Genomic DNA, 130,828 nt, shown 5'->3' with positions numbered 1-130,828 from the left:
GATAATCATTGTGTGTAATATACACCTAACCATTCATCTGTTTTTTGGGTTTTTTTTTTTTTTTTTTTGACTCTTTTAGGGCCACACACACAGCATATAGAGGTTCCCAGGCTAGGCGTTGAACCGCTGGCCTAAGCCACAGCTATAGCAATGCCAAATCCTTAACTCACTGAGCGAGGCCAGGGGTCAAACCTGCATCCTCATGGATCCTAGTCAGATTTGTTTCCACTGAGCCATTACGGGAACTCCAACCATTCATCTGTTGACAGACATTTAGGTTGTTTCCACATCTTGGCTATTGTAAATAATGCTGCAGTGAACATGGGGGTGCATTTATCTTTTTAAGTTAGTGTTTTTGTTTTCTTTGGATAAATACCCAGAAATGGAGTTACTAGATCATATGGTATTTCTCTTTTTAATTTTTTGAGGAACCTCCATACTGTTTTCCACAGTGGCTGCATCAGTTAACATTCCCTTTTGTCCACATTCTCGCTAACACTTATTTCTTGTCTTTTGGATGAACAGGTGTGAGGTGATATCTCATTGTGGTTTTGGTTTTCATTTCCCTGATAATTACTAATGTTGAGACTTTTTCATGTACCTGTTGGCCATTTGTATGTTGTCTATGTAAAAATGTCAGAGTCTCTGCCCATTTTTTATTTTTTATTTATGTGTTTTTGGTTTTTAGGGCTGCACCCGTGGCATATGGGGGTTCTCAGGCTAGGGGTTGAATCGTAGCTGTAGCTGCCAGCCTACACCACAGCCATAGCCACTTGTGATCCGAGCCACATCTGTAACCTACACCATAGCTCACAGGAAAGCCGGATCCTTAACTCACTGAGCAAAGCCAGGGATTGAACCTGCATCCTCATGGATGCCATTCAGATTCCTTAACCGCTGAGCCATGATGAGGACTCCCTCTCTGCCCATTTTTTAATGTTTTTATTTCCCCCCAAGGCCTTTTTTCTTTCTTCTAAGCCAAATTGTGGCTGGCTGTAAAGTTTTCTTTACCACTCTCTCCCCCCATGCCCTGTCCCATGGATCTCTTCCAGACTCATGACTCAATAAAGGGAAGGAGGAGGGGGCAAAAAGGACCATGGCAGGGTTCAGAGGCAGACCTCAGCTGAACATTTATGGCCCAAGTAGAAGCCAACAAAAATGATTGGCTCAAATGTTGCTAGGGGCAGGAGTTCCCGTCGTGGCTCAGTGGTTAATGAATCTGACTAGGAACCGTGAGTTTGCAGTTCAATCCCTGGCCTTGTTCAGTGGGTTAAGGATCCGGTGTTGCTGTAAGCTGTGGTGTAGGTTGCAGACATGGCTCGGATCCCACGTTGCTGTGGCTCTGGTGTAGGCCGGCGGCTATGGCTCTGATTCGACCCCTAGCCTGGGAACCTCTATATGCTGTGAGAGTGGCCTAAGAAATGGCAAAAAGACGAAACAAACAAACAAAAAAGTTGCCAGGGGCCTGTCTTGCAAGAGGCTGGGGCAGTTGTGGTACAGCTATGTGTGTATGTATGAACATTTGTGTTTTGTGTGTTTAGCAGCCATATGAGTACCAGAGTGTCCTGATGTCAAGTATTTTGTCCACTTGTCCGATTTGTGGGTCAGAAAACAATGAATCTACCATGTTTATACTGGCTCTGTTCTGGAGTTGTCCCCCATGACCTATGTGGCAGCCCCAAGCAAGACAAGGCCAGCCTTGGCACCAGAGCAAGCTCAAAAGCTCCATCCTATGAGAGCATATTTGTTGGCTAATGACAGATTGACTCAGACACCAAGCCTGGTAGGAGGAGACAGCAACAAGCAGCTTGGACCAGGGAAATTTTTCTATTCACTTGTGCTGCAGGGACAAAGGTCTTAGGGTGTTCCATATCCTCCAGAAGCCCCTACCCACCAACCCCATCCTCCTTGCCCTAGGTGCACTCATCTCACCAAGCCTCCCTCTGTAGCTTTATGCCAGGTGTCTACATAGGGGCAAGAGTCTCTAGGGACTGAGTGCCATGACCTGACCCATGGTAGGCATGCTACATGAAAAATTAACATGATTGAAACTAACCCAAGTAGAAATGAATTAAAACATGATTATGAGTCTAGGGGTGGATCTGGGAGTGGGGGGTCAAGTATGAGGAGGTAGGGTTCAGGGGTGCATAATGCTCTCATGTCTGCGTCTACCCCCCATGTAGATGAACCAATCCATTGCATCCATTCAACACCCATTCCTGATGCCTACTCAGGACCCAGCTCTATATCAAGTACCAAGCTAAGCCAGATGGAGCAATTCTTTTTTTTTTTTATTTTCCCACTGTACAGCAAGGGGGTCAGGTTATCCTTACATGTATACATTACCATTACAGTTTTTCCCCCAACCTTTCTTCTGTTGCAACATGAGTATCTAGACATAGTTCTCAATGCTATTCAGCAGGATCTCCTTGTAAATCTATTCTAGGTTGTGTCTGATAAGCCCAAGCTCCCGATCCCTCCCACTCCCTCCCCCTCCCATCAGGCAACCACAAGTCTCTTCTCCAAGTCCATGATTTTCTTTTCTGAGGAGATGTTCATTTGTGCTGGATATTAGATTCCAGTTATAAGTGATATCATATGGTATTTGCCTTTGTCTTTCTGGCTCATTTCACTCAGTAGGAGAGTCCCTAGTTCCATCCATGTTGCTGCAAATGGCATTATGTCATCCTTTTTTATGGCTGAGTAGTATTCCATTGTGTATATATACCACTTCTTCCGAATCCAATCATCTGTGGATGGACATTTGGGTTGTTTCCATGTCCTGGCTATTGTGAATAGTGCTGCAATGAACATGCGGGTGCATGTGTCTCTTTTAAGTAGAGTTTTGTCCGGATAGATGCCCAAGAGTGGGATTGCAGGGTCATATGGAAGTTCTATGTATAGATTTCTAAGGTATCTCCAAACTGTTCTCCATAGTGGCTGTACCAGTTTACATTCCCACCAGCAGTGCAGGAGGGTTCCCTTTTCTCCACAGCCCCTCCAGCACTTGTTATTTGTGGACTTATTGATGATGGCCATTCTGACTGGTGTGAGGTGGTATCTCATGGTAGTTTTGATTTGCATTTCTCTTATAATCAGCGATGTTGAGCATTTTTTCATGTGTTTGTTGGCCATCTGTGTATCTTCTTTGGAGAAATGTCTATTCAGGTCTTTTGCCCATTTTTCCATTGATTGATTGGTTTTTTTGCTGTTGAGTTGTATAAGTTGCTTATATATTCTAGAGATTAAGCCCTTGTCAGTTGCATCATTTGAAACTATTTTCAGATGGAGCAATTCTAACCCTTTCATTCTTTGAAGGGGCCATGTGTGTCCATCCCTGGGAGGAAGAAGAAACAACTGAAATTTAAATTACAGTAAACTAAACTTTATCTTTTGAACCACAGGTGTTGTTTTTGTCACTCCCTGCACTTGCCTTCAAAGATGGAGCCAGGTAAGTACTGTGGTGGGAAGCTGTAGGGTGGAAGAAGGGAGAAGGGTGGTGAAGGCAGGGGCAATCAGTCAGTCATATCCACTGCAAGCCAAGAGCATGTGTGTTTGTGTGTGTGTATGTGAAGGTGGTAGAAGGGTTCCAAAATGAAAACAAGCCCTTATATTTTGTAGTACCATCTACAGTTTAAGAAACCAAGTTCCCCTTCCGGCTCAGTGGATTTCAGACCCGACTAGTATCCATGAGGATGTGGATTCAATCCCTGGCCTCACTCAGTAGGTTGAGTGTTGCCATGAGCTGTGGTGTATGTTGCAGATGCAGCTCAGATCCTGTGTTGCTGTGACTGTGGTGTAGGCCAGCAACTGCAGCTCCACTTTGACCCCTAGCCTGGGAACTTCCATATGCTGTGGGTGCGGCCCTAAAAAGCAAAAAATAAAAATAATAAGTAAGAGACATGCCCACTGGAGAGTCCTCATGGCTCAGCAAGTTAAGGATCCAGAAGTGTCAATGCTGTGGCTCTGGTTCCAGCTGAGGCGTGGGTTCAATCCTTGACCTGGGAACTTCTGCATGCCACAGGCACAGCAATAAGAAAAAAAAAGAAAAAGTAAAGACAGTAAAAGAAACATGTCCGCATTGTTCATCTCACTAGAACTTCAACCTCTGGAACAAAAGAGCAGGGGCTCCTCCCTTGGTACACATGAGCTCCAGGGAAATTAGAGGTCATGGTCAGGGTGAGGCCCAGGAAGTATGGCTGGGTTTGGAGTGCAGATGCATTTCTTGGCAGCTCTGCCATTGGCTCCTCTCCAAAGGAACAAAAGACTGTGCTGGCCCTCAAGAAATAGAAATCTCATCGAGGGAGTTCCCGTTGTGGCTCAGGAAGAAACCTGACTAGTATCCATGAGGATGCATGTTTGATCCCTGGCCTCACTCAGTGGGTTAAGAATCCAGCATTGCCTCAAGCTCCAGCATAGGTCACAGATGAGGCTCACATCTGGCATTGCTGTGGCTGTGGCTCTTATTCGACCCCTAGCCTGGGAACTTCCATATGCCTCCGGTGTGGCCCCAAAAAGCAAAACAAAAAACTCCTCACCAAGGAGGCAATTCCCACCAATGGAGCACTTCAGAACACCCAGGACCATTCAGATTGGTTGCTACAAGACCCACTGAACCCACAGTCAGGCAGTCAGGATGACTGCATCTAAGCAGTCTTCCTGCAGGAATGCATCAGAGAGTTGAGCACGAGAGATTTCCAAGTGGCAGGAGACATGAGCCAAGGCTGAGCTGGGACCAGAAGGTCATAAGCAGAACCAACAAACAGCTGAGGATCTGAGTAGAGATTAGGCTGGGAAAAGTGGGGTCTTTGGGGGAGAGGGAGAGGAGGAAGAGGCTATCCAGACCTTTTTTTTGGGGGGGGGGGCACACCCTTGGCATGTGGAAGTTCCTGGGCTGGGGTCAAATCAGAGCAGCAGCTGCCGACCTACACAGCAGCCACAGCAGTGCCAGATTCAAGCTGTGCCTGTGACCTATACCACAGCTCACAGCAATGCCAGATCCTTAACCCACTGAGCAAGGCCAGGGATTGAACCTGTATCCTCATGGATACTAGTCGGGTTCTTAACACACTCAACCACAATGGGAACTCCCAGAGTACCTCCTTAGCATCATGGAGTTTGGCTGAGGTTGGGAAGGCAGACAGCTGACAGAGTAGGGACAAGAACAGCATTTCCCCACCGGGGAACTCAGCCACCTCCTGAGCAAACAGGAATGCACAACTGAACTTTGCATTGACTTTCAATATATATAACCTGTTCTTAAGTGAGTGAATGAGGGAATGGTGGTCAGGAAAGGAGCCAAGTCTGAGAAGCCTCATTGTGGGAGGGATGGGGGAGGAGAGGGGAGGGGAGATGGGCACAAAATCAGCGTCAGGAAGATTGCAGGATTCTCACTGCAGAACAAAATAACCAAAGCTATTTCTTTTTGTCCGCTACTCTTCCACAGGTCCAAAGGTAAGAAATTTCCCCAGCCATCTCTCCTTTCTCTGCCCACTGCCAGGTCCTCCAGACCTCTAGCCCCCTACCTAGACCCTCAGCAAGCTGCCCACAACTTCCCCCAAAATGCAGAGCAGGGAGCAGGCTCAGGCCTCACCCCATGGCCTGGGGTGGGGGCTGGAATCACAGCACAAGTCAGCACAAGTCCACCCCCTGGCGCCTGCAGCCTTCTCCTCCTCGCCATTCCTGTTTTCCCATCTGTCTCTCTCCTTTCCCCACTTCCCCTCCCTGCCCCAGCAGCCCATCCTCTCTCCTGCTGCTTCCCCTCCTGTTCCACGCTTCTCTGCTTTCCCAGCTACCCACAGCCTTCCCAGATAGCTGGCTTGCTCCCAGACCCCAACCACACGGCAGGGCCCCAGTGACCTGCCTCTGTCAGAAAAGGGAGGCTGCCAGCCCTCCTTCCTGCTTCCCCCTCCCCCAGCTCCGCTTTGGCTACCGCCAGCAGACCCAATTCCTAGGCATGGAACTGGCCCCACCACAAAGAGAGTCATAGGCAAACAGGGTGGGAAGTGGCCATTTTCCAGGCATCTTTGAGCCTGGATGGGCCAGCAGCTGCCCTAACATGGTCACAGGAAGTTCCCCTAGCCCTGAGGCCCACCTCTTCCCACCCACTGCAAGCCCTTATCAAGTTCTAGGAGGCTGGGGCAGACTGGGAAGTTAGCCAACCTCTAGAGTAGGGCCATAGCCCCACCCCTGGTCCTCAGGGCCCCAGACCCTCAGTGCCCATCACTATAAGCACGGTGGTGTCTCTTCCTGTCCCTGGGCTTGTGGCAAGAGGCAAAGAAACTCCTCTGGTCCTGGGGCCTCAGGAGGGGTTCCAGCCAAGACAGAAGGGCAAACCACTCTTTCCAGTCCTCTTCTGTCCCAGGCAATTAAAGCCTTGGTTTTACTTTCTATTCTTCCTCATTTCTTGAGTCTGGCACCTGCTCTGCTCAGGTGCCAGAGCATACACTCCCATTGTCATGTACACAGCCAGGCACGTGTACCCATATGCATGTATCTGTGTGCACATCAGCCATGTATAGGCCCCCACCCATGCACGTGGGTACAGACAGCTATGTGTATGTAAATGCAGCACATCCCCTTGTACCTGCACGTGCTACCTATACAGAGAGCAAGCACATCCTTATCTTGCTGCCTCCTACCTTTGTCTCCTCCCGCTCTCCAGCTGTCCCCTCCTTGGCCCTGCATCTCCTGTCACCCTGCCTCCTATCTCCTCCTTGCCCTCCTGTGAGTTCATCTGTAGCTTCCCCCAGCTCCTCCTTCACTTCTAAGTAGTCAGCCTGGCAAAACCTCTAGTCACTCTGCAAGGGTTCCCGGGTGAGGGAAGGGAGAAAATGAGATCATTCTGCTTCTTAGCTGCAGATAAGATAAACTAGGTCCAGGGAGTGGGAGTCATGTCTCAGTTCAAGGAATGGAACCCAATGAATCTAGGTTCTTCGCCCCCCCCACCCCCGTGTCCCCTCTGTGCTCTGGCTTTATCAAAGCAAAAGGCTCAGGGCTAGGAGCAGTCACTAGCCGTCCTTGACTCTCAGACCTCCACCCCAACCCCCTGCTAGTGCCCAGGAATCCTGAGTCCTCTAGAGTTGGGGTTGGAGAGGAGGAAGGGGGAGGGAGAAGGGGGAGTTGATCTCAGGTAAGATTGGCACTAACCTCTGACTCTTAACATTGTTCATCTGGCTTTTCTGCAGGGGCACTGCCATGGAGGTGGGCACCCTCCTGGCCCTGGGCACCACCCTGGAGGCGGGCCGCCCCCTGGCCCTGGGCACCACCCTGGAGGCGGGCCGCCCCCTGGCCCTGGGCACCACCCTGGAGGCGGGCCCCCCCCTGGCCCTGGGCACCACCCTGGAGGTGGCCCCACCCCTGGCCCTGGGCCCTGTCCTGGGAAGGGCCACCCCCCAGGGCCTCCTGGTCCACATCACTGAAGAAACCGAAGAAACAAACCAAGAATGGGGTGCCTGACCTGGCATGAGTTCTGAACCAGAATCTTCTGTTCAAAATAATCAGCCTCCTGGAGGCCATGGTCTCCTCTTAAAAGAGCCTGTCTTTCTTCACATCCAACCCAGTCCTCAGTCCAGTTGTCTCTGAGTTCCCTAGTTCTAAAAATAGGGCCCAGTCAGGCTTTCTCAGATGTTTGACTCATTGGTGTCCATAGCATATTAATGTCACCCCTCCCTTTTGTTTTCACTTCTGTCCCACCCCCCATCAAAAGGCCCCAAGTAGGGCCTTATCACCTCTACCCCATCACACATACCCAGGGCTGGTGGGCCTTCCAGGGTTCCTCTTGCTGGCCTCACTACAATTCAGAAGCCTTCAGTGGATTGCTACTGTCCACAAGTTATTTCTCACTATCCCCTGAAAATACTTTCCAGACTCCTTAACTCTGCCCAGTTTACCCACTACCACCACATCCGCCCCTCCTCAGGAATGCCTTCCTTCCAAGCCACCATCAACATACAGCCTTCTCTAAAGCCTGTTAGAGTAAGAAGTCCTTTCTGTGCACACTGCCCTCTTTTCTGAAGCTTTTATCAACCATCACATGGGCCCAACCACAGCCTACCCAATTGGCACCAATTAACTGGCTGGCTTTTTATCTCTTCAGCCAAAACAAGCTACTCAGGGCTGGGTCAACACTTCTGCACTTCTAGACTCTCCCACCCTCATTGCCTACTGGTCTATGCCTTGCATAGAGTGGTATCTGCACACAGTTTAGGGATACCCATAGTCGAAGCATCTCTGGGTTCTAACTCTTCCCCCAGCCACATTCTTCAACCAAGGCACCTCCCACACAGAGACAGCATGCCTGGTATGAAACCCCTTCTGCTCGCCCAAATCACATCTAGGATCCTCTCCACTCTGCAACTCCCAGGCTTTTCACACTGCTCAAATCTAATCTAGTGCTACCACAGCCCTCTAGCCAGGCCTGTCCACTACTCATCACACCTCCTCTCTCTCACAGTCATTGCCTGACGGGGGTGGCAGCAAGTTCCCGCAAGTGAGACGCTGTTGGGTACCTTCCAGGCTGAAGAGGGGTGGTTATAAGAAAAGGAGCTGGAGATTCTCTGTGTCTCTCTTCTCCTCCCCCACCACACTCTGCACTTCAATAGCAGAATCGAGGCTCCTTGTCTAAGGGGTCCAGACCCAGGTCCAGAACAACATCAAGACCCAACTTGAGCAGATGTCTAGCACCGCTGGAGAGGAAGGTGCGGGGGTGGGGTTGGGGGCGTGGAGCGGAGCCCAGAGAAATGTGGGACTAAAAGTAGCCCAACCTCTCTCAATCCCTTGGCGTCCTGAGCAGTGCAGTGCCGGCCTGGAGCTTCTCCCTCTTTCAAGCTGGAAGAGTCTGCGTTACAAGTCAATAAGGCTCTCTACATGGTGCTTGGGGTCGCTCTTCCTGGTCCCTCACGGGAAAACCGATGCCCCCAGGAAAGGCCGGTGTGCGAACTACAGCCCGGTGCCAGATCCCCAAAGGCAACTCTCAGATCTGGCCCGGGTAGAGGGGCGCACACCACCAGTCCTGGGGTCTTAAAGACAACAAGCCTCCAGCGCTGGGCAGGGGTGCGGCGGGAAGCCTCTGTCCCCGCCCCCCAGTACCGCGTGCATTGGCTGAGATCCTCGTCGGCCACGCCCAGCGATCGGCCCGCTTGGCTTGCACGCATGCGCCGGAGCCCGCCGCCGCCGCCGCCGCCGCCGCCGCCGTGGTCGCTTCAGCACCAGGGCCCGGACAGCGGCGCCGCCCACGGGCATGGAAGGTGGTGGCGGCAGCAGCAGCTGCGATCCGGCTTCTGGCCCGGGTCCGGAAGGGGAGCAGCGGCCCGAGGGGGAGCCTTTGGGCCCAGACGGCAGCTCCCCGGACAGGTAGGGGCGGACTGTTCCACAGACCCAGCTCGCAGACTTTCCTAGATCCCCGCCCCAGGTGTCCCCAGTAGCCGCCATATGTCGCCCCATTCATTCCCCAGCCCCTCTTAGAGCCCCTTCTGGTGCCTTCAGACTCTCGGCCCTCCTGGCCACGCCCTCGTTCCGCTAGGTCAATTTCCTCTCTCTCAGGTACCCCTTACGGTCAGCCCCCTTCGCTCTCACACCCCCGCCCCCGCCCCTGGACCTGCCCCACCCACAGTTCCTACCTTACCTCTAAGGCCCTGAGTTCCCCGCCCCTGCTGCCTCCAGAGCACCTCCCTCTAGGCCCTGCCCCCGCGTCTTCTCAGTAAGCCCCAAGCCTCCAGCAACCTCAGTCCGGGTTCTAGCGTGTCAGTATTCTCCAGGGTGCTGGTGTATTGCAGACGGAAGGCTCGCCAAGGTGTGTGTCCTGGGGGGAGGGCAGACACCCGGTCGCCAAGCAAGGGTCTGTCTTTGTCCGTTACTGTCAGTCTCCAGTCTGCCCGGCATGGCCAGCGGCGCACGTGTGGCAGCCACCTGCACTCTTTGGAGGCGCTGGGTGGCCAGGCTCTGAGGCTCAGGTGGAGGTCGGTACAGTACCTGAAGGAGCACCAGGCTGGCTGGCGGGACAGAAGGAAAACCTTTCATTGAGATCCCAGACCTTGGTGCCTTTCTCCACCATATGTGTGAGGGAACAGCCCAGCCAGGTAGCAATATGGCGCAATTTCTGTGCCCTGCCTGGTCTGCCTCCTCCAGAATCCCTCCCCTAACATGACACTGCTTCTCTCTCCTGCATGGCCTGAAATAAGAAGCATTCTTTGGGGGCAAAAGCAGAGGTGGATTGCCCCAGTTAAAATGTACATTCTGTACCTCAGAGTGAAGAGGAGGCCCCACAAGTGGGGAGAAATGTTTTATTTTCTCTACTGTTAGCACATCAACCTGGGTAGATTTAGCTACCTTTTGGTCTGAAAGGCATAGAACTTTCTTCAGTGGGTAAAGCACAGGATGAATGTGTTCCATAGACCAGAGGGCAGCCTAGGACTATGGCCTGACTAAAGAGCCAAGAGTGGGCAAAGCAGGGACAGCGACAGAGCAGGGTATCGACAGAAGCATCCCTAGAAGGGGCTGGAGAATCATTTTCTGCCTTGAATATTTTGCCAAGGATCAGCCCTCTTTGGCCTCACTTTCCCTGCACATGGGGGTCAATACTTGAGTGTAAGAAGCACTGCTCTCTTCTAGCAAATTCCTGAAACCTCTGACCCCTCACTGCACTTCCCCAGAGACTCTGGACAAATCAGGCAAAGAGACTCATTTCAATTAAAAACAACAAATATATTTCTGCTGAACTAAGTGGAACTCTGGGGGAGTGAATAAGACAGCACACACACACAGTTCTTTATTAATGCATTGACTACGGGGCAATTTGAAATAGTTCATTCTTGGAGTTCTTGTCATGGCTCAGTGGTTAAAACCTGACTAATATCCATGAGAACGCAGGTTCCATCCCTGGTCTTGCTCAGTGGGTTTAAGGATCTGGCATTGCCGTGAGCTCTGGTGTAGGCTGGCAGCTACAGCTCCAATTCGACCCCTAGCCTGGGAACCTCCATATGCCGCAGGTGAGGCCCTAAAAAGACAAAAGACAAAAGACAAAAAAGAAAGAAGGAAGGAAGGAAAAAAAGGAAAGAAGAAAGAAAGAAAGAAAGAAAGAAAGAAAGAAAGAAAGAAAGAAAGAAAGAAAGAAAGAAAGAAATTCTTTGTGTTTTTCAAATTACCATTTTATTTTCCTAGTGGTGTGAACAGCTCCCCACTTGTCCTGGCCACTCTGAGGGATCATACGGATGTCCATATGGCTATGTATCTGGGGCTTGGGGGCATGGTTAATACACATGTACATTTGCCTTTTATGGGGCTCCCAAGTTGAGGGTTCTGTGTCTGGGGCACTATTAGCCAGGCCCTCACTGCTGTGACTTTGGCCTTTGAGGAGACCTGTGTCATCACTTTCCATTCCCCTACCTGTGTGCCCTAGTCACTTGGCTTATAGACCAGTGGGCCCAGGCAGGCAGCCCAGGAAATTGCTCATTCCAGTCAGAGCCAAGGAACTGAGAGAGTGAGAATGAAAGCTCCCTGGGGAGGCAAGGCCTAGGGTGCTTAACTCCTATAATTACTAGATCTCCTGAGAAAAGAGGGCAGCAGGGGCTGGCACAGAAAGCTTTTATTCTGAGAAAAGTTTGGCTCTTCTTGGGAGGGTTAAGATAAAGACTCGGTTCTACAACAGTCAGAATGTTTCAAATTCTGCCACATTCTCAATGATGGACACAGTCAAGAGGAGTAAGATCCTAGGACCCTGGAGAGGGGTAGAAAGGATTGAAAGGAAGAGGCTGGGACTAGGGAGACCCCAGTAGAAGCAAACCGGTGGTGGAGGCTGGAATCCCCTTGAACAGGAGTCAGCTAAAAAAGAGGCGGGCTTATGAGATTTGGTAGACTGGTTAAGGAAGAGTGCTCCTGTTCTCTGTAAGCACTCCCTGGAATGCTGGCTTCCCTTAATGAAAAAGAACCTATGGATTTCCTGTTGTGGCTCAGCGGAAAGGAATCTGACTAGTAACCATGAGGATGCAGGTTCAATCCCTGGCCTCATTCAGTAGGTTAAGGATCCAGCATTGCCATGAGCTGTAGTATAGGTTGCAGATGAAGCTTGGACCTGGCATTGCTGTGGCTGTGGCATAGGCTGGTAGTTGTAGCTCTTATTAGACCCCTAGCCTGGGAACCTCCACATGCTGAGGGCAAGGCCCTAAAAAGACAAAAAACAAAAAGAAACTTATACTCCAAATGGGGGCCTGGCTCACTGGCCTCACTCCTCACTGAGTGCTCTAAGGCTGTGGGTGGCTGAAATAAGCACCCTGGCTGCCCCAACCTCCTGACTCTAGAAGACAGTCCCACTCTAAAGAGGGAGACCTAGACTAGTGGGTCACATTCATGCCTTTCAAGATCCAACCCAAACCAAGCACAGTACCCAGCATGTGTCAAGTGCTCAAAAAAGACCTGCAGAATAAAAAAATCTCAAAGAAGTAGATGACCACACTTATACACACAAACTCAGATCATTTGTCCAGCTTCTCTTTGGCCCATGGGGATGGGCCTGTAAGGTCTTTTATCTGCCAGGACACTGGTTGCTGTGCTGTTTTTTGGGTTTTTTTTTTTGGCATTTCTTGGGCCACTCCCACGGCATATGGAGGTTCCCAGGCTAGGGATCTAATCAGAGCTGTAGCCACCGGCCTACGCCAGAGCCACAGCAACGCGGGATCAGAGCCACATCTGCGACCTACACCACAGCACACGGCAACGCTGGATCCTTAACCCACTGAGCAAGGTCAGGGATCGAACCCACAGCCTCATGGTTCCTAGTCGGATTCGTTAACCACTGCGCCACGACGTGAACTCCCTGTGTTATTAATTTTATGGGGTCACCTGAGGTCTTGTTTGAGAACAACTATAATCAAATTCTTATTTTTCTAAATGTTCAGTTGTCTTTTTTTTTAATGCAGTGATTTAAATCATGAGACAAATTTCAATGCAGCTTTTGGGTAACGAAAAGTAAAATACTTATATATGTAGTGTGAGTCCCAAGGTGTGAGAAGTTCTCAAATGGGGATATGTTAGCTGAGGTGCCTAAAGAGGTCAAATTGTAAGTATAAATATACTTAAACACCATGCTCCCTGCAGCCCTAAGTGTAGGAAGAGGCAGGAAAGCAAATGGCTTCTCCCTGCCAGGCACCTCACTAATGTTACCTCAGTTAATTTCTGTACTACACCTGAGGGGAGGACATTATCATACCCTTGCTCAACAGACAAGGATGCCAATGCTCCAAGAAGTGTGTGTTCTTTCCCAAAGCCCCAGGGCTAAAGAATGATGGAGCCAGGATCCTGCCTCCACTGCTCCCCCATTTTAAAAAAAAATTTTGTGGCCACACCTGCAGTATATGGAAGTTCCCAGGCCAGAGACTGAATCTGAGCCACAGCTGGGACCTACAGCACAGCTGTGGCAATGCAGGATCCTTTGACCCACTGAGCAGAGCCAAGGATCAAACACGCACCTCGGAGGAGACCTGAGCCTCTGCAGGAGGCTTCTTAACCCACTGCCCATAGGGGGAACATCTGCTCCCCCATTTTTGTCTCAGCATGGAGGTTATCTCCTGCCCCCCCATATTACCCCACCACCACCACCCCTGAAACTGTCTGCCATCCAGCCTTCCGGGAGGAGAGGAAGAGCTTGCCCATTTTTTCCAGTTCCTTTACTTGGTCTCTGGGCAGAATCCAGCCTCTGTGGGCAATGTGCACTTGCCACCACAGCCAGGACTCTGGCCCACGGCCCCTTCAGCAGTCCAGCAGGCAAGACTGGAAGCCAGGGTTGGCTCGGCACAGACCCAGCTCTCCCAAGGGAGCTATGCAAGTTCTGGTAGGCCAGGTGAGTCAGGCAGATGGGGGAGGGGAGGAGACTCGCTGGCCGGCCCAGCACCCTCTGGGAAACCCCCCATGGCCCTCAGGCGCTCTGTTCCATCCTAGGTCTGGCAGTCCTGCACTAAGGTGGGACTCCAGCTCCCCCTACACCCAAGGAGTGAGGCTGGGTCCATGCACAGAGTGCTGCCCTCATGAGTAATTTGGAAAGAGGAATCGGCGTTCCTGTTGTGGCTCAGCGGTAACAAACCCAACTAGTATCCATGAGGTTTTGGGTTCGATCCCTGGCCTCGCTCAGTGGGTTAAGGATCTGGTGTTGTTGTGAGCTGTGGTGTAGGTTGCAGATGTGGCTCGGACCCCAAGTTGCTGTGGCTGTGGTGGAGGCCAGCAGCTGTAGCTCTGATTCCACCCCTAGTGTGGGAACCTCCATATGCTGCAGGAGTGCCCCACCCCCAAAAAAAAAGAAAAGAAAAGAAGGAAGCAAGGAGGGTATGTAATTATGGTTGACTTCTGCCCGGCAAGTTCCTTGCTGGGGAGAGGTTCCAACTCCCTCTCCCAACCATGCACACCCTTTCAGAGCAAACTTTCTGCCCCAAGGCCTAGGCTTGGTGGAAAGGCAGTAACTGCCTCTGCCAAATTTTCCTGATGCCCCCACCCCTGTTGGGCCCTCCTCTGGCCCCTTCAGCCCTCTGTGACTTCCTCTCTCACAGCACTCAACTGGCTTATTCAGCCCAGCACCACTATTAGCAGCCTGTCCCTCACTCAGCGTTAATTCAACAAAAATCTCTTGGGCACCCTCTGTGCACTGAGGCCAGACAGATTAACAAATGTATCAGGTTCTGCTATCCCAAAGCTCACCTTCCATAGGAGAGACAGGCAGTGAACATGACAATATATAATATAGTGTCCAGTTGTGACAAATGCTAGGAAGAAATATAAAGCAGGTAGGGGGACAGGGAGCTGATGGGTGATTGTTTAGTCAGGAAGGATGTCTCTAAGAAGGTAATGGTGTGAGCTGTGCAATCATCTGGGGAGGAGCATCCCAAGCAGCAGGACGAGAACATTCAAAGGCTCTAAGGTGGGAACAAAAGTGCAGCAAGTGCTCAATAAACATCTGACAAGAGGATGAAGAGATAGTTACAGCAGAAATAGCACAGGGCTGCAAGTCAGAACCAGGTTCAAGGCCCAGCTCTTCAGGGCTCACTGAACCTCAGGTTTCAAATCTGTAAAAGAAGGAAAGTACTTCCTCTGCAGGGTTTTTAAAGGAGTAAATAAGATCATAGAATTGTGTTTGGGGGGTGGGGTGTTCCCATCGTGGCTCAGTAGTAATGAATACAACTGGTATCCATGATGACGAGGGTTCGATCCCTGGCTCTGCTCAGTGGGTTAAGGATCTGGCGTTGCTTTGAGCTATGGTGTAGGTCACAGATGTGGCTCGGATCCCGAGTTGCTATGGCGGTGGTGTAGGCCAGCAGCTGCAGCTCTGATTCAGCCCCTAGCCTGGGAACTTCTATAAGCCGCAGGTGCAGCCCTAAAAAGACCAAAAAAGAAAAAAAGAATGTTTTTGGGTGCAGGGACAGATGATTGATTGAGACAATGAACCCCAAGAACTAGGCAGGGGAGACCCAGAGCCCTACCTTCCCAGTCTCTCCCCTGGACTAGTAACAGGACAACCCAAGCCCCATCTCCTCGGCTCAGCTTACTGAGCAGTGCTATCTCCCATCCACATTTTCTGTGCCTCCTCTCTCTGCAGGTCCCAGAGCAAGGCTGTGGCCCCCGAAGCAAGCCCAGAAAGAAGCTGCTCCGTCCACAGCTGCCCCCTGGAGGATCCTTCCAGTTCTTCAGGACCCCCACCAGCAACTTCCACCCTCCAGCCTGTGGGCCCTTCCAGCCCCTTGGCCCCTGCCCATCTCACCTATCCACGGGCACCACAGGAATACCGGGGTGGCAGCTCCCTGCCAGGGCTTGGGGATCGGGCAGCACTGTGCTCCCATGGCTCCAGCCTCAGCCCTTCCCCAGCCCCCTCGCAGCGGGATGGGGCTTGGAAGCCACCATCTGTGCAGCACCATGTGGTCAGCGTCAGGTAAGGAGATGTCCAGCAGCCTGCCAGCTACCCTGGTAGGTGGAGCAGGGCTTGAAAGTGGGGCTGACTCACCCCAGGCTCTGGACTTCTTCACTAGGAGGCAGCCAAGATGCCCACTGCCTCTGATGGAGGAAGAAGCCTAGATGGAAGATGAAGGAAGGGAGCTTGGGAGTGGGAAGGCCTAAAAGGGTTAATGCCATCTTCCTCTATCCTCTACCCCTACCGCAACCTCCCACCCTGCAAGAGGACTCTGGTGAGCAAGTGTCTTTTCTTCTCTTCCATAGGCAGGAACGGGCCTTCCGGATGCCAAAGAGGTAGGCCTGGGCCTTCTCTGGATCCCTAGGGTGACCAGGCCAGTGCTCAGTTTAGCCCCACCATTTACTCTTGGTGGCTTCTAAGCTCACCCACCCCCTCCTGCTACCACACCCAACATCAAATCATGTGGGCTCTCTTCCTCTTTCCCAGCTATTCCCAGCTGATTGCTGAGTGGCCAGGGGCTGTGCTGCTGCTGTGCCTGGCTGTGATCCTCCTCTGCACCCTCGCTGGACTGCTGGGGGGCCAGCTACCCGATTTCTCCAAGCCCTTGCTGGTGAGGGGCCAAGGGGAGGGACAGGGACCCCCATTCTGGTCAGCTCAGCTCATTCAGGGCAGAAAGTTGGAGTGGCCCAGCTGGGAGTGGAGTGGCAATGGCGGGTTCTCCAGAGAGAGAGTTGGGGAGGTGGTATAGAGGTAATACTTATGTCCACCAGTCCAGGCCAGGCCCTCTCTGCTCCAGGGACCCAAAGAGGCAGAGCCAAGAAGGGAGAAGGAGAACTTCCCCTCCTGCCTGATCTTCTCTTCCCTCCTCCCCTGCAGGGCTTTGAGCCTCGCGACACGGACATTGGGCGCAAGCTAGTGGTCTGGAGAGCATTGCAGGCCCTGACAGGCCCCAGGAAGCTGCTTTCTCTTTCCCCAGACCTAGAGCTGAACAGGTAATAGGTTCCCATCTTTCCACTCTTAGGGGAACAGGGGAAAGAATGAGGTCTCCAGAGAGGAGCCAAAGGCAAGTCAGAGGGCCTTGCTGGGGCCCCTGGGCAGTGGTGTCTGGCCTCCTCTGAGCACCCCCACCCCGCCCCAGCCCCTCGATGGTGCCTGGCATACATCTTCTCTCTACCTCAGCTCAAACCCCCACACCACTCTGAGTCCTGCTCCCTGGAGCAGTGCCCAGGAGAGCATGCTCCGGCCTCGAAGGATGGTGGAGCCCCTGGACGACAGGCAGGAGAGCTTCTTCTGTGGCCCCCCTGGTAAGCGGCAGCCTGACAAGTTCATAGCTTTAGTGGTGGTTCTCTTCCTTGTTCCCTACCAGATCAGGAGGGCCCCAGAGAACAGCTGGGAAGATGAGACAGGTTTCAGGTGCTCAGCCAATCAGAGGCAAGCTGGGTGGGGGTGGGGCACAGGGGAAGGATGAAGGGCCAGGATCAGGCAGCCACAGCACAAGTTTCAGACTCCTGTGAATCTGAGCCTCATATGGCCCTGGGTAAGCATCTTCCCTTTAATGGGCCCAGGACCTGGGGCCAAAAGGCTGAGCTCTGGGTGATGTGTTGCAGAGAAGAGCTACGCACAGCTGGTGTTCATGTCCACCTCAGCGGGCAGCCTGTGGAACCTGCACGCCATCCATTCCATGTGTCGCATAGAAAAGGATCAGGTGAGCTGGATGGGGAGGTGCCAGGGGCTGGGAGGGAACCAGGGATACCAGGGACCTACCTGATCATAAGGTGAGCCAGAACTGCCAGGCTGGACTGGGGAGGAGCACTCCTTGCTTTAAAAAGTATCGCAACCCTGGAGTTCCCGTTGTGGCTCAGTGGTTAACGAACCTGACTAGTATTCATGAGGACTTGGGTTTGATCCCTGGCCCCACTCAGTGGGTTAAGGATCTGGTGCTGCTGTGAGCTGTGGTATAGGATGGCAGCTACAGCTCCAATTCAACCCCTAGCCCGGGAACCTCCATATGCCACAGGTGTGGACCTAAAAAGACAAAAGACAAAAAAAAAAAAAAAAAAAAAAAAAAAGTACTGCAACCCTGCTGAGAGGCTTTGGTTTGGGGTGGGGAGAGAAGAGTCAGCTGTTTTCAAAAAGAGCCAAGACACAGGTGCTGGAAGACAGACCCTGCAGACCCTGAAGATTTTCAAAAGGTCCTAAAAAGGAGCCTCAGGAGCTATAGAGGAGGCCCCAGCCCAAGGCCCAAACCTTCATCAACCCAAGCAGTGTCAATCCACTGGTGCTAACTGGAGAACCGTGTACCATAACATGTGAAGAAAGATTTGCTACTAAAAACAGTATGAATACCACTGAGTAACTGAAGCCGCTCACTTCCACACAAGAGTATTTCAAGTACCAAAAGACATTGATTAAGATTATGTGCTCTAGGAGTTCCCGTCATGGCGCAGTGGTTAATGAATCCAACTAGGAACCATGAGGTTGCAGGTTTGATCCCTGGCCTTGCTCAGTGGGTTAAGGATCCGGCATTGCCGTGAGCTGTGGTGTAGGTTGCCGACACAGCTCAGATCCTGCATTGCTGTGGCTCTGGCACAGGCTAGCAGCTACAGCTCCGATTCGACCCCTAGCCTGGGAACCTCCATATGCCACGGGAGAGGCCCTAGAAATGGCAAAAAAAAAAAAGATCATGTGCTCTAGGTGTTCCCCCTGTGGTGCCAGGATGCAGGGTTGATCCCTGGCCTCATACAGTAGGTTAAAGGATCTAGTGGCATTGTAGGTCACAACTGTGGCTCAGATCTGATCCCTGGCCAGAGAACTCCATATGCTGCAGGGCAGCCAAAAATAAAAATTAAAAAAACAGCATGTGTCCTGTAGTTAGATGCCAGAATTCAAAGCCTTGGCTGTGTGACTTCGGGCTCATTTCTTAACCTCTTAGTGCCTCAGTCTTTGTATCTATGAAATGAGAATAATAATGGTATTTTCGTCACAGGGATGTTGTGATGATGAAACAAGACAGAGTTTGTAAAAATATGGCATACTGATTGACAGTTGTAATCCCTCAATAAATGTTACTATTGTCAACATGATCTCAGGCCCACTGCCATACAGCCAGTTGACAGCAGTACGGGGCCTCTGATTCCCAGGCCGGCATTCTCTGTAACTTACACCACCTGTTGTGATGGCAAGAGCAGGGTGGGAGGGGAAAAAACAGGCATGAGGTCTGAAACCCTGTCCCTCAGAATGTGGACGGGGGTAGGGGGCTAGTGGCAGTGACCCTGATCCTGGAATGTTTTGACCTCCCCTTTTCCCAGTGTTTGCTTCTGGTTCCTGGACACTTGCATCTGTGGCTGCCACTTCCATACCTACTCCTGACTCAGGCAGTGCAGAGTTTGGGGGGTGTGACCTGCTGGGGTCCTTAGGGTAAGACTTCTCAGGCTGAGGCCTCAGGCAGCATTCCTGATGCTCCTCTTTGATGGAGTCCAGATGTAGCTGCTGGACCTCGGCCTGACCAGTCAGGTTTTGCTGGGCAGTCAAGATGACTCTCTGCCTCTGCCCCGCAGCCTGAAAGGAGCTGAGAGGGCCTTGGATAGCGGTGGGGAAATCTAGGCCCCTGCACTTCCCCTGAGCTCTCTTCCACTGTGTGTGCCCTCCAGATTCGCTCCCATACCCACTTTGGGGCTCTGTGCCAGCGTACAGCAGTGAACGAGTGCTGCCCCAGCTGGTCTCTGGGCAATTATGTGGCCGTGCTCTCCAACCGCTCCTCCTGCCTGGATACCACTCAAGCTGACACAGCCCGCACACTGGCCCTGCTGCGGGCCTGTGCCCTCTACTACCATCGCGGTGCCCTGGTGCCCTCCTGTCTAGGACCCGGGAAGGACAAGCCCCCACGCTGTGCTCAGATTCCCACCAAGTGCTCCCAGAGCAGTGCTGTCTACCAACTCCTGCACTTCCTGCTGGACAGGGACTTTCTGAGTCCCCAGACTGCTGACTACCAGGTACCCTCCCTCAAGTACAGCCTGCTCTTCCTGCCCACCCTTAAGGGTGCTTCCATGATGGGCATCTACCTGGATCGCCTAGCTGCCCCCTGGAGGCTCTCTGACAACTACACATCCATCACTGGCATGGACCTGGGCCTCAAGCAGGAGTTGCTGCTGCACTACCTGGCCCAGGATACAGTGTACCCCTTGCTGGCCCTGGTTGCCATCTTCCTCAGCATCGCCCTCTACCTGCGCTCCCTCTTCCTCACACTCATGGTGCTGCTAGGGGTGCTGGGCTCCCTGCTGGTTGCCTTTTTTCTTTACCGAGTGGCCTTCCGAATGGCCTACTTCCCCTTCGTCAATCTGGCGGCCCTCGTCCTGCTCAGCAGCGTCTGCGCCAACCACACCCTCATCTTCTTCGACCTGTGGCGCCTCAGTAAGAACCAGCTGCCCGCTGGCGGCCTGGCGCAGCGCGTGGGCCGCACCATGCACCACTTCGGCTACCTGCTGCTGGTCTCAGGCCTCACCACAGGTGCAGCCTTCTACGCCAGCTACTTGAGCCGTCTCCCGGCCGTGCGCTGCTTCGCGCTCTACATGGGCACAGCCGTGCTGGCGCACCTGGCGCTCACGCTGGCCTGGCTGCCCTCCTCCGCCGTGATTCACGAGCGCTATCTGGCGCGCAGCTGTGCATCCCGGGCGCGGGGTCCATGGGTCGGCGGCGCGCCGCGGCGACTGGCCCTGGCGCTGCACCGGCGGCTCCGCGGCCTCCGGAGGGCGGCCGCCAGCACCTCCCGCCTGCTCTTCCAGCGCCTCCTGCCCTGTGGCGTCATCAAGTTCCGCTACATCTGGATCTGCTGGTTCGCCGCGCTGGCGGCGGGGGGCGCTTACATCGCCGGTGTCAGCCCCCGTCTGCGGCTGCCCACGCTGCCGCCGCCCCGCGGCCAGGTCTTCCGGCCCAGCCACCCTTTCGAGCGCTTCGACGCTGAGTACCGCCAGCAGTTCTTGTTCGAGCGGCTGTCTCAAGGCGAGGGCGGCCACATGCCCGTGGTTTTGGTGTGGGGCATCCTGCCCGTGGACACTGGCGACCCCCTGGACCCTCGCAGCAACAGTTCGCTGGTGAGTGACCCTGCCTTCTCGGCCAGTAGTCCTGAGGCCCAGCGTTGGCTGCTGGCCCTCTGCCACAGAGCTCGGAATCAGAGCTTCTTTGGGACCCAGCCGGAGGGCTGGCCCACACTGTGCTTTGTGGAGGCCCTCCAGCGCTGGATGGAGAGCCCCGGTTGCGCCCGCCTGGGGCCAGGCCTCTGCTGTGGCCACTCAGGCTTCCCCTGGGCCCCCCAGCTTTTCCTGCACTGCCTCAAGATTATGGCTCTGGAGCAAGGCCCAGAGAGCACCCGGGACCTAGGGCCCCGCTACAATACCCAGGGTGGCCTAGTGGCTATGGTCCTGCAGTTCCAGACCAACTTCCAGTATAATCCAGACTACAGCCAAGCCCACCACTTCTACACTGAGGTCAGCCACTGGCTGGCAGCCGAGCTGGGCAGGGCACCTCCAGGCCTCCGCCGGGGTTGGTTCACCAGCCGTCTGGAGCTGTACAGCTTGCAGCACAGCCTGAGCACGGAGCCTGCTGTGGTGCTGGGCCTGGCCCTAGCCCTGGCCTTTGCCACACTGCTACTGGGCACCTGGAATGTTCCGCTCAGCTTGTTCTCTGTAGCGGCTGTGGCTGGCACGGTGCTGCTCACTGTGGGACTCCTGGTTCTGCTCGAGTGGCAGCTCAACACTGCTGAGGCCCTCTTTCTTTCTGCCTCTGTGGGCCTCTCAGTAGACTTCACTGTCAACTACTGCATCTCCTATCACCTGTGCCCCCATCCTGACCGCCTGAGCCGTGTAGCCTTCTCTCTGCGCCAGACCAGCTGCGCCACGGCGGTGGGAGCTGCCGCCCTGTTCTCGGCTGGTGTGCTTATGCTGCCTGCCACAGTGCTGCTCTATCGCAAGCTGGGCATTGTCCTCATGATGGTAAAGTGCGTCAGCTGCGGCTTTGCCAGCTTCTTCTTTCAATCTCTCTGCTGTTTCTTTGGACCAGAGAAGAACTGTGGGCAGATCCTCTGGCCTTGTGCCCACCTGCCATGGGACGCTGGAACTGGGGAGCCTGGTGGGGAGAAGGCAGGCCGCCCACGACCAGGACCAGTAGGAGGAGCGCCCGGGTCCTGTTCAGAGCAGTACGAGTTACAGCCCCTGGCACGACGCCGGAGCCCCAGCTTTGACACCAGTACAGCCACCAGCAAGCTTTCTCACCGGCCCTCAGTGCTCTCTGAGGATCTACAGCTGCATGATGGCCCCTGCTGCTCCCGGCCCCCACCAGCCCCCGCCTCCCCACGAGAGCTGTTCCTGGACCACCAGGCAGTCTTCAGCCAGTGCCCAGCCCTGCAGACCTCCTCCCCCTATAAGCAGGCTGGCCCTGGTCCCCAAAGCCGGGCGAGGCCAGACTCCCAAGGGCAGAAGGCTGAGCCCCTGCAGGCCTCACCAGAAGCGCCAGCCCACTCCCCCAAGCCCCAGCCCCAGGTAGTGGAGCCTCCTGATTGCCTCTGCTCCTCAGCCAGCACCCTGGAAGGGCTCAGCGTTTCTGATGAGACCTGCCTCAGCACCTCTGAGCCCAGTGCCCGTGTGCCAGGTTCTGTGAGTGCCTCCCCGGAGGACCTGGACGAAACTGAGCAGACAGTACCTGAGCGGGGCCAGCTGAACGGGAAGCGGGACACCCTGTGGCTGGCGCTGAGGGAGTCTACTTACGACCCATCACTGCCCACATCCCACCAGAGCAGCTCATCCTGGAAGGGCCGTGGGGGACCAGGAGACAGCAGCCCTGTGGTGCTGCCCAACAGCCAGCCAGATCTGCCAGACGTTTGGCTGCGCAGACCCAGCACCCACACTTCAGGCTACAGTAGCTGAGGGAGGCCCAGGGAGTGCCTGGGGCGCAGAGCCTGTCAGGGATGAGCAGGCAGGGCCAGCACCAGGCTGGAGCCTAATGATGTTTCCCCACGTCCTCATGGAGAGGTCTTACCCTCCAGCTGTGGATTTTAAACCCTGCCAGATGTTCCAGCCTTGGGCTGCTGCTTACTCCCCACATCTGGAGGATTCAGTCGGGGAGGGGGGTGTCTTTGGAGTGAAAGGCCAAGTTCTTCTTGTGACCTGCTGAGGGCCTATCTGCCCGCATGGTGCCAACCTAGGCACCCCACCTCTGGAAGGGGGAAGGCCAGGTGTGTAGCTGTATGTATCAGGGGAGGCTGACCTGGCCCCCCTGCCAAGCAGCAAGATTCAGTGGGACTAAGGGACCCAGTCCTTGGGATCCTGCTGGAACACCTCACCAACAAAAAGAGCCCTGAGCAACCTCAGCAGCCTCTTGGGCCTCACACCTTCAGGGGCTCTTTATCAGGACTTCTCTGTGGGAGGGTTCTCTGGGCCAGAGTTGGGCTGGAGCGTCTGTCCTGAACTGCCTGCCCACCTCACATACCCCCATTAGACCAGAAATTTGTCAAGGCCAGGCAGAGAAATGGCTGCTGGGAATGAAGCAGGAAGAGGATGAATAGTCAGCCTCAGAGCATCCCTAAATCGCTGGGTGGTCCCTCATGGGAAGCTGCTCTGGCACAGATGGGACAGGTCCTCTCCCCATTAAGAATCCCTTGCATCCTGCATCTTTTAGTTTGCAGAACACTTCCACACCCATCGCATCCTAGGAATCTCACCACTTCCATATGGGGTAGCCCACAGTTGGTCAGGTCCTTTTGCTTCCAGTTTACAGGCAAAGGTATTGAGACTAAGTAAGGTTAAGTGATTTACACCAAGTCACACAGCTAGTAAGTGGCAGAGCAGATTTCCTGACTCACTCCACCGCAACTCCCATGCACCTCCTTCTTACCTGCCCTGATCTTTCACCTCTGACACCCTCTAGCAACCTGCTTGCAGGTGTTTTTTGAGTAAACTCCCCTGTCTCCACCTTAAGCCTCCATCTCCAGAATGAGCTAAACTCTGAGCAAGGCTGGAGTTCCTCTGAATCTCCCCTGTGCTTCCCTTCCCGCTCCAGCCATGAGGCATCCCGAGTGACCTGATTCCCCAGGTCAGGGGCAGGGGCAGGGGCACTCTTCCATGCCCATAGTACGTGGAGAGCCCCTGCCAGTAGAGGCACTGAGGGCAGCAGAGGTTGAGCAGAGTTCAGTGAAGGCAGGAACTCAGGCCTGCCCTTTTTAGGAATAAGTTTGAAGCTGTTTTACAAGTCAGGGCCCCAACTTCCTAAGGACAAGTCTCTTGGGGGCACTCAGACTACAGGCGGACGCCCCCTCCCCAAAGCAAAGGGTCTCTCTGGACGTTTTGTCCCATGTGAGAGCTCATGACACCTGGAGCATCGGCAAGTTTACTAAACACCTATGGCACTGCAAGGGGACAGGAATGTGGAGGGATTATCGAACATCTGCCCTCAGAGCTCACCCTCTAGCTGAGGAAACAGTTCATGTGTACACACAGGCATCCATGGGTCACTGATGGCACCATGCAGCATGCACTGAGGGCCATATGCCTGTTACCCTGAGTATTGCTGGAGCTCTAGTACCCAGGACTGGTAACCAGGAAGGCTTCCTGGAGGAGGAATGGCTTGAGCTGTGCTTCAGGCATCCAAGTGTCTCGGTCAGGGAGGGAACTTATCAGTTATTCTAGAAGTTTTCAAACTTTGTAGCCTCAGGATCCTTTCTTCAAAGAATCCCTGTGTGGAAACAGTATATAAAACAGATAAAAAGCAGTGACACTGGTGGGTTCTGGATGGGGGAGTACGGAGCCAAATCAACCTCCCTCTCTCCTATACCTCCCAGGGGACCCTGGGGAAACCCTGAAGCTCCTGGCAGCTCCAAAGAATGTGGTGTGAAAACCGCGGATCCAGGTCATTTCGTGGGTGAGAGGTGAAAGATTTTTCTGGGGCCAGTCTGCGGCAGGGCTGGAGGCAAATCAGGGGATGTTTTTTGTTCTGTTTTGTTCTGTTTTCCTATGTTGTTGAGAGCTACCTCCCACTCCAAGTAGCCCAGGAGAAATGGGGCAGGAACTCCAGTGAGATGGAGGAGTTATGGAAGAGAAAATGCCACGGGAAGGAATGACGGGTTAGGTCGGCTCCTTCGAATGTTAAGTACATTAAACCCACTTGACTTCTGACACCAGGAAGGAGAAGCAGTGAGTGGAACTTCACTGGGACCATCTCCCCAAAGGTCTGCTGGAACCTCTCACTTCATGGCCAAGTGGAATTCAGCCTTTCTGTCCTGGCCTCTCTGTACCATGCACTCTATCCTGTCATTGCACAGCCAGGCCAAGAGAGTTCTGGTCTCAGCTGAGACCGCCAGCCAGAGGGAGGAAAAGGTGAGCCCTTCCTGAGCATGAGCTGAAGTCTGGCCTTGACTCGATCGAGAGTCCAGCATCTTAGTTGCCTCTCAGCAACTCCCCATGGCTCTTCTGCCCCGTGTTGTGGGAGGGCAGCTGGGCCCTGGATGCAAAGAACCTGCTCCCCACATCCTCTTTCATGTCTTGCAGGGGGACACATTGGTGTCTGGGACAGGAGCTTCAAAAACTTAGCCTGGGGGAGTTCCCGTCGTGGTGCAGTGGTTAACATCTGACTAGGAACCATGAGGTTGCAGGTTCGATTCCTGGCCTTGCTCAGTGGGTTAAGGATCTGGCATTGCTGTGAGCTGTGGTGTAGGTCGCAGACGTGGCTCTGATCCCGCGTTGCTGTGGCTCTGGCATAGGCCAGCAGCTACAGCTCCAACTGGACCCCTAGCCTGGGAACCTCCATATGCCGCGGGAGCGGCGCTAGAAAAGGCAAAAAGACAAAAAAACAAAAAACAAAAAACAAACAAACAAAAAAACACTTAGCCTGGGGAGTTCCCGTTGTGGTTCAGCGGTAACAAACCCGACTAGTATCCATGAGGACATGGGTTCAATCCCTGGCCTTGCTCAGTTGGTGAAGGATCCAGCCATTGCTGCAAGCTGTGGGGTAGGTCAAAGATGTGGCTAGGGTCTGGCATTGCTGTGGCTGTGGCGTAGTGTGGTAGCTGCAGCTCCAATTCGACCCCTAGCTGGGAACTTCCATACCTGATGGTGCAGCCCTTAAAACAAAAACAAAAACAAAAAACCCAAAACTTGGCCTGGAATACAATGACTGGAATGTTGGAGAGAATATGAAGGGGTGGGCATCAGAGATCTGGGCACAATGGAGGCACTCTTCAAGGATTTCTGGGTCCCCCTTCTTGCGGGCCATGGACACACAACACTTCAGGAAGGCAGATGAGCCAAAGCAGCTGATGTACTGACTGAGTTTGTTCTTTATGCCACTGGGCCCAAAGGACTGCAAGAACCCAGAAGTAATCCAGAGCCTCACCTCACATCTAGGGAGGCCTGGATCAGGCATCCCACAACACTGAACTATCCCACCCTCCTCTCTAGCCTCAACTTTGGAAAGCATGATTTGAAGCATTTTCCATTTCCTTTGAGTTTCCACAGATCTATTCCATCATGAGTGGTTACAGTGAGTGTATGGCCCTGGACATGTGCTGGGAAGGAGGGGAAAGCCAGTCAAAGCATTCACATTTGCTCTGGAAAATTCAAGAAATGGTTTCTCAACACAGAGACACTTCGTTCCATTCCTCTGGCACTTAAAGTCATTTCTCCTATTTGAGCTCACACCCAGAGCATGAGTATGTGTACTATATGTTTTAAAAATGTAACGTGCGGAGTTTCCATTGTGGCTCAGCAGTAATGAACCCAACTAGTATCCATGAGGATGCAGGTTCAATCTCTGGCTTTGCTCAGTAGGTTTAGGATCCGGTATGGCTGTGAGCTGTGGCCTAAGTCGCAGATGCAGCTCAGATTCCAAGTTGCTGTGGCTGTGGTGTAGGCCAGCAGCTGTAGATCCAATTTGACCCCTCGCCTGGGAACTTACACATGCTGTGGGTGCCACCCTAAAAAGCAAAAAATAAAAAAAATTAAAATTAAAATATAACTTGCTATAGTTTGTTACTATGAAAAACCCATCATCCTTCCTTGGCTATGACACTTTGGTGACAATATTAGAGATTGATTTGTCTGGCAGAATCTTGGCTATTTACAGCAATATACCCATACCATGGTATTTAGGCAAATCTCAGCTTGAACCTGATTCTGAAAGAGATATCACACAAGAGATTTATAAGCCAAACACCCTCAGCCCCCTCCAGTGCATTCCACTTTCTCCCAGTCCATGACAAGACAGGGACACAGGTGAGTGGTATTGGGAAAGAAAAAAAATTGGAGAGTTTTTTTTCTTCTGTGCTGGCGTCATTTTAGCCTTTGAGAACACACCTGGGCAATGGCAGCTCTCTGGCACCCATGCCGTGCAGCAAGATCCCACTTGCTTGGGGACAGGAAAAACAGACTTTCCTCAACCTTTCTGCCCTCACCCTTGTTCACAGGGATGACAACAACTCGAGCTGTGGAGGTATTTATGCTTAAGAGAAGAAAATTGTAACTCGGTTCACTGGAAAGACAAGAAATAAAAGAAAGCCACTATGTGCTATGTAAATGGCTGGCTGTCCCAAGCCGCCCTGTGCTGAAGAGCACTGGAAGGACCTTGATAAACTTAGCATTATCATCAGGCCTCTGTGTGATTATTCATGTTATACATCAACATAGGAAAAAGGCCAGCATTTTACCAAATTCACAAACATCAAACAAGAGCTTTAGGATTGATAAAATCGCTGAGTTGGGCAGACTGATTTTGTGAGATTTGAATTCATGACCATCAACTTCAGCTGCAGCCTCAGTCCCACCTAGCAGCTAGCTTCCATCCTAGTTTCTACTTTCCATTCTTTCCAGCAATCGTTTCATACTTTGTCTACCTTCCTCAAACACCCAGAAACCCTTCACCTCCTTGCACCCCTACCTTAAGTAGACAAAAAAAAAAAAAAAAGTCTTCTTCAGAAATAAACCTGGAGGCATCAGAAAGAAATTTCCCTACCTTCAAGACATCAAGTCCCCAGTTTACCTACCCAGCTCTTGACTTCTTCTCTCCCCCTCCCTTCTATTACAAAGAGGGAAGCAGTGGAGTTCCCATTTTGGCGCAGTGGAAAATAAATCTGACTAGTATCCACGAGGATGCAGGTTTGATCCCTGGCCTTGCTCAGTAGGTCTGGGATAGGGCATTGCTGTTGAGCTGTGGTGTAGGTCGAAGATGCGGCTTGGATCTGGCATTGCTGTGGCTGTGGTGTAGGCCAGTGGCTACAGTTCCATTTTGACCCCTAGCTTGGGAACCTCCATATGCCCCGAGTGAGGCCCTAAAAAGACAAAAGACCAAAAAAAAAAAAAAAAAGACTACTTGAGAATGCTTGGGGAAGTCCTTGAGACAGCAAAGCAAAACATTATTATAACTGTATTACATATGTTCACATAGCTAAATAGAGATGGGAAATATATATACATATATATATATATATTTTTTTTTTCCTTTCTTTCTTTTTTGGCCACACTTGTGGCACATAGAAGTTCCCAGGCCAGGGGTTGAATCCAGGCCACAGCTACAGCTGCACTGGATCCTTTAACCCACTACACAAGGCCAGTGCCTTGAACCTGCACCTCTGCAGTGAGCAGAGATGCTGTAGTTGGATTCTTAACCCACTACACTACAGTGGGAACGCTGAAGAGGGTACATTTTGAAAATATATATTTTGTAGGGGTACAAGAACAAAAGGGTTTGAAGATGCTACTCTAAGTACCATCTGCCTTGCCCCTTTCTCTGTGACTTTGCTCCTTTGATCATGCCATCTTCCTCCTGAAGCATCCTTTTCTTCCTCTCAGCTGCTCATTCCCATTAGCACATGTATCCACTGTTATCTACATCTTCGAGAAAACCCTTTCTTGGAGTTCCCATCGTGGCTCAACAGAAACGAATCCAACTAGGAACCATGAGGTTTCGGGTTCTATCCTTGGCCTCAGTGGGTTAAGGATCCGGCATTGCCGTGAGCTGTGGTGTAGGCTGGCAGCTGTAGCTCCAACTGGACCCATAGCCTGGGAACCTCCATATGCCGTGGGTTCGGCCCTAAAAAGCAAAAAAAAAAAAAAAAAAAAAAAGAAAGAAAGAAAAGAAAAGAAAACCTTTTCTTGACCCCCACAATGCACCTCCAGTTACTGCCCAATTGCTCTACTACATCCACAAACTCTCTTCTGCACTTGCCGTCGCTGCTTCTTCATCTCTCCTGCACTTTTCAGCCTGTTCCAATGTGGCTTCCACTCCAACCTCTCCACCAAAATTCTTCTTCCTTTACTCACCAATGACTTTTGGGTGTATGAGAGAAAACTTATGCATGAGTTTATTCATTACAGGATTTTGTATACACCAATGACATCTTTGTTGCCAAATTAAATTCTTTAAATTCTCATCTTGCTTGCCCTTGCAGTTATTTTCAATAGTTTACCACTCCCTTCAGCAGTTTACCACTTCCTCCTCCTTAGCTTCTAGGAACTACCCTTTCTGTGTTCTTCTCACCTCTTCAGCACCTCTTTATCAGATTTCTTGGCTGGCACCTTCTTATCACTGCAGTTTCTAAGTACTGCCATTCCTGTCCTTGGTCCTAAGGCTCTCTGTACTTCTGCCCTTGGTGATTTCATCCAATATTATAGTTTTAAATACATACAAATACTCATAATTCACAATAGTATATCTCCAACCCAGACTCTCCTCTGGGCTCAAAGCCTGTATTTCCAGCTGCCCGCTTGACAGCTCCACTGGAATGTCTCAAAGGCATTTCAGATTTACCATGTTCAAAGCTGAATTTTCAGCCCCCACCCCCCCAAACACAAAATAATGACTCTATCCACACAATTATTCAAGCCTGGGAGTCATCCTTAAACTATCCCTCTTCCTTACCCCTCCTTCCCCCATATCCAGTCTAATACTGAGTCCTGAGATTCTGCTTCCAAAAGCTGTCTTAAGTGCGTCTGCCTCTCTCCATCTCCACCACCACTATCATCTCAGGCAAACCACCATCATCTCTCACTTGATTAATTACAGTAGCCTCCCAACTCTCTCTAATTTCACTCTTGCTCTCCTTCAGTCCATTCTCCATGGAGTAGTAGTCACAGTGAACTTTTTAAAATATAAATTGAATGGCACCCTCCTGCTCTAATACTTCAAAGACTTCTAATTACTCTTAAGGAAAAAAATCTCTTTATATTTGAACTACAACCTGGTTATCTTTGGTCTACAAAGATAGACCATTTGACTGTCATTTGACTGCTTATCTCTCCAGCTTTGACGGTGACATTCTTCTCCCATCTTTTTTCGTCCCTCTAGGAAAAGCCCATTCCTACCTTGAGATTTCACATTTCTCTCCTCTTCCCCCATTGTTCACCTGATTAACTCCTCCTCATCCTTTGTTAGTCAAACATCACCTCTGATGTCTTCCTTGAACTACAATTTAAACTAGGTTTTGAGAGTTCCCATAGTGGCTCAGCAGGAACAAACCTGACTAGTAACCATGAAGACAAGGGTTTAGTCCCTGGCCTCACTCAGTGGGTTGGGGATCTGGCATTGCCATGAGCTGTGGTATAAGTTGCAGAAACAGTTCAACATTGCTGTGGCTGTGGCATAGGCGGGCAGCTGTAGCTGCAATTTAACTCCTAGACTGGGAACTTCCATATGCAGTGGGTGCGGCCCTAAAAAGCAATAAACAAACAAACAAACTAGGTTTTCTTGGAGTTCCCTGGTAGTGCAATGGGTTAAAGATCCAGAGTTGTTACTGCTCATTGTTCTGGGGTACATTCCATCCTGGTCCGCATGCTGCACGTGCTGCCAATATAAATAAATTAAAATAAACTAGGTTTCCTTGCTTTTCCCTCTTCCCTCATAGTTTTACTACAGTTGGTAAATATAAACTTTTTTTTACAGCTGAATTGAGACACATTGACTAGTTTATGCAATTATTTGCTGTTTCCTAGAGGGCAGAGTCCAGGAGGTTAGACTTTTTTTTTTTTTTTTTTTTTTTTGTCTTTTTAGGGCCGCACCTGTGGTTAGGGGTCGAATGGGAGGTGCAGCTGCCCGCCACAGCCACGTGGGATCCGGGCCACGTCTGCCACCTACACTGCAGCTCAGGGCAACTCCAGATCTTTACCCACTAAGCCGGGCCAGGGATGGAACCCGCATCGTCATGAATACTAGTTGGCTTCTTAACTCTACCATTCTCCACCCCGTAAGGTGTAGTTTTCGGCCCACCCACCTCTATGCTCCTGGCAATTGAGCATCATGCAACACCCCTGACAATCACAGACCAAATAAAGAAAAGGATTGTGACATGAACTCTAAAGGTGACTGCGTTTGCGTCCCAAGGCCAGAATATGACGCTGGTAGGTTCATAGCTCCATTCAAGTCGGCGAAGTGCACCACTCCCCTCCCCCGCCCAGACCTGGGGGCTCTCACACCCATCGCCAGGAAGCTCAAGCTCGCCCCTCCACTCTGGACCTTCCGTACAGCATGGCAGCCCCCAAAGGCGTCACCCATAGTAGTGGCTTCCGTACAACATGGCTGCCTACAGGGAGCGCACCGCACCCCCTCCCGCCAGGCCACCGGAAGTTTCCATTTGAAACCGAGGCGGCGGACTCTGTCGGCGCTACGGCAGTTGCTGCCCGGCATCTTTTGAACTCGAGTGACGAGGCCTGCGGGCAGGAGCAGCAGGCGCCTAGGTTCGGCTCTCCTGGGTCTGGAGACTGGCTGGGTGTAGGAGGCCCATGGGATGGACTGGGAATTGAAGAATTTTCTCTATTCCACGTCGTGCTCTCCTGGGGCCCTCCGTCAGCTTGGGTTCCCTGGGCCAGCCCTGGGTAACATTCAGCTTGTGCCTTCCAGGCCCCAGTCGTGCTGCCTCGTTACGATGACCAGCGTGGTTAAGACAGTGTACACCCTGCAGCCCACTTCTGTGCTGAGCAGCTGTCTGGCCGCAGGTGGGTGCCTATGCCGTCCCCACCCCCGCCCCCAGGGCGCTGCCTGGGGTGGTCAGGCCAGGGAGTACGAGGAATCAAATTGGCAGCTGAGAATGGAGGGTGTCGGCAGGGAAGGGCATTCTGTCGGCTCTGAGAGCCCACTAACTCCCTTAGAACCGGACTGTCTAGACTTATGGGAGTTAGGGAAAGAGCCAGATGGTGGGACTTTGTAGATTCGCCCTATATCCGGATTCCCCCAAGCTGAGCATTCACCAATTAGATTTAAGTTGATGATTATTTTATAGTGTTATCCCATTAAGCTAGGAATCCCTTTTTAAACATTTGCCAGTTTTATTTCCAGACTTGGGGTATCTGGAGGTACTGGGTTTGTTGTGACTGAGGGGAAAAGAGAGTCATTTGAAAGACAGGATACTTATTAGGGAGAAGCAGTCGGTTCACATGGTATCTGGTTCACATTTGTAACTGTACAGTGTGTCTCACATAGAACATAATAAACATTTTTTTGGGTGAAGTGAGAGAGAAGGGACAGGCCTAGCTAGTATTTGGGAACCTTGGAAGAAGAGACATGGTTAAAAGCAATGTTTGATTGCTTTGCCATCAGGCTTTGTGTTCTTTGGTTTGTGGTTGCAAGTCATCGCCTAGAGCCTGCAGGTGTGGAGCTGCCTAATCTAGAGATTGTAGCCCAGAACAGGCTTCAAACATCAGCACCTTTGGTGGGAGATTTTGAAGCAGCTGGTTAAGATCCCTTCCCAGTGACTCCACGCAGTTGATTGATGAGCACTAGCAGGATTGACCTGTGAAGTAATAGGCTTTTCTCCAAAAGCCTAAAGTGCTGTGGGAGTTCCTGTCATGGCGCAGTGGAAACAAATCAGACTAGGAACCATGAGGTTGCAGGTTCAATCCCAGGCCTCAATCAATGAATGAATTAAGGATCTGCCGTTGCCATGAGCTGTGGTATAGGTGGCAGATATGCCCCCAAGCCTGCGTTTCTGTGGCTATGGCACAGGCCGGCAGCTGTAGCTCGGATTAGACCGCTAGCCTGGCAACTTCCATATTCTGCGGGTGCAGCCTTAAAAAAGAAAAAAAAAAAAAGGCCAAAGTGTTCTCTTTGCACCTGGTGTCAGCAGGGCTTAGGTGTTGCTGGGGGAAACTGGATCTGCTTTTATGCTGCCTTTCCCTTAAGGGAACAGTGTCTCCCATTCAGTGGGGCATGACTGGCTCTCCCCAGCCAAATTGGAAGTTTTCATCTCTTTGATTTCTCTCCTTGTCCCAGCTTTGTGATCCTGTGTAGCCTCAATAGTTTAGCATTTTTAGGCTGCCTCCCAGGTTTTTTAATTTTGATTTTAGGCATGAGTTGGCTGGTTTTTAGCTTTTGAATCGGTAATATATGCACATGTAAAAACAAAAAAAAATTCCGAAATTAGGAAATGATAGCAAAAAACAAGTCTTCCCTTGACATAGCCAATTAGTTCCTTCTTTAGCGTCTCTCTTTTTTTTTTTTTTCCCCATTTAGGGCCACACCCTGGGCATATGGAAGTTCCCGGGCTAGGGTTCAAATTGGAGCTGTAGCTGCCAGCCTGTGCTGCAGCTTGTGGCAACACCGGATTCTTAACCCACTGAGCGCGGCCAGGGATTGAACCTGCATTCTCATGGGTACTACTTGGGTTCATAACCCTCTGAGCCACAACGGGAACTCCTCCTTCTTTTATTTTTTGAATTTATTTTTTATTTTTATTTTTTGGCTGTGCCTGAGGCATGTGTAAGTTCCTGGGTGGGGATTGAACCCTCATCACAGCAGCGACTCAAGCTGCTACAGTGGCAGTGCTGGATCCTTAACCTGCTGTGCCACAAGGGAACTCTGCAATAGAATTCCTTTTTTTTTTTTTTTTTTGTCTTTTTGCCATTTCTGGGGCTGCTCCCTCAGTATATGGAGGTTCCCAGGCTAGGAGTCGAATCAAATCAGCGCTGTAGCCGCCAGCCTACTCCAGAGCCACGGCAACGCAGGATCAAAGCCTCATCTGCGACCTACACCACGGTTCACAGCAATGCCGAATCCTTAACCCACTGAGCAAGGTCATGGATCGAACCCTCAAGCTCATGGTTCCTTGTCGCATTTGTTAACCACTGAGCCACGACGGGAACTCCAAGCAATAGATTTCTTACTGTGTATAATGAATTAATACTTGAGAGAGGAGAAGATAAATTCATTCACCCAAGTCTGCCTCTTACTTCAGACAGACTTCAGAAAGAACCCTTTTAATATTTGTTTTGGGGGAAAGAGTACAGAAAATAGGGTGTAAGTGCCCACTGAATGTACTGATAAGCGGAATAATTTGTTAGCCTGAGAAATGATATTTATTCCAAATTGTTATGCAACTGGAGTCATCAAAATAATTCTCTGTTCAACGCAAATATAAAGTTTCCTAATTTTTCTGATCCAGTGCTTCATATTATTTCTTCAACCTGATTTAATTGTTATGGCTCTTAATTTAGGTCAAGCTTAAAGGAGACAGTTTACAATGAACAAAGCGAAAGCATAAACTAGAAGAACCTCTGTGCATGTGCTGGGGGGGTGTGCCTAACTCTGGAACAAGTTACTTGAATTTGTTATGGAATGTAAATGGTAGAAAACATGTGTGGTGGAGCACTGGAGCCCCTAAGGGCTTGGGGGGAAATGCTCGTTTATGGGGAAGAAGAGTGTCATGTCAGGGCCATTTGTCTGGTTATCTGGCAGTAGCCTAGCAAGGTCAGAACAGAATGCTAAACAGGGAACGTCTAAACTTAATGATGGATAAACAAATTTAAAGGGCTGGAGTTCCTGCTGTGGTGCAACTGGATGGGCAGCATCTCTAGAGGGCTGGGACACAGTTTCTATCCAGGCCCAGGATGGTTGGTTAAGGACCTGGCCTTGCCACAGCTATAGCATAAATCACAACTGAGGCTCAGATCTGATCCCTGACCCTGGAGGCTCCCTATGCCCCAGGGTGGCCAGAGAAGAAAGGGGAAAAGAAAAAAAAAAAAAAAAGCTGGTGGTAAAAGTAGTCAGCATTGAAGAGGGGAAGAAAAATAGAGAAGTAGGTTTAGAGAGTCTGCGAAGAGTTCCCTGGTGGCTTGGTGAGTTAAGGATCTGGCATCGTCATTGCTATGACTTGGGTCACTACTGTGGCACAAGTTCAATTCCTGTCCCAGGAACTTCTGCCTGCCACAGGCACAGCCAATAATAAATAATAGAGATGGTCTATGAATCAACCCATGAAACTGTGATGTGTTCTATTTATTCAATAGGCGGGTTTTGAACCTCTCTCTCTCTCTCTTTTTTTTTTTTTTTCTTTTTATGGTGCATCTGTGATTATGGAAGTTCCCATGCCGGGGGTCAAATCAGAGCTGCAGCTGCTGGCCTATACCACAGCTCATGGCAACGCCAGAACCTTAACCCACTGAGTGAGGCCAGGGATCAAACCCATATCCTCAGAGACAATGTCAGGTCCTTAATCTGCTGAGCCACAATAGGAACTCCTGAACCTCTCTAAATATGCCAGGTACTCTCCTAGATGCTGGGGCCACAAAGGCATCCCTTAGAGTACTAGTTAGACAGCCAGTCTGGTCAAAAAATCTAAGCAACAGCTGAAACTCAAAGCAGCTTGAGGGTAACCTTAGGAGAGTGGGCAGAGTGCTTAGGAGCAGAACAAGATGGTCCCCTCGTCTGCTGTTTGATGAAGGGTACACTGTGTCTTGCCTTGCTGACTGCAACACTGCCTCTCATGCTGTCTGCTTGTGTGAATCTCCACTTTCACATCTGTACTTGCTGGCCATTCAGTCTGATGTATCATCAAGCTTTTGGCTACCTTCAAACACACTGCATTGTCACATTTTAAAGAATTTTGGGGAGTTCCCATTGTGGCTCAGAGGTAACAAACCCAACTAGTATCCAAGAGGATGTGGGTTCTATCCCTGGCCTTGCTAAGTGGGTTAAGGATCTGGCATTGCTGTGAGCCATGGTATAGGCCAGCAGCTGAAGCTCTAATTTGACTCCTAGCCTGGGAACTTCCATATACTTCAGGTGTAGACCTAAAAAGAAAAAAAAATTTTTTTTTTGGTTTCTATCCCATTATTCTGGAAGTCTTATTCTTCTGAATTTATGGAGTTGCAGCTGTTAGGTCATGATGCCTGAGGTTTCACCTTCTTGTTTTCCTTTGTAGATGCACAAACTCGAGCCACTTCTAAGAGCCTTTTACCTGTCAAGTGCAAAGAAGTTGATGTTTCCAAACCTCGTTCAGGAGGTTCAGAGAATGATGGTACAAAAATCATCAAACCAAGAAGAGAGAATGGGTGAGAGTCAGAGCACTGGTATCCCATTGGCATCTTACTAGAAATTGCTCAGTACCAAGAGTAAGGAAAAAGAGCTTCTGAGAGCGCAGGGTGCCTGAAGGGCTGGCCTGCAATCAGTGGCCCAGAGCAGTGTAGTGTTGCTGAACTGTTGGTCACAACCCTCTGTGGGTTGATAAGTTTGGAAGAGGCGCAGCCAGGGTTAGGGTAAGAAGTATCCTTTCCTCAGCCCTTGCTCTGATATATAAGCAGCGGGACCGGGGCAGACACCAGCCCTGAGTGGTGGGCAGGGGGAGGGGGCTAGTTGTTAGCCTCGGTTGATGGTCTGAGCCCGGTGTAACCAGCATATGTGTCCCTCCACTGGGTGTGCTCAGCTCCCCGGAGTGAGGTTGACACGAGGTAGTTGTACCATTTTGAGCAGCGTCAGGTCTGTCAGCCTATTGAGCTGGTCAGGAAGGAAGCCTATTTCCTCATCATTACCTTTTGCCAATAGTCTGGGCCAAAACAAAAGTACATGGACTCTTAGGCTTTTCGGGCTTCTACTGTCTACATTGTATGGAATCTCTGGTTCTTGCTCTAGAAAACCAAACTCTTTGTTCTGCCTTGGTTACAACATACACAACAATAGCCTATGATTCTCTGATTGATTTCTTGGTCGTGGTTCTGGTTTCACTGAGGCATAGTTGACATACAATGTTGTATTAATTTCAGGTATACAACATAATGATTTGATACTTGTATATATTGCAAAATGATCACCACAGTAAGCCTATCTAACATCCCAATTTCTTTGCTTTTGCTTCTCTAGGCAGGTGAAAGCTTTAGACACTGCCACTAGGAGGAACATCAGAAAGGGGTAAGCATCAGGGTCAGTGAAACTTGACCACCATTACAGGGCAGTGGATCTCAATCCTGGTTGTACGTCAGAGTCACTCATGGACTTTTTTTTTTTTTTTTTTTTTTTCCCCGCTTTTTAGGGCCATACCCGTGACATAGGGAAGTTCCCAGGCTAGGGGTCAAATCAGAGCTACAGCTGCCAGCCTGAGTCACAGCCACAGCAACACCAGATTCGAGCCAAGTCTGTGACCTACACCATAGCTCATGGCAGCGCCGGATTCCCGGATCCACGTGAGGAGTGAGGCCAAGGATTGAACGCACATCCTCATGGATACTAGTCGGATTCGTTTCCACTGCACCATAATAGTAACTCCATGGACTTGTTTTAACATGTTAGAGTCTGGTGCCACCCCAGAGATCTGAATGGAATTTTCAGGGGTGAGGCACAGCTGGGTTTGAGAACCACTGTCAGGGCCAGAATCCATGATGCCACCGTCTAGAGTACTAGACAAGAGCTTTTTGGGCTCCACGCCAGGACCACTGCTCAAACCCAGTTCTGGCCTGTCAGCAGGAGCATGAAGCCCTCAGGAGAGGAGAGGCCATGTGTCGTTAGTGTTCTCTAAATTTCAAAATGAGTGCTGGCGGTGGCGGTGGTGGTGAAATGCTAGAGAAGGATCCATCTCTCTCTGTTAGAGGCTGGCTTGGATGTTTTGTAGTCCTGAAGACAGAAATACTAGAAGCTGAAAAGTTTGTAGAAATAGGTTTTTAATTCCACATCTGTTAGCCAGGTATGTCTTAAAAGTTCTTAAGACGGGAGTTCCCGTTGTGGCTCAGTGGTAACGAACCTGACTAGTATCCATGAGGACTCAGGTTTGATCCCTGACCTCACTCAGTGGGTTGAGGATCCAGCATTGCCTTGGTTCCAGCATTGCACAGTTTGAGCTGTGGTGTATGTCACAGACACGGCTTGGATCCTGCGTTGTTGTGGCTGTGGTGTAGGCCAGCAGCTGTAGCTTCTATTTGACCCCTAGCCTGGGAATTTTCACATGCCATGGGTGAAAAAAAAAAAAAAAGGAGTTCCCTTCGTGACGCAGTGGTTAACGAATCCAACTAGGAACCATGAGGTTGTGGGTTCGATCCCTGGCCTTGCTCAGTGGGTTAAGGATCTGGCGTTGCTGTGAGCTGTGGTGTAGGTTGCAGACGTGGCTCGGATCCCTTGTTGCAGTGGCTCTGGCGTAGACCGGTGGCTACAGCTCTGAATAGACTCCTAGCCTGGGAACCTCCATATGCCGTGGGAAGCAGCCCTAGAAAAGGCAAAAAGACAAAAAAAAAAAAAAAGGTTCTGAAGACAACATTCTAACAAGAAGGACTCTGAGAAGGATTAATATTGATGATGGTAATGGCTATTATTTATTAAGTGTTTATTAGATGGTAGTAGCTTTGCTAAGAATTGTATGTGTATTCTCTCTTGTTCTTCACAATAATAATGAGATCTGGGTATTAATTCTAGAAATGAGGAAACAACCTCAGAGAGATTATTCAGCTCCCTGCTGTTCATATACCACCATGTGGTGATGCCAAGATTCGAACCAATCAGTTTGTATGACTCCATAGCCCACACTCTTAACCCTTCTGCCTATGGAGTACAGTTATCATTACAGCTACAAGCCATTGAGTGAACGGAAATCAGAGGAAGAGCTCAAGGATAAGAACCAGCTCCTAGAGGCTGTCAACAAGCAGTTGCACCAGAAGTTGACTGAAACTCAGGTAAGAAGCCCACCAGGCTTCTGCCATCAGCCGCCCTTGGTGATGCATGTGGAATCCCAAGGTATGGCCCCTCAAGTGGGGGCAGGCTGGCCATACCTGGGTGCCTGAAGGCAGGAAGTGAAGGCTCCAGGTTTGCACTGTCGCTGCCCCTGAAGAATGGGACAGGTCTGATCTGCCTGCATGGCACCCCCACAGGGAGAGCTGAAGGACCTGACTCAAAAAGTGGAGCTGCTGGAGAAGTTTCAGGACAACTGTTTGGCAATTTTGGAGAGCAAGGGCCTCAACACAGGTAAGTGTCAGCGCAACAACTGCCTTCAAAGAAATCCTCCGCGTGCCTCCTCTTGGGTGATTCTGGACTATATGTCAAGGGTCTGGCCTGGTGTCAGCTGACCCAGTCAGTACAGGGGTTGCCTAGCAAAGCCCTAAAGATTTGGGGGCACTCCCCTTTATTCCCTTACGATATTGCTTTGCCTGACCAATGTAATTTCAGGTGATTGTGGACAGAAGATTATCTTTTTTTAAAAAATTTTTTATTATTTATTTATTTATTGTCTTTTTGCCTTTTCTTGAGCCGCTCCCGCATATGGAGGTTCCCAGGCTAGGGGTCTAATAGGAGCTGTAGCTGCCAGCCTGTGCCAGAGCCACAGCAACACAGGATCCGAGCCGCGTCTGCAACCTACACCACAGCTCACAGCAACTCTGGATCCTTAACCCACTGAGCAAGGCCAGGGATCGAACCCACAACCTCATGGTTCCCAGTGGGATTTGTTAACCACTGAGCCACGATGGAACTCCTATTTATTTTTTTGCTTTTTAGGGCCGCACTCGCGGCATATGGAGGTTCCTAGGCTAAGGGTCAAATCAGAGCTATAGGTTTTGGCGTATGCCACAGCCACAGTGATGTGGGATCCAAGCCATGTCTGTGACCTACACCACAGCTCATGACAATGCCGGATCCTTAACCCACTGGGCAAGGCCATGGATCAAACCTCCATCTTCATGGATACTAGTCAGATTCATTTCTGCTGCACCACAATGGGAACTCCAAGATTATCTCTTTCTTATCTGAACACTCTGCCATTCGTTTGGTCCTGACAGGTATGCTGTTGCAAATAGCTCAGAAATATTTTCTTTCAGGGGATATACCCTACAGGTAACCTTCCCAGGTGCAGGGGGGAAGAGAGAGAAAGGATACTGTTTCAAGGGTTCCTAAAGCTGGGTAATGAGTGATATCACGGTGGTTAAAATGTGATTCCTGTTCTGACCCTGTCGCTAGAGAGCAGAGCCTGTAGCAGAAAGGAGAGTGGAAGAAGGAATTACCCAAAGACTGCAGGTGGGCCTCAACCTGGGTTGAGGAGCCTGGGAACACCCACGGAAGGGGCCCAGTCTTCACTGGATTAAGGAGTGCTGTCTTCAAATTAACCTGTACATTTTAGGATATATTCTTTAATCATGTTTTTGTATGATTACTAGGTGTATACACTACTTTTTACCAAAAATAATACATTTTTTTAAGGCCTGAAAAGCCTTTAAAAATTGTGAATCGTAAACAAAACCAGAACATCCACCCTTTTAGACAAATTTTCCACTGAGCTGAGGAGAAGATAAATTTTTGGCTATATCCAAACCTAGAGAGGAAGGGGAGATAAAATCCAGCTCTGGGAATTCCTACTGTGGCTCAGTGGGTTAAAGACCTAACATTGTCTCTGTAAAGATTCAGGTTCAATCCCTGCCATCACTCAGTGGGTTAATGATCTGGTGTTGCCATAAGCTGTGGTGTAGGTCACGGAAGCAGCTTGGATTCAGTCTGCTGTGGCTGTGGTATAGGCCTGCAGCTGCAGCTCCAATTTGACCCCTAGCCTGGGAGCTTCCATATGCCACAGAAAAAAAGGAAGACAAAAACATCCAGCTCTGGAGGGCAGCTGTGGGTGTCTCTGCCAAAATAAAAACTCAGAGGAGAGTCCAGGACCAGATGCTTAGAGAAGTTTCCCTCATGAATACGCCTGTGGAGGAGGTTTTGTTTTCTTTTGTTTAAGTCGCAGTTCCCTAAGTGAGGCTGACTTTGTTGTATCTACTGGTTTTAGGCAGTGAGACCCTGGCGTCACAGCAAGACTCTACCATGGATCACATGGACTCTATGGTGAGGACACGGGTGTGAGTGGGTGAGGGCCCAGCGGCAGCTGGGCCCTGAACCTCTCTGCAGATCTCTACCATATGTGTGGTAGAGCCCAAGAAGCAGCCTCTGGTTATCCAGATTGTGGAGGAGGGTGGTGTATATTTTATTTGGAATGTATGAAAGCAGAAAGGTGCTTACAAATATGAGTGAATCTAAGTTGAAAATGTACTGCTTTAAAACCCATAATGGGGTGGACCAGGATAGACAACTTTCTGGTTTCTCTATTCTATGCTTTGCCAAATTTTTCTCCTTGTTCCTCTGCTGAGAAGTGTCTTACAAAGGTCCAGCCTGAATTAAATGTGTCTTTTCTTTGGTTCCACCCCTGAAATATGAATGTGATTGTTTGCTCAAAGTCTTTTGGGAAAAGAAAAAAAAATGAGAAAAAGAGAGTTCTGGGAGTTTCCCTTGTGGCTCAGCAGGTAACGAATCCGACTAGTATCCATGAGGATATGGGTTCAATCCCTGGCCTCACTCAGTAGGTTAAGGATCTGGCATTGCTGTGGCTATGGCGTAGGCTGGCAGCTGCAGCTCCAATTCTACCCCTAGACTGGCAACTTCCATATGTCGTGGGTGTGGCCCTAAAAAGACAAAAAAAAAAAAAAAAAAAAAAAGTCTTTGGAGCTTCTGTGATCTCTTCGCCAGGAAGATCAGTTGTCGTCTTAGAATCCAAAGTTTGGAATCCTTCCTCAGCTCTCTCAGGCTATTTAGTCACCCTTTTGGTGGCTATCACGATTTGTTCCTGTTGCTGAATCCTGGCACAGAGCACATGAAGGTGGGGTCCTCTGTCTGTCCTGTGGACTGATGTCCTCCAGGGCACCCATGAGAGTCTGGCATGTTTGTGGACACTCAATAAGTGACTGAACAGAGGGGATGTTAGCAACCATCTGGAGTCAGCTCCTGTGAAGAGATCAGTTTATGTGAAGAAAGTTTTTACATTTCAATAAAGATTTATTACTGCATTGTTCTTTCCTCTTAGTTGCTGTTAGAAACTCTGCAAGATGAGCTGAAGCTTTTTAATGAAACCGCCACAAAGCAGATGGAGGAGTTGCAGGTGAGAGGCAGATATCACCCCAAGGCAGAATTAACATTGCCTACCACAATAGGTGGATCTGTGGAGGACTCTTTCTTGTTTATCTACTTATTCTTTATTTTTTGTCCATGCCTGCTGCATATGCAAGTTCCTGAGCCAGGGATTGAACCCGTGCCACAGCAGTGACCTAAGCTGCTGCAGTGACAGCGTTGGATACTTAATTTGCTGTGCCACAAGGGAACTCTTCTACTCATTTTTAATAAAATTTTTAAAGGGCTTTTTTTTTTTTTTTTTTTTTTTGTCTTTTATCTTTTTAGGGCTGCACCTGCAGCATATGGAGATTCCCAGGCTAAGGATCTAATCACAGCTGTAGCCACCGGCCTATGCCACAGCAATGCCAGATCTGAGCTGTGTCTGCAACCTACACCACAGCTTACGGCAATGCCAGATCCCTGACCCACTGAGCAAGGCCGGGAATCGAACCTACATTCTCATGGATACTAGTCGGATTCATTTCCACTGCACCACCATGGGAACTCCCTTAAACTTTTTATTAATAATTTTAGATTGCAGGAAAGTTGCAAAGATAATACAGAGAATTCAAGTCCCTTAATATTAATATCTTACATTATTATGGTATAGTCTTGTTGAGACTAAGAAACCAATATTGAGGCATTACTATTAACTAAATTCCAAAACTTTATTTTCCCATTTCTTTTTCAACTAGTTTTCTTTTTCTGTTCTCAAGACTCTTAGAAATGTTCACTTCCGCAGATTGTGAGGCCACATGCAACACACTAGGTTGCTCCAGATTGAAAGTTGACACCGGTGTGAAATCCATGCAGTGGACACTCGGTATCTCAAGGAAACCTGTAATAGGAAACCCAGATCCTTGGGTCTGGACTGCTCTGGATTGCTTAGATGAACCATAGGGTACGACACTGAATCCTAGAGGATATCATTGCCCCAATTTAGACAACAGATTGTATAGTAGGGAGGGACAGTTCCTAAAACCAGCACAGATAAATCCATGCTAAAAAGACAGTGTATTCCCAGTCTTCCTCAGTGGGATAGAAGCATAACATTTTGGGTATGGTATTGTCTTTCCTGTGAGTCAAAGTTTTATAGAAGATTTTTTTTGTCCTGTCAATGTCTTTCCACATAGGCCTTAAAGATAAAGTTGAAGATGAAGGAAGAAGAGAGGGCCCAGTTCCTAGAACAACAAACTTTATTCAACAGTCAAATAAATGATTTTACTACAGCCCTTGAGGAAATGGAGCAGCTCTTAGAAATGTGATGAAAAAGCAAGTGGCCATGTGGCTCCCTCTTGGGGACAGACTCTCAGAGGAAGCCACTTAGGACATCTGCTTCTTGGCCGTGATCTTCTAGGACTCACCATCCCCAGAGTGAAAACAGTTTCTGCAATAGGATCAAGAACAGTCTATGCTGAAATAGCGGTTCCCCACTTCCAGACTGGCCAGCTCTCCTGAGCCTCACAGTACATAATTGAGGCCTACAAGACAGGGGGCCTGGAAGCTTGGATCAACCTCCTAGGCAACAAAGTAGCACACATTAGAATCAGGAGACTAAACCAGCCACAGCCAGAGGATCCAAAAGGTCACATTCAGATGTGCAGGAAGAGACAGTGGAGCACAGGTGCCCCACGGGAGACTTCACCAAGGAGCCGTGCGCTCCCCTCCTAACTTGGAATACATTCTGTCCCATCCCGGTTGGGCTCCATAACCTCCCTGTAAATTCACACTCACTGTAAGTTACTTAAAATGGCTTAATAAATGGGGTGAATGTATAGAGAGCAGTAACGCCTATGAAACAATACACCTGGGAGCTTCTGATCTAAATCACTTCTGTTACTTTTTTTATTAAGTGCTATTAAAATAAATATTTTTGTAACTTCAACAATGAAAAATGAAAATAGCCAGTGTAACTTAAATACCTCCACTGAATCCTATTGAACTAATCTAGCTAACATGTTCAAGACTCCAATGTAACCCAGAGTATTTTTTTTCTACTCATTAGGTGCTCTGTGGTTAGCGCCCCTGTCTTCCAAGAGCATTAGCTAGTCTTCCGCGGATATTCAGTATTTGTAGCAGCGGGTGCCAGACTTTGTCCAGGTTTGTATCACTAGCTGTATTCCTAAGTATGATTATTATATCTCTGATGTTTGCTTTTTGCACAACCAATCTGGCACCTGGCCCCATGAATCCCTAGTCAACCAAAGTCCTTGGCAGGCCTCCCCACTAGTTTCCCAAAGACCTTGCTCTATTTCATTTTGTAATAAAGTTAGTCAGATTTTGGCTTCAGGCATCAGCTTTTTTTGCACCTCTACCAATTTCTTCACCAGCAGCCCCTACTCTTAAGGATTATTGAGGCTGCCCAGAGCCACCCAATGAAGTCAAGTAATGTACCGCCCTAACTTGTAGAGCTAAAATTCTCTGCCTTCATACACAGACACTCACACAGCTGGCTATGTCCCACATATTTTGAGAAGGAAATCCAGTAAAATAATTCTCACCAGTGAGAAGGACTGAATATTTTCTTCTACCCATTTTCAGGATGAGTCTAGTTTAAAAGATTGCTTGCCCAGGTGAATTCATAATTGACATTCCTGGTCCCCCATCTCCCCAAAGTTTTATTTCATTCTTGGAAAGTAAACTTGAGCTGAGTTGGGGAATCTCAGCTGTGAGATATCCACTTCCTTGTCCTGCCTCCCTAGTTAATGTTTAAGAATGGAACTGTCTCACCTCCTCCATTACTCACCTTTCCTAGTAGAGACCTGTTTGCTCAAGTTCTGGCCCCTTGCCTCACGGCTCTGCTTGACACCACCAGCCAGCGTTTGTGCACTCTCGCCTTTTCTCTTGTTCTCTCTGACCTCTGCTGCTCCATCTGCCTTTTGTACCTGTGGAGGTGTTTTGGGAACTTATTCTGATCTGGAGCCTGAATAATTTCATGTATTACACGAACTCAGTGTGACCTGTAGCCTTCACTTTGCTAGATGCTGTAGGAAGCTTTAATGTACCATGACACTCTTCACCTCAGAGATGCTTACAGCCTATTTGGTGAAATGTTGAAATATACTATCTAGGTTAAATAATAAAGCAGTAGTTTATTAAACAGTGGATAGTGTTATCTAGTGGTGTACTGTAGTAGTTAACTCTGAGCTACTTTGCTTGAGGAAGGCTTGATGGAGAAGGTAGACTGGATTGAAGGAAGAGTAATATTTGGAGAGGCTAGCTAAGAGGGATGAGGACCTTCCAGGGAGAGCAGTGCACCGTGGCTACGAAAGCTTCAGGCCCTTTCCCCATGCCTTGCCCCATGCATCTCTTCCATCTGACTGTTCCTGAGTTATCTCCTTTTATAATGAACCAGATCTAGCAAATAAAATATTTCTCTGAGTCTGGGAGCCACTCTAGCAAATCAAACCCAAGGAGGGGATCCTTGGAACTTCCAAGGAAAAAATAAAATTATGAGAGACTGAGAAAAGAGTTGAGGGGCTATCCAGATGAGCCTTGAGGAACTGATAATTTGTTCAGAGGGTTCAAGATGAAAAGGGATTAGGTCTGCCATTTAACCAACCCCCCTTTATTCTTGCTTTTTAGGGCCGCCCCTGCAGCATATGGAGGTTCCCAGGCTAGGGGTCGAATCGAAGCTGCAGTGGCCGGCCTACACCACAGCCACAGCAACGTGGGATCTGAGCCAAGTCTGTGACCCACACCACAGTTCACAGAAATGTTGGATCCCCCACCCTCTGAGCAAGGCCAGGGATCGAACCCACCTTCTCATGGATACTAGTTGGATTCGTTTTCCACTGTGCCACAATGGGAACTCCTTTTTTTACTTTTGTCTTTTCAGGGCCACTCCCAAGGCATATGGAGGTTCCCAGGCTAGGGATCCCATCGGAGCTGTAGCTGCAGGCCTACACCACAGCCACAGCAATGCCAGATCCTTAACCCACTGAGTGAGGCCCGGGATCAAACCCACAGCCTTATGGTTCCTAGTCGGATTCGCTTCCGCTGCACCACGACAGGAACTGCTAAGTAGCTAGATTTAAATAAGAAGTACTTACATCCTAACAACTTAGGAATTTGTAAAAAAAAATACGCATAAATCTAAAGAAAATATTTGTGTATTTAAATAACTGCAATTATTTGCTAATAGGATATTGGGCACTGTATAACTTCTCAAACCTTGGAATCAAATTGGACACTGTTTGACAGTCACAGGAACACAGTGTGGCATGTCATGTGTCCCTGTGGTTCCTCCCACAGTTTAAAGTATCCTGTGGCCTCCCTGTGAGCTTCCTGGCCAGGGGTGCCTTGGCTCAGTCTGGGAACCATGAATCTAGGCAATAAGAAATCACTGACACTTTTTAAGCAGACAGTCACCATAAGGAATGTTTTAGAAAAATAATCTAGAGAGTTCCTCTTGTTACTCAGTGGAAACAATCCGACTAGTATCCATGAGGATGCCGGTTTGATCCCTGACCTTGCTCAGTGGGTGGGGGATCCAGCCAAGCCAGGAGCTGTGGTGTAGGTCGCAGAAGCGGCTTGCAGTTGGCGTTGCTGTGGCTTTGGTGTAGGCCGGCAGCTACAGATCTGGTTCAGCCTCTAGCCTGGGAACCTCCATATGCCACAGGTGCAGCCGAGACCAGCTCAGCAGGTTGAGGCTGAAGAATGGGTGCTGTGAAACTTAAGGGAAAAAGTTAACATAAAACAAAACACAGAGACATTTATCTTAATTAAAGGTGGGAACCGGGGGATTCAAGGCCTCAGGGACCAAGAGCCCAGCCTCAATAAACCACACTGCTTTTATTGTGCTCTTGAAGATTACGTCAAGTGAGGAGGGAGTCGCAGGTGCAGGGTGTAGGGTTTTTTTTAATTATTTTAAAAGTCACATAGCTGGTTGCTGACTAAGCTTTCATTCCTTTAGGCATTCAACAATCATTAGCATTGAGGAAGCTCGGTGTCAGCTATCTGGGCATAGCATTCTAGAGAATGCACCTTGGTTCTCTTTGCTAATGCATATTCTGCTAATGACTGCTCATAAACCCCTTGGGGCCATGAGGCTCATCTTCCTCTTATTCTTTAGAGAACATATCATGCTTGTGCAAACACGTGCCTATCTGCCCAGGTCCAGCGCGCCTAGACCAACGCATCATGTCCTCATTCAGCTGACCCTATGAATAACTTATGCCTTTAGGTCTTTGTTCTTAAGTCATTTACCAGCACTGCCACTTTTTCAAGCAGGAAGATGGGGTAAAGTAAAGCAGAGAAGATGGAGTTTTCAACATAGAAAATGGAAGCAAAGAGGCTAAGTAAATATTGTAAAAACTTGTAACAGGCAAATTCAGAGGGGCAGAAAGAATAAAGGTCACAAGGGACTGGAGGACAGAGGGAAGAGTTTTGTTTGGCATGATGAAGCTTGTTGAAATAGTAGGGATGGTTGCGCAACATTGTGGATATACTTGATGCCACAGAACTGTACACTTAAATATGATTAAGGTGGCAAATCTAAAGTGTACAGGTCTTGGAGTTCCCGTCATGGCACAGTGATTAATGAATCCGACTAGGAACCATGAGGTTGCGGGTTTGATCCCTGGCCTTGCTCAGTGGGCTAAGGATCCAGTGTTGCTGTGAGCTGTGGTGTAGGTTGCATACACGGCTTGGATCCCGAGTTGCTGTGGCTCTGGAGTAGGCCAGCCGTTATAGCTCTGATTTGACCCCTAGCCTGGGAACCTCCATATGCCTCGGGTTCAGCCCTAGAAAAGGCAAAACGACAAAAAAAATAAAAATAAAAAATAAAGTGTACAGGTCAATAAATTAATGCTCCCTCCAGAGATGAGCACTGTTTGTTTTTTGGTTTGTTTATTTAGGGCCACCCTTGTGGCATATGGAATTTCTAGGGTAGGGGTTAAATGGGAGCTGCAGCTGCTGGCCTATGCCACAGCCACAGCAAGGTGGAATCTGAGCTAAATCTGTGGCCTACACCATGGCTTGCAGCAGTGTCAAATCCTTAACTCACTGAGTGAGGCTAGGGATCACACCCACATTCTCATGGATACTGGTCTGATTCTTAACCCGATGAGCTACAACAGGAACTCCAAATGAGGACTGTTCTGACAGGAAATCACCACCTATTAGGACTGTCTTTTCTTGAACTTCATGTAAATTGATTTGTCTATTTCATCCCTGTAGAATGGAATGGTTTGAATTGCTCAAAATATCCTCTTATCTGCTTTTGAGTCTGTGGGGCCTGAAGGCTGCTCTCTCCTTCATTCCTTTTTTTTTTTTTTCGTCTTTTTGTCTTTTTAGCGCCGCACCTTTGGCATATGGAGGCTCCCAGGCTAGAGAGTCAAATCAGAGCTACCGCTGCCCACCTATGCCACAGCCACAGCAGCGCAGGATCCAAGCCACATCTGCGACCTACACCACAGCTCACGGCAACACCAGATCAAGGTCAGAGATCAAACCCGAAACCTCATGGTTCCCAGTTGGATTCATTTCTGCTGTGCCAGGACAGGAACTCCCCATGTATCGATTTATATCTGGAATCTAATAGATGGCACAAATGAACCTTTCCACAGAGAAGAAACTCATGGATTTGGGGAACAGACTTGTAGTAGCCAAAGGGGAGAGGGAGGGAGTGGGATGGACTGGGAATCTGGGGTTAATAGATGCACACTATTTGGAGTTCCCATCGTGGCTCAATGGTTGACGAATCTGACTAGGAACCATGAGGTTTCAGGTTCGATCCCTGTCCTTGCTCAGTGGTTAACGGATCCGCTGTTGCCCTGAGGTGTGGTGCAGGTCGCAGACGAGGCTTGGATCCCACGTTGCTGTGGCTCTGGTGTAGGCCGGCGGCTACAGCTCCGATTCGACCCCTAGCCTGGGACCCTCCATATGCACGGGAGCGGCCCAAGAAATGGGGAAAAGGGGAAAAAAAAAGGAAAAAGAAAACTATGCATTTGGAATGGATAAGCAATGAGATCCTCCTGTATAGCACTGGGAACTATATGTAGTTAATTTTGACAGAGCATGATGGAGGATAATGTGAGAAAAAGAACATATATATGTGTGTGTGACTGGGTCACTTTGCTGTACGGTAGAAAATTGACAGGGAGTCCCATTGTGGTACAGCAGAGACGAATCCGATTGAATCATGAGGTTTCGGTTTGATCTCTGACCTTGTTCAGTGGGTTAAGGATCTGGTATCACCATGAGCCATGGTGTAGGTCACAGACGTGGCTCCGATCCTGCACGTTGCTGTGGCATAGGCCAGCAGCAATTGGACCCCCAGCCTGGGAACCTCCATATGCCTAAAAAGCAAAAAAAAAAAAAAAAAAAAAAAAGACAGAAAACTGTAAACCGACTATAATGAGAAAAAAATCATTAAAAAAATGAAACAATAGTACAGTGATAAAGCAGAGTCCCAGTTCCTCCTCAAGGAATATATATATGTAACTATCTTTGAGGGGTTGTTTGTTTGGAAGTTCTCTGGCTAGGGGTTGAATTGGAGCTGTAGCTGCACCACAGCCACAGCAACGCCAGATCTGAGCCACATCTATGACCTACTCTGCAGCTCATGGCAATGCCGGATCCCTAACCCACCGAGGGAGGCCAGGGATGGAGCCTCATGGATACCAGCCGGGTTCATCACCTGCTGAGCCACAACAGGAACTCCTATCTTTGAGTTCTTTTGCAGGAACTAAGGCCTCTACCCAAGTGGAGGATGGTAACCTCAATCTGAATACCAGATTCCTGGAACATCATCACCCTGTTACCTCACCACCAACTAGTCACAAGAAAGTCTGCACACAGTTAGTGGTAAGGAAGAGTCTGACCCCCTCACAAAAGACTGATTGTGATTATCTCCCCTACTTTATCCCTTTAAAACCTTTCGTGGTCCCTCAGAATCTTCAGAATTGGTTCTTCAACACAAGTCCACCTTCTTACCAGGTTTCTGGTCATCTAAATAAAGCAACTTTTCCTTTCCAACCAACACCTGTCTCCAGCGGGGAGGAGCCCAACCTGAGCTCAGTTTCCTTCTCTTCTTAAAAGTGTGTCCTGACTGCCCTTCTTATGTACAGTAAATAATTTGGAACATAGCAATTCCTTAACAACCACTTTCCCATAAAACTCAAGTCAAAATCAACAAACCTTGTTACATAATAAAGCAAATTTTACTGAGTCATAACCAGAATGCACCCTAGAGCAAGCGCTCTTCTCCCAGATTTGCTTTAACAATGTATAGACCACTCTGGGGCATTGGCGGATTTTTCCATTTGCTGTTCTAGCATTTGCTTTCTCACAGCCTTCTGCAGTTAGGACTGCTATTTTCCACGCAGGGGGGAACACTATAGCCGCCCCTCAAAAAAAAGGAAGACACTTTTCCGGCTCATCTACTTAAAAAAGACAAACCAATGATGACAGCCCTCACCTCCCACATCTCCCAGCTAGCACCCTTTCCCTTCAGGGCGTGTTTCTGCTGGCGGTCACCGCCGATTGGCTGGTGCCGCTTCCAATGATCGAGGGGCCTTCAGCGGGCAACGGAGGGTGATTGGCTTATGGGGACCCACCCCCTCGCCAATTAGTTGGCGTCTGCAAAATCGCGGACTGGTGGAGCGTGTGGGTGTGCCTGGCTCAAGGCTGCTTTACTTCCAGCTCCCCTTACAAGGCAGAGATGGCGGCTTCAGCTTGGCTACTCGGTAGGCGCTTTGCGAGCTGGAGGCCGCGGCCGCAGCTACAGGCGTTCAGTGGCCTGATTACCCAGCAGGCCAGCTCGCTGTTGCCGGTGGATGATGTGATCAATGGTCTCAGTGAGGAGCAGAAGCAGGTAGGGAGCGCCACCGCCTTCCCGGCCCCTTCTCCCTGCTTCGTGGTCGCCTGGGCGCTTTTCTGCGCGGAATTCACTCAGCTGCCGCTTTTGATAAGGGAGCCCCAGCGCTGGGGCGGCAGCGGGCCTTAGCCTTCCCTCTGTGGCGGTAGCAAGGCTGAGCTGTCGGAGTTAGTGGAGAAATTGCGGACAGGAACGCTCCAGGGAGTCTGAGGGGTTTTTTGGTGGAGGGTTGGCAAGGTTATCCGTGTGTGGCAAAAGGGTCTGTAATCTGTCCGAAGTACTCTTACACCTCAACACTGTCTAAGGCTGCGGTCCTCGAGCCTGATTAATCATCACCATAGAATCTTTATATGAATACCCACCTTGGGGTGGGGGTGAAATACACATTGTAGTCTACCCCTCCTGTCAGAGTACGAAGTGGAACAAAAACTTGAACGATGTCGTTACAAATGGAGCTGAACTGTGGTGTAGGTCGCAGAGGCGGCTCAGATCCCGCTTTGCTGTGGCCATGGTGCAGGCCGGCAGCTACTGGTGCGGCTCTAAAAAGACCAATAAATAAATAAATAAATAAATAAATAAAAATGGAGCTGAACCAGAGCCATTCTTGGGGGAAGGAGACTGGGTTCACTTGGACACTGGTTTGGATTCCTGGAAGAGTGATTCTTCCATGGCTCTAAGCAACTGTCTGAACTTGGCCAGAGTGCCAAAGCCTAGTTGCATTTACAGTCAGCAGATAGAGTTTTGAATCACTTCTGGCAGAAAGTGTTCAATCCTAGTTCTCAAGCTTTCCAGCCCAGAAGAATTTATTTTTCGTTCTTTCCTTTTTTTTTTTTTTTTTTTTTGCATTTTAGGGCTGCACCCGAGGCATATGGAAGTTCCCAGGCTAGGGGTCAAATTGGAGAATTAGAGCCGTAGCCACTGGCCTACACCACAGCCACAGCAAAGTAGGATCTGACCTGCGTCTGTGACCAACACCACAGCTCAGAGCAACGCCCAGATCCCTGATCCACTGATCAAGGCCAGGGATTGAATCTGCATCCTCATGGATCCTAGGATCCTAGTTGGATTGTTTCTGCTGTGCCATGATGGGAACTCCCAGCCCAGAAGAGTTTCTAATTTCTCTTGAGTAATAATCCCTTTTAGCCAAAGGCTTTGGTGTGTCTAAAAGTGCCTGAAAGTGCAGAGAACTGAAGGGAGTGTGGCTGGAGAGCAGTGAGTTGGGGATGAGAAAGGTACTTGGGGAGGCTGGAAGGGCCTGCAGGGAGTCACCTCACAGGGCCTTCTAGTCCTGAGTAAAGAGTTGGGGTTGTTTTGGTTTCTGGTTTTCGTTTTTACCATTTTTAAAATTGAAGTGTAGTTAATTTACAATGTTGTTAGTTTCAGGTATACACAAAGTGACTCAGTTATGCATACATATATATAATGAGTTTTTCCTTTAAGTACAGTGGAAAGCCATGCAATGATTTATGTAGGGGAGTGACATTTAAAAAAAGAATCTTCAGGGAGTTCCCCTTGTGGGTTAAGAACCCAAGTAGTTAATATCCATGAGGATGTGGGTTTGATCCCTGGCCTCACTCAGTAGATTAAGAATCTCATGTTGCCTCAAGCTGCAGTGTAGGTTGCAGATGCAGGTCAGATCTGGCATTGCTGTGACTGTGGTTTAGGCAGGCAGCTACAGCTCCAATTCAACCCCTAGCCTGGAAACTTCCATAGGCCACAGGTGCAGCCCTAAGAAAGGAAAATTAAAAGAAAGATAATCTTAAAAAAAAAAAAAAAATCTTTAGCAGTTCCCGTTGTGGCTCAGTGGAGACAAATCTGACTAGCACCCATGAGGATGCAGGTTTAGTCCCTGGCCTCGCTCAGTTAAGGATCCAGCATTGCCATGAGCTGTTGTGTAGGCACAGATGTGGCTTGGATCCCACATTGCTGTGGCTGTGGTGTAGGCCAGCAGCTGCAGGTCAAATTCGACCCCTAGCCTGGGAACCTCCATATCCTGGCAGGTGCGGCCCCAAAAAGACAAAAAAAAAAGCTCTTCAGAAAGAGAGGTGAAGATCATCTCTGAGGAAGCATAAACTGGTAGGGCCTCTAAGTGTTGTTTCGATGCTGTTTGGTGAGGTTACCTGTGGCCCGTTTCCCTGAAGGGGCCCTCAGTAGTGGTGATGCTGTCCTCAGGGGCAGTATTATACTATTTCAGCTGCATCTGCCCACTTGTCTCCCTCTAGCTTCGTCAGACCATGACTAAGTTCCTTCAGGAGCACCTAGCCCCCCAGGCCCAGGAGATCGACCAAAGCAACGAGTTCAAGAACCTGCGAGTGAGTCGTGAGGCCCACACTAAGGGGGACAGAGCGGGCAGTGTGGGAGCTGCATTGCTGCCTGGCAGGGCTCACCAGTCTTCTGATGAATGAAAGCTCTCTAAGAATGCAGCCCCTTTCTGTGAAGTGTTTGGGTCTCATTATTTCAGATGTGCCAGGCACCTGTGACTGGCTGCCTTCTCCCAACCCACTGCACTCTGTTCTGTTGGCAGGAGTTTTGGAAGCAGCTAGGGAACCTGGGGGTCTTGGGCATCACAGCCCCTGGTGAGTATGTTTTCTTTCCCTTCAGAGAACTTTTCTTTTTTCTTTTTTATTTTTTTATTTTATTTTTTTTGGTCTTTTTGCTATTTCTTTGGGCCGCTTCCGCGGCATATGGAGGTTCCCAGGCTAGGGGTCTAATCGGAGCTGTAGCCACCGGCCTACGCCAGAGCCACAGCAACGCAGGATCCGAGCCACGTCTGTGACCTACACCACAGCTCACTGCAACGCTGGATCGTTAACCCACTGAGCAAGGGCAGGGACCGAACCCGCAACCTCATGGTTCCTAGTCGGATTCGTTAACCACTGCGCCACGACGGGAACTCCTTTTTTTTTATTATTATTATTATTTTTTTTTTTTTTCAGAGAACTTTTCTTGAATGCCCTTTAACACCATTGCCAAAAGAAGTAGGAAAGGAGGGGAAAGATGATACTCAAAGGATCTGAGAGCCTTCTCCCTCCTGACCTGATTAAGTGCCCATTTCAATCACTGCTGGCCAGACAAGAATAAACTCTTCTGTTTCTTTCTTTCTTTTTTTTTTTTTTTTTTTTGCTTTTTAGGGTTGCACCTGCGGCATATGGAGGTTCCCAGGCTAGGGGTCCAATTGGAGCTGCAGCTGCTGGCCTACATCACAGCCACAGCAACGAGGGATTCAAGCCACGTCTTCGACCTACACCAGAGCTCATGGCAACACCAGATCACCAACACACTGAGCAAGGCCAGGGATCGAACCTGCATCCTCATTGTTACTAGTTGGGTTCATTATGCTGAGCCACAACAGGAGGTCCTCTTTTTCTTTAGGCAGTGATGACGCTAAGGAAAAAGTCAGCGTGGTTCACTTGCTTCACCCCAACTCTTGAACTCTTCATGCTTAATGAGTTCCCCCAGGTGTTTGGGGAATTTCGAAAACTCCAGATCAAGCAGTAGTCTTAGCATTTCAGTCTTGCTGCCTCCCCTAATCCCTAAGCTTTGGCCTACTAGTAGCATTTAGGCAGGACCCCTCAGGGCAGCACTCAGCCCCTTTAGGGACTGTCTGTGTCCTCTGCCCATAGCTTGGCCCTAGAGCTCATTTGGAAGCAGATGAGGGTGGGGTGGGCATGAAGGATGCCTGTCCAAGCCTCCACATGAGGTAACTATCCCTGTGCCTGCATAGAATCCTTTGTGGGTTTTAGTATTTGCTTCCAGGAGGAGAAGGCAGGGAACTGATGGACCCTGCTCAGGTATTGGCCTCTAAAGGAGAGGCCATGCCTGGCTTCCCATGCCTAATAAAGAGATGATGAGCCTGTGGTCTTACTGGCCAAAGCCTGGGTGGCCCACCACGCCTTGGCCTGTGTTTGCTGGGCATTAGCATAGAGGTAGACCATGATATACCTCTCCTTACCTCCTCTCTTAACCACTCGGAGATAGTTCTTGGGATTTAAGCTGATTATAGAATGTTGCATCATGGGTAATGATGAAAGCACTTATAAATTAATTTAGACTATCTTAACATACAATAGTAGGGGGAAGGCTTCTGGAAACTTTTGAGTAAGACTCTCTCAGAGTTTGTATTGTGACTTAGTGGAAACAAACCCGACTAGAACCCATGAGGGTGCAGGTTCGATCCCTGGCCCTAGGCTAGGGATCTGGCATTGCCGTGAGCTGTGGTGTAGGTCACACATGCAGCTTGGATCTGGTTTGGCTGTGGCGCAGGCCAGCAGCTACATCTCCGATTTAACCCCTAGCCTGGGAGCTTCCATGTGCTGTACCTGCAGCACTAAAAAAGAAACGACTCTCCCTGTGTCTCTTGGGGGTTTATGAGCCCCCATAGAGAATAGGCTTCTGAATCAGATGCTCAATAATGGAAAGAGGCAGTTAGGAATCAGAGGAAAACACTTACCAGAGGGAATTCTGAAAAGAAAGCCAGATATGAGTTCTGATTTCCACATGGTGTCCTGGTAGCTATTTCTAAAGTCACTTGCCTATGGGCTTTCCTTCTTGGAGTTGTGGTGGTTGAACTAACTTTCCCTAGAGCCTAGGCAAGCCAGAGTGAACACGAATCAAAGGGAAGGGAGGCTGTGACCAGATAACCCAGCTTCTTTGATTTTGGATCTGTTGCAAAGGAAACAAAACACATTTCTTATTAGGAGTTCTGAAATCCCCTCCCAGCATCTCTTCTGCTTTCTGCTGCACTGCTCACCAGACTTTCTTTTCTTTTTCTTTTTTTTTGGCATGCACGGCATATGGAGCCCCCAGGCCAAGGATCAGATCGGAGCCACTGTCATGACCTAAGGTGCACCTGCAGCAACACTGGATCCTTAATCCACTCTCTGGGCTAGGGATCAAACCTGCATCTTAGTGCTCCCAAGACACTGCTGATGCCATTGTGCCACAGCAGAAACTCCCAGACTTTCTTTCACCAGATTTTGTCCCATTACCAGCCCTTCTTTTTTTCTTTTTCCTTTTTTTTTTTTTTTTTTTTGCTTTTTAAGGCCACAGAATATGGAGGTTCCCAGGCTAGGGGGTCACATCGGAGTTATAGCTGCTGGCCTACAGCAATGCCAGATCTGAGCCACATCTGCATTCTACACAACAGCTCATGACAATGCCGGATCCTTAACCCATTGAGCAGGGCCAGGGATTGAACCCGCAACTTCATGGTTCCTAGTCAGATTCGTTTCCGCTGCGCCACGACAGGAACTCTGGCCCTGCTTCTTTAGTCCCAAACCTACACTATGAAACACCCTCCTCAGGTCTTCTGCACACACATTTTCTGCCTTGTATCTTTTCTTAGTGCTTTGACCTTCCCTCCTTGTGTTTCTCTGATAAACCCTAGGTCTTCCTTCATTTCTTCCCCAGGGTTGGTACCTTTATAGCCTTCTGAATAGTGGGTGCTCTGGTCCTCTTCATTAAGAGCAAGGGAACTCTGCAGAGTTCCCGCTGTGGTGTAGTAGGTTAAGAATTGGGTTGCTGTGGAGGTGCAGGTTCAATCCCCCAGCCTGGCACAGTGGGTTAAAAGATGTAATGCAAGTGGAAGCTGTGGCTCAGATTCAGTCCCTGGCCTGGAACCTCCATATGCTGTGGGTATGCCCATTAGGAAAAAAAAAAGAGAGAGAGATCTTTGTGAGATAAAGCAGGAGCTGCAATGACTGTTTTCTGAACCACACCTCAGCTGACCAGGGGCAGCAGGCAAAATCAGTTCTGTGAGCTTATAAGCAGGATCCACTGCATGAGCCTATTGATCTTGCTGGAGGGAACTTGGAATAGGTACTGCAAGGATGTTTCTGTACCATAAATAAAAGTGAGATTCCTGGAGTTCCCATCGTGGCGCAGTGGTTAACGAATCCGACTAGGAACCATGAGGTTGCGGGTTCGATCTCTGCCTTTGCTCAGTGGGTTAACGATCCGGCGTTGCCGTGAGCTGTGGTATAGGTCACAGACGCCGCTCGGATCCTGCGTTGCTGTGGCTCTGGCGTAGGCTGGCAGCTACAGGTCCGATTCGACCCCTAGCCTGGAAACCTCCCTATGCCGAGGGAGCGGCCCAAGAAATGGCAAAAAGACAAAAAATAAATAAATAAATAAAATTTAAAAAAAAAAGTGAGATCCCTATCAGTGTCCTCACCCCAGGCTGTCCTTCCCACTCCCCTGCCCCACCCCCACCCCCAGTTCAGTACGGCGGCACTGGCCTGGGCTACCTGGAGCACGTGGTGGTGATGGAGGAGATATCCCGAGCCTCTGGAGCAGTGGGCCTCAGTTACGGTGCCCACTCCAACCTCTGCCTCAACCAAATTGTGCGGAATGGAAACGAGGCCCAGAAGGAGAAGTACCTCCCCAAGGTGAGGAACCGGGAATGGAGGAACACACTGATATCATAGTGCAGCCACCAGCCATGAAGCTCTTCCCACTGGGAGGGTAGTCCAGACTTGTTCTCTGTAGCATGTTGCCCTGAACCTGATAGGGCTAGGAAAGGGGTCAGGGATCTGCTTTAAAATGCTTCAGTAAACCAACTATAATGGAAAGAGTAAAAATTATTAAAAAAAATAAATAAATTACAAAAAAAAAAAAAAAGCGTTGGGAGTATCTGTTGTGGTGCAGCAGAAACGACTCCAACTAGTATCCATGAGGGTGTGGGTTTGATCCCTGGTCTTGCTCAGTAGGTCAGGAATATGGCATTGCCGTGAGCTGTGGTGTAGGTCGCAGACATGGTTCGGGTCCCCCGTGGCTGTGGCTGTAGCTGTGGTGTAGGCCAGCAGCTATAGCTCTGATTTGACCTCTAGCCTGGGAACTTCCATATGCTGTGGGTGTGGCCCTAAAAAGACAAAAAAAAAAAATGCTTCAGTCAAAAACAACAAAGGCCTCAGAGTTCCCTCTGTGGCTGAGTGGGTTACAAACACAACTAGTATCCATGAGGATGCAGGTTTGATCCCTGGCCTCGCTTGGTGGGTTAAGGATCCTGTGTTGCTATGGCTGTGGCATAGGCCGGCAGCTGCAGCTCCAAATCAACCCCCAGCCTGGGAATTTCCATGTGCCTCAGGTGTAGCCCTAAAAACGAAAACAACAAGAACAACAACAAAAAACAAGGTCCTACTGTATATATAGCACAGGCTCTGTATCCAATCTCCTGGGATAACCCATGATGGAAAAGAATAATAAAGAATGTATGTATATGTATAACTGAGTTGCTTTGCTGTACAGCAGAAATTGGCCCAACACTGTAAATCAACTATACTTGAATTTTAAAAAATTATTTCTAAATCTAAAAAAAAAAAAGAGAAAAAAAAGTCAGTCAAGAAAATTAAAAGTATAAGTTCCCAAGTGGTTTCGCCAGGGTAAGAATCCAATGTTGTCACAGCTGTGGTGTGGGTTCGATCCCTGGCCTGGGAACTTCTACATGCTGTGGGCACAGCCAAAGAAAAAAAAAAAATTAAAAATAGGGCCAGAACACCTGAGCCCCTGGACAACATTTGCAGAGCATTTTAAGAAACGGAAGCCTAGGACTAGCATCCCTTGCAGAGGGAGTGGGAAAAGGAGAGATAGCTTCAGCCTTGTGAATATGGGGTTTCTCTTCTAGGACTTGATCTTTACCCTGGTCTGAGAAGTTCGAAGGGGTATCATGTGACCAGGCAGTATCTGTGAGCCACCATAGGGTACTTCTGAAGCCATAACGAGGTCCTTTGGGGTTTTCCTTGCAGCTGATCAGTGGTGAATACATCGGAGCCCTGGCCATGAGTGAGACGAATGCTGGCTCCGATGTTGTCTCCATGAAGCTGAAAGCAGACAAAAAGGGTGAGGCGCCTCTTGACCTATGAGCTGCAATGGGCAGTGGGACATACGTTGCAGGTGAGGGAGTAGTGATGGGGATTGGTCTTTCCTGGGTTTCCAGAAGCCTTTCTCAGCTGTACAGCTTCTTGCTCAACAGAAAATCTATGGACTGACTGGCTAAGACAAAGCCCACACAGCTTGTTCAAGTAGCCAATTTCCTGTCCTTAGGAGATTACTATGTCCTGAATGGCAGCAAATTCTGGATCACCAATGGCCCTGATGCTGATGTCCTTGTTGTCTATGCCAAGACAGATCTGGCTGCTGTGCCACCTTCTCGGGGCATCACAGCCTTCATTGTGGAGAAGGTGAGTGTATGGCAGGGCGAGAGGCCTTGGTCTCTGGAAAGTGGTCCCAGAGGTGATCTCTTCCGAGATCAGTATTGTTTCCTCTGCCAAGACTCCCTCTGGGGGCGGGGCTGAGGCAGGAGAGGGGACTGAAAGGCGGGTGGCCAGAAAGTGGAGTTGGGGAGGATTGGTCAAGTCTGAGGATAGTGGAGCCGTCCATGGGGCAAGGCTGTGCGGTTGGTTCAGGAAGGTAAGAACTGAAAGGAGGCCACTGGCTTTGACAATCAGGGTGTCACTGGTGGACCTGGAGAGAGAGCAGCCATGGGAGCTCGAGGTGTGAGTGAGCATGCAGGTGGAGCCTGGGGCCTGCACCTTCTAAGTCTTGTTAGTAAAAGCACAGGGAGACAGAGCAGGAGTTAGAATGAAAAGTGGAGAGTTTGAGTTTGTTTTAAAGAATGGGAGCATTCTGGGAGTTCCCTTCGTGGTGCAACAGAAACAAATCTGACTAGAATCCATGAGGATGTGGGTTCGATCCCTGGCCTCACTCAGTGGGTTAAGGATCCAGCGTTGCTGTGGCTGTGGCATAGGCTGGCAGCTACAGCTCTGATTCGACCCCTAGCCTGGGAACCTCCATGTACCACAGGTGTGGCTCCAAAAAGACCAAAAAAAGGATGGGAGAGTTCCCTGGTGGTGCAGTGGGTTAAAGAGCTGGTGTTATCACTGCTCTGGCACCAGTTGGATCCTGGGCCCAGGACAGGTGGTGGTAGAAGAACCTCCTGCCTGATGGCCACTGGAGTCAGAGACAAGGAGAGTTGGTAGAGAGTTTCATGCATGAGTGTTGTAAAGGGGTGCAGTACCCTCTGTAGGGAACAGGGAGAGAGAGGGAGTAGCTGACTGGGACTGGAGGGCAAGAAAAGTGAGTAGCCCAAAGCCTGTGGCTGAGATGAGAGTGCTCCAAGTTGAGTCATCTTCCTGGAGGAGGAGGAAGCAGCAGCTGGCAGTGCACTTCATCTGATCAGTTCAGGCCAAAATGCTGCAGGTGGTTGACTTAATCCCTGGTGGGACTTCATGAGGTGGCAGATGAACAAGGAGGCAAAGGATCAAGTGGGCTGGCGAGAGTGTCTTGGAAGTGATTTCCCTTGAGGAAAGAAAACAGAGCCAGGAGGGGTCAGGACAGCCTCAGGCATCTGGTGTTTCATTGGGCAAGAACTGCTCCATGGGAACTGGGGAGAATGCTGCCAGTAGCAGGGGGAATGGGGGGCGGGTAGGGTTTAGGCCAGCGACTCCAGGAGTGGAACATGGAGGTAGGACGCTGGTGTACCAGGTGAGTAGATGCACTTGATGGAAAGGTGGGTACTTCTCGAGGTCTTCCCTTTCCCTGGCCCCCTTGGTGCTTTGTAATCTGGGCCACCTTTTGTTCCCATCAAGGGTATGCCAGGCTTCAGCACCTCCAAGAAGCTGGACAAGCTGGGGATGAGAGGCTCTAATACCTGTGAGCTGATCTTTGAAGACTGCAAGGTTCCTGGTGAGTTTCCGAGAATGGGGGAGGCCCTGTCCCGACCCCATCACAAACTGTGAAGGTCCATCTATGGGTTGGAAAGCCTCACCTCCCGTTGCTAGCTCACCAATGACATGTAGCCAGACAGCAGGCCTGCCACTGTGCCCTTGTCCTCTGGCTCTTAAGTATGGGGCTCAGGCTGGACAGCTGTCCTACGGCCAGAGCCCCTGCAGCTGGAGGCCTGACCATGGCTGCAGGGGAGCATGGTGTGTTTCCTATGTGGAAAATACCATGCCTGGAGCTGGTATTCCAGAAGAAAGATCTGCCCTCACCCACTCACGTCCTTCAGATTTCCTTGCATGTACCTTTGCCTGTACAGCCTGTGTGAGGGATTCATTAATGATGCTAAAAAAAAAAAAATCTAAATAAACTGATGGAAGCTGGACTTGGTAAGGGAAGGCTGTTCAGTTTATTAGCATTTTCTCCCCTGAAGTATAAAGGTTCCTCATCACGAGAGGCCAGCACCATTGTCATGTGCTAACGAGACCAAAGGCACAGATTTGATCACCAGTTAGGTTGGCTCTGTGCCTCAGTCATAAACCATCCCTCTCTCCCACAATCTGCCACCTGAAAGAAGTGTACTTTGGTTATAAGGACCATCTAGGGAGGGGTGATGGGTGCAGAGCCTTCACTGTGGGCAAGAAGAAGTCTATTAGCATTAAAGGCAGGTCAGTGGTGTCTACTGTTTGCACTCAGCTTCCTGCTCACACTTCCCCAGGCCACCCAGTGTCCTGGCTTCCAGGGTGTGTGTGTGGAGATGCTCGGCAGTTTCTGTCAGTAGTGCCAAATGGTCCTTCTCCTGGACAGACTTCCACGAACCACCCTGGGGCAGGGGGAGGGTAATATTGACCAGAGCAGACTCAACCTGGGGACAGAATAATTCTCTGGTTCCTTTATGGGCACAGGTGTGAAAACAGAAGTAAGGAGGGGCTGGATGACTTCTAGACCAAACTAGCTTTGATTCTTTCCTACCCAAGGCAGCTCGAGAAGGGGAAGATTTAAGGATTGATCCTTTGTGGTCTGGTCTTGTGGATGGGTGGGGAGAGGGGGGGCTGTCCCCTCTAGCAAGCTCCACTTCTGACTAGAAATGGTAAACTCCATCCTTTTCCTCACCTGGAACCTTTGTTGAAGGTCAGGTAACACATTTTAGTGTCTTGGGAGAGAGCCACATTACCAAACCCAGCAGCTTTTATAAAGGCAGTGTGGCTGTGGACAGCCCTCTCCCGCCTGACCAGCACTTTCCCGGCAGCTGTCAACATCCTGGGCCAACTAAGTAAGGGCGTCTACGTGCTGATGAGTGGGCTGGACCTGGAGCGGCTGGTGCTGGCTGGTGGGCCCCTCGGGTGAGTGTGAGGCTCAGGAGGGAGCTGGGCTCTTGCAGCCTCCTCGGGCAGGTGGTACCCCTGCAGTCTTCCCCTTGGCGGCCACCACCTGGCTGCTGCACATTCTCTCTTGGAGACAAAAAAGAACCTTCTCTCTCATGTTTATTTTCTTCGCACTGAAGACAAGTATCATTAGGTGATAGACAAAAGGCCTCAGGTGTTATTCTGCCTGCTTAGTTAGATGTGAAGCAGGATGCCTGGGCTCTAACCATCTACACAGTCCCACCATTCTACCTGGTCTCAGGGAAGGGCTACAAGGACTGGGTAGTGTGGTGACAGGGCAGGATGACAAGAGTCCTTACGCTCCCTTTCTCCTTCCTGGGATGCCAGTGCCTTGTCTTACTGAGCTGCCCCTAAGGCCTTTCCACACTAGCCTTTTGCACCTCCAGCCAGAAGTGGGGTGACAGGCCTCTCGGCCAGTGTTTCGCTCCTTCTTACAGGCTCATGCAGGCTGTCCTTGACCACACCATTCCCTACCTGCACATGAGGGAAGCCTTTGGCCAGAAGATCGGCCACTTCCAGGTGAGTGGAGCATTTCTGTTGAAATGTACTCCTTCGTTCAGTTCATGTTTTAACAAATGAGCACAGGGGGCACGTGCTGTGGGCATTTACTAGCCCTCCCCAGCAAAAATGAGTTTGGGAGTTCGTGTTGTGACTTAGTGGAAATGAACCTGACTAGTATTCATAAGGATGTGGGTTCAATCCCTGGCCTTGCTCAGTGGGTTAAGGATCTGGTGTTGCCCTGAGCTGTGGTGTAGGTCACAGACATGGCTTGGATCTGGCATGGCTATGGCATAGGCTGGAAACTGCAGCTCCAATTCGATCCCTAGCCTGGGAACTTCCATATGCCACACGTGCGGCCCTAAAGAGCAAAAAACAAAACAGTTTGCATGTTTAGGGCGCAGGTTTCCTCAGTGAGCTACTTGGCTTTGGAAGCTGTCGAGAGGTTCCTCTCCCTTCCTGTTCCAGATGAAGGAACAGGGCGCTGTAGGGTTGGAGGGGAAGGCGGGCAGGTTGTGGGGAGGGAGTGACCTTTCAAGTCATGCTTTCTGTGCTGAGGACAGTCACGAGGGTCAGCGGGTGGGGGGCCAGTTCAGGGCACGGTGTTCACAGTGCAGCGGCTGCTCTCTGGTCTTGACTCCAGGTCATCTCTGTCATGCTAGGCAAGTCCCATTTCTCTGTGCCCTGGGTCCCCATTCCACCCATTCCAGGCTGTCGGGTTGCCACTGCAGACCTGCTTTTGGTAACTAAGGGAATGATTTTTTTTTTTTTTTTTTTTTTTTTTTTGCTTTTTAGGGCCACACCTGCAGCATATGGAGGCTCCCAGGCTAGGGGCTGAATCCAAGCTAGAGGTGCCGGCCTACACCACAGCCACAGCAATGCGGGATCCGAGCCTTGTCTGCGACCTACACCTCAGCTTGTGGCAACGCTGGATCCTCAACCCACTGAGTGAGGCCAGCGATGGAACCCATATCCTCATGGATACTAGTCAGGATTGTTACTGCTGAGCCACAGCAGGAACTCCTCCAGCACACTGAACTGTGACCTCCCTTTGTGCGCAGCTGATGCAGGGAAAGATGGCAGACATGTACACCCGCCTCATGGCCTGTCGGCAGTATGTCTACAATGTCGCCAAGGCCTGTGATGAGGGCCACTGTACCCCCAAGGTAAGGACCGGACCCAGAGAAGGGTACATGGGGCAGAGGTGGTGGCTGGGCCACCTCCACATCGCCCGGGCAGCCCACCTGACCTGGCACCTCCTCTGCAGGACTGTGCTGGCGTGGTTCTTTACAGTGCCGAGTGTGCCACAAAGGTAGCCCTGGACGGCATCCAGTGTTTGGGTGAGTGGCCTCCACCTCTCACTCTGCTTCACCTGGGCTGCACCTTGAGGCTCCTTATGCCCCAGGTACTGGGTGGACATGGAAACGTAAATGGGAAAACTACCAGAGGCCACAACTTGCTACTACCTTCAGCAGTGCCCCAACCCGACCCCACCCTCCTCACCTAGTCCTGTGGATGCCAGGAAATGGGGAAGTCAGCTGCCTCCCAGGTGGAACAGCCTGTTCTCAATGGCACACAGGGGTTAAGAGCACAGGCTTGAGCAGTTCTCACCGTGGTGCAGTGGGTTAATGATGTCTTATCTCTGTGATAGCACCAGTTTGATCCCTAGCCTGGCACAGTTAGTTAAGGATCCAGAATTGCCACAGCTGTGGCATAGGTTGCAGATGTGTCTTGGATTCGATCCCTGGCCTGGGAATTTCCATATGTCATAGGTATGTCTGAAAAAGAAAAACAAAAAAACCCCCAAAAAACTGCAAGCTTGAGCCAGATGGGCTAGGTTTGAATCCCAGCTCTACCACTGTTGGACTTTGTGACTTGTACAAATTACTCCCCCTCTGGGCCTGGCACCCAGTAAGTGCTGTGCAGTAGGTTCTTGTCCCCCATCTCCCTATCTGCCAGGGGTTCTCCCCCACCTTTGCCTGGCCTCCTCAGCGCTTTGAGTGGCCTTCCAGCTTCCTGTCCACCCTCCCCACCACTTGATATTCCCCACACCCTCCCTCTCACCCTCTTTTTCTGCTTTTCTTCAATCAGTCTTTCCTCCTAACCCATGTCTATGAACTGGGTCTCCTTGCTGTGCTCACTGCCCATTATTTTTCCCGTTGTCCTCTCTTCTCTGTCCAAACCACGGCTGCAGGTGGCAATGGCTACATCAACGACTTTCCCATGGGCCGATTTCTGCGAGATGCCAAGCTGTATGAGATTGGGGCTGGCACCAGTGAGGTGAGGCGGCTGATCATCGGGAGAGCCTTCAACACAGACTTCCACTAACCCCAAGATCCTTTGCTTCCTTCCCCGGCACCTCAAGGCCTTTCTCTGGAAGGAGAGATGGGGCAGCTCCTGCCAACCCAGGAAAAACATGCAGTGGCTTCAAATGGACTTCTCAGGAAGCACGCTGGCTTTTCTGGGGCTCCTTGGATGGCTATGTGCCCTTGCCCTCTCTGAGCCTGATGCCCTCACCTCCCAGGGCAGGTACCTTTATCTCGGGTGTACCTCCGCCAGGGAACCCTGTGCTCAAGCACACCAGAAGCATTGCCACTCTCTATGAATTTGAACTTGATAGGCTCTTTTCTTTCTGGGGAAAGGTACCCCCCCAAACCTAGCCTTTGTTTCTGCCAGTTTCCAGAGGCATCAGCTCCAGCAGCTTGTGAGTGGGCACTGCCTCTGCAGCAGTCCCTCCGTCCCTCAATCCTTTTTTTTTTTTGCTACCCCACAGTGCATGGAGTTCCTGGGCCAGGGATTAGATCTGAGCTGCAGTTGCAACCTATACCACAGCTGCGGCAATGTCGATCCTTAACCCACCGCGCCAGGCCAGGGATCGAACCTGCATCCTGGTACTGCAAAGACGCTGCTGATTGCATTTTGCCACAGCAGGAACTCCCATCCCTTAGTCTTTAGGGCTGAAATCCTACCATACTGGGGTGGCACTCTGGGAATAGGCATCTCAACATCTGTGCCATCCAGAGCCTACAGTAGGGCAGAGGTCAGCATGCTCGTGAAGGGCGGGCTCAATGCTGCCCAGCACTGTGCTGACATTGCCACCATCCAGCCCTGGCCACATGACAGCCCACAGCTGACTGGGCAGCAGGCCTGGGTTGGCTGGCTCAGCTCCAGCCAAGGCTGTCCACATACCTTTCTCTGGACACCCTATGGCTAATTTTGTTACAACTGCACAGCGGCTGCTGCAGTTTTGTATTAAACATTATGAAGCAAACCCATCTGCTTCTTAACTGGTGGTTTTGGGGGAGAAGGACTCTATTTGCTACTGCCCTCTGTCTGGCTCCAGCTCTCTGTCCTTGGAGAGTGGCTGGTCCAGGTTCTGCTCCTGCCCTTCAGCCTACTCATTGCTTATTGGTGGGGCGGGCGGCGTGGCGGGGGGGGGGGGGGACGAAACAGCTCTTAGGATAAAGAAGTTCTCAACCTCCCTTTCCCAGACCTCCTAGTGATGTTCAAAAAAAAAGAGAGCGAGCCACAGTGGTAAGAGTGTTGGAGCTTGAGAGAAGCTCGTAAATTTCCTGAAACCATCCCAAAGTGTTTTTATTTTTTTTTTTTTTTTTTTTTTTTTTTTTTTTTTTTTTTTTTTTTTTTGTCTTTTTGCCATTTCTTGGGCCGCTCCTGCGGCATATGGAGGTTCCCGGGCTAGAGGTCGAATCGGAGCTGTAGCTGCCAGCCTACGCCAGAGCCACAGCAACGCAGGATCCGAGCCGCGTCTGTGACCTACACCACAGCTCACGGCAACGCCGGAACCTTGACCCACTGAGCAAGGGCAGGGATCGAACCCGCAGCCTCATGGTTCCTAGTCGGATTCGTTAACCACTGCGCCACGACGGGAACTCCCCAAAGTGTTTTTAAAAATCAAGACAGTAGTTCCCGTCGAAGCTCAGCGGAAACAAATCTGACTAGTATCCATGAGGATGCAGGTTTGATCCCTGGTGTTGCTGTGGCTATTGTGTAGGCCAGTAGCTACAGTTCCAATTAGACCCCTAGCCTGCAAACCTCAATATGCCCTAAAAAGACAAAATAAAATAGGAGTTCCCATTGTGGCTCAGCAGAAATGAATCCAACTAGGAGCCATGAGGTTGCGGGTTCAGTCCCTGGCCTTGCTTGGTGGGTTAAAGATCCGGCATTGCTGTGAGCTGTGGATGTGGCTCAGATCTGGCAATGCTGTGACTCTGGCATAGGCTGGCAGCAACAACTGCGATTAGACCCCTAGCCTGAGAATCTCCGTATGCCGTGGGTACGACCCTCAAAAGACAAAAATATAAAAATCAAGACAACTCGATTTTCCCAAGATCAGAACTGGAGATAGAATCCAGACCAGCAGAAATAGGGGTTCTGAGAATGCCAGCCTGGGGCCCCCTTGCACGTCCACCTGGATGGAGCACAGTGGAAAAGGTTTGGGTTGTCCCACCCCATCGAAGGTCCCTAAGAGAGAACTGGTTTTCTTGGCCTGCAGCCCAGTGGTGCCTCTTCTAACTACTAGTCCTGGCCTGTAGCCAAGAGCTGTCCCCAGCCTGATGCTTCTGACAGGTGGTTTTAGCTCTTTACCAGCCCCAGCCCAGTCCTGTCCTGAGAGGCTTGTGTATCCAGGGCTTCTTGCCTACCCTGCTCCTTGTTGTGCTGGAGAGGAATGTGGCTAAAATGATCTTGGGAGTTCCCATTGTAGCTCAGCAGTAACAAACCCAACTAATGTCCATGAGGATGCAGGTTCAATCCCTGGCCCTGCTCATTGGGTTAAGGATCCAGCATTTCCGTGAGCTGCGGTACAGGTCACAGACATGGCTCAGATCCCATGTTGCTGTGGCCATGGCATAGGCCAGCAGCTGTAGCTACGATTTGACCCCTAGCCTGGGAGCCTCCATATGCCCCGGTTGTAGCCCTAAAAATACAAAAATAAAATAAAATGGTGGTTTTATTTGGTTTCAAGTGTATCTGGAACAACCAGCCCAAGATGTTCAGAATGTGACAGAATGGTATGTTTTAACCAGTTGGTGTGGGTGATGAAGCCCTGCCACCAACTTGGGGAGAATGATCTTTCTCCTGATACTGTATGTGAAATGTTTAAAAATAAAGCCAGGTGTTTCCGTTGTGGCTCAGTGGTAATGAACCCAGCTAGGATCCATGAGGATGTGATTCAATCCCTGACCTTGCTCAGTAGGTTAAGGAAAGATCCATCATTGTTGTGGCTGTGGTGTAGGCTGGCAGCTGCAGCTCCAATTCGATCCCTAACCTGGGAACTTCCACGTGCTGTGGGTGTGGCCCTTAAAAAGCAGGGGGAAAACAGCCCAAAAAGTGTAGCAAGAGTCATGAATGGTGGAAGAGCAGGGGGCACCCAGTTCTCGAGACTGGGGTTGTTTACCCCTATCGTGCAACTCTACAGCCCAGGGTTAGCACCACTTCTTCCTGGGCTGCCTCATTCCACTACAGTTTCAGGTGGGTCATATGGGCCCAGCTCCCTTGTTGACTGCCATCCCACTCTTTGTTTTCCTCCTGCTTACCCTGTGGGATGGCAACAGAAGTTAAGGGAATGTTTTTCCAAGTGTGGTCTGGGCATACCCTTTAGTAGAATTTGGCAACCTGTAAAAAATGCAGATTCCTGGAGGGGCCCCAGACTTAATCAAATCTCCAAGGGTAATTCTGAAGCACAAGCAACCTTTTAGAACACCTGATTTGGGGCCTAGAGGGTAACTTCCCCAGAGGCCTGAGTCCTAATTCCAAACCCATAAAACCTGGTAACAACAGTCCCTCACCTACATAGACCTCGTACTTTAGCTCCTTGATCGCCACAACTCAGTGCAGAAGACAAGGCTGCGCGGAGGCCCCCTTCCAGAAGACCGGTGAGCTGCCCAGGGTAGCCGAATAAACCTTGGGTGGTGGCTGAACTAGCCACACCCAGACCCCTGCCGCCCAGTGCAGCCAGAGCTGGTGTCAGCAGCTAGGCGTGGGGGTCGGGGAGGGGCGCACAGCCCACACCCCACCAGGGGAAGCTGAGACCCAGGGCTGTTAGTTACGACCCCCAGCCTAGGACAGGTCCAAGGTCCTCCCTCTGCCCCCTCCCCAGAGACGCCCGTTCGTTGAGGTGCACGGCTCTGGCTGGCGGGCTCAGGCGCCGCTCTATGGGCCCTGCGTGGAGCTCGCCTGACCCCTGCCGGCCGCCTGCCGCAGAAGCAGGGTGCTAGGCCTGGAGGCTCCCAGTGTTGGATTTCAGGGTGCATAGGGCTCTATGGACGTTTTATTTTGCCAAATGAGGACATGGGGGGGGGGGAGGCCGGCTATTCTCTATCTTGTGTCATTTCATACAGGAAAGGCCACTTTAAAAAGGCAATTTAAAAAAATACCTAGGAGGAGTTCCTGTCGTGGCTCAGTGGTTAACGAACCCAACTAGAAACCATGAGTGTGTGGGTTCGATCCCTGGCCTTGCTCAGTGGGTTATAGATCCGGCGTTGCCATAAGCTGTAGTATAGGTCACAGGACCCAGCTCGGATCTGGGGTTGCTGTTCCTGTTGTGTAGGCTGGCAGCTATAGCTCGGATTGGACCCCTAGCTTGGGAACCTCTCAAAAGACAGAAAGACCAAAAAAAAAAGTTTCTACAACAACTGTCTAAGGTTTTGCAAGGCAGATCTGACTCATCTGATCAAGCCTTCCCCCCTGGCTGCCCCTCTCCCCACCCCTGCCCAGTACTTGTGTTCTAGTTGCAAACAGTCCTCCTGCCACTGTTTCTGACCCTGTGCCTTTGCCCCAGCTGGTCCCTCTGTGGAGGATGTCCTAGCCCCTCACCTTGCTCTTGCTTCCTCCTCCCTAAAGACTCAGTTCAGGGACTGTCTCCTTCAGGAAGGCTGCCCTTCTCTGATCTTGCCCACTTCTCTGTCCTCGTTTCCCCTATCCCAAGAGGGGTTCCTTCTTGCTTCTCCCCAGGCATACCTGCAGGAGCAGGCTTTCCCCACTGTTGTGTTTGTCTCATCTGTGTCTGTTTCCCTAGCATTAGGCTAAGAACTTTAGAGTCAGGCTTGTGATGGAACTGCCTTTATGTGCTCACAGTCTGGCATGGTTGCTGGCACATAATAGATGCTCAACAAATATTTGTTGAAGCATTTTAGAAAAAAGTGTCATGTGACACTTAGCTCAGATTTCGCTGGTACCGTAGTTATTTGTATATGTGATTACTTCTATACTGTACAGATCTTTGAGGTCAATGACCTTTCTCACTCAGCTGAACCCTCCCAACAACACCCAGTGCTCACAGTAAGCACTCACTCAGTGCTATGTTCATGCTGAATGAGTGAAACAACAGGTGGGCCAGAGCCTGGCCTAATCCCCAGAGTTGGCAGAGACAGCAGAGTCAGCCGGCCTGGCCTGGTCCTGCTTCCCCTAGGCCTTCCCACCCTGGAGTTGCTAGGGCCCAGCTGCAGAGGGGAGGCCTCACCTCCCATAGTCCTCTGAGCCCCTCAGAAACAGAAAGAAACTATGATGAGGGACCCTGGGTTCCCCACCCTACCCTGCCAGCTGAGGACAAGCACAGGGATTGGATAAAAAAAGAGGGCAGAGTCGGGGCACACACTGTCCTTTTCTTCCCTTGTATAAAGTGTATAGTATATACAGAAGAGTATGTGGAGTCCCATCATGGCTCAGCAGTAACGAACCTGACTAGGATCCATGAGGACGCAGGTTCGATCCCTGGCCTCACTCAGTGGGTTAAGGCTCCGGCATTGCTGTGAGCTGTGGTATAGGTCACAGATGTGGCTCAGATCCTGGGTTGCTGTGACTGTGTCTTAGGCCAGCAGCTACAGCTCCGATTCACCCCTTAGCCTGGGAACTTCCCTGTGCTGTGGGTGCAGCCCTAAAAAGACCCCTCCCCCCAAAAAAGAAGAGTATGTAACATATATATGCAGTGTGAATAATACTAAAACTTCTGTGTACTCAGTACCTAGGCCAACAAAGAGAGCATTACAAGTACCTTAGAAGCCAGTGTGGCTGCCCCTTACACGTTCTCCCTAGAGGAACCATAGTCCTGAGTTTAGTGACAGCCCTTGCCTCACTTTTCTTTATGGCTTCTTACCTCTGTGTGTCTCTCTAAACAATAGTATTTTGATTGCCTTGATTTTTGGGGGGAGGGGGGTTGGCTGCCCCTGAATCATGTGGAAGTTCCCCAGGCCAGAGATCGAACCTGCTCCACAACAGTGATCTGAGCCACTACAGTGACAATGTCAGATCCTTAACTGCACCACAAGGGAACTCCTTAATTGACTGTTTTTAAGCTTCGTGCAATGGGTCTCATACTGAATATATTCCTCTGTCTTTAAAATTCATTCATGTTAATGAGTGGAGCTATAATTTGTTCAATTTTTTTTCTTGTATAGTATTCCATTCTGTGAAAATACTGCAATTGAATTATCCATTCTTGTGTTGATGGACATTTGGGTTGTTTCCAGTTTGGGGCCACACTAAAACATTCTACATGTGTCTCCCAGTTTATGTGTGTTAGAGTCTCCAGGTATTTTCCCAGGAATGGAATTTCTGTGTTGTAGGATATATGTAGGGTATATTACTTTACTGGGTAATTCCAAATTGTTTTCCAAAGTTTTTGTGTGCCTGGGTTTTTTAGAATGATGCCACCAGAGATGACCCAGGACAGAGGTGGCACACCAGCCTTGGGGCCAACACCAGGAGCTTCTTTTTGGCAGGGGGGAGGGGAGCTAGATAACAACCAGAATGTACATCATTGCTTCCCTGCCTGGGGCTTATAAAACGGAGGCACCAGGAATTCCCGTCGTGGCTCAGTGGTTAACCAATCTGACTAGGAACCATGAGTTGTGGGTTCGATCCCTGGCCTCGCTCAGTGGGTTAAGGATCTGGTGTTGCCGTGAGCTATGGTGTTGGTCACAGATCTGGCGTTGCTGTCACTGTGGCCTAGGCCGGCAGCTACAGCTCCGATTAGACCCCTAGCCTGGGAACCTCCATATGCCGCGGGTGCAGCCCTAGAAAAGACAAAAAACAAAAGACAAAAAACAAAAATGGAGGCAACAAACCTTTATAGACAAACTGAGAACCATGCCCTGGGCTGGGGGCTGGGAGACTGCACTGAGTTAGCACGGGCACAGACCAGCCTCAAAGAAACAGTTGTTTCCACTTACTCTGCCAGGTGGCCTGACACAGCTTTGTCCTGTAAGACATTGGAGAGTAAGGGCTGGACAGGTAAAAGGGAATTTTCTTGAGGAGAGGAAGCATATTCTAGGCACAGGGATATCTCAGCACAGGTAGTATGCAGAGCAGAGGGGGTCAGTGGAGGAGGTGCAGAAGGCTGCCCTTGCCAGCAAGAGACAGGAGGAAAAAAGGAAGAAGTGAAAACTAGGGCTGTCCCCAGCCAAGAGAGGCGCATCTCCATCCAAACACACCCGTGCCTTTGTGCCCAGTGGGCATACCCGGTGGCATACACACAGACCCGCACAGGGCTGCACACACCAAGAGACAAGCTGTTAGACACACCACAGGAATGGAGGCAAGGAATGTGAACTCACAGCTGTTTGAGGGAGATAAGCCCAGCTCCAGGGGCCACCTGCCTGGCCTGCCTTGAGGGTCCCCCCAGTGCATCCGACTGGGCTCCAAGAGGCAGCCTCTGCAATGCTGAATATTTTCAGGATAACCCAGGGCCCACCTCAAATGTTTGTTCTATTTCTGAGACTGGGGTAGCAAATTCTCTTGGTCCACACCTGAGCCCTTGCCTGATGTTGCCCGGTTGGGCAGGTTGAGCATACTTGCTGGGTCCCTTTACTTACTGAAGTAAAATTATTTAATTAAATTTGATTATAAGATAAATTACAATCTAAAATAAGGGGAGGAGGAATCTGAAGTGAAAAGTGGCTAGAGTAGTGAGTCTTGATGTCCTTCATAACTGGCCTGCAGCCTACCTGGTCCTTCCCATTTCTTGTCTCTCTTTTTTTAAATTTTGCTCTTTTTAGGGCTGCACCTGAGGCATATGGAAGTTCCCAGGCTAGGGGTCAAATCAGATCTGTAGCTGCTGGCATATACCACAGCTCATAGCAACACCAGATCCTTAACTCACTGAACAAGGCCAGGGATCGAACCTGCATCCTCATGGATACTAATCCGTTTCCTTACTGCTGAGCCACAACGGGAACTCCCGATTTCTTTCCAGACTCCTGTTGTTGGCCCAGAGTGGAAGGGTGGGGTCTGGGCCATTTCAAGATTGTTCATTAAGACTGGAGGGGGAGGAGTTCCCGTTTTGGCTCAGTGGGTTAAGAACCCGACTAGTGGTGTTCCTGTTGTGGTGCAGTGGTTAACGAATCCAACTAGGAACCATGAGGTTTCGGGTTCGATCCCTGGCCTCGCTCAGTGGGTTGAGGATCCGGAGTTACCGTGAGTTGTGGTGGGGTCACAGACACGGCTCGGATCTGGCGTTGCTGTGGCTATGGCTGTGGCCAGCAGCTGTAGCTCCAATTAACCCCTAGGCAGGGACCCTCCATATGCCAGGAGTGTGGCCTAAAAAGCCAAAAAAAAAAAAAAACCAAAAAAAACCCCCCAAAAAACCTGACTAGTATCCATGAGGATACGGGTTGGATCCCTGGCTTCAGTTAGTGGATTAATGATCCAGTGTTGCTGTGAGCTGTGGTGGAGGTTGCAGACTCAGCTCAGATCCCATTTTGCTGTGGCTGTGGTGTAGGCTGGCAGCTGCAGGTCCAATTAGACCCCTAGCCTGAGAACCTCCATATGCTGCAGGTGCAGCCCCAAAAAGATAGGAAAAAAAAAAAGACTGGGGGGTAGTTCCCTGCTGGTGCAGTGGGTTAAGGATCCGGTGTTGTTAGTGCTGTCATACGGGTTCAATTCCTGGCTGCAGAACTTCCACATGCAATGGGCGTGGAAAAAAAAACAGAACCCAGAGGGATGTGAATTTTGTATGACTGCAGTTGCCTGGGACAGCAGGGATCTGCTCCGCAATGCTGAGACTGCTTCCAATGCCCAGAGCTGGCAAAGGTTCAAGCTAAAGAATCACCACCCAGATTTGCAGATCCAGCAAGTGCCAGCCCTTCTCACTACCTCTCTCCCTGCCCCCACCCTCTAGGGCCCCCAGGGCAGAGTCACCTTGGTCCTACAAGGCTGAGAAAAGGGTGGATAGAAGCAGGTTGGCCTTTGTGTTATCTCTATCTGCCCCAGGTACCCACCTTTCCTGGGAAGCTGCCTGGTTCCGGAGTGAAGTCCTCCCTGGAAAGCAAGTGGGGCCCTCCTTTGTCCTCTCCCCTGTGGGATGCTTGGGTGCTTGGCACCCTGCAACACACAACCCTAAACCCCACTGTCTGACCCCTAGGGGCCTTTTGGAGTTTTATGCTGCAGGGTTGTTTTTTGTTTTTGTTTTGTTTGTTTGTTTTTTTGGCTGCACCCATGGCTTGTGGAAGCTCCTGGGCCAGGGACTGAACCTGCACCACAGCAGTTACCCAAACCAAAGCAGTGACATTGCCAGATCCTTAACCAGCTGTGCCACCAGGGAACTCCCATGCTGCAATTTTTCTACTTTCCCCATCTGATCAGCCAAACCTCCAGTCTGAGCCTCTGGAGCCTTGGAGAGGTGGTGGGGAAGGGACAGAGCCCTAGAGGTGCCTGGAGTGTGCAGCCTGCTATCAATAGGCAGCAGGACCATTTGTAAGTGAGGCTGTGAGCCCTCCCCAAAGAAAGGTCAGACAGAGAAACACTGGCTCCTCAGTGTTAGTTCTGAGGTCTCTCCCTCACTGATATGTGCTCTTCCCTACTTTTCCTACTTCCCCATCCTGTATTCTGCATTCCTTAAACTTTCAAGTTCCCCTCTGCCCCAAGAAGGGAGCCCCAAGTGGCCACTCCCGTGGGCTCAGCTACCTATCTTATGCTTTCCCACCAGGTCCTCCCATCTGCTCCTTCCCTTCACTACTGCCAACACCCGTCCCCCGTCCTCAGCCTGCCCCACTCACCAGGAAAAGCCACCCACCCAACTCATTCCCCTGCTGCCTCATGGAAACTTCATCACTCTGCAGCTCAGAGAGTCTGCAGGGATTTCCTGGGACCCACCACGCAGTCCACCACCAGTCAGTGGATGGACATGTTTATCCCGGCTCCTGCCCCCCAGGTGGGGCACCCCAGGCTCAGCCTGCTTGAGTGATCTGCTGCTCTGCCCCACCTAGTCCTCAGCTCGGTGAATAACAACTGGCATGTACAGAGTGGCCACTCTGCCAGGATTCAATGCTGAGGGGCAGTTATGGGGTCATACAATCTAATCGGGGAAATAGACTTCAAACGCTGATAGATGTTTAATCACACCAATCAGTTCCCCCCCCCCCACATTTCCAACTTTATTACATTTCTCAGCCTCTCTTGCAATTATTTTTTTAAGTTTTATTGCAGTATAGTCGATTTATAAGGTTGTGAAAATTTCTGCTGTAAAACAAAGTGACTCGGTTATACATGTACACACATCCATTCTTTTTCAGATTCTTTTCCCACATAGATTATCACAGAATATTGGGTAGAATTCTCTGTGCTATACAGCAGGTCCCCATTGACCAATCATTCCATGTAGCTCAGTGTGCATACGCCAATCCCAAACCCCGAGTCTGCCCTCCCTCCCCCACTCCAGTCAGTTCTGATGTTATCCTTCCTTTAACACCCAGCATGAGCACCGTTCAGCCATTACCTGTCCGGTTTGCTTCTATATCCTCGAAACTAAGCCTGGCTTAGCGGAGGTACCCACCGTTAAATACTTGCATAATGAATGCCTGCCCTAGGGGCCGCAGGAGGGGACCACCTCTCTTCCTGTCACCCTCCACCAAGCTTATTTAAATGAAATCAGATTTAACTAAAAGTTCAAGGGTGGACTTGCAGGAGGAAGGGCAGAAGAAGGTAGGGGAAGTCCCAAGGCTTTGCCTTGAACAAAATTCTCCGATCTTTTTAGCAGCTAGTAAAAGAGCAGAGTTCTGGGGCCATAGACTCTAGCTTCTTGGGAAAGCCATCCGACTGCCAAAAGCCAGTGCTGTAACTTTTACATCTCCAAATTTCAGAGTCTGCCCTGTTGAACCCCTAACTATTATAATCCAGTCACTGAACTAATCAAGCCAGAAAATTTTATAGTAAAAATATGCACGAATCACAAAACCCACACACCTCGGACTCAGAGGACAATCACAATTACTCTGAGGTAATATCACAATTACTCCTGAGAACAGGAAACTGGGCTGAGAGGAGTGAGTCTAAGGGCAGCAGGCAGGGCCTGAAACATAGTGTGGCTACTGGAGGTAGTTTTCTATACTGATATGAAAGCCCAGCCCTGTGACTGCTTGGCAAGCAGGCAGACCGCAGAGCCACTGCAGCACAGGCAAAGGCTGGCTTTCTCTCGGCCAGGCATTCATTTATTCATTCATCATTCAGTAGCTGCTACTGAGAACTACCATGTGTAGGTACCCTGCCAAGCTGTAGGGAACTAGTAGGTCCCAGTGTAGCCTCAGTCGTCACTCCAGCCTCAGGGAGACAGGCCTTACTCTTGCTGGCCTGGCTGGGCTTGGGAGGGAGGATGCATTGCTAGCTAAGGATTGTAAATGAAAGAGGGATGGAAGGTAGGAACCTGGGAGCCTCCAAGCTTCAGCAGTTTCAGTTGTCTGTTCCAGATTCAGATTTCCATCCTGACAGCCACCAGGAGCCACAGAAGTGTTTAAGCAGGCAAGGGATACGATGCTATCTGTTTTGGAAAGATCTCTCCGGCTGCTGTGTGGAGAACAGGTTGGGGGCAGTGCGGTGGGGGGTGGGGAGGGCAGAGCAGATGCAGGAGGCTAGGGCTGAGGTCGCTGGGGTAGGGAGGAGGTGTGAGGAGTGAAAGTAAATGACAGTCAGGCTGTGGGTGGTGGCTGGGGAGGGAGAGGGAGGTACCAAGGATGACTCCTGGTTCTTGGCTTTGGAAACTGAGTGGGAGGTGCTGCCCTTAACCCCAAAATCAAAACACTGGGAAGAGAGCTGTGTTTGCCTGTAGTTGGAAGTTGGTTGAAGTATCTGATGTCCCTGAAAGACCACATTGTTACATCATGTCAAAATGAGTGCAGAGGGCAAAGAAAGGGTACTTTTGATGAGGCTTTGCAAAAGGAATATTCTTTTTATAAAGAAACATGACAATACACTCACAACATTTTGCCCCCCAATCTAGTAGTGAGATGAATGTTGCTCACAGCAACTTCATGTGTAAAATCCAAATGACTTGCTAACAGACATTTAGAAAACAGAAGAATAGGGAATTGTTTGGGGAAGCTCATTCAGGAACAAGTGATGGAACAGTTAAAAGTGGCAAGGCTGGGGAGTTCCCATCTTGGCTCAGTGGAAACGAATCTGACTAGCATCCATGAGGACAAAGGTTTGATCCCTGGCCTTGCTCGGTGGGTTAAGGATCTGGTATTGCCATGAGTTGTGGTGTAGGTCACAGATTTGGCTTGGATCCCACGCTGCTGTGGCTGTGGTGTAGGCCAGAAGCTGCAGGTAAAATTCGACCCCTAGCCTGGGAACCTCCTTTAGCTGCAGCCCTAAAAAGACCAAAAAAAAAAAAGTGATAAGGCTGGGATTTGATCCCTGACTCTGCTATTTATTAGCTGTGTGACTCTGGGCAAGTTATCAAGTCTCTCTATGCCTCAGTTTCCTTATCAGTAAAATGGGACTAATAACAGTACCAGTTTCATAATACTGGCTGAATATGAAAGGAGAGTGTGTAAAGAACTTAACACAGGAGTTCCCTTCGGGGCACAATGGAATGAAACTGACTAGGAACCATTAGATTGCGGGTTCGATCCCTGGCCTCGCTCAATGGGTTAAGAATCTGGCATTGCTGTGGCTGTGGTGTAGGCCGGGAGCAACAGCTCTGATTAGACCTCTAGCCTGGGAAGCTGCATGTGCTGTGGGTACGGGTCTAAAAAAAAAAAGCAAAAAAACCGCCATAGTACTGAGCTCATGGAACCTCTCCAGGAATGTCACCTACCACTATAGAACACATTCTGACAGAAACAAAAAGGCAATTGCTGAGGTACCCATACACATTTCACATGGTTGCAGTTTTTTTTTTTTTTTTTTTGTCTTTTTGCCATTTCTTGGGCCGCTTCCGTGGCATATGGAGGTTCCCAGGCTAGGGGTTGAATCGGAGCTGTAGCCGCCGGCCTACTCCACAGCCACGGCAACGCGGGATCGGAGCCACATCTGCGACCTACACCCCAGCTCATGGCAACACGGGATCCTTAACCCACTGAGCAAGGCCAGGGATCGAACCTGCAACCTCATGGTTCCTAGTCGGATTCGTTAGCCACTGAGCCACAATGGGAACTCCTGGTTGCAGTTTTTTTGTTTGTTTATTTTTTTATGGCCACACCCGAGGCACAAGGGTGTTCCTAGACCAGGGATTGAATCCAAGCTGCAGCAGTGGCAACACCGGATCCTTTAACCCACTGCACCAGGCTGGGGAATCGAACCTTCACCTCCATAGGCACTAGAGCTGCTGCAGTGGAATTTTTTTTTTTAGGGCTGCAGGTGAGGCATATGGAAGTTTCCAGGCTAGGGGTCAAATCGGAATTGCAGCTCCTAGCCTACACCACAGCCACAACAACACGGGATCCGAGCCTCATCTGCAACCTACACTGAAGCTCACAGCAATGCCAGATCCTTAACCCACTGAGCAAGGCCAGGGATCGAACCTACATCCTCATGGATACTAGTCGGGTTCATATCTGCTGAGTCACAACCGGAATTCCTGCAGTCCAATTCTTAACACACTGTGCCACAGCAGGAACTCTCCCCATATGCATTTTAGTAATGAAGAGTTGCCCAAATAACCAATCATGATTTTGCAAATCCCCTTGTAAGATTTTGTGGGGTTTTTTTTTGGGCCACACCTGCCTCATGCAGAAATTCCCAGGTCAGGGATCTAGCCTGTACCACAGCAGTGACCCGAGCCAGAGCAGTGGCAATGCCGGATTCTTAACCACAAGGCCACCGGGGAACTACAAGATTTTTTAAAAATTAGGATCATAGGGAGTTCCTGTCGTGGCGCAGTGGTTAACAAATCCGACTAGAAACCATGAGGTTGCAGGTCAATCCTTGGCCTTGCTCAGTGGAGTTAAGGATCTGGCGTTGCAGTGAGCTGCAGTGTAAGCACAGACGCGGCTCTGATCCCACTTTACTGTGGCTCTGGCCTAGGCTGTCGGCTACAGCTCCAATTAGACCCCTAGCCTGGGAACCTCCATATGCCGCGGGTGTGGCCCTAGAAAAAGACAAAAAGACAAAAAAAAAAAAAAATTGGGATCATAGGGAGTTCCCATTGTGGTACAGCAGAAACGAATCTGACTAGTATCTATGAGGATACAGGTTCAACCCCTGGCCTCACTCAGTGAGTTGGGGATCCAGAGTTGCTGTGAGTTGTGGTGTAGGCTGCAGACTTGGCTCAGATCCTGATTTTCTGTGACTGAAGTGTAGGCTGGCGGCTATAGCTGTGATTCAACCCCTAGCCAGGGAAATTCCATATGCCATGGATGTGATCCTAAAAAGCAAGAAATAAAAATGAATAAATAAAAATAAATAAAAATTAGGATCATATTCCCAAATCAGGGGAAAAGTTTGTCAGACTTTATGCCTGAGTCTTAGTGTCACCTCCCCAGCTGATTATTGCCTGGCTAAGTCTTGCTTGGCTCATATACCCTTGGCTGGGTTCTTCAGTTTCAGTGTGTCTCTCCTCTACTGGGTGGAGGGGAGGCTGTCCAAGTCAGATGCCACGTAATTGGCATCACTCCCAGGTCCACTGGTGCCTGAACAGTGCCGAGTGTGAGTGATGCTGCAGATGGTCAGCATAGCACTTGTGACCCAGACTTTAGTTTGGGGACCTCTCCAGGGGGTGTCTCTGCTGGAAAGGACTGACTCTGGCCTCTTGTGTGTTCACTGAGGTTGAGGGTGACTCAACCATGGGGTGACTCTCTGCCTCTGCTCTTGCTTTCAGAAGACTGAAGAGATCGGTGGCTTGTGGCTAGAAGCCTGTAGGAGACAGAGACTTGAGGAATGTGATTAGGGATGCCACCAAAAGTCTTTCTAAATGCATAGGAAGATGGCTAGGGTCATGGAAACTGCCCTGGTCTTGGGAGGGTAAAGTGGAAAAGCCATGCGGAGAGAGCCTGTCTCCTCCCCCAGATGCAATGAGAGGCATCCAGCCTGACTGAGGCCAGAGTGGGACATACCACAGCTGGGTGGGCAGATTACAGCCCTGGGTACCACGGACTAGGGGCTCCCAATATGAGACCCAGGTGTAAACAGGGGTTGCAGGACTGGATTCCAATGCCAATACAGAAACAGGGAAGGCTGCAGGCATGGCAGGTTGGGGGCATGATGAAGCAGATTCATAACTTCTAATGCTTTGGGGCCATCTGCTATAGATTCAGCACTGTTCTAAGCACTCTGCATGTTTAAGAAGCTATAGAGCCAGGACTCCAGCTCAGGGAGTCTGGCTAAAGAGTTTGTTTTCTTTAACCGCTACACTACATGAAAGTAAAAAGAGTATAAAGCTTTTAGTCCTACAAAGGGTCAGGCCTCTGTTAACCCTTTATGCTAAATGCCATATTTTTAAAAAAGCAAAGGTTTGGAACCACTCCAAGACTGTGTGATCTTGAGCAGTTACTTAGACTCTCCAGGTCTCAGGGTCCTTATTCATTTGTAAATATGAGAATGATATTTACCTAAAAGGGTTGTTGAAGATTACAGGAAAAAAAAAAATGTGTGTTGAGCGCCTGCCCATGCCTTCTGTAAGGCTTAGGAAGACACCGCTCATTCCAGATCTGGGTTTCCTCATCCCCCTGGGACCCAGTCTATGGGTCTGGGTTCAAAGAACCTCAGTGGTGGCACTCCTGGGTTTTCAGTTCACAGCCTCCCAGGTTCCTCAAAGGAGGGGTCCTCCTTGACATACTCCCATTTGATTTCTGAGCAAACAAGTGTCCTAATAGCAGTGACTCTGAGGAAACTGAGATCCCAAGCAACTCACACCCAGATCAGTACAGACATTTCATGCTTCTTGGAATGATCATCCCCCCTCCCCATTAATTTATTTATTCATTTCCCGTTTACCAAGATCATATACTGTTCAGCTCATCAAATATTATTAGGCACCTACTATTTGCCAAGAATCTCACCCTGTTCTTGGGAGTAGTCACCCAGTGGAGCCCACACACCCTGGACCACATTTAATTTCCCTTCTCATCTACAGCCTGGGTCCATGGAACTTGGAGTATGCCCAGTAAACAATAATGAAGGTAGTAAAGAGAAATAGGCTGTGAGAATGTAATGAGGCTCTCCAGGTAGGGCCAAGGAAGGCAGACACACCAAAGGCCTGGACAACCAGACAACCAGACAACCAGACAACCAGACAACCATCTGTGTCTCTGTGTCCACTATGCAACGGTCACAAACCCGAAGACCTTCAGAGGTCAGGCAGGCATAAATGCCACTGGAGCACCCCTGCCCCGTAAAAATGGCATTTGCTGCTTGGCACTAGCCTATTGTTGCAAATGGAAATATAGGCCAAAGGTAGCCAGGTCTTCTAATATTTCAAGAGAGACTGGAACTCTGCATTTTGATTTTAAATCTCCAAACATTTCATTATGGGTTCCTAATTTCAGTCTTCTTTGAAAGCCTTGTGAGGAAGAAAAAAAAAAAAAAAAAAACTTGTCAAACAGAACTCATCTGCCTGTTGAATTCTTAAAAGTTGCCAGGTTGGGACCCCTAAGCGGACCTGTGAAAGGAGAGAGGTAGAGGGCTGTCCTGAGGCCAGGTTCTGAGAGACCTAGAATGCCATCTTCCTTGGGTTCAAGGATATGCCTGACACACAGGAAACCATAAAGAGGAAGTTGAAGACACAATCCTGCCTTCCAGGTCTCATCACTGAGACCCAGGAAAAGCAGCAGCCAGTCAGGAAGGCATAGCAGGAGGACTGTGGGGCCCCTGGGAATCCAGAACATCAGCGAGCAAGGTGGACCTGATCTTTGAGAGACCTTCCCAGGAAGTCAGGCTTGAGGCTCTGAGGATGAGGATTTGGGGGGCAGAGAACCCAAGAACTCCAGGAACAAACATGAATGGGTATGACCTCTGCTGGAGAACCCCAAAGAAAAGCCCGGGAAGAGTTTGCTTCCAGATGTCATGGAAACAGGCTTTCTAGAAAGGGTAGGGCTATGATATGAACCTTTGTTGACACCCTCTCACTCTGTTCTACTCAACCTGGCAATCCCAACAGCGGCTGTGGTCAGGAGCAGACAAGTGGGGCATGGCTGTCCAGGCTCCTAGAAAGCAGTGCTGTGGATGGGGACCAGGGGATCCAACCTGACCTGAGGGTCAGGCAAGCCGGGTATAGATCACCTGTGTGACCTGGGACAGGCATTAATCGTTCTAAGCCTCAGTTTCCTAATCTATGAAATGGTGACAGAGGTCATACCTGCCTCTTGGGATTGGGATGCAAACAAAACCAGCTCTATACGGCTTTCATCATCAGTGTCCACTGCCTGAGAATTACAGTCCCAAGTAGGGCAGGGAAACAGCACATGGAGGGCAAAGCTGGTTCCCACCTTTGCGGACTTCATTCTCATCGCTGCTCTAGGAAATGGCAGGACTGCTTAGAAGGGCGAAGCAGGAGTTGGAGACATTGAGCCCTTCCCATCCCTTCCGGGGAAATGAGGTACAGCCCCTGCTTGGCGGTGGGAGCCGCACTGAGGGCTCTTCCCCAAGGATGGACCCTTTCAGCCCACCTAGTAGGGAGGGCGGAGCCTCAAAGTAAAACATCCCTCAGAGAGGCCAGCGCTGGATGGACATCGAGGAGGAGGCAACATCCCCCCTGCATGAGCCTCAGCCCACTGCTCCCCCAACTCGCCTCCCTGGATTTCTGTCAGCCCAGTTCTGACCGGGACCTTCCTTCCCTTAAAATCCCCCGTTGCCGGATGCGGTGGTTATGAAGCTCCTGGGCAGGGCTTACAAACCCAGGTGGCCCCAGCCTCCTCTTCAGCCTCAACCCTCGCCTCACTCTCCCTACTTCACAGCTCTGCGCCTTTTTTCAAGCCAGGACCCCTGCGCTGCACGGCCTCAACTTTGCCCCTACCAATGGCAGGTCTGCGTGGAGAATGCCTGCGCCTTCGTAGAGACTTTGCTCGCGGCTTAACCCTTTCTCGAACGTTCTCGCACCTCACCCCCTCGCCCCACCAAGGGCAGACCTTAGCACCCTGCCTTTGGCTTCCTCAGCAGCCACTGCGTGTTCCTGTCAAGAAGTTATGTTCCTCACGTTGTTTTCTGGCTACTTGTCCCTCTACCCCGAACACATCCCAGCCCGGACTGGAAGCTTCTTGAGAGCAAGAAAACGGCCTGATTCTTCGTGGTAACCCCCGGGGCTGGCCTTTTTGCCGGGGGCATTCTGGCCCCTCGAGAATCCCTCGAGGGACGGACAGCTGGGCGGGGGCAAGGGCGAGTGGGCGGCTGGATGGAAGAACCGGCGCGGGCGGATGGGGCCGCTTTTGCAGAGCCCGCGGGGTGGGGGTGGGGGTGCGTGAGGTTAGTTCTGGACCCTCCGCAGTGGGCTCCCGCCGAACCCAGCCCACTCGGCCCGCTCCCGGGGCCAGTGCCCACCGGGCCAGGTGATCTCGAACCTTCTCTCTCTCTCTCACACCCCAACAACAAACAATCCTCGCGCTCTCCCTCCGGAGAAAGGAGGTGGAGCCTGACCTCAGCCGGAGGCTGCCGCAGCTGCGGGAGGTGCGGGGGGAGGGCTCGCAGCTCCCGTCCTTGGGGGAGCCTCTCCTCCTGGGAGTGGCAGGGGTGGGGGCCTTGGCGGGTTCCCAAGCGCCCAGGAAAGCCTCCGGCGGCAGCCTCGACCCTCCACGCGCGAAGGGAGGAGGGGCAGAAGGGGTAGCTTCAGTGAACGCCTGCTTGCGACTCTCCCTCTTGGTCTGGAGTGCCCTCGGACCCCGCCTCCCCCTCCCCCCGGTTCACACCCACCCTCCTCGAACCCTGCAGCCTCAAGGGCCGGGTGGGACTAGGTGCCGAGTAAGCAGGAGGGGGAGGATGCGCTCTTCTGGGCTCTCCGGAGCCGAGGTGTGCCCATCCCCCACCCCCTTGGCTGGGAGTTGGGGGTGTGGAGGGCGCTGGAGGGTGAGACGGACCCCGGGACTCGCCGGCAGGGACAGGGAAGAACCTGAAATGGGGTTTAGTCTGCAGTTGTTGCGGCTTGGTGGAGGCAACTTGGATAAAGGGCAGAGAGGGCACCCCAAGGGGAAGGCCTGGGGCCCTAAAGAGGGTAGGAGTCGGGAGTTGCTAGAAGGAGAATGCAGAAATAGCTTTTGGGGAGTGGGGGGGTGGGGGTGGGGAGCAGCCGGCAAAGACTTCCTCTGGCCAGCAGTCTGGCCAGCAGTCTGGGCAGATGGGGGTTTTGGACACCGCGCCATGGACATGTGTTCCCCAAGGTCTGGATGCAGGTAGCACCCCCCCCCTTTTTACTTCTTATGCAGACTGACCCCTGCCTCACCTTGACTTCCCCCTCAGCCTGTGGCATTGAGTGCCATTAGAAGAGGAAGAGGGCCTGTTCTTCTCTTCTTTGCTGGGCACTCAACAGCTGGCTCCTTGGCAGCAGGAGGGGGCCTTGCCCTTCCGGCTCAGAGTCACAGGGAGAGCACGTCTGCCTCCCCCATCCCTAGGGAAAGGGGCCTCAGCAGGTAAAGACCAAACAGACCGGATTGCACTTGGATTTGCCTGGGGGGCGGGAGGGGGCAAATAATTTCTGGAGATCCCTTTAAGGAGGGGGTTTCGATCCCTTTAAGAGAGAGTGGGTCAGATAAAAGGACTATAAAACTCCAGCTTTCTTTATTGCCCCCCCCCCTTATAATGGAGGAGGGGGCAGCTGCTACAGTCGCATTTAATTGGTGTTCTGCTATCCCTGCCCCAAGGCACCCTAACCTCCAATTTGTCCAGTGAGGCTGAGGGGCCAGGTAGCTAAGTCACCCTGACACGTAGAGTTCGGGCACTCTTGGAGAGGAGGGCGGTGAGGGAGCAGCCGCCCCACTCCCACAAAAGGTGGGACCAGAACCTGGCATGGAGGAAGGGGAAAGTGGTTACTGCCACCACTGCAAAGACTGCGCTGCCCACACTGGGGTACCCTGCCCAGTGCCAGGTGGCTGGAACCGAGGGCAGGCGGTCTGCAGGGACTGCGGCGGGCAGTGGGGGAGGTGCCTGGCGGCTGGACTGGAGATGATAGAGCAGACAGTCTGTCCCGGCTGTCAGTCTGGTCGTACGTGGTGGGGGAGGGGTGTGCGGCATGTTTTCTCTCAGCCCTGGATGTTTTCCTCTCAGCATCTCCCCCTCTAGGCTCTCTTGTTCTGAGGCAATTAACCCTTCCTGATGGGTTCGGAGGCGCTGGATAGAGAGAGCCCCCTGCCTGGAGGCAGGGAAGGGTGGCTCTGGAGACCTGATGTATCCATTCCTCTCTTCAGGTGAAGCAGCAAATCCTTTTCAGCGGGGGACCTCTGGGTGTGCCCTGGGGAGGAAAGGTGAGGGGCCCTAGGCGTTGGCACAGCTGCCTTGGTGGGGTGGGATGGGGGCAGCATTCGCTCAGGAAAGGTTAGAGGACACGCAGAGCTCTTCCACACCTGGAAAGGGCTCTGGACTGGAAAGGAAGCAAGCCCAGAAGAGGTCCCTGCAAGTGGGGTAAAGGAGGAGAAGAGAGACCAAAAGGTCCCCTGGGGGACAGGCAGGGGGTGTAGCCCCTGGCCTCTTCATTGGTTTGTTGACCAGCATTAACAAAGGGGATGGGGAACAGAGGGAGATCAGCCAGCTGCCAGAGGAGAAAGATCAGGTGCCTTTAGCCAGCCTGTGTCTCCAAACTGTAGTCCACTTGGTTAGAGCCTCCTGGGGCACAGGAGGCAGCCACCCACATGACGGAGGCTCTGAGAGTAGAACTCCTCCAGCTGTTGGGCAGGCTGGGCAGGCCGGGTAGACTGGAATGGGTTCTCATGACCGCTCTGTCTCCTCAACAATCAGTTTCCCTTTTTTCCCTCCCACCACAGCCCCAAATAAAGACAACTCTTTCCCCACTCCCCAGCCCAGGGCCATTGGATCTTCACTCCTGGATGCTGGGGAAAAGTCCACTCTTCTAACCTCACCCTGCAACCACTTCCTAGGCCGAGGATGGGCTTCCTGCCACTTAGGTCTCCTTTCCTGTGACTCGGTACATTTCTTTTCTCACCCTCTTGGCCTCAATCCCTGCCCATTAGTGGGCATGAAGCCAAGGTCACAATAGGCTGGGTTGCTGACAGGAGCCCTGTCCCCTCTCCTGTTTTGGCTCTTGGCTGCCAGAATGGCATGATCTAGCTCCAGTGGCCACTTTTGCTGTTACCCTCTACCATCAGTCTCTGATGAGGGGTGGCGGTATCAGCCCAAAGGACAGACTGGGACAGGGGGAGGAGGTATTTTGTAAGGGGGGGGGGGTAGGGCTGGCCAGATGGTGATGGTGGGACTGGTAGGAAGCTTGTCCTGGGAGGCTCAGGGAGAGGAGCAATCCTTTAAGAGTTCTACTTTTGTAGGTTTGGGGTTTTTGCTTTCCCTGAGGGTGGGACGTGGGAAAAGTAGGAGCATTTGTCTTGGGAGAACCTGGCCCTTTGAGAAGTTGCCATGCCACAGTCTCGGCTTTCAGCTTCCATTCACACCTTGCTGGGTGGCCAGGTCCTTTAAACATGTCCCCCTACACAGCTAGGTCTGTCTGGGCCCCATTGACAGCTCTAGAGGCAGATAGGGAACCATCTTTTAGGGTTCTATTTCCCAGGCATAGGGGCTAGTAGCCCTAATTGTCTTAAAGGCTATCTTCTAGTGAGTGCTTGACTGCCGCGGTCTAGGAAAGGCAAAGCATTATGTATGGTGCAGGAGGAGCCCTTCAGCCACACTCCAAGGCTGCATTTCTGCTCTTGTCTAGGCAGCCGCAGCCCTGGGGGTGCTTTTCTCTGTCAGAGGTGTTTTCCTCCATGTAGCTGGCGACTTGACACTACCCTTTCTGCCGCTCCTCCTTTTACCTCCCAAAGCTCCCCTCCCCTGCCTAAATTGGCAATGAAGCTTTGTTTCAAAGAGGACTCAGTATTTCTCAAGAACCTACTAAGTGCACATCCAGACTTTGCTGAAGGGAAGTCCTTTGCCGGCTCTGGCAATTCAAGGTGGCCAAGATACAGCCCCTTCCCGCACCCCTCAGGGACCTCCCACACCTCCGTGTGACCTCAGCCTGCTGTGCCCACCCACCCCGCTGACCCTGCGAGCGTGCTCAGGCTTGGAAAGGCACGTCTGTGGGTGTGAGACGGAGCCACGGCATTCGGTGACTAGGGGGAAGCCAGGTAAGTGTCCACACTTGGTCCCATCCTGGCTTGGGGACGCGAGGGAGGGAGTCCAGCCTGGGCTGTCAGGCTGCCCGCCCCCTCCTCCCTCGCCCGGAGAGCTCTGGTGTTCCCCGCGGTGATGGAAGAGGGTGTGTGGGTGTCAAGGACTCATAGACCAGGCTCTGCTGTCGGCTGGAAACGGTTGAGGGTTTCACACTCTGCTTATGAGAGAGGTGAATTAGGAGCTGGAGTGGGGGGCGGTAGGTAGGTGAAGGGGAGAAAGAGGGAAAAGAGATGCGGGTGAGGGGTTACCGAGCCAGGACCGACCTTGCTGGAAAGGAAAGGAGACGTGGCAGGCAGGGAAGTCGGAAAGATGAGGCAAGGGCGGGAGGGGCTTCTCAGCAGTCGGGGCCCTTTCGTTGGAGTCTGGGGCCCTTTCTGCAGGAAAGGGGGGTTGTCTGCGCTTGATTTTCGGCTGGTCTTCCCGAAGCTTTGCCTTGGGGGCAGCAGCCGCTGGCGAGCGTGGGGCGTTCCTCGGCCCGCAGTTTTCTCCAGTGGGTGCTGGAGAGGAAAAAGGGGACGAGGGATGAAGAGAGGTGACGGCCAGGGCTGGGGTGAGATTAGATTTCTCGGGGGGGCGGGGGTGGGGTAGCAGCTAGTGGATTGGGGCTCTAGGGTCGGGTCACCATGGGATACGGGCTCCGGCTCTGGAGACGAAGAGAAAATCCGAGAAGCCGGCAAAGAAACCCACCCCCCACTCCACCACCCTTGGCACCGTACCCCTCCCCCCAGGCCCCACCACTCCCCGCACCGCCTCCCCCGGCCGCCTCGTGCTGCCCCCTGCGTTGGGACGACCGACCCACGGTTCTGATTGGTCGGAGACCGGGAGGGGGAGCCGAGGGCCGGATTGGCTGGCGGGGCCAGCGCAGGGCGGGGCGGCTGATTGGCGGAGCTGGCCGAGGGGCGCGCCGCTGATTGGCTAGGGACGAGGAAGCAGGAAGGAGGGCGGCGGAGGCTCCGCTCTCGGGGAGTTTGTGGGGGAACCGCGAGCGGCGTAGCGGATCCCGGAGCCCGGCCCCCGCCGCCCGCCCGTCCGGCTGCCTGCCCCGCCCGTCCGGCTCCCGCCGTCCGCCCGCCTGGGCCAGGCGCGCCCGCCCCCCCGACGGCCCCGCCCGACCGCGGCCCCCGCTCCGCCCGCCCGGCCCCGGCCCCCAGGAGGAGGCGCTGACGCAGCAGCGTGGAGCCCGGGAATTGAGCGCCCCCGGGGGGTTCCAGCCGCCGGATTCCAGCCCGGCCAGGGCCTGCGGGCTCCCAGAGCCGCGCCGTCCGCGCCGCCCTCCCGGTGAGCTAGGGGCCGCGGTCGAGGAGGAGGGGAAGGGGCGAGCGGGCGGGAGGGAGCGAGCGAGGGAGGCAGACGAGTGAAGGAGAGAGGACCGGCCGCCCGTCAGCGCGCCCCACCGAGCGCGCCGCGCCGCCGCCCCCGCCAGCCCGGGAAGGGACGGACGGACGGACGACGCGAAGCAGGTGCGGCCGCTCGCTCGCTCGCGCCGCCTCTTTCCCTCAGGTCCAGCGCCACGGTCCCGCCATCGGGGAGCGCGGAGCGCCTCGAGGTGACAGCCCCCGGGGGCCGCCCGCTTCGCAGGCCGGGGGCGGGGTGGGTGGCGGCCACAGGGTGGCAGCTCGGCCGGGCGGCGGCGGCGCGGGCGTCCCGGGCCGCGGAGGGCGGGAGGACGCCGGTTGTTTCTTGGTCGCGGCGGAGCCGGTTTGCCTCCGAGTGCGCGGGCGGCAAGGCCCCCGCAGCACACACCCCCCCCCCCGCCGCCGCCGCGCCCCCTCCCCCCATCGCGGTCCCGGAGGCAAGGGGCCGCGGCCGGGGGCGGCGCCGCGGGATCGCCCGCACAGGGTGGGGGGCGCCCTCCCGCGCTGAGAGCTGACCGGTTATTGCTGGATGGGGGGCAGGGGATGGGGGCCGCGCCGGGTCTGGAGGTAGTGTAGACCGGACCCGATCGGTCTAGGAGGAAGGGAGGCGCCGAAGACGGAAGGGAACCGGTTCGAGAAGCGAGTGTGGGCCGCGGGAGGCCCGGAGGGGACCGTGCGGAGCTGTGGCCGAGTCCGAGGTGGGGCGGGGGAACCGAAGTTGTCAGACCGCCTCCAAGTGACAGCGGGACCCAGTGCTCGCAGCCGGGCCTGGCCCTGCCCTGCCCTGCCTGCCGCCTCTCCTCCGGGGCCGGGGGCCGGGTCAGGTCGGGCCCGAGGGGCCCGCTTGGCGGCGAAGCTCCGGACAAAGGCGGCGCCGGAGCGGGCGCAGGTGGTGGCGTCGGGGAGGGGAGCGGGTCCGAGCCACCCACCCCAAGGGGCGGGCGACAGGGCCGGACTCTGCCCTGGGGATTGCGGGGGCCGGGGCGACCGCCGGGAGGAGCTGCGGCACTGGCTCACTGCTCAAGCCTTAGATCGCCTCGCTGTTCTGGAAGAGTGGGGTCGACCCAGCGGGGGCAGAAGGGCAGAGGTGGTGTTGTGCACACGGTGGGCCTGGCCAGTGGCGACCGGGGTTGCTGGACTCATCCAGGCGACAGTCCGGTGAGCAGCTCTAGAGCCTGCCAGGCATGAGGGGTTTCAATAGCCAGAGTCTTCCCTCAGACAGAGGGTTAATCCCACCTGGGACATCTCCTAGTCTCCCATTGTCAACAGTCTTAAGAGGGTAGAAGACTGGTTGGATTGGAGACTAGGAGATACCTCCCAAGTGTGCTCCAGAAATATGTGGACAATTGCCTTCAGTACTTTTCTTTAGTAAAGGAAGGTATTCGCATAAAGGAATGAGAAGCTGAGTTGATCAATTCAGACAGGAAATTAATGATTAAATTTAAAGCGTTTCTTTATCACCTGAAAGACTTTAATTCCATCCTCTTCACCTCCATGTCTTCCAAAAAAAGGAGAAAAGGTCCCAGAGAGACCACATGTCCTGGAGGGACACCACTGTCCTTGGCCAACTAGAGGACATTTAGGAACCAGTGGCTTAAGCTATGAGTGCTTCTGACCCCACCAATGACCAGCTCTAAACTGAATGCTGTTTTCCCGTTCCTAAAAACCCACTCAGAGCTCCTTTGCCCTGTCTTGTGACCCCCGTACTTAATGGAAGAGTTGGGACCACAAAAACAGATTCAGGTTGTTTAGAATATAGACTTTTGCTAAAAATCTAGATCCCACCTGAGGAAGATGTTGGTTTATGAGCTGCTCGAGGCTGTCATTGGCTGTAATCCCACCTTGGGAAAATGCCCTGTCACCCTTGCTTAATCCGAACATGAAGTTAGTTCATGGCCACCCTCCATCCCCCTCCCCAGGAAGGTCTAGACCCCAGCCTGGGTGGAGTTGAGGCTTGTGGGAAAGGGACGTATTACCTAATGCAGGAGACTGAAGTTTGTTCTGAGAGAATTTAATTGTATGTTTAAGATCCAGAGAGTGATGAAGCATCTCAAGGTCTTTGTATCTTCTGTGGGGCTGTCTAGTATGTATGTGACTTCTTTTGGTGGCAGTCAGAAGGGTGTGACCTGGTCTGGCCATTGGAATATAAAGGGAGTTGCCAAAACAATGTCTCCCTCTTTGACAGGCTCTTACCTGGCAGGAGACTCACGTAGGTCAGATCTAGTGTTTAAGAGAGTTTGCCCTGGGAAGTTTCGCCAGTGAAGAATGTCTTTTTTATATCTCCCTCCTTTTTGTCCTGTCCGTTGCCCTGTTGTCCCCATGTCAGGCCTGTGTTGTTGTCATGGACTCCCTTTCCCTACTGCTTCCTCTGGCCTTTCTGGTCCATTCTGCACAAAGCTGCTAGATCATTCTTTGTAAAGCACTCCTTCCCCCATGTCACTCCCCTACCCACAAACTTGCCATGACTCCCCGTTTCCTGCAGTCTCATCCTAGACAGTGTCCCTTAGGGCTCTGCCCTAGCCCTAATCATGCCCTAGCATGTTTATCTCCCTGCATCTTTGCTCCTGCTGATTTCCCCTGTTGTCCCTAGTTAGGAGCCATTGCCGCCTTCTTGTCCTGCCTGAATCCTACTGATCTTTGATCTCAGACCACTCCAGGCCAACGTTGCTGGCCTCTGAAATTATGACCCTGGATTTTATATAACGTGGTGTGTTCTTTGAGTGCTTTTGTCGGTTGGACATTTCTTAAGGACAAGGACAGTATGAGTATCAAACGTTTGTTGTGTATGTGTGTGAGTATTCCGGGATTTCTGGTACAGAGCTGTACACATCATTTTTATTGAATGAATAAGTGCAGTTGGCGGCTTAGTTGAGTGGGAGCAGAGGGGAAACCTTCCCTTCTGTTTCCCCAGAAATGCCAGTATGGAGTCCTTGGTGGTTTCCGACCTTTTCGGTCTCAGGCATGTCCATAGGGCATGTTTGGGGTGCTTTAACATGGGGAACAAATGAAATTTAGCTGTTGTTTCTGCTATTGCAGCTGGTGAAGGGTCTGTCCTGTGGATTGCTCACATGACACCATATAGACATCAATTGGAAAAGGACTGTAATCCTGTCTTCCTCCTACCTCACCAGGCCATTCTCCCCACCCGGCTTTGCTGCTCTTTTGCAATTTTCCTTGTTGTCCATGCTAAATGAATCCATATGTTTTATCTCTTCTCAATCCTGGGTGTGAATGGGGGAGAAAACATCATTCTAAGAACAGAAAAGAAAGGTCCCTGGGACTGGCCTGTGGATGGGGCTTTGGGGAATGATGTTGAAGGAGGTGTTTGTAGGGGCATTGCTGGCATGGGAGGCACGATCAGCCCCACACTGAACCCATCAGAAAGGACAGCATATGATCCTAACTCTCTTGGAACTTCCGTTTTTGTTTACCATCAACTCTGGACCATGGGGGAAACAGGAAAGAAGACTGGTGACTGGTTTGAGTCTAGGCAGTGAAAAAATAAATTCTGCATCCATTTCTTTTCCCCCAAACCTCCCTTTTGTGCCCCAGTTTGATGATTAATGGACCAACATTTCCCTTCCAAGCGGGAAAGCCACCCCTCACAGTTGCCATGGCAATGCAGACCGCTCCCCCGTCAATTAAAAAAAATTCCTACTACTTCTCTCCTCCTTGCTTCTACAGAAGCAGGAGACAGCCTACCTCAAAATTCATCTCCTGGTCTCTCTCCTCCGCTGCTGGGACCGTTTTTGCTGTGTGTCCTAGAACACAGCCCTCCGTCTTTTTCTGATGTTGTCTTTTTCTGAGGTTTGTCTGAGTTTCTTCATTCTGAGCAAATTGTGCCCCTCTTGGATCCCGCAGCCACCAGAACACTTTCACAAAAAAGCAGAGAAAATTTCTGCTTTTTGATTCATCCACAATGCAAAATGAAAACTACAAAGAGTCTTCTCTTCTGATTAAAAACAAAAAAATTTCCTCCACACCTTCTCTGATAGGTAGAGGTATAAATTGGAGAGCGTTTTGACATTTGTAAAGGAAGTTTCAGTAAACCTGGAAGGGATTTAGCCTCACAACATGCCTACTTCACATTGGAGTTCTGTGGGGATTTTCAATTTATTTATTTTCATTCCTCCCCACCTTTCTGTCCCAGTCTTCAGGAGGACTTATGTGTGTTCATTTTACCTGTTCTTACTCCTCTTGGCCTTGCTCCGACAACATCTGGCCTTAGCACCCTGTCACAAGGTGAGTCATTAAAGAGAAAAAAAAATTTTTTTAGGGGGAAAAAGTTTCTGGAGTGGAGAAGAAGCCCATGTTGAACTAAGGCTGCCAGTTGAAGCTGCCGGGTTTATGGAGCATTATACGAACAGCCCCAACATTAAAAGATCTCCTTTTTATGAATGGGTTGTGAAGAATGTAAATAAAGCAGCATCTCTCAATGGGGAAGCATTTTACATAAGCAGTACTGCCCCGGCCCAAGTATTTATGGGAATTTGCTAGCACAGTCTGGCAGGACTCACTTCCTTTGTGAACTTGCCATTGTGCGGGGGACTTTGGAGGGACAAGAAGAGTGTGCTTTGATACAGAGGGAAGCCCCAGCACTCCTCCTCTGCAGGTCCCCCCGCCTTGACATGATGGGCCAACTCATGGCTGGGAGTGCCTGTTAACCCTGAAAAGGTGGACAATACAGCATGTAGTCAAGGGCTTGTGAAGATTAGAAGCATAGGCTCCCAGTGTCTGGAGTCCTGGTATTCTGCAGCTCCTCACCCCTCAGGCTGCTTCGACCTCCCCAGAACAGGGGACAGGGAGGTCCTGAATGATGAAATCCTGCCTGGTTTTATGGGAGGCACCTAACTGGAGTAAAATGGACTGGTTTGAATTTCAGCTCCTTTATGTTTCCCCTGCCCACCTCCTGGTACTGCCACTAATGAGCAGTAAACTGGCTAATAGGGAGGAGGGGGAAGAGCAGCAGCAGGCGTGAGGCTGCAGGCGGCCTGTGCAGGGCCAGACCAGTGCCCTTGGCTCCACTGAGCTGGCTTAGCAGAGCTGCTGAGTGCTAGCTTGGCCCTGGGGTTCCAATGGAGGTATTGGTGTCCTGCCCTAGGCGACTTGGTCTTAAAGCTGGGGATCTGAGGATTGTGGGTTTGGTGAACAGGCCTCAGGACAGAGTCACATCCAGGACTTTGTGTCATGTCCTAGAAAGGATTTTCATCCAGATTCCCTTTTTCCCAGTGGGAAACACCTGCGAAGATGGCTGGTTATTAACGTGACTCAGCGTCCCACCAAATAATTAATAATAATAATAGTAATAAAAAATAACATTGTCCTTGAGATTTTCAGCAGGCACCAGGAATAAAGGAATGGGTTTATCTCTCTGAGATTTGAAATAGGAACTTAAATCCAAGGCACCATAACCAAATTACTAGAATGAAAAAAATGACAAATGACTCAACTTAGTTAACAGGATCAATACCAGGCAGAAGCTTGAGGTCTACATCTTTTTTTTTTAATGTCAGTTTCTTTTCCATTTAGTTACGGGGACGGGTGTGTATGTACATACTTTGACACCCCCTCCCCAGTCCTCTGTCCTCAGTTAAGGAGATAGGACTTGGTGTGACCACTTCTGCCTTTTGTGACACCAAGGTCTCACCTGGATGGATGCTGACCACTCCTACCTCCAGTGCCTGTTTGGGTCCCCACCTTCCTTGGATGTAGCTCTTTGAATTTCCTGGCTGCAGAGGAGAGGGTTGACCCACACTTAAGCCTCTCTCTGACTGCAGCCACGTGTCTAAAATGTTTGGGGAAAATTCATTTTGTTAATCACATTCCCATCAAGCTAGGTGGTTTAGAGGTAAATTACTGGTTTTTAGAGAATCTGTAGATAGCACAGGAAAGATATTGGGGTGCTGCTTGGTGCCAGGATATCCCGACGTGTGCTGCTTGGTGCCAGGATATCCCAACGTGTGTAGGATGGAAGATGAAGTCATGGTTCCACTGTACTCAGTAGTGAGGGGTGTCCCCTTCTGTGTGCCTGGAGGGGTTCACACGGTTTGGACAGAGTGTAGAAAACTATTGTAAAATTGATGAAATGACTGTACGAGGTGATAGAGAAAATTGGAAGGCCTTGGATTTATTCTGTCCAAAGAGGTAGCCAAGAGGTCAGGTAATATGTCTTAAAATATTAAGATGGCTCTTTGGAGTGTGGGGACCAGATTTCAGTCTTCATTGCAGTCCGTGTGGGTTAAGATTTCCTGTAATTGAAAAGATGTGGTTAGATGCATAGGGGAAGGGGAAGTCTGTAGACTCCTTTCCTGAATTTACTGTAAAATCAAGAAAACATCTTTGCAACCTTTACCCTTTCTAGGATATAAAATGGGTTTGTTTCAAAAGTGTATCTGAGAGTTTATTGGGAACTTTGAGCAGACTTTTCTGTAGAAATAATTTGTAAAATTATGTTTATGTTCCTTGGCCAGTACACAGGTGTCATTTAATCATAGTACATCTTTTATTCTTTTGTGGTGAAAAATCAGGAAAAAGCTAGTAATGTGTTAATGCCAATAGTTAAAAACAGCACGGAAAAGCAAAATTGAGCATGCAAGTTGCTCTTGAATGTTGGTCTGTGACTCAGCAGCCTTGGGGCGTGGGCTTTGGGACTGAGACTAGTTGCCCTGCCTCTACCCTCAGTGGCTTGGGAATGTGGGCAAGTTCTTCTACCTCTCTGTACCTCTGTTTTCTCCTTGTTAGGGTGAGGTAACAGTCACCTTGTGGGGTGGTGTAAGGATGGATGAGAGTGATGGTGACTGTAACGTGCTTATGGTGGTGCTGGGGGCAGAGTGAGTGCTTGACAGACATTAGCTGTCCTCCTGGACTAGAAGCTTCTCTGCTGAATCAAGAATTCTCCACCTGCACCTTAGGGGATTTGAGGACTGATAACACTAGCTCTGTTTCTTTGCTGCTGAGTTCACCTTAGTATCTGACATTCTTTGTCTTGGTACAGGTATGCCTCCAGTATTGCCCTTGCTCACTTTCAGTGATTTGGGGTAAGAAGTGAATGGGATAGCTGGGCAGATTGGGAGAGAAAAGAAAGAGGATGGTAGTGGGAAAAGGGCGTGCTCTGTAAATATGAAAGAACTCTCAAAGTGGCCTTTTAAACTGTGGATTATATTGAAGAGGCATGATGTGGGGATGGGGAAGAGTTTGGGGTGACAGTTTCTTGTTCTGGGCTGCAGGACAGTGGTGCCATCAGTCTACCCCAAATGTTATATGGGGTGAAGCAGGTGGGCAGCCAGATATTTATTCACCAAGCTCTTAATAAGCCCTGTGGATGAGATTTAATAGTAAAGAAGCAGAGCCTGCCTGTGCCTTTAAACACTTGGTTAATTGCTTAGGTGTGAGATATTCAGGTTGAGTGCCTGTAACTCTAGTAGGGGCTGCTTGTGGTTCTGTTCGTGCTGGCAGAGTGTTGGGAAGGCCTGGTCATGGGTCTTGTTCCTCATGGTTGTTTCATACAAGAGGTCAGCACTTTGCTGAGGAGGCTGAGGGCGGAGCTCCCATCTTGGCGTGGCTGGCCAGTTCCTTCTGTTGGGGACAAGAGATAGCACCCCTAGGCTTGGTAGGCCATCTTAGAAATCTAAGTTGTTGGTTTCTGGAGTGTCTTGGTGGTTGAACCAACACATATGCTTCACCACTCCTGAGCAGGTGCCTGGAGCCAGCTGGTGAGTTGTGTTTTTTGGAGACTAGTGCATCAGTACATGGGGCTTCCTGGTTGGCCTGTTGCTGAGCCTTGGGGTTCCCTGTCCCTATTCCTGCTTTATTTCTTCCACACCTTAACTGTCTGGAGCAGATAGGTCCTCCTCCAGGAGTAGATTTGCTTCTGCCCTGGCCTGGGCACTATGGAGTCTGGGTGGGAGGGTCTGAAGGAGCCTCAGTCTGGAGCTCCCTCACCCCTGGCCTGGAGTAATCCTATATAGAGCCAGTGGCAGTAAGTCTGGGAAAAATTGAATTTGTCTCTTGCCCTTTCCAAATGTTTATGAAGCAAATTTCTCAGAGGGCTGCACATTTCCCACTGGGCTTGGTACACCTGACATGAAATAGACCCTCAGTTAAAGTCTGAAGTCTCAGCTCAGACGTGCCCTCTGGGATGCTGCCATGGAACTGAGTTCTCCACTGAGAGCCCTGTCATACTGCCTTGTTCTCTGTCTTCCTACCAGCCCAAGTTCCAATTTGTATGTTTTTTGCACTTTTCTTCAGCTCTTAGCCTAATACTTGACATGTAGGGAGAAAGAATGAGCTTGTGTTGAGCACCTACTGTACACCAGGCAGTTGACACATTTTTTTTTTTTTTTAGATTCCCAGGCTAAGGGTCTAATCGGAGCTGTAGCCACAGGCCTATGCCACAGCCACAGCCACGCCAGATCTCAGCTGCGTCTGCGACCTACACCACAACTCATGGCAACGCCGGATGTTTAACCCACTGCACGAGGCCAGGGATTGAACCCGCAACCTCATGGTTCCTAGTCGGATTCATTTCTGCTGAGCCAGGATGGGAACTCCTGACACACATTCTCATTTAACTTGATTTTCATTACAACTCTGCTGTGTAGATAAGGAAATGAAAGCTCAGAAAGGTTCAAGCTGTTGACCACACCTACTTTGGATAGCGGTGGCACCAAGTGGCTTCCAGACCCCTGTGAGTCTTGCCTCCACTTTGCTGAGCTGTGGCGAGGGGCCAGCAGAGGTTGGCTGAATGAGCAAAGGTCACAAGAGGTGCCCTGCGCTTGGGAATGAGCAGTGGGTGCTCTGGCTTAGCTGGACAAACACCTACAGACAGAGGTCTGCCTCGTGCATATGGAAACTGGGTACTGGGAAGAATCTGGGACAAGGTAATCACCTACGGTAGGAACATGTGCCTTGCAAGAAAGCCTCTAAAAAATAGTTTTGTGTTGCATGTGATTACCCTCTAATTTGTCAGGTTAGAGTTTCTTGGAGCAGAGCACTACAGTATGCCTAAAATACAGTGCTCTCTGCCCACTGTCTTAACTCAGGGGTCTGCATATACATATCGACCCATAGGTGACCCTTACCCTTGCTTATTCTAAGCCCCTTACCTGCAGGGTGGGTCTTGACCGAAGACTGGAGACTGGCTGTTTCCAGTGAAGAAGGAGAAGGAGATTCCACTAACTCTATTGTTTTTTATTCCTGTGCTTAATTGCAATTCTAATATAAAATGGGGGAGAGGAATTTTCTGATGGCTCAGCTGGTTAAGGACCTGGCATTGTCACTGCCGCAGTTCGCATCACTGCTGTGACATGGGTTAAGTCCCTGGCCTGGGAACTTGCACATGCCTCGGGTGTGGCCAAAAAATAAATAAATAAAATAAAATGGGGGAGGGGCCCATTTTACAGTCTGAGTAAATCCTCCCTCCTTTCCTACAGAGATGTGTGTTCTTTTATATGAAGAAGAGGTGCAATATCTAGCTTTGTGTCCAGAGTTAGAAGTAACTGGAGGTTCTGGACACTGAGGTGTAGCTCTGGGCTTGCGTGTCTGGGTGCTCCTGCTAGGATGGTCAGGGTGGACGGGAGTAGCCAGAGGTGGGGCTCGGCTGGTCACCACCCTGTGTGGGGTGGGGGTGGACTGTCTCTACATGGCTGCTCCTGCTTCTCTGGGCTCCTGGAAGCCCCCAGCATGAAGGGTGAGGAACAGGTGGTCTGACAGGCCGGAGATAGGCTTGGTGCCTCTGGGGTGGGCAGGCCCAGCTCCTCAGATAGCCACCAGACCTGAGGGCAGTCTATAAAATGAGCCACATCCAGACAGGTCAGGCCAGTTCCCTTTGGTCAGGCGCCACGGTTCCTGCCCAGGCATTTTTTTGGTAGGATCCTAGCCTGACTGCAGAGTGAGCCGAGTACCCACAGCACGTGAGGCTGACTCGGCACCAGGGTGGCCCACTCTCCACAGAGGCAACACCCTGGGGCTTGAGCTCCTAGCTGCCAGAGCCAAGGCTCCTGCTCTCTCTGGGTGCCTGCGTTGGCTGCAGTTAGATGGCGGTGGCAAGCATAGTGCCTGCCCTCTGACCCTGTCCCCTGGGCCTTTGGCATCTGAAGATCTTGCCTTTCTGGTTTCTTGGTTTCTTGGAGACGTGGGGCCATTGTTCAGGGTCTGTGGGATGCAGTTTCTGCCCTTGCTCGCTTGCCGCATTGTAAACTTGGCCCCCACAATTCACCCTGCCTGGGTCCTGGGCAGGAAAGGGTTATTAGCATCACCGTCTTTCCTGGGCTGGATAATTGGGTGTTTTCAGTGGAACAGGAGGGGAGCAGAGTTCAGGTGCAGGCTGTGTTTCCAGGTTTTTTCTCAGCCCCAGCAGCTCTGGGCTTCTGGTATGGGGCTCTGCCAGGCTGAGGGCAGGCTGCCCTCCTCCATCTGTGGGTCTGAAAGAGGGATCTCTGGAATGTTGGCCTGCCTGGTTCCTACTCTGCTATGCTCCTCCTGCACGGTGATGAGGGTCATCCTTGCCACTGCTTTTAAGTAAGGTTTGTTCTGACGTGTCTGTCTGAGATGAGGAATCTAAAGTTCAGCAAGGCTAGTTAAGTTGCTCATGAGGGGCAGAGCTGGCATTTAAATCCAGGTCTGCCTGACTCAAATCTTTGGTTCTTTTCCATTTTACCAGCTCTGGGGAATTCAGGAGATAACCAGCCACATCTTTATATGGCTTTATCATAAGAATTTCAGCCGCTTCAACTCTGTTTTTCCATGAACTAACATCAGCTAAATTTAAAAGGATGGGAGCTTGCCTTTATGCTAGTGCCTCTTTTCTTCTCTGATGGAAAATTGAAGAAAACTCAGTGCTTGTGAAAAAGTATTATTTCTTTGAGGGTTAAGGGATATTCCAAGAGAGATTACAGAGGAGGCAGTGCTTAACTAGGTGTCACTTGTGTGACTTGTGTAATTGGAGGGAGGTGACCGTCACCCAGGGGACCACCTGGTCTGCTCTTACTAAGATCCCTGCCTCAGGTGCTACATTTCATGAAAAATAAACCAAAAAGCCTGAGTAGCAAAGTTTAAAGTACAGTGGCTAAGAGAGGTTTCAGGAAGAGTAGTGGGGCAGAGCCCTGGGTCCTGAACTCCAAGAATGGGAGTGGGAATGCAGTCTAGAGCTGGGTAAGTTAGGGAGAGCCAAGGCCAAGGCTGAGAGAATTTCTGCCCCAGGACAGCCTCTGCCTGCAGGAGTGATCTGGGCTTGATCTGCTGGTCCAGGCCCCCACTCTTGCCCTCATTTCCTTTTTGGTGCCCATAGCCCACCTCCTCCAGGCCTTTAGCCTGCCCTTGCACACACGCAGTACCTCGGGTGCGCTCCACCTGCCCTGGTGGATGGTAGAGCTGGGTCTGAGGTGCTGGAGCAGCTTGAGGGCAAGAGACAAGGCCTCCCTCCCTTTCTGTTTCTGTGGAGATGCCTTCTCCCAGCCCTGGGCAGGCTTGTGATTTTGAATTCAACCTGTGATCCGCTGGGTCTTTGGCTTGGAAGACCACTGGCCACTGTGCTTGCTGGCAGCTGTCAGACTAGTTTTCTTCAGTGAGAGCTTATTTGATCTGGGCAAGTTGAGCAGTAATATGCCTTGGGGAGTCCCTCCTGGGAACCTTCTCCTAAGGGGGCCCAGACTACCTGTGCCTAATATAAAATGGGGGACAGGGCTTCCCAGAGAGGAGGGGTAGTGCTGAGAGAACCCAGGCACCCTTGTCTCTTGGCAGTGATAGAAAGTTCCCAGTTGAGCTAGTGTGTAAGTGGAAGGGACAGGACAGTGGGAGAATTGGCAGAGCTGAAACGGGAACCAAGCCTACTGCTTTCCTGCGATCTTCTTCCCCCATTGTGCTGGGCCACCCCTGCAGGTTGGAGGGCCCCTGGCAGCCTGGGCACCCCCTCCACCCAGCCCCACCCCAGGGAAAAGCTGCTGCTGAAGTTCTCACACATCCATCTGGCTTCAAATCATGACTCACATTCACTCTCCTTAGACTGGAGTGCAGTGCTGTGCGGTAGGCAGCAGAGACCCCCAGCCTCTCCTCAGGAGGGTGAGTGGCATTGCTGCCTCAGGCACCACCTGAAAGCTAGGAGTTGTTTGTGGGTGATGCAGGTGATGGGATTGGGCAGATTCAGGGGAGGCTAGCAGGAGGCTCTTATGCTTGATTTGGACATGTGACTTTCACCCTGTGATTTAGAAGCGTCCCAGGATCATCATCCTCAGGGACAGTGAGTGTACCTGTGGGACTGGAGGGCTAAGTGGAAGGTGAAAGAGAGAGATCCTCTGCCAGGAGCAAATTCCTGGGCTCTGGGTGCAGGCTCCTGAAAGTGGAAGCCTCCCTTCTACTCCTTTTCTTGTTGGGAGGAAAAGACCGAGTGGAGCCAAGTGTCCCAGAATCTCTGGCCCATCCATCCTTGTAGCCAATCCACCAGCATACCGGGGGTGGGGGGAGTCAGGAGCCCACCATCACCCCCCTACTAAGACGTCTTCATTGGCCAGCTTGAAAACGTCTCTCTGGGCTTGCTTTTCCTTTCTCATCTACTTCTCTTTACTCTGCATTTGGGTGTCCATGTCCTTAAAGACCATAAGCTCAGTGACCTCAGCCTTGGCCCCAGCCATTCCCAGACCTGACTCCTCTGGTAACTTGGGGCCTATTGAGGGGGCTTTGGCTTCTGCTCAGTTGTGTGGTCTGTTCACCGCCCTCCTTCTCCAGGCCCTTTGGGGGTTGGGGAGGGCTGGGCTCAGGCTTCCCTAGGAAATACAGACCACTTCTCCTTGTTCCTGCTCCTCCGTCTCCGTCTCCGGCACAGGGGTGCCCTGCTCTTGAGGGAAGGGCCTGGGGTTATAAGCAATGCTTTTGAAGGAGAAAGGAGGCGTTATTAATAAGCGAGCTGAGCAAACAGGGATGGGTGGTCACCCTGATTAGAAGCATGGAAAGAGTCTTAAGGAGGCTCGCAGATGCCTGGGATTTTTTTTAGGAGCGCTACAGTCTGTGCTTCAGGAATGAATGGATTTGCCTTCTGTGACTCTGTGTCTTGCCTGGGGCCTGGTCTCTGGGTAGTGCAGGTCCCCGCACGTGGCCAGAGCAGTCTGGCACTCCGCCTCCCTTTTCCAGTTTTCCAAGTTCTTTCTCAGGGGTGAGGGACTCCCACGCTGCCGTCAGCCGGGTTTTCAGAGCACTGTTTCTCAATTAGCGCGGCTTATCTCTGAAAAAGAAGGTACCCAGTGACCCCAGTCACTGGCCCAAGGCCACAGGAGCTACTGGAAGGGCTCCAGATTTCCTGGGAGCCCTCAGGCTGGGACTTAAAGGGTTAAATCCTGGCCCTGCAGGGACTGCTCCCAGCTCCTCTGGTGGAGTGAGTGTGCATAACAATAGCAGTGGGAAAATTAAGCCGAAAAGCTTCAGCTTGCTAGGTGGGAGGGGTCCCAGAGTGCCTGGGAGGGCAGAGGCATGTCTGGCACCTTACTTGGCAGAACCTTACTTTGTTTGGGATGTAGGTAGGGAGCTCTGACCACTGATACTGACTCCCCACCACCCTCAGTTCTTCGTTGCATGGGCCTGGCCAGCTTCCTGCTCACTGCTTGCTCTGGCCTTTTTCATTTAGGAAGGGTCCCAGGCTTCCCCAGATATGTTGGGGTTGGGAGAGTTGTCTGCCAAGCAAAGTTAGGAGAATGATCCCTGGTCACAGGCATTTTCTGTCTGGGGCTCTGGATTTCCTGCAACTCTTCCCTCATCCTGCCCCCTGCCTAGCATCTTGCCTACTGGGAGGGAGTCCTGAGGAATAGAGCAGGACTAACAAGGCAGCTCTGGTTTGTCCCCCAAGTTAGTTCTTCTTTTCAGTACTTTCTTTTCTCAGCTCTTGGTGGCTGATGGGGTTTAAAGCTGTACCATAGATTTAGAGTGTGGTCCCTGGGTTTTCTACCCAGGAATTCTGGCCCCGGTCTTACTGACATCCCTCCTCCAGGCACCTGGCACTGTTTGAGCTATTTGGAATCTGAACTAAGGTGCATCTGGCTCTGAGGTCTGCCTAAGACCTCGCTCCTCAGGTTCCTCAAAGCCAGGCCTTCACCCTTCAGGGGCCTTTCCTGCAATACCCAGGTTATGACTGTGCTGCTGTATGTGCCAGGCAGGTGTCCTCACAGGCTGGACTTTGCCTCTTCCATAGCCCAGCAGGCAGGTTCCTCATCTCAGCTCCTCACTCTCCATCTCCTTCTCCTCCTGTGGCCAGTCTCAGAAACCCCAAGAAGGGAGAGGAAATTGGTAGTGTTCCTGAAGAAAGAGATGGACTTCCACTACCCAGGCCCTCATCCTGGCTCCGTGTCTTCAGAATCTCCTGCCCTACAGTGAAGCAGCTTTACCTCCAGCTGCTTCTGTCTTCCAGACCCCCAGGGTCTGCGTTGCCCCGTAGGCTCCCAGAGGCTTAGTTCAGGGGGGAGTGGGGCAGCCAGTCCTTGGAAGGTACTGATGGCCTGATACCACTGGACCTTTGCACTCTGGAAGAGGGGTCCTGGGAAAGCTCAGGCTGGAAGTGGGATGAGGGTAGGCCAGAGTTACTGCTGAATGGGTGTTGAATGGGCTACAGTGGGGCAGAAAGCAGGCAGGGAGGCTGGGGCGGGCTTCTCTTATTGCCTGCCTTCTGTCCTGCAGATTGGAGATACTCCATGACACACACTCGGAGGAAGTCTCTTCCCATGCTGAGTTCAGGCCCCACGGGCCGCCAGGAGCCCCTGCAGATGGAAGGCAGCAGTGTGGAGCAGGGGGCGGAGGGTGTGGAGCCAGGCCCCCTCGAGAGCCCAGGGCACCTCATGGGGCGCCGCAAGAACTACCCACTGCGGAAGCGCCCATTAGTTCCTGAGAAGCCCAAGGCCTGCAAAGTGCTGCTGACCCGCCTAGAAAATGTGGCCGGCCCCCGGAGCGCAGATGAGGCTGATGAGCTGCCCCCCGACCTGCCCAAGCCCCCTAGCCCGGCCCCATCCAGTGAGGACACTGGCCTCCCCCAGCCCCGCAAGCGGCGCCTGGCCTCCCTCAACGCTGAGGCCCTCAATAACCTGCTGCTGGAACGGGAAGACACAGGCAGCCTGACAGGCCCCCGCCGCAGCCGAGGGGGAGACCCCCACCGCAGCAGGGACCGAGACCGGGCAACTGGAGGCTGGGCCTCCTCCAAGAAGCGGCCCCGGCTGGGGGACCTCGGAGGAGGAAGTCGGGACCTGTCCCCAGAACTGGCACCAGATGAAGGGGCCCGCCGAGATGGTGATCCAGCTCCCAAGAGACTGGCCAGCCTGAATGCAGCTGCCTTCCTAAAGCTGAGCCAGGAGCGGGAGCTACCCCTGCGGCCACCTCGTGCTCACCCAGAAGCAGATGGGCACTCTGCTGAGCCACTAGCACCAAAGGCCCTGAGGCCAAAGTGGGCCAAGGTCAATGGCAAGAACTACCCCAAGGCCCGGCAGGGGCCTGGCTCTGGGGAGGCTGCAGGCCCCCCTGGCTGGCAAGGGCGCCCGGAGGAGCCATGGCCATCTGCCACCCCTGGTGGGCCCTCCAGCCAGCCACCTTATCAGCCCCTGAGCAAGGCTCTGGAGAACCCCTTGGGGCTGCGCCCCCACCTGCCCCTGCTGATGGGTGGGCAGGCAGCGCTGAAGCCAGAGCCCGGGCGCCCAGGCGAGGAGTCGCCTGCCCCCAAGCAGGAACTGCACCAGCCCTCGTTCCCTGCACCTCAGCTGTCCCCCCTACCAATGCCTGGTAACCCCGCTGACTACAGTGGCCTGTATGGTCGGCCTGAGCTCATTGCACTAGGCAACTTCTACCTGTACTGCAGCCAAGACGGGCTGCAGTGTGGGGGCTACTCCTCCTGCCCCATGCTCCCTGAAGGCAAGCTGTCCCCAGTGGCTGCACCTAACGAGGGGCTTCTCTTGGCCCCGAGCTCAGTGCCTGCTGGCACCCCTTTCCAGCATCCTCCATGGGGTTCTCGCTACTGCTCCAGTGAGGACGCTGGAGTGAATGGCTACAGCATCTGTGAAATGTTGTCCCCGTCTCTTTCCCACATCGGCACTGCCTGTGGTGGCTGCCCCTACAAAATGCCTTTTGCAGCAGGTACGCCTTCCTGGGGGTGGGATGTGCTAGGGAGTCTGAGACATGATATCCCAGAAGGGTGGGTCTTGGGTTGGGGTGGGACTCCATGGGGTATACCTACTGCATGAAAGGGTAGGAGGTTTTGAGAAGGGAGATTTCCCTAGTTTTGTGCCCCGAGCCTAGGAAGTTCCCAGGACAGAGGTCTATGTTTAGCTCCTAGCAGCCCTGCTCTGTCACCACTGTCCTTGGAGGCCTCTTGGCATGGCAGCATGATGGTAGAATGGTCAGGGAGGGTCTCTCCTCCCTCCCCATTGGAATACCTGTTCTTAGACTCTGAGTAGCAAGTTCAATGTTGAAAGCAGCACTTTGGCCAAGTTGTTCCCATGTCCCTCCTGCCCTCCTCAAGAAGAATTAGAATTCCTTTCCAGGAGCCCAGGTCATCTGCATGTCAGTCAAGTTCAGCATGCACAAGAGGGGTGGTAGGTACCAGGCCTGGTAGGTGGTGCCAGCTGCAGTAGGACAGCTTCTCCTTGGCCATACAGGCCTTAAAAGAGCAGTTACGCCCAGATTTAGCATCACCTTGCTAGGTGCGGACAGGATGGGCACCCTCAGAGAACAGACAGGCTGCAGTCAGGGCCTGTGGCTTTGGTGTCTACCTTCTTGGCAAGATCCAACTACCTCAGTGTCATGCTGCAGCTGATGAGACACCCCTAATTCATCTCTCTTCCCCCAAACTGGCAGGAGTGTCCTTTCATACCTCTCCAGGTGCCCTTCTTGGCTCCTGAATGGAAATGAGGGGACCAGAGCCATCCTGGCCAGTAGGTCTGCCCTGCTGTTGGTGAAGTGCAGGGCCAGGCCTTCCCAGTGCTCTCCCCTCCCCTCCACGCCTCTTCTTGAAGGGGTCTATAAAACAGCTTTATAGACACCTGACTCTGGCCAGACTGGTTGTTTCAGGTTCTGGTGTGAGTTGGAGCTCTAAGCAGTGAGAGTAGGCTTCTTCTTGGGCTTTTCTTCCTCTTTCCTACCACTCACTAACTCTATAGACTTCTAACCCATGGGACCCAAGACCCTTATCCCTGTGCCCCGGGACACCAGTAAGCACCATGTGCCAAGCGCCTGTTCTTAGTGCTTTATATATATATGGGAGGCCATATGGCATGTAATTGAGCACAGACTCTGGAGCCAGACTGCCTGGGGTGAAATGTTCTCCCCACTTCCTTGGCCACGTGACTGTGGAATAAGCTGGTAACTACTCTGTGTCTCAGTTTCCTGAATTGTAAAATGGAGGTAATAGTACCTACTGCATAGAGTTGTTGTAAGGATGAGATCATATATTGATAAAAGAAACATCCAGGACACACTCTGTGAAACTCACTTTATGATATTCATTCTATTGCAAGGCACTGAGAGGTAAAGTGACTTGCCTAAGGTCACACAGCTGGTTAATGGCAGATCTGGGACTCACATCCTGGGCTAACTCCAGATCCTCTGCTCCAAAGTACTGGAAACCTTGGAGAAGGAAGATTAAGCCAGGGCTAGAGATGCTGTTCCCGATACCTCCCCTTCTTTTGGGTGGCGTTGATGTCTGTGGGCCAGTTTCCAAGGTCAAGAAAAACCCTTGGCCAGTCACTGACAATCCACCTTAAGGGCCTCTGACCCCACCTGCCACCTCAGTGGCTTCTTGGGTTCACGCTTAGAATTAAGATGGAAGCAGGCTCTGAAGCCGAGAGCCCGGGAAGGTCACTGCTGATCCTTACCTGCCCTGATCTCCTCTCTCCTTTTCCAGAAGGCTGCAGGTCCCTGGGCCAGCTGGAATTTCCTCTCCCGGAAGCTGGCCACCCTGCCTCACCTGCCCACCCCCTCCTTGGATGCCCTGTGCCCAGCGTACCACCTGCAGCAGAGCCTGTCCCCCATCTTCAGACACCCACCTCGGAGCCCCAGAGCATAGCCCGAGCTTGTCCCCAGAGCGCCAAGCCTCCTAGTGGCTCCAAGTCTGGTCTGCGCACGGGCTCCAGCTGTAGGCACACAGCGCGGAGCAAGGCTGCCCGCAGACCCAGCCACCCCAAGCAGCCGCGTGTCCAGCGTCCACGCCCACGCCGCCGTCGCCGTCGCCGCACTAACGGCTGGGTGCCCGTTGGGGCTGCCTGTGAGAAGGCCGTCTATGTCTTGGTGAGTGCCGTTCTTGACTGAAGGGGAGAAGGGAAGGGTGCTGGAAGAGACATAGGACCTGCAGGGAGGTAGAGGACTCCAGAGAGGATGGGGGCTCCAGCTCATTTGTATCCCAGGAACCCCTCACCCTGGGCTAGCCTGCTCCCCCATACCCTTGTGATCCTGCGCCCTGCACCTTGGGGAGTCAGGGAATGTACAGTCAGTCACAGCTGGTGGCTGCCGTCTCTGTCACTGATGCTCAGGGAAGCTTCCTAAAGTGTCTTCATCTCTTGTCCCTGTTCATGCCATCCCTTTTGTCCTGGATTATAAAGCAGAGGGCTTTCAGGATAATATATAAAGGAATAGGCAGAAATTGGGATAGCAGAGAAAATGACTGATACAGGAGTATCTGGATGAGGAAAAGAATGTCGACTAAAATTTACTGAGCACTTCTTAGGTGCCAGAACTAAGCTAAGCACTTTGCATGCGTTATCTGCTTTCATCCTCACCACTGCCCTGTGAGGTCCATACCCCATGGTCCTGTAACTACCTTCATGTCACGGATGAGGAAACAGGCTTAGCAGTAGGTGAAGTCATTTGCCTAAGGTAGTGCCACTTCCAACAGCGGTTTCAGAGTCTCATCCAGACTGTTCATTAGGAAACTTGAGGACCTACCCAGTGCTGGGGGCTTGGAACGAGAGAACCAGCTGTCGGGAGTATGGTGGTTAGAGTGCCGCCCCAAAAGCTTCAGTCCACTTTCTTACCCCTGTTCCTATTTCTATCCTTTCTCCATCCCCATCCTCCCCTTGAAAGCCAGGCTCAGGGAGGAGGAGCCAGAGTGCAGACTGCTTTTGCAGTCTCCCCTCCTCTGTGCTTTGACTGTCCTGAGGAAAACAGAGAGGATGGCACTCCTGCTCCCTCTGAGTGTGGTCCCACAAGCCTGTTTGTGTCACTGGTTTGTTGCTCAGGATGAACCGGAACCAGCCATCCGAAAGAGCTACCAGGCAGTGGAGCGGCATGGAGAGACGATCCGAGTCCGGGACACCGTTCTGCTCAAGTCGGGCCCTCGGAAGACGTCCACACCTTATGTGGCCAAGATCTCTGCCCTCTGGGAGAACCCCGAATCAGGTATCCCCGCCTAGAGTTTGACTTGGCCCTAGTCCCCTGCATTCTTGGTGGAGTCTGCCTTTCACTAAGCCAGCGTCTGTCTGCTGCCCAAGTGCTTGTACTTGGTTTGGGTCAGCTCATTAACCTTTCTGGCCACCTAGTCCTGGACACCTGTCACTCTACCTCTCCTGTCAGTGCCTTTCCTTCCTTCTTCCTCCATGCCTGATAGCATTCCAAACCACTGAATTGCAAGGCTTGGCCTGGGCAGGGGACAGAGATGGCTGGAGCCTGCAGGATTGGCCCAGGCTTTGAAGTTGGATGAGCCTCCAGGGCAGGTGGCCAACCAGCCAGCTTATCTAAGTAACTCTGGAGTTGCTAAACCAAGCCATGGTTGCTTCTTTTCCCCTCCCAGGAGAGCTGATGATGAGCCTCTTGTGGTATTACAGACCAGAGCACTTACAGGGAGGCCGCAGTCCCAGTATGCACGAGGTGAGCTGCCTAGTTGGGGAAAGGTGGGGACATTGAGAACATGGTAAGGGGTGGCAGGTAGCGTGGGCAGTCAGGTGCCTGGATTCATCACCTTGGACACCAGAGAACCTGGGAAAGGGCTTGGGTTTTAGCCTCTTTCCCCAGCAATGCCCCATTTCATGTTTCAAAAGGAATAGTAACCTTTGTCTTGAAAGGTGGGGCAGAAAGGGAGCTACGGGAGGCAGGGGGTGCCAGAATGAGAGCAAGTAGATGTGTGTTCCTGGTGACAAGATAGGGGCAATGAGGCTGCACATTTTTCCTGTCTGTAGCATGAGAGGGAGGGGAGAGAAACTCTCCTAAGGCCCCTAGGCATCCACCAAGCTGCTGCATGCTAGGAGGGGTCATGCCTTCTGGGTGTGGTCCCTCCACCTTGAGTCCGGGCTCTCTTTTACTCTTTTTCCCCTCACTGGGACTTTTCACCTAAACCAGAGGATGTGCACCAGTTCCCCTCTCCTCCCTGGGCTGGGATGGGGGTCGAGAGGCTGATGACAGACGGGCTGGAGCAGGCACCTGACTAGTTCTGAGTAGGACAGCACCAGGAAGAATGCCTTGGGTGCTAGATAAGGAGCAGCTAGGCTGGAATTCCGGGGATGCTCCCTGGCTTTCTGGGCACTAGCTGGAGTTATCTGAGGTCAGTAGTCCAGCAGAGGGTTAGTGTCTGCTTTGCTCCTGGAGTTAGGTGCTTCCCACCCTGGTAGCCAACCTCCTCCTCTGTTCCCTTTGAGCCTTTGCAGAATGAAGTCTTTGCATCCAGACATCAGGACCAGAACAGTGTAGCCTGCATTGAAGAGAAGTGCTACGTGCTGACCTTTGCCGAGTACTGCAGGTGAGTGGTGCCCTGTAGCTCTGGCTAGCCTCTGCCCTCAGACTCCCCAGGGCCGTTTGGGGGCTGCCTCTGATCCCCAAGGGGATCTCACTTGCTGGGCCTGACCTTCCAGAACTTTCTTCCCATAGTCTGCTCCCATCACCTTTTTTTTTTTCTTTTAAAGAGAAAAATTGTTCTCCCTCTGAGGCAGACTGATGGAGACAGAGTTGGGGGAGGTGGGATGGTTACAGTACTGGTCTCAGAAAATTAAGGAGAATTGGCAGGCGTTTGGGAGTGAGGCTCTGGTGGGGGTTGTTCCCTAGGGATAGAGAAGATGGACTGGTGATTGACAGAGAAGGCATAGGCCCAGGACAGGGATAGAGGCAGCCCTTGCGGAGGCAGGAGGGGATGTCCCAGCTCTGGGCAGGGTGGGGAAGGAATTGGTTTTCCTACAAAGATAGCTGTGGTAAAGACAGTGAATGGTGTGTTACTGCAGATTCTGTGCCATGGCCAAGCGCCGAGGCGAGGGTCTCCCCAGCCGAAAGACAGCACTGGTGCCCCCCTCTGCGGACTACTCCACCCCGCCACACCGCACAGTGCCCGAGGACACGGACCCTGAGCTGGTGTTTCTTTGCCGCCATGTCTATGACTTCCGCCATGGCCGCATCCTCAAGAACCCCCAGTAGCCTCTTCACGCCCACACGGGGGCCACCCACGGGCAAGTGGGGCTCAGGGCAAGGGGCACTGCTTGAAGCACAGCACTTGGTTAAGGGGCCACAGGAGCCTGAGGTTGCTGGCCTGTGGTTCTCTTTTGGGGGGGAGGGCAGGGGCCCCTGTGGGGTTGGGCCCTATGGGAGGGAAGGGGAGGCCAGGGTATAAGAAAAGCATCAGAGCCCTCAGCTTGGCCCAGGGTACCTCTCTGTGGTTCCCTGGGTAGAGGCTCCTGAAGAAGCTGTCTTCTCTGAGCCTGGGCCAAGCCTGAGGGGCATGGGCTCTGGGGGTGGGGTTGGGGGAAAGGTCCTTCAGGAATCAAGCCCAACAGGCGCTTCTTCATCCTCCCCCTGGGCCGTTCGAGGGGGAGTGGGAGCCAGCTTTACCTCACCCACTGTGACCCGCTGCTTCCCCATCAGCCTGGCACCAGGCTCTCCCAGTTTCTAGCACAGCTCCGAGCTCATTCCTTTGAGGCCTAGAGAGCCAGAGACTGGCTTCCAGAGCATTGACTTCCCCCTCCTGAACTTGGGGCCTTTCCCTGGTATTCCTCTGTTGCCCCTGCAGTAGCCCCTGGTGCTGGGACAAGTTTCCCAGCCCTCATAGTCATGGGTGTGGCCCATTTGTGGGAGTCAGCTTCCTGTCCACCTCCCGATGAAGGCCGCCCAGCAGGTCTGGCTTCCCAGAAGTTAACTGATAACATGGGGTTTGTCATGTCCTAGAGAGCAGAAGGGAGCTGGGAGGGGGTGGGGGCCAGGGGGCAAGGAAAATTGCTACCTGATTTATTGAAGACTTCTCTTGCCTTACACTTGGAGGTTCTAGAAAACCTCTTGCAGAACTTCACACATGACTCTTCAAGCCACACCCACCTGAAATCAAACCAAAGGAGTGCTGTGGCTCCCCTTGCCCTGACACCCCTTACCCTAGTCTTTTGTAGATTGCACTAATTTACATCCCAGTGAGAATCAACACTGTATCAGACCACAGACCTGCTGAGCTGCAGCCACTCACTCTAGGAGCTAAGGACCTGCATTTTCAGTTTGTTCCTGTTGCCCAGGGGCCCTATTCTCACCTCATGCTGCTCCCCAGAGTAGATTAGGAGGCTCAGCCCCCTGCTGCCCTTACCAGGACTAGGCCCTTAGCCCTGGGGCACTCTGTAGGGGGACTGGAGCAGCCTAGTTCTTTTCCTATTTGTACCAAAGAGGAGCCTGGTGGGGAGAGGGCGTGTGGCTCGGGCCTAGCGCTGGGAACCACAGTGATTCCCCAGGACACAACTCTGGGGATGGGAGCCCAGGAGGGCAGCACCAGGTCCCTCCCCCCTTGGGAAGGGTAGCATGGGCTAAGGAGGTGGCACTGGGTGAGGACCACTGGGCTAAGACCCATGGGCTAAGGAGGTGGCACTGGGTGAGGATCACTGGGCAGGAGCTGGAGAGGGAGGTGGAAGAGAATCCCGGGGGCACTCCCAGCCAGCCCCCAGTCCTGTGCTGCCCCTGAGCAGACGGCTGTTCCTGATTGGTCACTGGCCTTGGGCGAGGCCTGGACCTTTCAGAGGTGAACTTACATATGGGAACCAGTCCCAAACCCTAAGGGAAGGGACTTGGGTCCCCTTGTATTGAATAAGCTGTTTGGAGGAAGGCATCAATCCAGGAGGGTGGGGCAGTAAGAGAGGTTGGCAGAGTGGTTGCAGGGCCATGAGGGCTCTGGAGAGCCAGCCTTGGAGCCTGCTCTTTCCCAGGGTGCTGGGCCCTTGTTGCCAAGGAGCCCAGCCTCACTCAGCAGGAGGCGATCAGGCCCCTCCTCCCAGGAGGCAGGGTCTACTGACCAGAACTTAAATGCTTTTGAAATCCCTTAGATGTGGAAATATTTTTTCGAACCTGAAAATGCAGCTGGTAGAATTTCAATGGACGCATAATTCATGTAAAATATATTTTAGTTGATATTTTGTAAAATGCACTTTTTGTGTGTGTCGACCCTGGTTTCTCAGATCTGTATTTCAGTGTTTACAAGGGAGAGGAGGGCCTTTCCTCACCTCCCTTTTGACAGAGATTAGAAGTACTTCTTTAAGAAAAAAAAATAAATTTGAGAAATTGTATTGATTTAGAAAAGGATCATTTCCTGTGTGTCCTGTCATCTTTGTGTGTGGGTGCAGAGGGGCTCACTACTTTTTTATGGGGGAGGAAGTCCCTATTAGTTACTTGCACTGCAGGGGCTCACTAGGATCCATAATCAAAGAGCTTGGGGGAGAGTAGGGGGAAAGCAGAGGGAGGAGAGGAAATAGGGAACAGGAACTTGCAGTTGACTTCACATCTGGGTAGCCAGAGCCACTTGCCCGGGGTTGTGTGAAATCCTTGGGTTGCCAGCTCCCGCCTAGCCAGTGACTTGGGAACTGGTCCACAAGTAGTTGCATGGTGAAGATGGCACCTCATCACCTTGAGTCATGCCCTTAGAGAAAACTGGCCAGCAGAAACTGTTCAAGGGCCTTGGTATCTTTCAACTGTCTCCCCTTTCTGAGGAAATGAAAGCCAAACTGTGCGGCTAAGGGCTGTCATTGCTTGGACCCTTGATTCAGTTAACTGAGCCCTACCCCCAGTGTTGAGCATGTTCAAGGTGGGGCAGCTCTAAGGCTGTGGAAGTTGCTAGGAGGCGGATAGGCAGCCCAGCCCTTTTCTGCATTTTGTAAGAACATCTGGGCAGGTGCATTTCCGAAGAGGTTACTAGTGGCACCAACACCACCATGGACATATCGTAGCACTGCCATTGGGTGTGCTGCCCACAAGAGATTCATGAGATGGGAAGTATCCTGTCACTTTACAGACAGCGAACTGGTGTGGGGACAAGAACTTTGTCTAGGGACTCCCCCAGAGTAAGTGGCTATTCCTGTATTCAGACTGCCTCACTGTGACTGCTAACACAGAAAACTCAGAGAAATGAACACGTGGTCCAGTTAACAACTTCTCAAAATTTTTTTTCTTTTGTAGTTAACCATTAAAAAAAAAAAAAAAAAAATTTCAGTAGAAACAAGCTCACCATCAGAAATCTATCTTTAGTGCTATCGGAGAGCCAGACTGAACCCTGATGCAAACTTCTTTTTTTTTTTTTGCCATTTATTGGGCCGCTCTCACGGCATATGGAGTTCCCAGGCTAGGGGTCGAATCGGAGCTGTAGCCGCCGGCCTACGCCAGAGCCACAGCAACGCGGGATCCGAGCCGTGTCTGTGACCTACACCACAGCTCACGGCAACGCCGGATCTTTAACCCACTGAGCAAGGGCAGGGATCGAACCCGCAACCTCATGGTTCCTAGTCGGATTCGTTAACCACTGTGCCACGATGGGAACTCCTGATGCAAACTTCTAAATTGGTGCATGGTGCATCCTAAGAAGCACCCAACCACTCAGACAGTGGGAGGAGGGAACCTACCCAGAAGCTGGGAGGCTACCAGGCTTCCCATTCTTTCTCCTTGCTCATCCACTGTACAGACATTACCAGGATTGGGGGCCATTTGTGAGTCCTCCAGCTTTGTCTCAGCCCTCAGGACCCCTCATCCTCTGAATTCCTCCCATCAGTGGGACCTCCTTTCTTTCACTAAACAAGTCCTTTGGCATCTTCCCCTGTTCCTGTTCCATCACTCCTCAGTACAGTGTGTTCAGGGGTCAGCTGCTTTCTCTCTCCATGTCTGTGCTCCATTAATCTGAAGAACCATGTTTAGGAATTTAGGTTTTAGAATTAAACCAACCCATATAGAGTCTCAGCTTCCCAGAACCTCTGTTTCTTTAGCTGCATGGAGGGGAATACCCAGGGCAGCTGTGACAACTAAAGGAGATAATGAGTACAAAACACTGAATGGACACCAGCCTCAATAAATGTGGGCCCTGTTTCAGAGCCTCACTGGCTCCCCACACATAACAGAATAAAGTCTGGTTGCTTAGCGAGGTACCCAGTTGAGATCAGTAAAGGCTGGCTACTGATGTCCAAGGCATTCCACCTGGCCAGCCTGGTTCCATGGAGCACATACTTGGCCCCAGGCAAGGAGGCTGCTGCTCTGTGCCCCCAGCTCCTCATCCTTCAAAATGTGTGCCTATCACATCAGTGGTCATCAGGCACCAATTTGACTTTGGCCCCTTACTAGAGTGTGTCCCACCTCTTCAGGCCTGGGGGAAGGAAGACAGAGAAGAGTCCCTTTATTAGCATTCAGCATTACCCGGTGGATAAATACTGAAACTGCCAGGTACTGTAAAAAAAAAAAAAAAAAAAAATCTAAGGGTCACCATGGAGATGAGCCATTGTCAGTGCCTGACAGTCTAGTTCCTCTTTATTGGAGTGGCCAGAACAGGGCGGGTAGATGGTCGACATTGGGGGCTCTGCTTCCAGCAAGAAAAGACCTCCAGAAATTCGGGACTGCGAAGACCCCCTGCTCCAGCCCCGCTGTAAAAGTAAGGGCTCGGCCCGGCCGGAGTGTGCGGCAGGGAGTTGCGGGGAGGTCCCCTCCGTCCAGCTCTTGAGGGCAGGAGCTGTGCGGAAGAGGGAGCCTCGGCCTGGGTCTTTTTTGCCTTCGGGGCCTCCGCAGCTTTTGTCCCCAAACCTGGTGGACCAGGGCGGCGCTGGCTCAGGCTCCCTCTCCAGGGTGGGGGTCTGCACGCGCCCTCCCAGTCTGCTCGCAGCAGGGGCTCCCGCCCCTCTCCCCGCCCCCGGCCTGGGCCCGCCCCCCGCGCCTGTGTCAAGGCGGGGCCGGGGGCGGAGAGCGCCGGGCGGGACATCCGGCCCAGGTCCCTCGCCGCGCCCGCCGCCCGCCGCCCGCTCCGGCGCCGCAGCCCGGGAGTCGGCCACCCCCTCGCGCCGGGGCCTCCCACCAGCGCTCCCATTCCCTCCCCTCTCCTGGCTGCACGGTCCCCAGCCCTCGGGCCCGCCCCTAGACCGAGCTCGCCTCCCGTACAGCCCTCAGGTCGGCCGGGCCCGCGCAGGCCCCCGTCCCGGGAGCACGATGTTCCCCCGCCCGCTGACCCCGCTGGCGGCCCCAAATGGCGCCGAGCCCCTGGGCAGGGCGCTGAGGCGGGTCCCCTCGGGCAGGGCCCGGGCCGGGCTGGGGGCGCCGCCCCTGCTGCTGCCGTCCATGCTGATGTTCGCCGTGATCGTGGCCTCCAGCGGGCTGCTGCTCATGATCGAGCGGGGCATCCTGGCCGAGATGAAGCCCCTTCCTCTGCACCCTCCCAACCGCGAGGGCGCGGTGTGGCGCGAGACGGTCCCCAGGTCTGGGGGGCTGCTCCTCGATGCCGGGGACTCGGACTTGCAGGTGAGGCAAGACGTCCGGAACCGGACCTTGAGGGCAGTGTGCGGACAACCAGGCATGCCCCGGGACCCCTGGGACTTGCCGGTGGGACAGCGGCGCACCCTGCTGCGCCACATCCTCGTGAGTGACCGTTACCGCTTCCTCTACTGCTACGTGCCCAAGGTGGCTTGCTCGAACTGGAAGCGGGTGCTGAAGGTGCTGGCGGGTGTCCTGGACAACGTGGACGTCCGCCTCAAGATGGACCACCGCAGCGACTTGGTGTTCCTGGCCGACCTACGGCCTGACGAGATTCGCTACCGCCTGCAGCACTACTTCAAGTTCCTGTTTGTGCGAGACCCCTTGGAACGCCTTCTCTCTGCTTACCGCAACAAGTTTGGCGAGATTCGAGAGTACCAGCAGCGCTATGGGGCCGAGATCGTGAGGCGGTACCGGGCTGGAGCGGGACCCAGCCCCGCAGGGGACGATGTCACCTTCCCTGAGTTCCTGAGATACCTGGTGGACGAGGACCCCGAGCGCATGAATGAGCACTGGATGCCCGTGTATCACCTCTGTCAGCCTTGTGCCGTGCGCTACGACTTTGTGGGTTCCTATGAGAGGCTGGAGGCAGACGCCAACCAGGTGCTGGAGTGGGTGCGGGCACCGCCCCATGTCCGATTTCCAGCTCGCCAGGCCTGGTACCGGCCGGCTAGCCCAGAAAGCCTGCACTACCACCTGTGCAGTGCCCCCAGGGCCGTGCTGCAGGATGTGTTACCTAAGTATATCCTGGACTTCTCCCTGTTTGCCTACCCACTGCCTAATGTCACCAGGGAGGCCTGTCATCAGTAACCATGGGTGTGGGCCAGGAGCTGCTGGGGACTGGTTTTGACAATGCCAGTTTCTGTGTTACCATCTGCCATACAAAGAAACCCTGGCTCTGGGGCCTGGGGCTTCTCCAGATGGAAAAGACTGCCTTTGGATGTTCCTTGTCCAGGGTGGGTGCCCACAGTGGCTCAGAGGACAGGGTTGGACAGGTGATCTGGTGCTCTCCAAAGGGGAGGTTTCTTGGGGGGCCAGTGTGATCCTTCTTGCCCTGGCAGAGCCAGATTCCAGTTTGCCAGTGAAGCAACACATCTGTCCTAAAGATTGGCGGCAGGGCCCTGCTTGCCTGGATTGTGCAGTCCACTTAGTCCACCTTATTTTAAACCTGTGGCCAAACTCAGGAGGTCTACCAGAGCTGGGATCCCTGTGGCCCATTCATCACTTCCATGTGCCTCAGGGCTGGAGTCCGAAGTCGTGCCTTATGAATGACTTTTGTATCTTTCTACTTCAGACTTAGAATTTCCTACACTTGCCAGATTCTTTTCATTTTTCCAAGGAAAGGAAAACTGAAAGGGCCCTTGCCTGGTAGCACCAGGATCTGGCCCTGCAGCATCCAAAGATCCCTGTGTGGCTAGTGTATCTTGCTGCCACTTTTTTAGTGCATTTATTTAAAATTTGTATTTTTTGATAGAACCTTTGAGAAGGCTTTGTTTTCCCAATAGCTGAATTTTTAATAAAGCCATTTTGTATATAAAGTCAGCATCTCTGATTCTCCCTCTGAGCTCCTGTGTATCTTCCTGAGGTCTCTCTCCCCTGCTCAGGAGAGGGAGCTCACAGGTGGAGAAAGTAAGACAAAATTGGAACTTGCTAGGGCCAGTGCAGTGGGCCACTGTCATAGCATGGAGACTTTGGGGGCTTCCCATAAGCCAGACTGGATTGCAGTCTCAGCTTCTGAGATGCCACCAAAGGGCAAGCCTGTTAGGAATATACCCAGGTCTAGAGCACATCTACATGATCATTCCCTGAAGAAGGGAGGAGAGGTAGGTAAGAGATATTCCTCCTCTTACAAAGGAGATGAAAAGGGGGATCGTTGTGTGAGCAAGGGGAGGTTGTTTCCTGACACTGAGAATTATAAGGAAGGCAAGGCAGTTGAACCAGGGCAGGCTTTTGCTGACTTCAATCGAGAGGAAGTTGTGGGCGATGTGGGAAGATATAATCAGCGTAGTAGAGGACAGGCCTCAGTGTGCCTGGTTCCCCCACTGCTCTCCAGAGATCCCAGACCCACCAGGGGATGGAGAATAGGGGGCTGGGCTTGCCATGCCCATGGGAGAGAGGCAAGTTCAAAGCTGGCGCTTCCCTGTTAATCCTGTTTTCATACATCCCCAGTGGGAACTGCTATACTAAGGGACCTGGGGCTCTGGTGAGAGGTGGTGCCCAAGGGAACAAAGGAGGGAGGTGGGAAGGGCCTCCTTGTAGATGCCACTTATACCTAGCCTTGCTATTGGCCTGACTTTGGGGGAGTAAACTAACCACATTCCCCAGATTTCAGGGCGGGGGCTTCAATGGGCCCTCATGTTTCTCTGCCATGACTCACCAGTAGGCCTCACCAGATCACCTGTATGCGACCTGATCCTCTTCAGGGTCTGCTTGGTCCTGGGGATTTCACCTCAGATAGCACTGAACGTGCTCTTCCCTAACTGCCCAGTTGTCTGTCAGCATCTCCCACTGAGAATGTGACTTGGGTGAAGTTGAGATGGCATCTGTTGCTGTTCATGAGACTTTCCCAGAACCTAGCTCAGGGGCTGGCAGGAGGCAGGTAGATGGCCCGACAGAACCAAGGTGTTGCTACAGGCCAGAGAGCACTGTGCTTGGAGTCATCTAGACTCATCAAGACCCAGTTCTTCTCACCGGCTGCCTGACCACCTCTCTGAGCCTCCAGGGGCTCCACTATATCGTGGGGATAATAATGCCCATCTTATGTAGATCGCTGTGAGGATTAATGAAGACAAAATGTGTAAAAACTGCCCATCCCAGCACCTGGCTCCATGGGTGTTCTCTGAAACAATAGTTGAACACCTCATCCCTCAGCAGCCTATGGAGACAGGGAGAAGCCAGGACACTGTGTCCACCCAGCGCCGAGGAGCAGAGCTGCCTCTGGGCAGGGCCCCTTTGACTCGTGGATTCACTTCCCCTGCCACCCAGTCAGATCTTCTGTGAGCTTCCTGCCCCTCAGGACCTCACCCCTACCCCTGTCCCCAGCTTCCTCCTTGGCTGGGAACTGGCTGATCTAGATGCAGACTCCTGGCAGCTCCTCAGTCCCCCTCTTCAGGGCCTTCAGAGTGGAACCCAACTGCTGTGTTTGCCTCATCTCTTTAAACCTCACAACATGGAGTTCCTGTCGTGGCTCAGTGGTTAACAAATCTGACTAGGAACCATGAGGTTGCAGGTTCCATCCCTGGCCTTGCCGTGAGCTGTGGTGTAGGTCGCAGATGCAGCTTGGATCCAGCGTTGCTGTGGCTCTGGCATAGGCTGGTGGCCACAGCTCTAATTAGACCCATAGCCTGTGAACCTCCATATGCCACAGGTGCGGCCCTAGAAAAGATGAAAAATAAAATGAACATTTATTTATTTGGTCTTTCGACTTTTTAGGGCCACACCCATGGCATATGGAGGTTCCCAGGCTAGGGGTCCGATCGGAGCTATAGCTCCAGCCTACACCACAGCCACAGCAACTCCGGATCCTTAACCCACTGAGCAAGGCCAGGGATTGAACCTGCAACCCCATGGTTCCTAGTCAGATTTGTTTCCTCTGTGCCACGACGGGAACTCCAATAAAGTGAACATTGAAAACAAAAATAAAAACAAAAACAAAAAAACCTCACAACAGCACCAGAGATGTTATCCTGTTTTACAGACGCAGAAACCAACAAAGTATCCTGCCGAAAGTCCAATCCAGGTCCATGAGCCACCCAGTTTTGGGGGTGGGGTACAGAGAGTGATCCAGAGAGAGATTGAGAAAGGTGGGGGGTAGAGGGAAGAGGGGATGGCAAGTTTAAGGAAGATGAAGAGTGGATGGGGGTATGTTTAAGGGCATTTGCATACATCCCCCTCTCTGCATTTGCAGAGAATTTAGTTCAGCCCGGCTGACGTTTACCAGTCCCTGCCCTGGAGGAGTGGGAGACTGATGAAGTCCTTGATGTGGTTAGTTTATTGGCTACTCTCTCCAGGTGGAAAAGGATGCAAGGCCACAGAGGATCCTGACAGTCAGAAGCAGACACCTGTGGTATGGGGAGGAGGGTTTGAGGTAAGAGAGAGGGCCTGCTGTAATGAACTGCCACTTACCATCATTTTTCTCCCTAGACTCAGTACCTGCGGACCTTAGTCCGTCATCTACTGTTCCCTTCAGGAAAAAGGCCTTTTTTTTTTTTTTTTTTTTCTTTTTTGGCAGCATCTGTGGCACATGAAAGTTTCCAGGCTAAGGGTCAAATCGGAGCTACACCTGCCAGCCTACACCACAGCCACGGCAACATCAGATCCTCAAATCTGAGATTCGTCATTGACCTACACCGCAGTTTGTGGCAATGCCAGATCCTTAACCCACTGAGTGAGGCCAGGGATCAAACCTGTATCCTCATGGATATTAGTCAGGTTCTTAACCCACTAAGCCACAATGGGAACTCTCAGGGAAATGGACTTCTTAAAAGAAGCTGCCACATAGGTGGCCCATAGTTAGGGGGTCCAGCTAGCCCTAATGGGGCCTGCCTTAAACTGGCACCCAGGCCAGAGCTGGGTGTGTGTGACCATCCCTGGATCACCAGGGGTGGGGCAAGGGCATTCTCAGGACTAGATACCTGGGCTGTGTCTTCTCTGGATTCCCCCTTCAGTGGGTCTGCTTTCATTCCCACACAGAGCCAAGCCTATGCCACCACCCAGTGCCTATGAAGACAAGGTAGGTCCCCCCCTTTTTTTTCTTGCTTTCTAGGGCCTCTCCCGCAGCATATGGGGATTCCCAGGCTAGGGGTCGAATCCGCTGGCCTATGCCACAGCAACATCAGATCTGAGCTGTGTCTGCATCCACAGCTCACGGCAACGCCAGATCCTTAACCTGCTGAGTGAGGCCAGGGATCAAACCCGCAATCTCATTGTTCCTAGTCAGATTCGTTTCCACTCTGCCACAATGGGAACTCCAAGGTAGGTCCTCTTTAGAACTCGCTCCATCCCATACATCTTGAGTCCTCCAGGGCACAGGGGATAGGCTGACAACTTCTCTCAGCTGAAGGTGATGACAAAGGGAAGAGGAGGAGCCCAAAGGGGCCTGGCCTTCCAGATCTGGGTCCCAACCCCACCTCCAGGCTCCAATTCTGACTCATTTTTCATTCTGTCTGAAGCTACTGCCCAGGGATCACCTCACCATCAATTCTAAGATCTTTCTCCTCCCCTTCCCTCTCCCACCCCTGTCCCACTCACCACACAGACACAACAAGTTCCAAATGGAGCCGATGACCCTCCCCCTGAATGAACACAGAGTCCTCACCTTTTCCAGGGGCCAAAAAGGGGACCAAGCCTGCAGGCCCCCTGCCAGGGTGGATTACAGCGCTTTTTTAAAAATTGAACTACTCCTTGCCTGGCTTCAAACAAGTGAAAAGGCAGTCTTTCTCTTCCTAAAGGAAAATAAGAATTAACAACAGCTACTCTGAATTGAGAGCACCCGTGCTAGCCCTGCTGCAAAGCACTTCACACGCATCACCCTGGACTCACAACAACCCGGAAAGGTAAGTGAAAGCTTTCTCATTTTATGGATGAAGAAATTAAGCCTAAGTGACCTGCCCAAAGACATGGTGGGGTTGGGATTAAAACCCAGCTCTAATGTTTGCTCTTCCATAAATGAACACGCATCACAACTTAGCCAGCACATTGCATTTGCTGATGAGCATTGTGTTCATTTTCTCTCATTTTTCCAGCCCTTCTCCAACCCTCTTTCCCAATACTCCATAAATGATTCTGTCCACCGACTCCCTAACTATCATGAAATTCTCCAGGAGTTCCTGCTTTGGCACAGTGTGTTCATGATTTGCCTTGTCTCTGTGGCGTTGGCAGCTCTATCCCTGCCCAATGCAGTGAGTGAAGGATCCTCAGCTAACACGGCTACAGTGTAGGTTGCAGATGAGGCTTAGATTCGATTGCTGGTCTGGGAACTTCCATATGCTGGGGGTGTGGCCAAAAAAGCTAAACAAAACAAAACCAAAAAAAAAAAAATCCTCCAGAAAACCAACTTTCCTATAGTGCTGGATCCAGACCATGAATATAGTGGACTTCAGTTCAGGTCTTCTGAGAAGCAGATGCCAAGACAGAATTAGACAGGCAGGAGATTTATAGGAGAAAACAGCTGCGAAGGATAAAGGGGGAAGGGAGCAGGAATAGGCAGGAAGAGCCCAACACTTGTGGAGAACGGGAAGGAAGAATTGGGTGAGAAGAATCTCAGACTGCAGTGCCTGCTCTAAGAAAGTCTCGGCAAAGCCAATGGGGAATCCTAGGCGAAGGCTGCCTGTTGGAGGAGACCTCCGCTGGGCTGGAATTCGGGGACCTGAACACTGAGGCAGACTGAAAGGTGCAGAGGCTGGGGGTTATCAGCCAATTACTCTTCCCACAGCAGGTTCTTCTGAAGGGAGGTGTGAATAGGGAGCCTTCACAGCCGCTACCCAGACCTGACTTGGCTACTCTGACTTATGGACACTGGTTCCCATAGGTTCTGTTGACGTAACGACCTTTTCAACAAACAGAAAACAGCTGGTGGCCTAGCCAGAGCCTCCAGGTGTCTGGGGAATTCTCAGCTAAACTCTTCCCCATGGCCGGTCCTTGGCTTTACAGCAGGACTGCTTGCCCTGCCCTTCGATGGGAGGACATGGGCCATCACCATTGGTTTGTGTCATGGTCTTTAATCATGTGGACAATGATGATTACCTTTGCCTAGCTTCCATCTCTCACGGGCTCACCTCCTTTCAGCTGACAGCAGATTCACACATTGAGTCTGGTTATGGTCTAGGCTTCCCCCATATGATCATCCAGTGGGACTTAAATGCCTGGGGCACCCTGGGAGGGAAGCAAAATTCCCCTAAAGGGACCTTCTAGAGACCCATATGCCCAGGAGTATCAGGCAATCCCCCTTCTGAGCTCTTCATCTTGTTACTGCCTGGTCTTGGAACCCTCTGCAGAAGGGTCCCCACAGAGACGAGAAGAAGCAAAGCAGCAGTCCTGCTTGTGCCACTGGGTGGGGACAAGGAGGACCAAGTATGCCAGCCTCAGCCTCTTGGTGGGGTTTTGGGGACAGAACTTGAGGGGCTTGAGGAGCTCAGGAAGGAGGAGGCTGTCATGTTACTCCTGCCACTGGCCCTGCAGTGCCCGTGCCCCCAGACCTGCTGGGCCACCACCTCAGTGAATGTTGGCAGACGGAGGGAGCCAGATATTCCATATCACATCAGCCTGGGGGTAGGAATTCATCAAACATCCATCCACTAGATCACTTCTCCATCCTCTACCCTGGAGAGTTGAGCTGCCCCTGAGACCCCCAGCAGAGGCCCAGGGTCTAAGCACTGTGGCCAGAGGGGCCATCAGAGCTGAAGAGTCCATGGGAGCCAGAGCTCAGGCTGGCCCCTGAGTGTGCTGCTGCTGAGAACCCAGGCTGCTTGGAGGACGGTCCTTGAGGCAGGCCCAAGAAAAAGTGGGGCTGGCAAGGTATGGGTGAGGGGAATGGGGCATGGCTTTCTGGAGGAGCTAACCCAAATTGGGGGTCAGATGACCCCCTGGAAACCCAGGCATGTCTCCCCTACGACCCCAGTGAGAAGCTGCAAGGAGCCTCTTCCACAGAAGCTGTAGGACTCAATATCAGGCCGGCCACCTGGAAGTGGGGGTTCTCCTGCTGTCTGGATGCAAATGCCCAGCAATAAAAAGAGAGCTGTTCTGAGAGAGAAAAGAGAAAGCTTACTTAACTAAAGCCAGCCCCGGTGCAACTTTGGGGGAGGAGTCTTTGATTTTTGTCCACTGAGACTGCCCTCAGCCCAAGCATGCATAGATACCAAAATGGATAGATGGAGGACTGAGGGAATAGTGGCACAGAGGAGCGACAAAACAAGGAAGGGGACTCATAGTTGCTGTTCAGATGCGTGGACATCCCTGAGGCTTTTCTCAGCTACTGAACAGTTAGCCCCTTCCTCCTTTGAAGTCCCATGGTCCCTAGAACATACTTCCAGGAGAGCTTTTGACCATGGTGTTACTTGTCTGTCTCTGCCCTATAGACTGGGAGTTTCCCAAAGGCAAGAGCCAGACTTGTTTCTCTTTGTATCTGATACATAGCAGGTGCTCAATAAAGGTTGAATAAGTGAAAGGTCAGATGATTAGATGGAAGGATACATGGATGGACAGATGGATGGACAGATGTGTAAATGAGTGTGTGTGTATGTGTGTGTGAATGGAAGGATGAATAGCTAAATGGATAAGTAGTAGGATGGATGGATGGATAAATGGCAGCAAGGGAAATAGAAGAAGAGGAACTTGTGTAGGAGGGGAATCACAATGAACATCTAGTGACTAGCATTTTCTTCTTAAAGAGAGGAGTCTTGAAGGAAGGAGAGATGTTCCAGTAAGGAAGCAATAGTAGAAGTTTGTGAGATGGAGGAAGCAACTCGGACAGGGCTGGGTCCTGGGTTTGCTGAGGCACAAGAGGGAAGGGGTTCCACTGGGACTAACAGGAACATAGCCAGGTGAGAGATAGATGTCATGAAAAGTAAAACCAAGAGACGAGCCTGGGAGTCCAAGTGTGACCAAGTGAATTCCCCAAAGGGAGGAACTTTGAACAGTCAAATGGCAACCCTAAAGCAGAGGAGAACAAGGGCCGTGTTCATTTGTTCCTAACCCATCTAGGCTTCTAGAGGGGATGAAGTCGCAGCCTCCAATGGTTAGTAGGGAGGGAGTCCCTTAGGGTATTAGGAACAGAGAGTGACCTGATTCCTGCATTTCAGTCCAGTCTCTGCCACATGCCTCTGATGAGCTGGAGCAAGTCCCTTCTTTAAGGTTCAGTTTCAGACTTCCCATTGTGGCTCAGCAGTAACAAATCTGACAGGTATCCATGAGGATGTGGGTTCGATCCCTGGCCTCACTCAGTGGGTTAAGTATCTGGCTTTTCCATGAGCTGTGGTGCAGGTCACAGACATGGATCAGATCTGGCATTGCTGTAGCTGTGGCGTAGGCCAACAGCTACAACTCCATTTGACCCCTAGCCTGGGAACTTCCATATGCCGCGGGTGTGGCCCTAAAAAGAAAAAAAAGAAAAAAAAAAAGTTCAGTTTCCTCACCTGTCACCTTCTTGTGGAGTTATGGGGACTTGGGGACCACAGGAGGAAAGGAGTATGACACAGCATAAAACCCTGTGCACACAGAAGGGTGGAGAGCAGCAGTGGGCTGAGAGCTCAAGGGTCAGGAAGTCTGAGATTCAGAGGCTTGCTTTCTTGCTCAAACTCTCACTAGCTGAGCCAATCAAACAAGCTTCTCTGAGCCTTTTCCCCCACAAGTGAAATGAGCAAAACAACACCTATCCTGAAGAGTTGTTGTGAGGTTTCAAAATAAGTCACAGAACATGCCTGGCGTCAGTAAATGAAAGTTAATATTACATAGAAGGGATTAATCAGGGCTGTGGTGTGCGATTGGGCGGCCAGTGCCTGGACGCAGACCAGGTGTCCCAGATGAAGGAGCACTTCTTTCTCATTCTCACAGAGGTACCGTCTGCCCTCCAAGTTCACCTGGGGGGGCTGAATTGAGAGTGTCATTTCCAGCTCCAATCTCTTAACTTTCAGATAGGAGTCTCAAGACCAGGCTCTGAACATGGCCGATGACCTAGGTCAGCCTAGATGTTCTCCTCCCAGAGGTGACAGTGGGAGCTCCCACTCTGTGTCAGGGACACTGTCATCACCCCTTCAGGGGCCATCAGAGCAGGGAGGCCTCAGCACTTGGAGTCCTGCCACCATCCCGTGCCAGGGCCTGTCATTCCACTGTCTGTAGTCATTCTTTTGGTTTATGAAAGCATCTCCAGCCCCAGGTAGATGCAAAGATCAAGTAATCATAATTTATTACCTACTTCCTTGTGCCAGGCCCTGGGTGAGGAAATGTCTATACACCTCTTCTCTGTTCTTTTATTTTGAAATTGTTCAAACCTACATGAAAGTGGTGAAAATAGTACCTTTCTGAGGCTGAGGCTCAGAAAGAGTGGTCACACAGCTCCTGAGGAAACTATCTGCCCATAGACCCAGATTCATCAGTTCACATTTTACGACATTTGTTGATCCCTTTATATATGTATGGTTTGCTGAACCACTTCAGGATGGACTATAGACAGTGTAACACCCAAATATTTCCATGTATCTCCTAAGGAAAAGACCATTCTACGTGTAACCCAATATGATAATTAAAAGTAAGCCATTTTTACATTAATACAACAGTATTGTACAAATCCATATTTACATTTTCCCAATTGTCCGCATAATGCCTTGACTTTTTATTTGTTAAATCAAATCAAAGGTCATACACAGAATTGAATTGTCATGACTTCTTAGTCTGCTTTCAACCAAAACAGTCTCCCACCATTTTCTCCCCTCTTTGGTCTTTGATGCCATTGACATTTTGAAGCATTTGAATCAGTTGTTTGCAGAATGTCCCTTAATTTGGATTTTCTGATTGTTTCCTCATGGTTAAATCCTGTTGGATGCTTCTAGGGACTGATGGATTTTATTGCTCCATTTCACATAAATGGAGGCCAAGACTCAGAGAGAGTAGTCACACAGCTCCTAGAGGCTGACCCAGGATTGAGGCAAAGAGATTGGTTCTCAGTCTTTTGCTCATTCTCCACATTGCCTGGAGCAGCTGGGAAGTCTTATCACTTGGGTTCCTATGATGGATTTGCTTACCTGTCCCTTTTAGCATCCAGACCAGAATGGAGGGCATGTGTTGACAGGACCTAGTGCAGGAAGAAGAGGGATGCCCCAGGGGAGACATGCCTTCAATACACTGCAGTGAGCCCTAGGTTTCATGGTCAACCTGGCTGGGACACCCCCACCCCAAAAGGCTCCTTTAAGCTGTTTTAGAAATTTGATCTTAGAGTTCCTGTTGTGGCTCAGTGGTCACAAACCCGACTAATATCCATGAGGACATGGGTTCGATCCCTGGCCTCGCTCAACAAGTTAAGAATCTGTCATTGCCATGAGCTGTGTCGAAGATGCCGCTCGGACCAGTGCTGCTGTGGCTATGGTGTAGGTTGGCAGCTATAGCTCCCATTTGACCCCTAGCCTGGGAACTTCCAAATGCCATGGGTATGCCCCCGACCCCCCAGAAAAGAAATTTTGATTTTTTCAGCCCCCTTCTAGACCTCCAGGGGAAGTGATGGGTCACATCTCTCTCTCTCTCACCCCCCCATTCTACAGACTACCAAGAGTATAACAATCTTCTGCGTACCATCATCAGTGATTTCTGTTCTGTTGCCTAGCAATCCCAGGGCATTTCAGCCCTTCCCAACCAGAGGGTGGGTAGAGAGGGCATCCATGTGACTGGCTGGGTGTCTCTGGCTCCACCTGGCCCCACTTCCTCATGACCAGTTGCCTAACAACCAAAGAGGTCATCGTGCTCTGTGTCATCACCCTCCTCCTCATAGGAGATGAGCAGAGTCTCTTGAGGACCTTTCCTCTGCACTTGGGAACCCCTTAGGTATACTCTAAAATGTGGGGCTCCACCCAGGGGAGGAGCTTCATTCCTGAGAGCTAAGTAAAGGGGAGGAGACACGCCTCAGCCTGCAGTGCATCTTCGAAAAGCATAAAAGAAGAGTGAGGAAGGAACCTCATCATGCCAGCACAGTTCAGCTTCTCATGGTATGGTGCCACAGAGGTTTAGAGATCTGCTGGCCAGGAGGGCTGGCTTTAGGTCCTGGCCAGTTGCTCTGTGAAGGGAGAGAGATGGATGGTCCATGTACCCAGGCAGCTCCTTAATCATCCTGTGGTTAATCTTGAATATGGGTGTCTAATTTTAACCATTTTATTTGGGAAAGATTTAGACCAGAGGCCCTTGTCAGGGATCCTTGGGACCCCTTAGAGGTTCGTGGACAAAATTCAAGAGGTTGGTAAACTTGGGGAAAAGTTGCATCTTTGTTTTCACTCACCTCTGCTGAAATATATGAAATGTTGTAAATTCATGGCTTTATGAAATATTAATAAAACTGGTGACTTTGTCATCTATGGAAATAAGATATTTTTAATATTACTTTACAGTTGTTGAAGATATCACAAACTATCAGTTATACTCATTGCTACCTAGAAATTATGAGTTATCAGACCTGCCACTAGATTCTTAATATATTATTCATAAAGAAGCATATATCAATACTCCATTTTTATTTTTTAATACTTTGATGACTAAATTTCAATGTAACTGGTTTCCTTTGCAATCCTATCATTGTTTAATGCAAAATATTTTTCTGAGGCTTCATCAGGCCACCAAAGAGAGCTCATGGTATAAAAAAAGGTGAGGGGATGGAGTGCCTTTTGGCATAGAGGGTTAGGGATCCGGTGTTGTCACTTTGGCTCGGGTTGCTGTTGTAGTGCAGGTTCAATTCCTGGCTCAGGGAACTTCCATACGCCATGGGTGTGGCCAAAAAAAAAAAAAAAAAAAGGTTAAGAGCCTCAGGTTTAGGCTCTGGAAGGTTTTCTCAAACTGAGACCCAAGGACATACTCTGGGAAGTCTTCTAATTTTGAATGTTCAGTTTTGCTGCTAAACAAATTTTGTTTGTTTTTTTGCTTCTTAGGGCCATACCTGAAGCATATGGAGGTTCCCAGGCTAGGGGTCCAATCAGAGCTACAGCTGCTGGCCTACACCATAGCCACAGCAACACCAGATCCGAGTTAAGGCTTCCACCTACACCACAGCTCACAGCAACACCGGATCCTTAACCCACTGAGCGAGGCCAGGGATCGAACCTGAAACCTCATGGTTCCTAGTCAGATTCATTTCCATTGTGCCATGATGGTAGCTCCTAAACAAATGTTTATAATTTTGATGTATAATGTTCCCAATAGTTTGTACGATTACCTTATAATCCAGTACTGCTGTGTCATCTCAGTTTCCAAGTTTGCATTTACAACAGAGGTGGTGCAAGCAGCTCCACCAGAATTGTTCCATTCTGATTAGAAAAGAACAGAGACAAATTGAATATGTCAATGGTGACAGTACAAAACAACAAGAAGAAAAAAATCGTGTGGAAGTTGGTAGAAGGAAGTGCGCTAAACTCAAAGAACCTGCTTCCTTGTAGTTGGCACCCTCGTCAGGTGGCAGAATTCAGTGCAGCAACACGGTATCAATTATCACAGAAAATTAATGATTTTAGTTTGAATTGTTTTGAGTCATAAGTTTGTTTGAACTTGTAGTTCTGTCTGGGCTTTTACAGTAGTGTAATAAGTATTAGGATAAGTATCCTTAGCTTCATGTTTTATACTTCCTTCAAGAAGCTGGGTATGTTTTTCTTCTCCTTTAAGGGGACTCGTTCTTCAAGGGTGAGAAATATTGGGCTCTGGCCCTTACTCATAACTCTTCCGGTTTCCTTTTCTGGCTTACCCCTTTTTCTTTTCAAGAAAAACTGAGGGAGGGTCTCAAGCATTAGAATGACTTGATTTCAAAAGCTCCCCAGATACTGGATTAAACAGCAAATCACCTAGTAATTTCTGGAAATTTCAAGAGTGTGATTCCTTGGTTTGTACAAAGTCACTTCCCACATTGTGAGGACTGAAGCAAATCAGTGGTTTTATTCCGGCGAGTGCTTTGGATTGTTTGGCTTGCTCAAGATACAGCTTCCTCGTGATGTTAGCACTAATCATGGGGGTGGGGGAGGGGAGTCCTACTGTCACGAAGTCAAGGGGACAGGGCAGGCTGAAAAGTGACGTACATAAAATATCCCTCCTTTCCTAATCTACCTTGGAAGGTACTTAAGTCATGTGTCTCTCGTCCTATAGTTTAAAAATTATATTTTAGAGTCACTTCTAATATCATGTAGTCTTTCACTTTGGGGACTATTTTGCATATGAGTGCCAATTCAGATGTAAGCTTAAGTCATCCCATATCACCCATGAATGTTGGCAGTGGAAGAAATACCTTTCCTATAGTTTCAGTTCTGGACTGAAAAACCGGGGAAGAAACTCCATTTTCTTTTTGGCACAAATCAGAAAAACAGCTACTGTGCAGTTTCCTTGTTAACTGGACTAATACTGTTAATTCCGATTTAAGAAATTATCTGGGAGTCCCCATGTGTCTCAGAGGTAACAAACCAAACTGGTATCCATGAGGATTCGGGTTCAATCCCTGCCCTTGCTCAGTGAGTTAAGGATCCTGCGTTGCTGTGGCTCTGGCGTAGACCAGCCGCTGTAGCTCCAGTTTGTCCCCAGGAAGAAAAAAAAAAAAAATTAACCTGAATATTAGTTTGAGTAGAATTGTGATCTATATGCAATATTAACTAGATCGGAGAGCTTTTACATTTTCACATGCATACATAGGCTCTCCCTACCTTCCTCAACATCTCATAGTTATTGAACTTTATAAACTGGCATTGAAATATCACGACAATGTTTTCTTCGCCAATTTTATAAACTATGCGATGCAATACGTGTTATTTTTCAGAGACAAACCAGAGGTTAATTTCTCAAGGTTCTTGCTGTTTGTTTTAGCAGCATTTGATGGAGGATCTTTTATATACATTTGTAATAGATGAAAAATAAACCAGATTTCAAATTCCTTTCTTTCTTTTTTTTTTGTCTTTTGTCTTTTGTCTTTTTAGGTGCCGCACCCATGGCTTATGAAAGTTCCCAGGCTAGGGGTCTAATGAGAGCTACAGCTGCTGGCTGACACCACAGCTCACAGCAATGCCCAGATCCTTAACCCACTGAGTGAGGTCAGGGATTGAATCCGCAACCTCATGGTTTCTAGTCGATTCATTTCTGCTGCACCACATGGGAACTCCTTTTCTTTCTTTTTTAAAGCAAACCAGGTACCAAGCTTTTTTTGGACCAAATTTTGTAGGATAAGTTAAACTTAAATTGCATTCTATTAATCAACGTGAATGTATTTCTGTAAGTATAGTTATGTTGAAATTGTTTTAAAAAGCAAAAAAATCATATCTATATGTGTGTACGTGCATATATATACATATATATTTTAAAAGACAAATGTGTGTGTATATATATATATATATTTTTTTTTTTTCTGTAATAGGGCCTAAAAATTTGAAAACTTACAAAGTGTCAAAGAGTTCAATTTAAAGTCTATCACAAAGGAGTTAAAAAAACGGTGATTAGGGTTCCTGTTGTGGCACAGCAGGTTATGAATCCGGCTGGTATCCATGAGGATGTGGGTTCCACACCTGGCCTCGATCAGTGGGTTAGGGATCTGGCATTGCCATGAGCTGCCTGCAGTGTAGGTTGCGTACACGGCTTGGATCTGGGGTTGCTGTGGCTGTGGCATAGGCCAGCAGCTGCAGCTCTGATTTGACCCCTAGCCTGGGAGTTTCCACATGCCACAGGTGCAGCCATGGAAAAAAAAAAAAAAGGTGATTAACTTTGACCCTCTTGAGGATTAAATATCTGGTGTTTTTAAAAGGCGTGTAGCCCTTGTTGGACTCTGAGTCTCATTTATTCTGGCAATGTCATTCCCAGAAATAAAGAATCTCAGCTGTTCTCATTGTCCTTCCACTGCTGTGGGGGCTTCTCCAGTTGTCCCGGTGACCTTACCCTGTTTCCAGGTTGCACACTAGCCTGCAGAGTAACGGCCAGCCTTGGACAGCGCTTGGCCCCCTCCTTAAGGCAGCTTCTGCTGGGCAACACCCCCTACATCCCCCGCCGCAATGAACTCCTGACTCCTTGAGGTCAGGATGGTTTCTCTTCCATCATTTTGGTTCCTGAAGTGCCCAGAAAACTCAGTCCCACCCCTTTTCCAGAAGGAACTTAGAAAATAAGTCTCCCAGGGCCTGGGTGGAGGATACTGCTTGAGGACAGTCACTGAGAGCAGCATCCAAGGAGGTTC

At 51.1% G+C, this 130,828-nt stretch overlaps 5 protein-coding genes across 44 annotated transcripts; all 5 read left to right on the top strand.

Moving 5' to 3' along the window:
- Positions 1 to 9,161: 9,161 nt before the first annotated feature.
- Positions 9,162 to 26,879, top strand: DISP2 (dispatched RND transporter family member 2). Of its 3 annotated transcripts, none has more exons than XM_084973117.1 (9): positions 9,162 to 9,354; positions 15,578 to 15,907; positions 16,192 to 16,221; positions 16,373 to 16,496; positions 16,763 to 16,878; positions 17,066 to 17,190; positions 17,494 to 17,591; positions 19,537 to 20,976; positions 21,941 to 26,879. In XM_084973117.1, the coding sequence occupies exons 1-9, from the start codon at positions 9,242 to 9,244 to the stop codon at positions 22,046 to 22,048; spliced, it is 2,484 nt and encodes an 827-aa protein (XP_084829243.1). In that variant the 5' UTR covers positions 9,162 to 9,241; the 3' UTR covers positions 22,049 to 26,879. The 3 variants fall into 3 exon arrangements, with proteins under 3 accessions (XP_084829243.1, XP_084829254.1, XP_084829233.1); XM_084973128.1 differs by having other exon boundaries at positions 24,714 to 24,769; XM_084973107.1 differs by having other exon boundaries at positions 19,537 to 26,879.
- On the top strand, positions 22,605 to 50,195 carry KNSTRN (kinetochore localized astrin (SPAG5) binding protein). Of its 12 annotated transcripts, none has more exons than XM_084974577.1 (11): positions 31,271 to 31,593; positions 31,757 to 31,851; positions 36,051 to 36,180; positions 36,986 to 37,033; positions 38,676 to 38,781; positions 38,977 to 39,070; positions 40,866 to 40,921; positions 41,934 to 42,008; positions 43,153 to 43,754; positions 44,025 to 44,119; positions 49,707 to 50,195. In XM_084974577.1, the coding sequence occupies exons 1-9, from the start codon at positions 31,385 to 31,387 to the stop codon at positions 43,282 to 43,284; spliced, it is 945 nt and encodes a 314-aa protein (XP_084830703.1). In that variant the 5' UTR covers positions 31,271 to 31,384; the 3' UTR covers positions 43,285 to 43,754; positions 44,025 to 44,119; positions 49,707 to 50,195. The 12 variants fall into 12 exon arrangements, with proteins under 12 accessions (XP_005659809.2, XP_084830696.1, XP_005659808.2 ...); XM_084974592.1 differs by having other exon boundaries at positions 31,507 to 31,593; positions 38,525 to 38,781; XM_005659752.4 differs by lacking the exon at positions 49,707 to 50,195 and adding an exon at positions 22,605 to 25,248 and having other exon boundaries at positions 30,911 to 31,593; positions 43,153 to 45,124.
- A 462-nt stretch (positions 50,196 to 50,657) lies between these two features.
- Positions 50,658 to 67,409, top strand: IVD (isovaleryl-CoA dehydrogenase). Of its 2 annotated transcripts, XM_084958434.1 has the most exons (13): positions 50,658 to 50,837; positions 53,063 to 53,152; positions 53,365 to 53,416; positions 57,057 to 57,226; positions 58,583 to 58,676; positions 58,881 to 59,017; positions 60,425 to 60,521; positions 61,804 to 61,897; positions 62,377 to 62,458; positions 63,499 to 63,603; positions 63,705 to 63,777; positions 64,632 to 66,025; positions 66,338 to 67,409. In XM_084958434.1, the coding sequence occupies exons 1-12, from the start codon at positions 50,685 to 50,687 to the stop codon at positions 64,763 to 64,765; spliced, it is 1,281 nt and encodes a 426-aa protein (XP_084814560.1). In that variant the 5' UTR covers positions 50,658 to 50,684; the 3' UTR covers positions 64,766 to 66,025; positions 66,338 to 67,409.
- A 19,379-nt stretch (positions 67,410 to 86,788) lies between these two features.
- Positions 86,789 to 111,753, top strand: BAHD1 (bromo adjacent homology domain containing 1). 26 transcript variants are annotated; one of them, XM_084973772.1, is made up of 8 exons: positions 87,833 to 88,024; positions 88,211 to 88,383; positions 102,934 to 104,373; positions 106,139 to 106,521; positions 107,469 to 107,628; positions 108,020 to 108,096; positions 108,870 to 108,961; positions 109,437 to 111,753. In XM_084973772.1, exons 3-8 carry the CDS (start codon positions 102,948 to 102,950, stop codon positions 109,624 to 109,626), a joined length of 2,328 nt encoding a protein of 775 aa, XP_084829898.1. In that variant the 5' UTR covers positions 87,833 to 88,024; positions 88,211 to 88,383; positions 102,934 to 102,947; the 3' UTR covers positions 109,627 to 111,753. The 26 variants fall into 26 exon arrangements, with proteins under 26 accessions (XP_084829841.1, XP_013848628.1, XP_084829840.1 ...); XM_021097659.2 differs by having other exon boundaries at positions 108,861 to 108,961; XM_084973760.1 differs by lacking the exons at positions 87,833 to 88,024; positions 88,211 to 88,383 and adding exons at positions 88,123 to 88,201; positions 92,429 to 92,520 and having other exon boundaries at positions 106,142 to 106,521.
- A 2,645-nt stretch (positions 111,754 to 114,398) lies between these two features.
- On the top strand, positions 114,399 to 116,486 carry CHST14 (carbohydrate sulfotransferase 14). Its single transcript, XM_003121594.5, has one exon. It carries the CDS (start codon positions 114,628 to 114,630, stop codon positions 115,756 to 115,758), a length of 1,131 nt encoding a protein of 376 aa, XP_003121642.1. The 5' UTR covers positions 114,399 to 114,627; the 3' UTR covers positions 115,759 to 116,486.
- The last annotated feature ends 14,342 nt before the right edge of the window (positions 116,487 to 130,828 follow it).

The sequence above is a fragment of the Sus scrofa genome, chromosome 1 (assembly GCF_054392235.1).
Source record: "Sus scrofa isolate SSC_HxYL_T2T_F1_AM1 chromosome 1, Sscrofa_HxYL_maternal_Yorkshire_Landrace_v2.0, whole genome shotgun sequence".
Classification (NCBI taxonomy): Eukaryota; Metazoa; Chordata; class Mammalia; order Artiodactyla; family Suidae; genus Sus; species Sus scrofa.
The sequence above is the reverse complement of the archived record's forward strand: the minus strand, read 5'-3'. Positions and strand labels throughout refer to the sequence as shown.

Excerpts from the sequence above, each read along its gene's own strand:
- DISP2 (XM_084973107.1), top strand. The coding sequence starts at position 9,242 with ATGGAAGGTGGTGGCGGCAGCAGCAGCTGCGATCCGGCTTCTGGCCCG. Across the intron at positions 9,355-15,577 it reads GACGGCAGCTCCCCGGACAG|GTCCCAGAGCAAGGCTGTGG; the intron begins GTAGGGGCGGAC and ends CTCTCTCTGCAG. Across the intron at positions 17,191-17,493 it reads CTTCTTCTGTGGCCCCCCTG|AGAAGAGCTACGCACAGCTG; the intron begins GTAAGCGGCAGC and ends GATGTGTTGCAG.
- KNSTRN (XM_005659751.4), top strand. The coding sequence starts at position 31,385 with ATGGCAGCCCCCAAAGGCGTCACCCATAGTAGTGGCTTCCGTACAACA. Across the intron at positions 38,782-38,976 it reads AGAAGTTGACTGAAACTCAG|GGAGAGCTGAAGGACCTGAC; the intron begins GTAAGAAGCCCA and ends GCACCCCCACAG. Across the intron at positions 40,922-41,933 it reads TGGATCACATGGACTCTATG|TTGCTGTTAGAAACTCTGCA; the intron begins GTGAGGACACGG and ends CTTTCCTCTTAG.
- IVD (XM_084958434.1), top strand. The coding sequence starts at position 50,685 with ATGGCGGCTTCAGCTTGGCTACTCGGTAGGCGCTTTGCGAGCTGGAGG. Across the intron at positions 50,838-53,062 it reads TCAGTGAGGAGCAGAAGCAG|CTTCGTCAGACCATGACTAA; the intron begins GTAGGGAGCGCC and ends GTCTCCCTCTAG. Across the intron at positions 61,898-62,376 it reads CTGGCTGGTGGGCCCCTCGG|GCTCATGCAGGCTGTCCTTG; the intron begins GTGAGTGTGAGG and ends TCCTTCTTACAG.
- BAHD1 (XM_084973716.1), top strand. The coding sequence starts at position 97,022 with ATGAGCAAAGGTCACAAGAGGTGCCCTGCGCTTGGGAATGAGCAGTGG. Across the intron at positions 104,374-106,138 it reads CAAAATGCCTTTTGCAGCAG|AAGGCTGCAGGTCCCTGGGC; the intron begins GTACGCCTTCCT and ends CTCCTTTTCCAG. Across the intron at positions 108,962-109,436 it reads ACCTTTGCCGAGTACTGCAG|ATTCTGTGCCATGGCCAAGC; the intron begins GTGAGTGGTGCC and ends GTGTTACTGCAG.
- CHST14 (XM_003121594.5), top strand. The coding sequence starts at position 114,628 with ATGTTCCCCCGCCCGCTGACCCCGCTGGCGGCCCCAAATGGCGCCGAG.